This window comes from Sarcophilus harrisii, chromosome 4 (genome assembly GCF_902635505.1).
Source record: "Sarcophilus harrisii chromosome 4, mSarHar1.11, whole genome shotgun sequence".
NCBI lineage: Eukaryota > Metazoa > Chordata > Mammalia > Dasyuromorphia > Dasyuridae > Sarcophilus > Sarcophilus harrisii.
Window position 1 is genome coordinate 82,356,004 of NC_045429.1, and position 144,179 is coordinate 82,500,182.

The 144,179-nt window shown below is 32.4% G+C and overlaps 1 long non-coding RNA gene across 1 annotated transcript; it reads left to right on the forward strand.

The window, feature by feature from the left end:
* Window positions 1–36,394: 36,394 nt before the first annotated feature.
* Window positions 36,395–107,672, forward strand: LOC116419080. The gene is made up of 4 exons (XR_004229312.1): window positions 36,395–36,882; window positions 40,107–40,148; window positions 56,174–56,252; window positions 107,526–107,672. It is a non-coding gene; the product is annotated as an uncharacterized LOC116419080 (long non-coding RNA).
* Window positions 107,673–144,179: the final 36,507 nt, after the last annotated feature.

The window sequence follows — 144,179 nt, forward strand, 5'->3', positions numbered from 1 at the left end:
CTTTTACATTTTAGTCCTCAACTAAAACTTTTTTCCAAAGTTACTGTTTTTATAAAATGATGATATAATGCAGTCATACCAAAATTAAAAGTGTCAGGGGTAACATTAGAAAACTTTGAAATGTAGAATACACTATATAAGTATCAAAGTCTATGATATTATTTTTTAACATGATTCCAAAAAAAGGGAGTGAATAGTTCTATGAAGATCTAAGCTTAATGCCTTATTCAGCAATTTTAATATTAATTTGAAGATAATAGATTGAAAAGTGATAGAATTATCATCTTTCTTTGTTCACTTCCTTTCATTAAGATTTTATTTTGGATTGCAGTATTTTATATTTTTTATTTTTTTTTAACTTCACCATAAGTTAAAACATTTCATTCTTCAAAAATATAGCATATATTTGTAGACATGAATACAAAGAAAATTAACTGGACTGGCTATAAAGTTTTCTTCATTTCTTTCAAACATTTGTTTGCATATTGAAACAAAATATATGTTTCAAAAAACATATGTTTTCAAACAATTCAAACAAGGGTATATTTCAAACAATATACCCTTTGACAATTTTAGTTATTATAATTCCACAACTGCCTGAACATTGTTACATATTGAAGTCTGCATATTATATATAAGAGCACATTGGAATAATGTATGTCTTTCTGTTTTCTATTTAAAATTTTAATTTTTAATCCCTTATTATTGAAATGATACATTATTTTAAAAAGTTCAAATCCTCAAAAATTGATTAAAAGATATATTGCACTGAGGATATCCATAATTAATGAAGGATATTATGTTTCCTTTATGTAATCAAAGAAACTGATTCATGTAGAAATTCGGTGATTAGTTTTTATCTTTTATTTTTCTTTTTTCTCACTTATAGAATAGTTCAGTTTTATGCCTGCAATACTGTAAAATCTTAAAACAGTTGTGTAGAAGAAAAAAAAAAAAGAACAGAAAAAAGGTGTTACAGAGACTATGACCTTATAATAAGACTATGGAATTTTCCATCTTCCTCAGGCTTTGTAATTTGATACTTTTTCATCTTCAAAGAGCTTTTTCCAGGCATCAGATACATAATGTTCCATGATTGCAAGTACGGATTGCCTTCCCTTCTCTTTTTATGTTTCTAGAGACAGTTGTATACTTTTTTATAAGACTGATGCAAATGGTGACATCTTACTCATCATTTACTGCTTAAAATAAAATCAAATCTGATGTAATAGACGTTTAAATCAAAGTTGAGGTCACTTATTCTTGTCTTCAATCAGCTATTCATTTTAGCAATAGCTATTCTTTTGAATTCTTTCAACTTTTTTCTTTAAAAATTTAGGTGTAAGATTTTCCTCCATATTTCTTTGACATAAAAAAGAAAGTCTATATAAATACATACATATATATATATATATATATATATATATATCCCTGTATATGTATGTGTATAGTGTGTGTAGTGTTTTATATATATATATATATATTTTTTTTTCTTTTTGAGATAGAGTATTGCTTTGTAGATAGACATCCTAGAAACCATTAAGACCTACTTGTCCCTTTTACATACTGTCTATGTGAACCACGACAAGATATTTGATCTCTCAATTCTCTAGCTAGACCTATGAGAATATATTAAGTTGCAGAAGCATAGATATACGTTGGTAGAGGCAGGGTTTCTGTGCCAGTGAAATCATAAGCTCATATGTCTTTCTATGCATCTATGTGTCTATCTAGTTATTATTTCTTCTATGTGGAAACTCCTGCTAAGATATATAAATTACTACCTCATCCATAATGAAGAGTCTTAGAAAGTTGTCTGGGACAGGTTACAAAAGTGGTATGTTAAATATAAGACTGCTGGCTTACCATTAATATTTTCAATATTAATATCAGACTATGAAAATTAGATATAATGCAACCTAAATGTTAACCTCTAAGTAAAAACATCAAGAGTCCTATACCCTTTATTTGGAACTAATGGGATGTCCAAGGAGGACCCATCTGGTGTGAGAGCTATTGAGATCTTTTCAGGGCTTCTCATTTACCTTTGGTATATATATATATATATATATATATATGTATATATATATATATATCTTTGCCCAATTTTTATCTGTGGGTTCCAAAAAGTAGCCACAGCTTGATAAAAGCAGCCTGGTAGATATGCTAAATCAGGTTTAGGATAACCAATAAGTCTCAAAACCCTTAGTGATTTAGGGGGATGTTTACCCCAAGCACATGAAGACTTTTCCTAGAATGGGCTGATGAGAACAATTTCTTCCAATGTCTTTGAAGGCAGCCAAAGTAGGGACTATGGACGATTGTTTACTGCATCCTAGGCCATTGCTAATAATAATGACTTTATCTTTCCAATGGATTTCTATAATTCTTCAAGAGAGAGTGAGGGTGATGGTTTTGTGCATTTTTGTTAAACTTAAATTCATTTCATTTCAATTCAATTATTCACTTAAATTCAATATTTTTTTTTACTACAAAACAAGATCTCTGTTAGTCCCCCCTCCACCAACATGCACACACATACCCCCATATACACACTCTCATCCAAGGCCCATAAAGCAAGAAATGATGTTAAATCCATGAAGAGAAAATAAAGAACATATTTTTCTTTTACTTTTGCTCAAGCAGTATTTATATTCAGCATTAGATCAGTATATTTTCAATTAATCAATATTTTCTAAAAATGTACATGAAACTAAAATATATACTGTATTTGGTTGCAGCATTTGCTGTATCCTTAGAAGTCTATGATATTTCAGTATTTGTCCTACTTTAAGGCTTCATATTAGCATAGCTAATCTACCTCATGCAGGCTTTTGAATAAAAGTTGTGACCAAAAAAAAAAAATTCATCTACTTTCTGACTGGCTTCTGTACATGAAGAGGCTTTTTTGCCAATGGACCAGGCCCTAGGCAATACATTTGTTGGTCATGGTACCCCATGAAAGAAAGAAACTTCAGGGAGTTCCAATAATGCTATAAAAATTCGTTCTTGAATTTAAAAAATGTATATCAGCCTCAATTACAACAGTGCCATACTACTTACAATGTGAATTGTGGACTCCTTTCATTTACTGTGCTTCCAATCTGGATCTTGCAAGAGGACTTTAATCAAAAGCAAAAATGTAATCAGGAAATACAATGAAATCAAGGTCACACTTAACATTTAGCATTTTGGCCTGCTTGCTATTCTACATAGTTCATCTTCTTTTTGCCTTAAAATAATGATAACCAAACCTGAGGTATAGCATCTTCACATACACTTGACCAATAACTGCCTGAAAAATTACAATAAATATAACTTTGTCCATAATGATAGAAGAGATATGTTCAACAGCTACTTGGTTGATTACATCTTAAAATTTCTCTTGTTAGAAAAAGAAATCAACACTATTAAAATGTTAGGATACAGCAAATACAACTCACTTCATTAAAGAACATAGTGTGCTATTCGAATCTAATTGGGATGATATAATGAAATCATGTGAAAATTTCCACTAAGCACAGAAGTAAGGAAACAAACAAGATTTCTTTCCAAGTACCTGTTGACTTTTTGCTACTTTGGTTTGTTAGTCTGCCTGTGACCTCATGGCATTTCTTAGGTGAAGTGTTCTTGGAAATATTTATGGTTTGTGCTTTTGTTAGAGATAAAAAGAAAAAGAAGCCCTTGGTGCTTTATTTTGTTGGAGGTGAAATGATTGTAAAAGTGGGTGAATCTGCTTATTAATAATACATGTAAAACAAAAAATATGCATGATAAGCATATTTCTGATTTCTGGAATTTGTCCTTAAAAGGGGAAAGACGAGTACATTTTATTGCATTATAAAAATCATGGCTTTCAATTTTAAAATAGTTTAATGTAGGTTTGCAAATTTTATATAACATTCATATCTTTTAGTCATTCAATATAAGCATCAAAGAAATTTATTGGTAATAGACATTTATCTTAATAAACAAAATTAATACACAGGTTTTCATTATAAGTATATCACAATTAATTTTATTTATAGGATCAGAAATCTTGGAGGTAGAACCAAGATAGTGGAGCAAAGGCAGGAACTCACCCAACCTCTCCACCAAACCATTATAAATTCCTTTATATAATGAGTCTAAACAACTTTTAGAGCATCAGAACACCCCAAAAGATGGAGGAGAACATTTTTAGCCAAAGACAAATTAAAAGGTCAGCAGAAAAGAACTGTGGATCCCAAGGATGGAAGCTGAGTGCACAGTCATAGTGCAGGAAGCTCTGGTACAGATCTAATTCCAACCACTTCCCTGACCCCAGGTTCAGCAAAGCAGGACCTTGAATCATTAGCAATACTGGTGACTTCTAGAACTGTCAGCCCAGAGATACCAAAAAGGACTTGGAAGATCAACAAAAAAGGTCTGTGGTAACAAGGTAGGAATCTAGCACAATCACACAGACGGGGCTAGTGCACTCCAGCCGCAGCCCAGCCCCAACTTGGCCCCAACACCAGCTAAGCAGGATCCTGCTTTAGCAGAGCTATAGGGGGACACTCCTAACAGTTTCAGGGCAGAAAAAGAGCTTATGGTCAGATTTCTAGAAAGATTTCTGAAAACAGTTTCACAAAGCCTCTGAAGCTTGGGACAATGCACCCTTTACCTTAGAAACAGAGCCCTACTTTAACCAAGAGTTAAAAGTCAAGTAATTTTCTTAGTCAGAAAATGAGCAGACAATAGAAAAATTTTCTGACCATAGAAAGTTATGGTGATAAGGAGGATCAAATCACACACTCAGAAGATAACAAAGTCAAAGCTCCTACGTTAAAGAAAAGTATGAATTAGGCTCAGGTATAGGAGAGCTCAAAATGGACTTTGAAAATCAACTAATTTTAAAAATTAGGAAAAGAACCGAGAATGGTGTAAAAGAAAATACAAAAAGTAAATAAGGAGAAGAATATCTTAAAAAGCAAAACTGACCAAATGGGAAAGGAAAAAAAAAATCTCACTGAGAAAAATAATTCATAATTAAAACTAATGGTTTTATGAGAAATCAAGATATTATAAAGCAAAACAAAAAAAAATAGAAAAAATGTGAAATATTTCATTGGAGGTTTGGCAATTGTTAATGCTGTAAAGTTACCCATGTATATATCCTGTAAATAAAAGGCTATTAAAAATTAAAAAAAAAACAAAACAGTCACTATAACAGGATTAACACCTCTGGGATAGAGGCCAGCTATGCAGTTGAGTACCATTGATGGAGAATAGTGACCAAAGGAGAGTTCAAGAAACATTCAATGTGATGCAGATGGAAAAATTAAGAAGAGGAATTACAATATCAAAGAGCCACCCCAAATGACATACAAAGGAAGGCACTTAATAAATATTGTGAGTAATAAAGACCATAAAGGCCTGTAGAAAAGAATTACTGAGATAGGTATAGTTACTTTTTCTGCTCTCAGCTACAAGCCCTGTCCGTTTTTATTAACTTAAAAATAAAACTGTTTATGTTTCAAAAAAAAAAAAAAAAAAAAAAAGAAATATCTCATTGGAAAAACAACTGACATGGAAAATAGATCCAGGAGAGATAATTTAAAAATTATTGGTCTACCTGAAAGTCATGATTAAAAAAAGCCTGGACATCATCTTTCAAGAAATTATCAATTAAAACTGTCCTGATATTCCAGAACCATAAGGTAAAATAGAAATTGAAAAAAATCCATTGAAAAAAATCCATTGATCACCTCTTGAAAGATATCTCAAAATGAAAACTCCAAGGAATTATAGCCAAATTTCAGAACTGGATGCAAGCATCCAGAAAGAAACAATTCAAGTATGATGGAGTTTCAGTCAGGATGATACAAGATTTAACAGCTTCTATATTAAAGGATTGGAGCACTTTGAATATGATATTTCAAGGAGCAATGGAATTAGAATTACAACCAAGAATCATCTACACAGCAAAATTAAGTATAATCCTTCACAGGAAAAGGTCTTTCAACGAAATAGAGGATTTTCAAACATTCATGATAAAAAGACTAGAGCTGACAGCAATCAGGAGAATCATAAGGAGGAAATCAGGAAAATGATATCATAAAGGACTTAAAGGTTTATTTGTTTACATCCTCATTGGGACGATTGTTAGACTTTCTCATGCAGTTAGATTATAGCAGTTAGAAGGAATTTATATAGATAGAAGGCACCAGGTGTGAGTTGAATATAAAGGGATAATATCTTTTCAAAATGGTGAAATTAAGAGATGAGAGAGTAATGTCCTGGAAGAAAGGGAAAAGTAGAATGGAATGGTCTAAATTATAAACTTTTACAGTGGAGAGGAAGTGGGGGAGGAGAGAAATATTGAGTGAATCTTACTCTCATCAGAATTGACTCAAAAAGCAAATGATATACACACTTAATATGGGTATAGAAATCTAACATAGCCTGCAGGAAAATAGAAGGGAATGAGATATGAGAAAGGGGAAGGGTGATAAAAGAGGACATATTGTGGGATTGGAGTGGTCAGTAACAAAACACTTTTGAGAAGTGACAACATAGAAGAGGTAATAAATGGGAAGAAATACAGTTAGCAATATTAATTATAAAAAGAATTTTGAAGTAAACTTCTCTAATAAGGCCTCATTTCTCAAACATAGAGGGAAATGTGTCAAATTTATAAAAAATAAGAACCATGGCCCAATTGATAAATGATCAAAGATATGAGCTACACCCAAAGGATTATCAATTCATGTATATTCTTTGACCTAACAACACAACTAGGCATGAATACCAAAAGAGATGTTTTTTTTTTAAAAGAAAAATGATCTTTATGTACAAAAATATTAATAGCAACTCTCTTCTCAGGGCAAAACATTGAAAATTGAGAAGGGAATGGCTCAATAAATTGTTGTATGTGTTTGTGATGGAATATTATTGTTCTATGGGAAATGATGAGCAGCTTGCTCTCAAAAAAAAACTAGGAACATCTTCCATGAACTCAAGAAAAATGAAATGCCTTTCACATAAAGTAATAGCAATGTTCTGGAATGACCAGCTGTAAATGACTGTGCTATTCCCAGTAGAACAATGATCCAAGAATTTTCTGAAAGACTTATGATGAAAAATCCCTATCTATATCCAGAGAAGGAACTGATTGTGTATGAATACAGATTAAATCTCTCTCTCTCTCTCTCTCTCTCTCTCTCTCTCTCTCTCTGTGTGTGTGTGTGTGTGTGCATGCGCACATATGTGTGTCTGCCTCTTCTGTTTTTCATTTTATTTTTCTTGAGGGTTGGCTTTTTATTAGGATGGGAGCTCTATGTTTTCTTTAACAACATGACTTTTATGGAAATGTTTTGTATAACTTTACATATGGTTTCTTAATTTGGGGTGAGGATAAGGGAGAGAACATGGAGCTGAAAAAAATTTAAAAACAAATGTAAAAAATATATAATTGAGAAAGTGTTATATAAATAAAAATTTTAAAATATTGGATCAATCATAGATATATTCGTAACATTTTGAAGCTAGACGTGATCTTAAACCTCAACTTTGACTACAAAATTTCACAGAATTGGAGCAAATCACACATAAGACAATTCCCACTATACATAGCAAATAGTCATCTGTCCAGTGTTTGAAAACATCTAGGGAAAGGAAACCCATCACTTCTCTAGACGATTCCACTTCTGGAAAGTAATGACTGTTCAAATAGTAAATTTGTCTTGACACTTCCACCCATTGCTACTAGTCTGTCCTCTGGAGGCAAAAGGCTTAATCTCTTTCCCACATAAAATCCCTGTATATCCTTGAAGAGAGCTATTCCATAATTTCTTTAGTCTTTTCTTCTTCAGGCTAAGCATGTCCAATTCTTTCAACTAATTTTCATATCATAAATTAAATGTGTTTCAACATTATGGTCACTCTTCTCTGTATGTGCTTCAGCTTATCAATATTTTTCTTCAACTGTGCTGCCTAAAAAGAAATGAGTGAATGAATAAATAAATAACAGAATACTGCAACAATTTCAGGGTAAAAAGCGTTTGGAATTCTGACTGACATAATATACTACCAACTCATAAAACGAAATTAACTACAACTTCAAAATCTTTCCAGGCATATTTTAGTTAAAGCCATGTCTTGCTGAGCTTAAAGTTTGAAGCTGTTTTTTAAATTGAATATAAAATATTATATTTTATGTGGGAAGATGCCAAGATGCAAAGGTATATGGGAAGACCCTATTTCTCTTCATAACAAGAGAATATAAAGGCTATCCTTTAATAATTCAGTCATGATACATGTTTGATTCACCTTCTTTTCTAATAATCTATCTCTTAGATTGCATGCTTTTCACTTTTTTGTTTACTTAATATTTGCTTGGTAATTTGTTTAAGTTTAATTATGCTCACTGTGATTCTCCAAATCTTCTAGGTGAGCTAGAACTTTAAATCCAATAGAGCATCACTGACACAGTATTTATAAAAAAGGTGAATTTTTATTTCAAGGAAAAGTGTCATGATATTAAAAAATAGCATAGAAAGGCAACACAGTGAAGTAAAGGAAAAACTAGTCCAGCCCTCCCAACATTTACTTGCAATAACCTAAAAATAATGATTCAAATAAAATGCTGGAGTTCAATAGCCAGGTTGAGGTGACTTTTTTTTTCTAATTAAAAAAAAAAAAAGGAGGTAAAAAGGAGAGATCTGTGACATGTTATTGTAAGGATTGACCCAGAGCATATATAAGATATATGCATTGGTAATTTTCCAGCATTGAATAAATGGAACTGATTTTAATAATGAATAGAACTAGCTACACCCAGTGGAAGAACTCTGGGAAATGAGTGTGAACCCACTACATAGCATTTCCAATCCCTCTGTTTTTGTCTGCTTGCATTTTTGATTTCCTTCACAGGTTAATTGTACATTATTCAAAATCTGGTTCTTCTTGTGTAACAAAATAACTGTATGGATATGTATACATATATTGTATTTAATATATACTTTAACATATTCAACATGTATTGGTCTACCTGCCATTTGGAGGAGGGAGTAGGGGGAAGGAGGGGAAAAATTGGAACAAAAGGTTTGGCAATTGTCAATGCTGAAAAATTACCCATGCATATATCTTGTAAATAAAAAGCTATAATAATAATAAAAAAACAGAGTTGGACAAATGGTAAAATAGGTACAAAACAGCACTGGAGGAAAGGACTCCTTAAAAAGCATAATTGGTCAAATAAATAAAAAAAAAAAGGTAGGAAAACTTACTTAAAAATACTTACAAATTATAAATGGGAAAATTGAACCAAATGATTCTTATAAGACATTAGGAAGCAAAAATAACAAAGTCAAAAGGATGGGAAAAATGAGAAGAAAATGTAAAATATCTGATTGTAAAAATCACTCACTTGTAAAATAGAGCAAAAAGAGATAATTTAGAACTATTGGACCATCTGAATATCATGATAATAAGAGCCTAGAGATTATATTTCAAGAAAGCATAAAAGTGCTCCAATATCTTAGAAGCAGAAAGAAAAATATAAATTAAAAAAATCCACCACCACCATTGGAAAGAGATGCCAAAATATAAATTTCCATAGATATTATAGCCAAATTTCAGAGTTCCTATTGACAAGGATAAAATACGCTAAGAAGCCAGAAGAAAACTAACCAAATATTTTTGGACCACAGTCAGAATCCCACAATTTTTAGCAGTTACTATGTTAAATGAGCAGTGAACTTGGTATATGATATTCCAAACAGCAAAGAATCTAGGATTACAACTAAGAATAAGAATAATTTAGCCAGAAAAAAAACTGATTATAATTCTTTAGGAGAAAATGAATGTTTAATGAAGTAGAGCACTTCAAGTATTCATGATGGAAAGAGCAGCAAAATTTTCAAGAGTTAATACAATATGGTTTCTTCAGGTTTAATTCTGATCCTAATTAATTGTGCAGCTGTGGTATCAGCTCAAAATATATGTGCTAATAGACTAAATTTAGTAGTTATCTATCTAACGTTATATACTTGTCTGCATGTTATTAATTTCCTTATATTTTACATATTGTATGAATAGTTATATCATTTGTGTGTATATATATTTGCTAGTGCCTATGATGTTTGAAGGATTAATGCAATCAGTACACTGTCATGTGTCATTATCTATAGGGCAGGGATCTTAATATTTTTTCTTTTTTATCAGATGTAACTTTGATATTCTGGAGAGATTAATGTTTCTAAACTGAAATAATCAAATATGTTGGATTACAAAGGAAACAATGTTGAAATAAAATTATTAAAAGATTTAAAAACAAGATTGCAAATACAAAGTTAAGAAGTTTTGATGTTAATCTCTTTCCATTGAGATTATACTCTGAACATTTTCCATGAGACTGCCAAATATATTTCCTTGTTATATGTCACTATGTTTTATGCCTGATTTGATACAGATGATCAGATGACTATCAAACAAAGTTATATCAGTTGTTATCTATTTAAAGAAATGTCTGATTTCTATTACATGTACTAGGAGGCTAGAGAGTTGTTGGAAGAGAGTCTTTCAAGTGGAGTCTTCAAATGTAATCAAAATGTAACTGCAATAGTGGGATCTCCTATTATCTCTTTCAGAATATTTGGGATTTAAAAAATATCCTATAATGAAATCTATAATTTGTAAAAAAAAATTTCTACTCACATATTCATCAAGGATGCTTGTGATTCATGTGAAGATTATCCAAATGGAATTTATTTATTTTTTGAGTTGATAATGTGATGATCTTGGTTAATATTTGCTAATTTTCTCTTGATTATTTGGGGTTGGGGAGTGTGTGTGAGAGTTTGAGAAAGAAAGAAAAAGAGGGAGAGAGAGGAGAAGAAAGAGAGAATGTCCAAGATATTTCTAAATAATTGAAATCTCCTACTTTTTCAGGAATTGAAAATACATTTCTTAGTCCTCTAAACATTTTGTCATTGCCCCCTCAGATTTCTTTGAATGCTTTTTTTGGTGTAGTTACGTCCTCCCCTCCCTTTCCACATAGATATTTTCTTTTTTTCAATATTACCATTTTCAAAAATGAGCATATTAAAAAAGTGTGATGTACTAAATTTTCATTATAGATGATAGAAAAGAGTTTTGAAATAAAACAATTTATGTTTTTTTTTCCTATTCATTGCTTTTGAAGGAGAAAAACATTACAAGGACACCATAGAACAAAGGGCCTTAATCTTTGTGGTAAAACTGATTATAAATCCTCCCTTCTCCTTTCCTGTCCTTGAAAGGACCAGTATCAAAAGCTTCTTGTAAGATCAGCTCCATCTTACTGTTCTTAAAAAGAGTTTGTTTTCCCATCCTTTATGTGTTTTCTATCAGCTACATAGAAAATGGTACTCCACATACCCTCAATATTCTCCCCTTTTGTTTCTCTTTTCCTTTATTCCTCCTTCTCCCTTGAAAAGTGTTGTCTGTTAGACCAAAATTTCCACAGAGTACTATTTATTATATGTCTAACCTTAGAAAGGGGGAACTATATATTGAACCAAAAATTCTAATTACAGCAACAGTAATCCTTTGCTGACTCTCTTTCCAGTGAGTGCCTTCCTAAGTTAGATTTGAATAAGTTTAGTGTTTCCTTTTTTAGTAATTCTATGAAATATTGACTTGCAATTGTGATATAGTGGAAAGATTCCTTGGGCTTTGGGTTGAAAATTCTACAACAAATTACTTCTAATTGTATTCTGAAGTGATATTACTTACTGGATCTGTCACCAATATGTCTATAAATGATTTCCTTCACTGACTTTGATTGTTTTGTAAGTAATACTAGTCATGATTTTGAATCATGATCCTTTTATCTATATCTTATCCATAATTTTAAACCTTAAATATAATGTTACCTTTGATGGGCATATTTCTCTGTTTTTGATGTGATGAAACATTTGCTGAATGAGGTAGTTTTGAACCTGTTTTGGGGAAAAAAATTTTCTTCATTTTTAGAGAACCTGTCTTCTAGGACATTTTATTCAACTTTTGGGTAGCTTTATTGCTTAGAAAAATGTGTTCTAATGCTATCCATATCCAATCTGAAAACAGATTGAAGCATGTATTTTAAACTTTATCTTTACTGAGGATTTTTTTGGGTGAATTTATATTTTCTTTCACAACATAACTTTTAAGGAAATATTTTGTACAACTTCACATATACCTTCTCAAAGAGAGGTGGTAGTAATAGAGAAAGGGGGAGAATCTGAAAGTTTTAAAAGTAAATCTTAAATTTAAATGTTAAAATTTGTTTTACATGTAAGTAGGGAAAACAAAATATTAGAAAAATGTTCTAATATAATAATAATAATAATGATAATAATAATAATAGAGTAATGTAAAGTCTATATTTGACTCTTCATATATTGCAAAAGTAAATTCAGTCAGTTCTCTTTTCTACATCATGTCCTTTAAAATATTCAAAATTGAATTTCTGGTATGCCATATCTTTTTGTCTCCAGGTTAAATATTACTAGTTCCTTCAAAATATTCTCACATGCAATTAACTAAAACATTAACTAAAGGACTTTTACCATTTTGATTGCCTTTTTCTGGATATTATCCTTTTTGACTTGTTATGATTCTTACAAGGTACTAAGACAGTGGAATTGATAGAGACAATAATTATCTAATTTAGCATGGTGAAGTAGGATTGATCTGATCCTACAAAGAGATATTATGGGCCAGAACTTGAAACAAGGTACTAAGTGGAATTGAGGAAACAATGGTTAAATCTAATTCAACACTGATTTAATCCTACAACAAATAATGGTTTCCTAGTAATGTAATGATTGGCATGTACTCAGGGTACAGCATATAAGCAAGAAGCTCTCAAGGCCAGACACAGAAGCCCACAAGCCTACTCTCGGAGGCAGAGTCAGATTCATTCCATATTCCACCTTTGTGCTGGCTGGAGACATTTGGAGGGAGCTAGAGGCTGAATCTGGCAAAGGCAAAGGACTAGTGGCAGGAACCAAGGAGAGAGATAGGCCTCTAAGAAAGCTAATTGGGTCCAAGGAAGGAGACAAAATTTAAAAGGAAACAATAAAGGATTTGGCCTTTAATCCCTGGCTGCATCTGAGGTGATTATTACTCTGAACAGAAACTAAGGCTGCCTCCAGAAGCCCCTCAAGAAACCTGCTCCCAGAGAAGATTATATTTTTAGAGAAGAACATTACATTGACTTTCAAGGAATCTTATAACATCTAAAGATTACACATAAGGGAAACCTCATTTCACTAGGTCTTTTAAAGTTGTGTTCTACTTTGCTATGTCAACTGTGTTTTTGTTTAAATAAACAAGAGAAAATAAATACATCAGCCAGTAGATAAAATTAGTTCAAATTGTTTTTGTTGTTGTTGTTTTATGAAAGTGGCATAGTAAGAATATTAGTTAGAAAGGAATTTTTCCTATGACTTGTCAAAGTATTATAAATATGTAATCATCAAAAATTTTCTGGTGCTGGCTAAAAAATAAGAGTGGTGGATCAGTAGAGTAGACTTAGTACAGAAGACACAGTAATCAATGACAAAATTAACTTAGTATTTGATAAACCCAAAGACTAATGTTTTGGGGATAAGTACTCACTATTTGCCAAAAAATCTGTGGGAAAAACTAAAAAACAATAAGAAACAAATCAGTTATTGACTGTCATCTCATACCATACCAAGATAAGTTCAAAATGGAAGCATGATTTTGACATAGAGAATGACAACATAAGCAAATTATAAGCACAAGGCATAATCTACTTATCAGACCTATGGGAAGGGGGGAAACTCATGATCAAATAAAATAGAGCATTACTAAATGCAAAGTAGATAATTTTGATTGTATGAAATCAAAAAAGGTTTTTACAAACAAAACCAAAGCGAGGAAAATTAGAAGGAAAAAAGAAAACTGGAAAACAATCTTTACAGCAAATGTCTCTGATAAAGGCTTCATTTCTCAAATATATGGAAAACTGATTCAAATTTATAAGACTACAAGGCATTCCCAATAGATAAATGGTTAAAGGTTATGAACAGGCAGTTTCTGAATGAAGGAATCAAAGTTATCTATAGCATATGAAGAAGTGCTCTAGATTACTTTTGCTTAGAGAAATGCAATTTAAAAAAACTCTTAGATGCTACCTATCCAATTGACCAATATAACAAAAAAGGAAAATGTAAATCTTGGAGAAGATGTGGAAAAAATAGGACATTAATTCACTGTTGTTGATCCAACCATCTAGAAAACCATTTGGAACTATATTCAAAGAGCAACCAAACTGCATTTCCTTTGACCTTGCAATACCATTCTAGAGTGCATCCCAAAGAAATCATAAAAATGAGAAAAGGACCTTTATTTGCAAAATATTAATAGCAGCCTTTTTTAATGGTGGCAAAATGTTGGAAAACTGAGGAATGACTGAACAAATTGTGGTATATAAGTGTAATGGAATACTATTGTGCAATAAGAAATAATTTATAGGTAGATTTCAGAAAAACCTCAAAAAACTTGTAGGAACTGGTACTAAGTAAAAATGAGTGGAACCAGGAGAATATCATACACAGTACTGGCAACATTATTTTATGATCCAGTATGATTGACTCAGGTCTTCTCAGAAACACAGTGACCCAAGACAAGTATAAAACACTGAGGAATGAAAACACTCTCCATAATTAGATAAAGAATTTGTATCCTGAATGCAAATCAAAACATTATATGTATGTATATATATGAATATGATTTAGTTACTTCACTCTTATGCTTTTCTTCTTTTGATTTAATTGTTCTTTCACAACTGTGGTTAATATGGAAGTACATACTTTACATGATAGCACATGTCAAATTATATCAAACTTCCTACCATCATCAGAAGGGGGAAAATGAAGTGAGGTAGGTAGGTAGAAAACTTTGAAAATCAAAATTCTATAAAAATGAATGCTATATATACTTATTATGTATCTAATTTATATTTTAATATATTTAACATCTACTGGTCATCTTGCCATCTGGGGGAGAGGGTAGAGGGAAAGAGGGGAAAAATTGGAACAAGAGATTTGGCAATTGTCAATGCTGTAAAGTTACCCATACATATAACCTGTAAATAAAAGGCTATTAAATTAAAAAAAAATGAATGCTAAAAATCTTTATGTAATTGGGGAAAAAGAAAATATTATTTTAAAAAACATATATACTTCCAGGGGGAAAAAAGTATATATGTATGTAAGACCTTGCATAAGAAAGTTGCATTCATATAATATAATATAATATAATAAATAAATAATATAATAAATATTAAAATGTTATATAAATTCTAGATATAATATATGTGTGAAAAAATGCAAAAATTTAGGTTACATCAGTATTAAAGTATATGTGTAGAGAACATAAGTTTCTATGAAGATGGGATTTATACTTTCTTGTGCCTAAAACATTTCATTTAGTAGCAGCATGGAGATACTACTAAAAACTTCTCCCAAATAAGAATCAATTCTTTTAATATATATCAAAATATTGTTAGGAGCCAACCATAGTATTTGCTTAACAGGGAATTTAATTTAACGTTCAAAAACTCATTCTTTCTTTTTTCCATAATTGTTGATGGTGGCCCACATTCTGAGAGAATGATTGAAATAAAAAAAATATATGACCAAAATTTTGGTTTTGAAAATTGTTAAGTCAAGGGAATAGGTCAATGCAAATGCACTAACATTCTTGGTTTTATCCAGTGACTCTCAAAGCTTTAAATAGCCCATGTTCCTGAATGTAAAAGATTCTATTTCCAGCATCATCAGGGACTTTCAAAGTCATCTTTTGTAATTTATTCCCTGCGTCCAATTTTAGAATTCTTTATAAAGGTTTGAATCAGAACATTCATACATCTTTTTATATTATGACTTCTTTCAAAACACAGGAGGATAGAGAATGAAAAGAATTAAAATTTGAGAAACATGGGGAGAATTATATTTCTGTCTTCACCCTTTTATTTTACTCCAAACCTTCAGGGTAGAACAGATACCACAAATTCACAGTTTGGATAGAAATACATGTTGGATTTCTGAACTTGTAGAAATTCTTCTACAGTATTTCAGTAGGTTGATTTATATCTTAAGAATGAATGCAACTTTCTTATGCAAGTTCTGACATACATACTTTTCCCCCCTAGAAATATTTTAGAATGAACTTTGGTGAAGTTATTATAGTTGTTATTAAAGAATTACTCTAACCTATGCATCTCTTCACTGATTTTAGAAATATTATTTCCCCATTGAGTTAAACACTTTCATAAATGAAAGGGACCTTATAAAACATTTAAATCAGACTTAAAGCTTGAATTCCTATGACATCATTTTAGATCTACTTAGAGATCTCTAGTAAATAAACAACATCTGGAGCTGTTCATTGCATTGATGGGTGGCTAGGGTTTTGGAGAGCCCTTTTTTTAGGCTAAATCGAAATCTGTATTCTCTGTAGATATCACCTATGAACAGAAGACCTGAAGCCAGCAAGTTTGAAGTTGGGATAAATACAGGCACTCAAAACATTGAACAACTTGCAAAAGGAGGTCTAACAGAGAACAAATAAATAAAAAGGATATAGTGGTATTTTGTGTACAAGGACTTGGTTTTTCTTATTTTCCATGTGAAAACACATGTGCTCATCAGAGTGGGATGTAATGATTGTTGTCTTTAGACATTCACCATGTCTGGTGGTTCTCAGATAAGACAGAATCTTCTATGCCCTTTGATGACCATGAAGCTACAACAATACAACCATAAGCTAGCAAGCTGCATTAAGAGACTTTGAGGCATACTCCATCCCCAAGTGGTAACATCCTGACTTTGTCACCTTTTCCTACCTATTTTGGAAGTAGGTGAAAAGATAATCTATTGGTCCTATCACACTTTTGGTAAATAATAACTTATGATTATAGTTCTTTAAGACTATCAAAACACATTATATATACTAATTTCCATTTATATTTCTAAATAATCCCATAAAGTTGCTATTTTATATATCAACTTTTTTTTTTTTTTTTTTTTGACAAAGGAGGAAACTGATAATTAAAAAGTCGAAGGATTTTTCTGAAAAATGTCAGAAATGGGATTTGAAAAGAGCACTGCCTGACTTTATTTCTGGGCATTTAGATTTTCTGTGCTACCACTGATCTATTCCACTCTTCAACCAGACATTCCAGAGACCCCCTATTGCCAACTTTTGCCTCCTCATAACAGCCTAGCAACCAATACCTGAATCGCTACCTAATTATCATTATTCTTTCTAGTCACATAGGCTAAAGAATCTCACTTCTAATACTCTCTTTCACATAAAAAGTAGAATAAAGTAAAATAAAATCATCTACTAATTCAAGTTATGCAATTCTTCCTGGCAATAAAGAAATCTTTTGCAATCTTGAATCAATATTAATTCATAATCAAAATGAGATTTGGAGGAAATTGAGCATCAGTTTTTACTACTTTGATTGTAATCACTGTGCCTATTGACATTTATAAGATGGAGTGCAATACTGCTCAAATCTTTATACCATCCTTTACATAAAAAAGAAAATATGAAAGAAAAATAGAAATAGGGAAATAAATATTTTTCTTGGATTTAAAAAGGCATGGATTATTCTAGCAGAACACCCACTTTATGCCATTCTTTTCCCCTTCGAGCTGCCTCATCAGTTCATTTTAATAATGCCATAGCAGGGAATCAATGTGTTGTCTCCATGTTAATGGATATAAACTTGTCCCACCTCCAGAATGCATGCAAAAGGCTTTATAGGGTAGGATTTATTGTGAAAATTGCAGTAAAAGTATTGATGTTCCCATCAGTTTGGGCCCCAGCCTATAATTAATAGCTTGTTTCCTTCCTTTTAAATGGAAGCAATCAAGTTCTAAGCTAATTATGTATGGGTAAGCCATAAATTACAGTTAAACCTAACAGAAAAATCTGGTTTTGAAATAAATGACATTTAGAAGTTTGGAAAAGAAAATGCATATGAAACTTGATTTGCCATTTCAAGACCCTCATTCTGAACCAAAGAGAGAGAGAGAGAGAGAAAGTATTGTTTACTTTCTAAAATGATTATTATCCACTGGAAACTGATTCATCTCCAGTCAAAGCTGTCATTAACTAACTGTAGTATTCTCCATATAATCACAGCCAGCTTACAGCGAGGTTCTCCCCGCCCCCAACCTCCATAGTATACAACTTCTTAGCTTTATAAGCAATGCATTTGTCACAGCTGTGAAAACTTAATATCTATTCAAGCTCGTACAATCCCCTTTACCTCCACCACTGTGTTCAATATTAATAATATTTAAATCTTAATAGTTGTTTTTAGCAAACCACAAATTTATTTATCATATTATTACATTTATTGATCTAAAATCGACCATGAGTCAGTTAGTAATTTTTGACAAACCACTTCAAAACATATTATTCAGCATGAGTTTCTTGCTTAAACAATATCTATTTCTATTTTGTTTCATTTTGAAATAATGATGGAGATTCATATAGTGCTTTGTACTTTCGGTGAGAATAAGTACAGTTTAGGATTTGCTTCTGATATACACTTGTGATAGGGCCATGAGAAAGTCATTTAATTTCTGAGTGCCACGGGTAACTCTAAACTTTATCTCCAGATACCCATTTATGATAATAGGAGGGATTTTCACATTTGTATTTTGCATAGATATAAAATCATAGATGTGAAGGTTGTCAATTCCTCATCCCCAGTCCAGATGAATATGAGTATGTGAATATATTTGTGTTTTCACAGTTTTCCAATATACTAAAAATGACAAAATTTGTAAGTGGGCAAGAACCTTAGCAGTTTTTTAGCCTTTGTCATATGCTAAATTAATCCCCACCATAATAAACCCCATCTTTTGTTTTAAGACATCTAAGTGGGAGGCAAAAGGGCACAATGGATAGAACACCAATCCTGGAATCAATAGGACTTGCGTTCAATCCAGCCTCAGATATTTACTAGCAAGTCACTTAACCTTGATAAAAAAGAAGGAAAAAAATATCTAAAGAGGAGGAAAACTTCACTGCTAATAACAACCAACTGCACTTCTGAATGTCTTTAATTATTGGAAAACTTTTTGGAACATGAAGTCTAAATTTGCTTCTTTGCAATTTTTACTTATTGCTGCAGATTTTGTCTTCTGAGACCAAACAAAACAAATTTAATTTTTGATTCATATAACAGCCATTCAGAGATGGGAAGATAGTTTTCTTGACTCCCTACCTCAGACTCCACTTATGTCTCCTTTTCTTTAGGCAAAATGTCTGGTTTCTTTTTTAAAATTTTATTATTATAGCTTTTTATATACCAAACATATACATGGGTAATTTTTCAACATTGATCTTTACAAAATCTTCTGTTCCAACTTTTCCCCTCCTTCTCCCCATTCCCTACCCCAGATGGCAGGTAGTCCAATACAAGTTAAATGTTAAAGTATATGTTAAATCCAATATATGTATATGTATGTACATATCTATCTATCTATATCTAGATCTATCTATCTATCTATATACACAGTTATCTTGCTGCACAAGAAAAATCAGATCTAGAAAGAAAGAAAAAAACTTGAGAAGGAAAACAAAAATGCAAGCAAACAATAACAGAAAGAGTGGAAATGCTATGTTATGGTCCACACTCATTTACCATAGTTCTCTCTCTGCGTGTAGATGGTTCTCTTCATTACTAAACAATTGGAACTGGTTTGAATCATCTCATTGATAAAGAGAGCCACATCCATCAGAATTGATCATCATATAATCTTGTTGTTACTATGTATAATGATCTCCTGGTTCTGCTTATTTCACTTAGCATCAATTCATGTAAGTCTCTCCAGACTTCTCTGAAATTATCCTGCTGGTAATTTCTTGGCCATATGTCTGGTTTCTTTAATTGGCCTTCATATATCATGGATTTCATACCTTTCACTATCCCACTTGCCCTTTTCTGGGTATTCTTCAGAATATCAGTATCCTTTCTGTAACTGTAGCACCCCAAAACGGAATACAGTTCTCCAAATAAAGTGTGATGACAGGGAGTATGGGAGGATATTACCGTCCATATGAGGCTTCAGATTGCATTCAATTTTGACTGACATATTACAATACTGATTCATATTAATCTTGAAATCCACTAAAAACCATCAGGACTTTTTTTTTTTTAGAAAAGAACTTTCTATCTATTCATTCTTCCATTATCTTATAACTGTGAAGTTGATTTTTTTTTCTTTGTACTCATGTGTAAGATTTTATATTTCTTTTTTATTGCATTCCATTATATTAGAGTCAACCCAATTCTGTAGGCTTCTAAGGTCCCTTTGTATCCTGACTGTCATCTAGAATATAACAATCCCTTCCAAGATTTTGTCATCTGAAAATTTGATGAACAACATCTATGTCCGTATTCACATCACTGATAAATATATTAAACAATATGAAACCAAGCCCAGACCCCTCACCTCTTGACATCTTCATTTTAACAAAGAAAATGTTAAGGAAAACGGTATAAAAAGAAACTTCTGATACTATATGGAAAATGCCATACTAGTAATACCTCTATTATTCACAACTTTCAAGATGGGGAAATTTAAATTTATTTTCCTTTCCTCCTTTACCATGTAACTACAAGATGATAAAATGTTAATTTTTTAATAAAGTGTTGATTTCTTAGAAATAATGAAACAAGCCCTTGATTGAAATAGATGGGTGACTCTTCATTGTTGTATGGAAGATAAATGTTTGAATAAATAATAGATACTGAGGAGTTAGTCAAGGTGGTTTTGGGAGACTAGCAATTTGAGAAAGAACTTGACCACTGAGAATGCCTCCTGAGGGTGAGGAAAGAATTTTCAACTCCTAAAATCTCAGAATCTTATAAAAATATTGCCAAGCAGATCACTTACCCATTTGTCTTTCTAGAGTTCATCAATCACTTTTCTTCTATTAGAAAGCAGAAACTATACAATCCAGAAATACATCTAGACAAAAAAGATATTCCCTTTAGGTTAAAAAACAATTTCAAATAACATGGTCCCTCACAGCAGAGAAGAGAGTTAACTCAAGAACTCAAGTTAGTAATGGAAACAAACATAAAGAAGGTTGGAAATAATACAGAAGTGAGTTGGGCTGTTTTGTTTTTGTCTTTGTTTTTTTTTTTTTTTTTTTTTTGTTTTGTTTTTTTTTTTTTGGCTTTTGTCTTTCCTGCATATGTAATTCACTGCCATTGTCTAGTCTACTAAGATTGTGTCCATTTTTCTCATGGATGCTATACATATTTATGAAAGAGTATACTTAAAGTATGTGGAAGGAATGTTTCATGGTTATTATTTTCACGTGGAAAAGCTAGATAGTTCAGTGGAGAGAACACTAGGTCTGGAGTGAAGAAAATATGAGTTCAAAACTGTCCTCGGATATTTGTGTGTATGATCCTGAACAAATCACTTAACTTCTGCCTGCCTCAATTTCCTCATCTCTAAAATGAAGCTGATGATAGAGATCATATCTCAGAGTTGTTGTGAGGGTCAAATATGATAATAACTGAAGAGTGCTTATTGTAGTGTCTGACATATAATAGGCACTATATAAATATTAGTATTATTACTAATTGTTCATCTGTATCACTTTAATAATATTGCTTTTAAGTGATTGTATTTCCTAATTGAATATTAAGAGGAAGTACACATGTGTAAAATGATACATGGAGTTTTAGAACCGGGTGCTCATAAGATGCCACTGGAATTTCTGGAAATGGCAGGTACCATCTGAGAATCCAATTTATGAGCATATATTTTGGGAGAATTATTTAGAAAATGAAGGAAGGAAAGCAAGATGGAAGAAAGGAAGGAAGAAAAATATATATTTAAAGGTTCCCAAGAGCATTTTATAAATCTTTTATTTAATCATTAGAACAATTCTGAGAGCTAAGTGCAATAATTATCCCTATTTTATAGATGAGGCAATTGAGGCAGATAGTGGTTAATTTATTGTCCAGTGTTATACAACTAGTAAATATTTGAACTTAAATTTCAACTCAATTCTCTCTGCCCTTTGGCCCAGTGTTCTGTCTACTTAGCCATTAATCTACCTCTATGATACACATGCCATTACTCTATAGGCAGGTAGAAATGTAATGAACATTATTATATTGTTTTATATATAAATATTTGAGTTTATGTATGTGTATATAAAGCAAAGTACTTGTGTAAAATTTGTAAAATATATTTACACCTATACATATTTGAAAGAGTTTTAATATTGGCAAAGTATATCATATATACACATGTTGCTATTACAGTTGTTATTATAATCTTCATTTTCAGCTGAAGAAGATGAGATACAAAGTCATTAACTGAATTGGCCATGTTCAAAAATATGTTTCAAGGACAGTTTTAGGACCAAAGTCTTTGCTGGCTTCCAAGTTCAACATGCTTTTCACTATACTACATCATCACCAAAAGGAGAGAGAACTTAACAATGGAAAAATGTATAATAAATTAAAAAACGAATATCTTTTGAAGGTCTGTTTCATCTGAATAGGCTATGATCTTGTGCTTCTGTAATCTAATTCTTACTGTAAGAATAATTTTTATCATACAGTCACTATGATTTTACAATGTAATTTATAATACATATAGATACATACACAGTCTTGGAAATTCCTTGTGATTATGCCTACTGTGTATTTCAGTTCAACAAATATTTATTAAGCCTCTATTGTGTAAGAATATAATGTTAAGTAACAGTTACAACTTAAATTTATAGAGGATTTTAAGTTATACAAAGAGCTTTGTTTACAGCAATTCTGTAAGTTTGTGACTCATCTCCATGAGGCTCAAGAAAATTCAGTGACATACTTGCAGTTGACTTGGAAGTAAATGTAAAATGGGGATTGAAATTTCATTCCTTCCTTAGTCTGTGCCAGAGCATATTCTACTCTATCCATCAACCCCATAGTTCCAAAGTTGGATACAAAATTTAAAAAAGATCTACCCCTTGCCCTTTTGTAGCATACAAATTTCAAGAAATATTTTAAAGAATGAACGGAATGACTGTATTAAATAAAACATTAATAATGATGATAAAAACCACCATAACAATAATAGCTAACATTTATGGAGCACTTAACTATAGCCAGATAACATGTTAAACACTTTATAATTATTATCTTTTTTTTTTAGTTTTGTGTCATATTTAGAAAAGATGGGAAATAATTTGGGGTAATTCATTAAAGATACCGGGAGCGAAAGGAAAGGAAGGAAGGAGAGAATAATAGAGAGAGAGAGAGAGAGAGAGAGAGAGAGAGAGACAGACAGACAGACAGAGAAAGACAGAGACAGAATGAGAATGAGAATGAAGGAAAAAATGCAACATAGTTTAACAAAATATAATCCAAACTCACCCATACTGGCTTCCCCTATGCTATAATGTTATCAGTTTACTACTCACCATTCTCCTTTAAAAGGTACTAAGCATATTTGGTCCAATATTGATGAAAAGAAAACTGTTAATTAACATGTACTTGATTTTTTATATGTAATAAGTAAATTAGATCACAAATTCTCTGAAAAGTTATTTAATTTTAATTCCCAAAAGGAGTTCAACTTTAATCTGGGTTTTAATTGGGATTTTCAAATTTGTTCTTTTTCAAGCTTTTTTAATTGCATGCCTAATTCATTGATCTTCTCTTAATCTATATTATTCATGTAGATATTTAGATATATAAAATATAAAATTTCTCCTAAGAACTACTTGGGCTGCATCCCATAGTTTTTGGTATGTTGTCTCATTAACTGTCATTTTCCGGGATGAAATAAGAATTGTTTCTGTAGGGGCAGGTAGGTGGTGCAGTGGATATAGAACCAGCCCTGAAGTCAGGAGGACCTGAGCTCAAATCTGACCTCAGATACTTAACACTTCCCAGCTGTGTGACTCTGGGCAAGTCACTTAACCCCAATTGTCTCAGCAAAAAAGAAAAATAAAACAAAAACACAAAAATTGTTTCTGTGATTTGCTGTTTGACTCATTCATTCTTTAGAATTAGATTATTTAATTTCCAATTAACTTTTACTCTATCTTTCCCTGGCACTTTATTGAATATATTTTTTATTGCACTGTGGTGAAAAACTGTTTTTGCCTTTTTGCATTTGATTTTGAAATTTTTATACTCTAATAAATGGTCAATTTTTGTTTAGGTGCCATTACTCCTGAGAAAAAAGGTGTATTCCTTTCTTTCCCCATTCACTTTTCTCCAGAGGTCTATCATTTCTAGGTTTTATAGAATCATATTAACCTTTCTAGTTTCTGTCTTGTTTATTTTGTGGTTAGAGCTGCCTAATTCTGAGAGGAGCAGGTTGAGATTTGCCACTAATATAGTTTTGCTGTCTATTTATTCCTCTGATTGGCTTAAAATCTTCTCTATGTATTTGCATGCTCTACTACTTGATGCATAAACATTTAGTATTATTACTATTTCATTATTTACAGTACCCTTTATTGAGATGTACTTTCTCTTCTTTTTAATAAGATTTAATTTTGCTTTTGCTTTATCTGAGATCAGAATTGCTACCCCTGCTTTTTTTCCCCTTCAGCTGAAGTATAATAAATTCCATTTCAGTCTTTTACTTTTTACTCTGTATGTGTATCTCTATGTCAGATGTGTTTCTTGTAAACAACATATTTAAGATTCTGTTTTTAATCTACTCTGCTATATGCTTTCATTTTATGGGAGAGTTTATCCCATTCACATTAACAATTATGATTACCAGCTCTGTATTTCCCTCCATCCTATTTTCTCCCTTGCATATACTTTTGTTCTCTCTTTCCACCCTATCCTTAGTCCTGTGTTTTTAACCCACTTTACTCACAACCTTATTTTCTATCACCCCCTTTCCCTTCTCTTACCTTTTCCCCTAGTGTTTCTGCCCTCTCTTCTCTCCTGCCCCTTTCTTTTCTTTCCTCTTTCTCTTCCTGCTTCTTCATAGAGTTAGATAAATTTCTATACCCAACAGAAAGATTGTTATTCCCTCTTAGAGGCAAAACTATTGAGATCAAGCTTCAGACTATGCTCATTGCCCTCCCTTCTTTGCCTGGATTGTAATAGGTCTTTTGTGCCTCTTCTTGCGAACTAATTGTCCCATTATATCTTCCCTTTCCACTTTTCCAGTACATACCTTTTCCCACCCTTTAAATGCCTTTTTCTTTGATGTCATCACATCAGGGACCATTCACAATCACACCCTCAGAGTGTGTGTGTGTGTGTGTGTGTGTGTGTGTGTGTGTTATATTATATTACCCGTTTACTTTTCTGTGCTTCTCTTGAGTCCTGTGATTGTAGGTTAAATTTTCTTTTTAGTTCTGATTTTTCAATAGAAATGATTGAATGTCTCTTACTTCTTGAAGCTCCATCTCTTCCCTTGAAAGATGATGCTGAATCTTGTTGTTAGCTGATATCTTTTGTTTGTTTTTAGATAACCTTTAGTCCCTAATGTACTTTCTAAAATTGAACACCTTATTGTAACAAGAAAAAAAACAAAATAGACCTAGAAATCTTTGTCAGGGTAGACAACATTGCACACTCATACATTTTGACCTTTTTCCTGGAAGGTAGGAAGGTAATTTTATTTAGGTCAATGAACTAGTGTACTTTTAAAGAGGCTTGGGTCTCTCAAGAAAAAAAAAATTTTTTTTCAGAAATTGTTGCAACTCATTTTATGAAAAGAAAAATATCATTTCCAAGTAAAGCCATTATCCTGATAATATAGGGTCAGCAGCCACTCTCAGGAGCTGTTTCAGAAACTAATTTCTTCTTCTTCTGGCCTTGTATTTGGTCTGACTAAAAGAGAACCTTCAGTGAGTGATACAGCCATTAGGTTTACCAAATTCCTGAATCTCACTTCTCCTTTCCTCTATTTTTTCTTATCCATTTTATTTCACAGATTCACAGGACCCAGTCTGAACCTTCCCTGTGGAATCAGCTAGAGGCTTAAATTAGTGTTATTCTAATATGCAGCAGAGAGCACAACTTTCTTTATAGCTAAGATATCATTATACAAGAAGCTGCGATATATGATATTCATTCTCAGACACTGCAAAATCTTGTAAAAGCTGGGTTCACATCATCTGTCAGGTTGGTTAGAGTGCTCAGATTAGTAAAACACTAGAAAAGCTTGTCTCTACATAGATGTTTCTAGATTCTGTTCGTTCCTAATTTAAATTCAGTTTCATTTCTATAAGGAATGATTTAAGTTTCAGGACCTGGAAATACAGAAAAGTCAGCTACTGATGTTGTCCTGTCATATATGGTTTGATTAGATGGAATGAAATTCAATTTAGATTCTGAGGTTTAAGAAATAGCAATGGAAAGCAGAATGATTTAATAATCCTCCAATTATAGGAAAGGGATTTTAATTTTCTTTTCAACTTCTTTCACAGGAAAACCAAACTATCTCATACTGAATGTGGTTGTCAGTTCTTCTTCTCCATCATATTTTGTATTTTCTTTCTGTATTTTCCATTTACATATTTATGTCCATATTGTTTCCCCTTTTATAGTATATAAGTACCTTGAGGGCAAAGATGATTCATTTTTGTTTTTATATTTCTAGTGACTAGCATAGTCCTTTCCAAGAGGCAATTTTTTAATCTTGAGTTGAATTTTGTCATTAAAGAAAGGAAAACAGCTTATATTCATTGATCATGTGAAACTTTCCTAAATAAATAAAATAATAAAATAGGAATTATGACTTTAACAATAAATATTCTTTTGATAATCTGTTACCAATCTCCCCTCCAAGGTCATGAAAAATTTTTTAAAAGGGAGCTATTTCAAAGAACCCAGTGTTACTTCTTTCTAAAAAATACAGAAAGTAAAGCTATTTCACCTTTAATTTTGATTTTATCAATGTAAGAATACTCTCAACATAAGAACTACTTCCATCTTAATAGATTGTATTCAGTTTATGACTTAGTGGATAAAATCTAAAGAATGAACTCAGGTAAGAGAAATAAGTCGCAGATATATTCAATGCTAGAGCCAAGATTCACATCCAGGTCTTCCTCACTCCAAAGTCAAGTATTTTTATTTTTATTTTTCTTATATAATGCATTTCTTTATTTGCTTTACCCTTATACTATATTTTGCATTATATTCATTGCTTCCTCTGATGAATTATTAGCAAAACACAGACTGCTATTATGCTTAATTCACATTTCTATATATTGTACTATCCCATATAGTGTTTTGCCCATCTTATGCCCTTGTTATTTGCATGTTAGGTTATTGTTAAATAAATATATCAATATTCATTTATGGCTGTATTGTATAATATTGGTATTTGTATCCTTAATAAAGTCAACAAATATTTACTAAGTGCATACCATATCCTAGGTATTTAATAAATGTTTATTTGATTGAAATATTAATGAGCACTTTCCAAGCATCTAGTTACATATAGAACTATGATCTCAGAACTGTGATCCAACCATCCATCCATCTATCTATCTATCTATCTATCTATCTATTTATCTATATATCTATCATCTATCCACATGTATATATTTGTATATACATATTTCTGTTAAAAGAAATTTAAAAAATCAGTGTAATATATCTAGGATACCTTTCACTGAGATAATTTGTCTTTCAGTATCACCAGGCATTGCGGGTACACTGGCTTTTGTCTTTGTGGTTTTGACTTAGAATTTGGCAGAAGTTGGGGGTAATCTGTGGCTCCCTTATTCTCATAATTGATCCATATCTCCCTGCTATTACCCTGAAAAAAACTTATCATGCAATTTTCATATTAGAAACATTGAATAAGTGGAATAATCAACATAGGATCTGTAACTGTTTTGTGATTGTTAAAAATCCACCCTCATATATATCTTCAAGCAATTGCTGGACTTGAGCACCCAGGTTCAGAAGGGTAATCCCAGTAATCCCAGGACTAGGATTAAATTTAGGCTAAATAATTCTTTCATTCTGATGTTATAGATCATTATTTCTTTCTATCTAATTATCTATATTTCTATCATCTATTACATTATGACAGCTTTAAATATTACTGAATTCTCTAGTAATTTGAAATAATAATTGTAGCAATTACATTGTCCTCATTATCCACCTAGCAAATTATATTAAGGCTACTTGAAGACAGGAAATTTCTATTTTTTGTAGCCCAAGAGGTAGCAGGTTCCTTACACACAGTATGTGCTTAATATGTGTTTATTAAATTGAATTGACTTGTAATATAATGGCAGCAACTTCCTTACTACCCACATTTATGTATTTCATGCAGACTTGAAATTCTGTGTCTTAAATTATTTTAGTCTTGTATTATATGCTAGATTTTGTTTTGCTTTCAGGAAGTTTTTTCCCAGTGGGAAACTCAAAGCTGAAGTCAATAACCCTTAAAAATGCTGTAGTATAATACTCCATGGTGCCTTGTTTTAGAGTTTTCTTTTGTTCTCCAAAGAGCCTTGGCCATCTATAACCCTATGCCAATTGTCAGAGTTGCTAGATGGTACCATGAGGCAGCTACCTATTTCTTTACAGCCTTATCTAAAGGTTATCATGACCCCTACTTCAAGTCTAAAGTTGAACCTCCCTGGGTAATATGAATGTCATTGAATTCAGTAAAATGCTATTGCAGTTAGAAGCAAACATTTTTCTTAATCCTTTGAAAGTTGTCATAACTAATGCAAGGCCAAACAGAATTTTTTTTCTCAGACTGTATCATATTCAGACAGTCTCCTGTTTTTCTCTTTGACAGCTAAGAAAGAAATGGCTTTTCCTTCACTTCAGATTACAGTTTGGTTTGGAAAAGAAAGGGAAAAATATATAATGAGATATATTGTACATAATATATAACCTATTGGTATGCATGTAATTAATACCCACATATATGTAGGTGGGCATCTCTATGTAGGTTCATATAATTTATATATATATATATATTTCATATACATGTATATTCAGACATACATATACTTCTATCAGACAAACATATGCTTCTATTCAAAGGACAAAACAGAACTGCATTGTGGTCTTAAATAACTCAAAATATGTTACAAAAAAAATTATTCAGAAGAAGTCATCAAGGTGACCAGAAAAATAAAAGTGGCTCTATCACATGAGAATGGCTCACATCATCTTCATCATCATTATCATTGTGGTCATTGTCATCATCAATAATAAGAAGCAACAACAATAATAACATTAATAACAACTAATGTTTATACTAAAACCATCTATAAATGTCAGTCACTTTACTAAGTTGAGTCACCATCTCAATTAATTCATGATCACGTACTCTAATATTTTGAATATAATGTTAAGAGAAAAGAGAAAGCTCCTGGTTATCTCACACTCTTTGGGGAGAATAATGGTTGAGCTACAATCATTATCATTGGAAGGAGTCCCAATGTTGCTGAACTCATAAACCTATTACTGTATTATACTATATTCCTACATTGTGAGATATAAATGTTAAAGTTGGAGACAACCAATTTCCTTGATCTTTAAAGTATTATAGGTGAATTTTATCCTTATTGCTTATATGAAGTTATATAATTTAATATTATGGTGTATAAAATAATGATGAAAAGATGATGATTACCAAAGCGATACATACATGTGTGTATATAGATATTATGTATAATATATTGCATCTATTTATTGATATATATATAATATATATATATATATTTTAGTGGTAATTTTACATCTGTATTACATATACATACATGTATATATACATGTATGTATCGATATGTGTATGAAACACAACATTTATGTACAAATTTGTTCATTTGGATGCATTTATAGATGCATGATAGTGTCTTGACATTGGAGAAGTCTTAGTTAAGTTTTAAATTAAGCTTAGATTAACACTGCACTAAGACTTTTTGGGCATCCTGCAATTCTATACAGAGCTTTAAAATATGTCAGGGGCTTCCCAACCATGATTTCATCTTAGCCCCAAACAAACACATATACATACAGACACTTTGTTTCTTTGAGAAAATCAATCTCCATGTCCTGATTTATACATGAATGTGTGTACCCATAGACGTATATACTCACATGTATGCATACATACAAGAATATGAGTGTACGTAGATTGTGTGTAGGGGTGTGTTTGTGTGGATAATGGGTGTGAACGTGAGTGTGTGTTTGTGCAAGGTAGTACATTTAATGCCTAGGAATTCACAGTAATACAAAAGGGTGGATTAAACACATAGCATAGTGGAGGAGATGAACTGGATCATTAATATCGTATAGGACTTTAAAAGGTAGAGAGGAAAGGATGAAGGAACATGGAATAGATAATCAGAACACCAGTCTGAATCCTGGCTGTGCCATTTATCCGTGTGCCATCCACTGTCTGCTTGTCTTCAAAAGGCATCAGTTTTTCTACATTTGTAAATGAGAGGTTTGTATTAGATTATCTTTAAAGAACTGTCATATGCTGAAATCCATAATTCTTTGGAAATTTGAAGTCAAAACCATGGAGACAGCAGAAGCATGGAGCCAGTAATAGACATTTGTATTATGTTTAAAAGAAAGAAAGTATAATTTTAAATAGTGAATCAATGTGCTGTAGTGGGAAATACATTAGGTTTAGAATCAATAGATCTCTGCTTTCAATCATACTCCTGATATGTGTTTTTGATTGTTTTTCTAAATGTCTCAAAATTTTGTCCAGTGGGAATAAATCTGAGTGTCTATTTCATGGTTTATCATGAAGTTTAATGGAAAAAATTTGTGGTATATACTTTGCAAATTAAAAAATACTATAAATATATCAGTTATTCTTTTGATTACTAAATAGAAGATAGGAAGATACAATTAAATATACCATTCACGAACCTTTAACTATTTTCAAGCTCTCTGTAATCAACCCTGCTTTTAGCTGAGATCTAAGTGGATCTGACACCCATAATTTGCTTAGTCAGAGACAGAAATTCCTCAGGACTTGTTCACAACTCCAGTTAACTTTAGGGAAGGTTTGCATCAGAAGCCCTGGCAGGCAGCTTCCACCTTGCCTTTTATCTTCCTCTGCCAAGAAAGGCCTTCATCTTTCTGCTTACAGCTTCCTAAGGAAAACCTCTGCCCTTACCAGTACCTTCTGTTCCTTGTTTCCTGTTTCTTCTTATGGACTAGCTAAAAAGCAAAAAGAAAAATTTCACAGTAATGGGATAATACTTTTTAAAAAAGAGAAAACTAGTGTTTTCTTTCTATTTTTCATTTTTAAACAGATGCATTTATTTTATGAGTCTTCCAGATTTTTCACTTTTCCATTTAAATTAATAGCTTAATCTGCATACAAATTATCCCATTTATAATACCAACTGGCCCTATAATTTGTAAATCTACCTTCTGATACAGACTAGTTTCTATTTAAAAGGAATGGAATTATGAAATCCCAAAGTAAACCAGAATTTAGATTCTAAAATAACATGTAAGCTAAGAATACTTGAGAGTATTTATACTAATTCAATATATCTATAACATCACTGGTGGATAATCAATAATATAATTAGGAAAACAAACTTTCTTGTGCCATTTGATTTTTATTTTGTCCATGGCACCTGATGGGAATATGCCTAGCCATCTAGCCATGTGGGGGGAAATGGCTTATATCAGATAGTTGTTCAGTTATATCCTAGAAATCTATTTGTGTTATTTATTTAGTACCCAAACATTTTCTGTAGAAATTTGTTTCTACAGTATTTGTGGGAGATGTAATTTTGCCTAACTTTGTCATTCTTCCATCTCTAGTGAAGTCTCCTAATACTTTCCATAAGGCAACTTCTTGATGAAGTTAACTAATTGGTAATTATAATTATATGCAAAATATATAATGACAAAATATTTTCACCTGTTCTTGTTTGTTTCTGGGTGGATGGGGCTGGGAAAGGATATCACTGAACTCAATATAGGTATGTTTGTGTGTATAACATATATCCATATCCATACATATATGTGTGATTTATATGTGTATATATATATATATATATATATATATATATATATATATATGTATAATTTCCTGAGTAAGAAAAGTCCTTACATCATTACCTTAAGGTGCTCTTTTATGTGGTCTTACAGATAATGGTTAAGTGCATCAGTAATATTCTCCTTTCATTATTCTAAGTGTCCTTAACAAGATAATACCTGTTTTGTTTGAGTTTTTACAAAACAAGCTCCTATCTACTAATAAAATGCTTTGATATATTTATAACATAACCCTTTAGATTCTCTAGGGAGCTTCAATATCATAAAAATTTGAAATTACTTCTATTTAAACAGGACTTTCCCATTCAATCTTTAAGTTTTTTTGGCTTTCAACTGTTCAAACTATTATTTATATCCTATTTCAAATACAAAAGTAAAATTGTTTTCTGGAAGAAATTTGGTTTTTTTTCCTTGTTTTAATTTTATGCTCCAACACAGTGCTGTATATTTTATTAGAAGAAAAAGGCACATAGGACTTGACATCAAGGAGATCTGATTTCAAATGTCTCAGATTACTAGTTGTGTGACCCTTGGCAATTCTATGAATATTTTTGGGTTTCAATTTTTCACCTCTAAAATGATATAATTTATAGACTTGATGATTTCTAAGCTCTAAATCTATGTTTCTGTCATCACAATATTATTTTTTTCCCTTAGGCTTACCCTGTAGCTTAATGTGGAGGTTTTGCTCCAATTCTATATTCTTATACATTACTTCTTGTCAAGGGCTTTCATCCCTGTAACCATATGTTATTGCTCTGTGCTTAGCTGGCTATTTTAGCAGCATCATTTGTGGATTTTCAAAACTCTATAGTACCACTATAGTTACTTATCAGTTTTATTATAAAAAAATGATCTGTTGAGAACTTCAAAATACTTGAATGCTCTTTCTTAATTTCTATTAGCAATGATTCTTTTGAAATAGATAACATCTTAAGAAGCAGTTTTCTAACCATTATTAAATCCAGTTGCTATTGGAGAATGGAGAGTATAAATATAGTTTCGGCCTCATGTTTTGGCTGATTTGCTGCTTGGTTAATTATAGTTTGTCTTCTTAAAATTAACCCATTTACTCTAGCTCTCAAGAGCCTGATTAAAATTTTTGTCAACTTTTTTGCATAAACATATTGTACAGACAAGCTACAGTAATACTAATACTTTTTAATATTATGGCTTATTAAGAAATAAATGTGGATGTATGGTAGATAAAATCATTTCATAAAATGATCTTGTAAACAATAAATGAAGAATTACCCTTGCTTATTAAAATAAGTTTTATGAAAGTATGATATGAAATCCATAATAAAATTGTAAAATATTGTATTAGAAAATACTGGTTTGAATTCATAGGATTTCTAAATCTAAAGTGAAATGTCACAGTAAATATCAGCTGATTTGGGGGATTTATAAATTCCTGAAGTAGTTTGTCCTATATTGCTAAAATGGATTAAACAGTGTTTCCAACAGTTGTCCCCCCCCAAAAAAAAACCCCTCACCTATTAAACTGTCACAACATGGAGGGCTATGAATTTTGCTTTCTTTCTTCTAAGCCCCACATTTGGAATACAGATATCATTTATCTTCCAACCACTGACTTTTCCTTCCATTTCAGTATGACTTATCTCTAAGCTTTACCCTATCCAACCCTATCTCTGAGTATGAAATAAAAGAGAGGAAACATACAATAGCTTCATGTGGCAGACTCATTAATACTAGACCCTTATTATTATTTTGAACTCTCATTTGGCCTAAAGGAAAATAGAAATTACATTTATGCTTATGCCACTTTGGGAAGTTATACTTTATAAAATCTAAACCTTAAGATTCTTTCTGGTTTAATTCTAGCATCTCTAATTCTAACATCTTCAAACAGAATGACTCCTAACAGTGGTCTGTGTTCTCAGGCTTTCTCTCAATCTTCCTTGCCATGTACTGTCTCTTTCTCTCTGGACACTCCCTATTCACAAATTATGAAGCATGAAAATCAGAATCAATAATCTAGTCAAAATAATCTAATTTAAATAACTTTTTAGAGATTATTGAAGAAAAATACAAATAAGCTTTTAAAAAAAGGAAAAAAAAACATTGAATATCTTTATGTACCTGGTTTGAGATGGAAAGGAGAAACACATTTCACCATCAGTGGTTAGTTTTCTGGGACATAAAAGTTCCACAAAATCCTATATTCCCAGACATAATCTCAAATTATTCTATTGGAATCTGGAGAAATAGTGGTGACTGACAAGAATCCCTATCACTGCTCAAAGACCAGCAGGTGTATTTATATATAAAAGGAGTCTTCCATCTCACTCATATTTGTTTTCTGTATCTTTTAGGAATTTACTATAGTTTCATCTCTCCAAATCCCTTCTTCATTTCCTCCTTTTTCTTTTTGCACTCCTCACCTCTTTGAGAATAGTCTTTCAGAGCAAAGGCAAGGTAATACTATATCATTAAACACATTTAGTTCCTGACATATCTCAAAGATTCATGGATTGCTTTTGCTCTGCCAGTAGAAACTGGTTAGCAATATCCTCCTATGCTATAATGAATCAGAAATCTGGCTTCTCATTCAATTGTGTCAAATTGCTTCTGGTTAGTCGGCCTTCTTTACCAATTACTATATCTCTTGGAATCCTAAAATATTTGAAAGTATCTTATACATCATTATTTCCAATCCCTCCCTTTTATAGGCAATAAAACTGAGGTCCAGAGGTTCTGGTTATATCATGTATAAAATAATTTTGTTGGATGGATGAATGCTTGTAAAATGTGTGATAAATATTTAGAGAGTAAAACTTACTATTGTTTTAATAATATATTACAAAACCAAAAGTATATGTCTCATTCCTAAAGTTGTTAGTGCTCTGAATATCTGAAAATTATCTTGTATATTCCTTGAGTTTGCTTTTCTGTGAGTATGTTATATATCTCCATTAAAATAGAATGTTAGCTCCTTGAAGGCAGGACTATTTTTTGGTTTTGCATTCCCAGTGTTTATCATATAATACATTTTGCACAAGGATACATAATATACTCAATAAATGTTGGTAAGGTTGAATCAAGTTGACATGTAAATTTCCCAAGTCACTTAATAAATCGAGATGTGAATACAATTTTGTCTCTGACCACTTCCACTATTACTTTGATGAATGATTGGTCACTAGAAAATGCAAAAATCAAATGGTTACAATTTTATTTTATTTTGAAATATCCAAGCAAAAAGATTATAGGAAATTCCTCTGCTAGGACCATTACATCAGTAATGAGGTTTCTGACTCAATTATAGAATAAGGTAAGAACGACCCTCTCTACAATTGAAAAGATGAAAAAAAATAACAATTCACATTCTGCTCTCTAAATTAGGATTTTAGGGCAGCTCATGTTCCTGCTAATTTAGACTATGTTCCTGCTAATTTAATCTTTTCAGCCCTGCAAATTGAGTAGGAATGTTATAATGATTTAAATAGCTCTTTAAAGAAAAACAAAAAAGACTTCTCTCTCTTTCCTACTGAAAGACCTACACACTTTAAACAGTGATCAGTCAAGGGATGACTAATAGTAGGGAGTAAGAATAAAATGTTATCACCTGCAAATACCAATTTTCTTTACTGATTCAAATTCTTGCTTCATTGTATATATTTTTATTACTTTTTCAAAATGTTGAAAATTGTGACTCTAATAGTATCATAATAAGAACTGCAATTGACATTTTTACAGTAATTTAATGTCTGTAAAGTTCTTTTTATATTCATTATTTCATTTGATGCTCACAACCCTATGAAATAAGTTTTATAGTTATTCTTACAATATTTTTAGAGAAACTGAATGAAAAAAGGAAAACAAAGCATTTGTGCAATCAAGCAGTTAGTAAGTATATGAGATAAAATTAGAAACCTGATTTTCCTCACTCCATTTGTATTGATACATTAAATCTAAATTAACTAACTAACTAATTAATTAATTAGTGCATATTTATTCCCTGTCAACTATGTACCAAGCACTATATATGACATCAGGGATACAAAGACCAAAATAATTTTATAATCTATAAGGAAGGTATTTTTATATATATATATATATATATATATATATATATATATATATATATATACATATATATACATATAAATATAAATATAAAATACATTTTTTAATATGGTAGTTAAGGAGGATGCTAGAAGCTAAGGTAATAAGCAGAGATTTCAAGTTGAAGATTGCACAAGCTTCCTGTAAGAATGGATTCTATGAATTGTGAGTAAGGGGTTAGAGTGAATTCTATTAGGAGAGAAAACATTCTAAGAATGTAGAATAGCAATTTCAAAGTCAAGGAGATAGAAGGTGGTGTGCTATATTTGAAAAAACAAAACAAAACAAAACAGTTAGTTTGAACTTGACTGTAGGATTTTGGAAGAGTGATACACAGAGAGGTATCTTTGAACCAGCTTGTGAAGGAATTTAAAAATCAAAATGATTAATTTATATTTTTCCTATAATACTGGGGAGCCATTGGATTTATTGAGTAGAAGAGTTATATAGAAAGACTTATGTTTATTGAAAATTATGTTGGTAACCTAGAGGATGGATTGGGGAAAGAATTAAAGGTGTCCATTGAAATAGTGTAAATAGGAACTGGCCCACTCCTGAACTAAGCTGGTAGCTCTGAATAGAGAAAATAATTTCGATTTAAAGGTTGTAGAAATAAATGGCAAAACTGGGCAACTAACTAGCTATGTGGGGCAAGGGAGTGTGAAGAATCAAGGATAATATCAAGGTCACAAACCTGGGAGAAATGAAGAATGTTGCATGCTTTATAGAAAAAGGTAAGTTTGGTAGAGAAATGGGCTTTGGGAGGAAACATAATGAATTTTGCCTTGGACTTGGGGAATTCAAAATAACTTTGGGACATCTGGTTAAATTCCCAATAGGCAAATTGATTTGGAAATGAAGAATAGAAGAACAATTTACATTGTATGTACAGATATGGAAATAATCTGCACAGAGATATCAAAATCAATGAAAATTAATGAGACTTTTGAAAGCAAGAGATAAAATAGTGAGAAGAGAGGATTTAGTATAAAGCTCTGGGTGCTTCCATAGTTGAGGGGTGGGGTTTAATATGGCTATTGAATCATCAGTGGAATCTGAGGAGTGAGACAAGGTAAAAGAAGTAGGAAATATGAATATGAAAATTTAAAAATGAGTGAATAATGCTTTTAGCTTTCTGAGCCATTCCTCAACAATATTTTTATCTGAAAGAAGAATCAAATTGATATTATCAAGGGATGAAAATATCAGGAATATTCTAGTTATGTGTTTATAAAAAATTTATAAAAAATTACATCTTTTATTACTATAAGAAAAACAAAAAGAACACATTAAATAATACATTATATTTACTATACAGATAATTTCCTTAAAACCTGAAGTTACACATTCATTGAAAACTGCATCCAAGTCTCAAATTAACCTTTTCTTCATTATGAGAAGCAATGTGTCATTACCAAGCCTCTTGGTCTTTTCTCATCACTCACATCTTTGTATTTCTCTCCCAGCTCTCTTTTTCTCTTTTACTTTTTCCCTTTCCCTTTCCATTTCTTATTAAGATACACATAGCTATGTAATGTTTCATCTTTTTTATCTCCTGGTGAAATAAATTGTCATTAAATATGATTCAAAAGAATTATAGTGACAAATAATCTGAAGAATAATGTGCAAATGTGTGGTGCTTCTAAGTAGGCTGTCACATGCTTCAGTGACTTTTAATAGATATCTATTTGCTAAAACATCCTCAAAGCCTATGTAGACATTTTTTTTTGACAATGGATTGCATAAGTATGTACCAATTGTCCTTGAAATGAATCCATACAATTAAAAAACAGGAGGTAGAAAACATGGAAATGATGGAGGAGAGGACTAGAGTTCACAGGTATAATACATCTTTACCTACAACGTATTTATATTTATCCAAGAAGAACATGGTGCTGTATTCTGCCTCAGCACAAATTCCATTGGTCTTTACATTAATAATAAGAATATCAGTCTTATCACTTTTGAAGTAAGGCAGAGTATCATAAACTTTTTAATATGATGTTCCTTCTATCAGTCTTATAACATCACACAATATGATCCTGTTTATCTAGTTTTTGTTTATCTGGCTCTTTAGTGGATATGGCCAGTAATATATAGAAGTGCATAGATCTTGCTTGGACAGCAAGATATCTCATGACTCTTATCCATAAAGAAAGTTTTACAGTAGCAGCCTATGAAATATGTCTTTACTATCTTTCACTGACAGGAAAAAATAATATAATTGGAAAAAGATCAACTAAAAAGTATTCAAATGAAATATTATAATTTTTCTTATGCTGACCAGCTTGAAACCAAAGAATAAATATGAGAAAGCATCTCCCTTTCTTTTCTGCAGAAGTGACAAAGTATAGATCTTATTCCCTGCAAATTAATTTTTGAATTGTTGCTTAATTTTGCTAAATTTCTCATTCTCATTTTATGGGAAGTTTGTATAGAAAGTCTGCATTTGGAAATCAGGTGATGCAAAAATGAAATGTATCAATACCATTCATTTAATTTTTAAAAAATGAAAAATGAAAATAAAAAATAAGACAGTTAAAATCAGAAGAAAAGATAAATAGGAAAATATTTGCATTTAATGTATCTGGGAAAGATCTAATTTATTTGATATATAGGTTATTGATTCAAATTAATAAGAATAAGAACAATTCTCTGAGTGACAAATACTTAAAGGATATGAATAGTCAGTTTTAAAGAAGTCTAAACTGTTAATAGTCATATGAGAAAAATGTGCTGTATACATACATACAAACAATTAGAGAAATACAATTTAGAAATATAAAATAGAGAAAACAATTCTGATATTCTACTTCACATCCATGAAATAGAAAAAGCTGAAAAAAAAAGAAAAAGACAAATGCTAGAAGGGATATGAAAATACAGTTGTATACATACACTTTTGGTGGAGCATTCACTGATAGCCTTAATAGTCTAGACATTCTGGAAAACAGTTTGGAAAGATAACCCCAAAGCTATTATTCTATGTATAACCATTTATCCAGTGATGCTAGTGCTGAATCCTTATCTCAAAGATTATCAAAGATAGAGGAAAAGTACTTTTGAGTACAGAAATACTTATTGTAACTCTATGATATCAGAGAATTAAAAAACTGTGGGACAAAGATAAACTTTTAACTGAAGATCTACATTCCCCGTTGCCCCTGGATCTTTTCAGAATGTCAGAAGGCCTGCTCTCAGTAAAACTCTCAGACTTTGGTAAAACTACAAAAGCAAAGGAAGTGTGATATTAAAATTTAGCCTTTGGAGAAGAGAGCTCCCAATGCTGTCAAACTTCCAAAAGTGATATTTGGAGAGCATTGGTGGAATAGCTAAACAAGTTATACTATAGGAGTGAGGCTTTATTGTAATGTATGAAATTATGAAGGGGATAGTTTAGAGAAATGTGGGATGATTTCTTTGAACTAATACAGGGCAAAATGAGCAGAACCAGGAGAACAACATATACTATCAACAATATTGTAAAGACAAATAACTTTGAAATAAAAGAACTTTAGCACAATAATAAAAGAACTATTAGCACAATAATCAACAAGAATTCTAGAAAATTCATTATGAAACATTCTTATGAAGACCACTTTCTGAGAGAAGTGATTGACTCAGGAGATGGATTCAGAAATATAATACATTTGTATATGACCAATGAGATAAGTTGTTTTGCATAGATTATACATTTTTATAACAGAGGTTTTGTTTTTATTGTTTTCTCAATGAGACTGAGGGAATGTAAAAGGAAGAGAATATCTATCTTCATGAGAATAACAAAAATAAAATTTAAACAAAGATGAAAAAGAATGGAATTTGTTATAATTTGACATCTTGCTTCATCCCAAATAATCTAACTATAGCCATTGTACATTACTTTGATACATGTTGAAGTATATTGTGTGAAAATTGTATAACTAAAAGATTTTTTTAAATATTTCAAACATTTTAGGTGAAAGAATAACAATTATACAGGCATGCGGTCTCTGACCATGTAAGTACTCTTTAAAATGCACAGATAAAAAAATTTGAAGAATTCTAAAATGTCAGAAATATATCAATGATTTCCTTCATTTGACTCATTTAAAAAATAATTTCAGACTTTAAAGAAGCAAGAGATTGGTGGGGTTTTTTTGCATTAGTAAGGAATAGGCACTTTTACATAAATATGTTTTCAAGGTGACTGGTGCTCAGAAAGAAAGGTGATTTCTACAGTAACCATGAAAAAGACATGCTGATTGTCATATGTACTGCATTCATTTTGTCAGTGACACCTGGAGCAAAGGGCATTTCCTAAGGATTAATGACCAGCTGTGAGAGTTATACCCTGAGGTGATGCCAAGGATCATTAACTCTTACTGGTCATTAATTCTGCTAAAAAAAAAAGTATGCTGCATAGAGGTCAACAAAGTTAAAAAAAGTTTTAACTTCTTTTCTTTAGTTCTTTCAAGTGCACAAAGTGGTTGGGTAGCTAAAAAACACTTGGAAAGGACTCTTGTAGTAGAATTCAAGAATTTGCATGGTAACAATGGAGAAAAGTATTAATATAGTGAATGTTTTTCTTCTTTTGTGTGCACCTTATATTTTTCCCTTCTGGGGACATTCCTAAATAATGGAAATGACCATAACTACAGGCTTTAGATCTCAGGGATTAATAAAGATGTATAAAAAGATCCTCTATACAATACAGAACAAACCATTAGGCCTTGATACATAAATGTTCTGTGATTTCATTATTGACTTACTTGGAGTCCCAGAGGCAGTTGGTGTGAGAAAGAATTTGAATCTCTAGCTTCCTCACTAACAGTTCAGCATTTAATCAACCATTCTGTGATTACCTCTAATTAGATATATATATATATATATATATATATACATATATATATATGTATATATATATTAAAAATATGAAAAGCTGCTGAACATGTGGCATTGAATAAAAAGCAAATCATCTAAAGGACGTAATAAAAGTTACCATTTGAAAATTATCTTTAAAACACATTATATGATTGTATTTAGAGATATGGTGTTGATGTCTTTTAATCAAAATTTTAAAAAAAATACTTTTATATAACCATGCAGTGCAGACACAGTGCTGATCACAACTCATCAGCACTCAACAAATGGTTTTTTGATTATTCAGAACCATGCCAAGATTTGATTGATTCAGAATCTTATGCCAAGGTGCCATTTTTTTTTTTTTTTGGTTTGCCTGAAGTTCTAGCATTGCCAGAAAGTCTTTATGACATTTTAAAAATAAAAAGCTTACAAAAGATCTACATATCTAACCTTTTCCCAACTAACTTGTTGGCATTCTTGGAAGATAGATACTTTGGTTTTTAATAATTCCTCATTTTAAGATAAGTTGGAAAACATCTCCTATTTTCTATTTTTTTTCTTTATAGGTCTTTATAAGCATTTTCTTGTGTTACAAGAAAATTTTGGGGGCAAATCTTAAATGAATCCAAGATACATTGTGCTGTTGTTATATCTATCTATCTATATCTATCTATCTATCTATCTGTATGTATGTATGTATAACATCTCTGCTAGGCCCAAGGAAATGAGTCATGTAAGTGTTAGGTAAAAGAATGTGTCCTGATATAGTGAATGTCCTGATATAGTTAACATAGCTACATATATTATTTTCCCCAGTACAATTGGGTTAAAATAAGATTTTTCAAGATATCAAGTCCTGAAAATCTAAAGAAAATCTTCAAACTCTTCTTTGATATCACATCAAAGTCAATTCATATGCACAACCTCTGTGCATATAAGACCTCTAACTGTCCCAATAAAATATAAAGTTCTCAAGACTTACAAGAATCATTTCCCCATCTTTAGGTGTAAATAGGTGTAAACCTTATATAATATGAGTTTTTCCTTTTCTGTTTACCTTTATATGCTTCTCTTGAGTCCTGTTTTTGAAGATCAAAATTAATGTTGGTTCTGTTTTTTTTTCCTCTCTTTTTCTTTTTTTTTTTTAAATTTTTAGTTGTGTTTTTTTTTAAATAGAAATAACTGAAAGTTTCTTTCTTCATTGAGGATCTATCTTCTCCCCTGAAAGATGATTTTCAGTTTCAGTGAGTAGTTCATTCTTGGTTGTTAATGACAAGTCCTTTGTCTTTAAGAATATGGTATTCCAGGCCTTCTAATCATTTTTTTTTTGGTAGAAGCTGACAGATCTCGAGTAATCCTGACTGTTGCTCCATGATACTTGAATTGCTTTATTCTAGCAGCTTGCAGTAATTTTTTCTTGAGATTCTAGTTCCTGGAGTTTTGCAATAATGTTTCTTGGGGTTTTCTATATGAGGTCTCTTTCTAGAGGTGATCAATAGATTCTTTCATTGACTATTTCACCCTCTGGTTCTTGCATATCAGGATTTTTTTTTGTTGATGATCCTTTGAAGAATGTTATCCAGACTATTTTTTTGGCCATAGCCTTACGGTAGACCAATAATTTTATTTTATTTTATTTTATTTTAAATAACTTTTTATTGACAGAACCCATGCCAGGGTAATTTTTTACAACATTATCCCTTGTGCTCACTTCTATTCCGATTTTTCCCCTCCCTCCCTCCACCCTCTCCCCCAGATGGCAAGCAGTCCTATACATGTTAAATAGATTACAGTTGATCTTGGATACAATATATGTGTGCAGAACCGAACAGTTTTCTTGTTGCTCAGGGAGAATTGGATTTAGAAGGTATAAATAACCTGGGAAGAAGAACAAAAATGCAAGCAGTTTACATTCATTTCCTAGTGTTCTTTCTTTGGGTATAGCTGCTTCTGTCCGTCATTGATCAATTGAAATTAAATTAGATCTTGTCTTTGTTGAAGAAATTCACTTCCATTAGAATACATCCTCATACAGTATCGTTGTTGAGGTATATAATGATTTCCTGGTTCTGCTCATTTCGCTCAGCATTAGTTCATGTAAGTCTCACTAATCCTCTCTGTATTCTAGACCAATAATTTTAAAACTGTGTCTCCTGCATCTATTTTCCACTTCAGCTATTCTTCCAATGGATGGTCTTTTGTTTTCTTCCTTTTTTTTTTCATTCTTTTTAGTTTGTTTGACTAATTCTTGAAGTTTCATAGTCATTAGCTTCAGTTTTCCCTGTTCTAATTTTTAATTTTTGATTTTCTTCAGTTAGCTTTTGTATCCCCTTTTCTATTTAATTAATTTTACTTTTCAAGGTGATGTTTTCTTCATTGGATTTTTTTTTTTTTTTTGCATTTGGCCAATTGTGTTTTTTAAGAAATTTTTTTGCTTTTCCAAGTTGACGACTCTCTTGTATATGTCTCATTTCTTTTCCTAATTTTTCTTCTACCTCTCTTATTTGCCTTTTCAGATTTCTTATGAGTCCTTCCAAGAAGCCTCTTTGGGCATCCGATCAATTCATATTAGGTGTTGAGATTTCCCATGCAGGCATTTTGCATTTTGTATTTTGTCCTCATCTGTGTTAACTGACAATTTCCTCTTCTCTGTCACCATAGAAGTTTTCTATGATTAAGGTTCTTTTTGTTTTTTTCTTCCTTCCTTCCTTTCCTTCCTTCCTTCCTTCCTTCCTTCCTTCCTTCCTTCCTTCCTTCCTTCCTTCCTTCCTTCCTTCCTTTCCTTCCTTCCTTCCTTCCTTCCCTTCCTTCCTTCCTTCCTTCCTTCCTTCCTTCCTTCCTTCCTTCCTTCCTTCCTTCCTTCCTTCCTGTCTTATGACTTTTGTGGTTGTACTTTGCTCTTGAGGTGCACTGATCACTGTCCCAAGCTTCCTGTGCAGCTCTCAGCTTTTACTTTGAGCATAGGGGCCCCTTGTTTTTGGTTTCTTACTTACATAAGAGGGTAGCCCTACCTACTCTCTCCAGGCAACAGCCTGGTTTCCCAGACTGGCAATTTGCCTTCTCGGCTGGGATTGAAGGCTGCCCCACTGATTTGCTTTACTACTGCACCAGGATAGAGGGTATCATTTGATGATCTGCTATGATTAATGACATCCCTTTGGATTTCTGGGACATTGTCTGAGTTGGCCTGAACATCCTTTCATAAAGTCCTTCTAATTTATCTTGAGCTGGAGAGTAGTTTCATTATGTCAGACTTTGTTCAGAGGCCTGTTTTCATGTTTTTTTTTTTTTTTTTTTTTTTTTTTTTTTTTTTTGAGGGAAAATGGAAAAGCTCAAGAAGCTTCCTTCTTTCATCATTTTAGTATCTTGGTTCCCCCCCAAGAATTAAAGTTTGAAAGTCTTCAAACTTTGATTAATTTTTAAATAATTCATGTGAGAAAGTATTTCCCAGTTCTCTCTGTTTAAATTGCTTTGTATTTTATATATGTCCCATATAAGGTCTTCAAAAGTGGAGACCATTCAGCTTTGTCTAAATCACTAGTATCTGGCTCACTCACTGACTTAGTTGAAATAAGTAAAGAATTCCTTGTTTTTTACTTTTTTTGGGTCTGATTTCTTATGACACTTGGCAATGTTTATAAAACAGTTATTTAATTATAACATTAAGAAATTCGTGCTCTTCTTTTTGAATAATAATGAAACATCATATCTTGTCTATGGACCATGCACAATCATTGCATTTGTGTTTACAATACCTGAGAAGAAATAAAGTGAGGGAAACTGTTACTGCCATTTTATGGGAAGAAAGTCTAGCTCATAGGAGCACATAGAAACTTCTTAATGTCAATGGATTCCTTAAAGTCAGACAGAAACATATTGCTACTTCTAATTCTTTTCAGACTAGATGATACTGACTCCTAAAAGAAATGCCTCTCTTCCTGAGTTCTAAGTATTTTCCCTTCTGTTAGATGAGAAAATCAATCTCTCTCTATTCAAAGGAATCCAGACTTCTGTCGGTGTGAAGCCATCAGGAGTTATAGCCATAAATCTTGCTTCCCTGTCATTTTAGAAGAGCTACCATGCTAACACTATAATGCCTGTCATTCCACAGACATGCTGTTTTGTATTTCTCAACAATTCCTCAATATCTACCTTCCTAAAGCCATCAACATTTCCAATGCTGCTTCATAATGCATTTTAAAAGTATTTTTTAACCTCCACTTTTGTGGATTGGTCCTGCCTAGGTATTTGAAATATTCATCAGGCTTATGGAACTGTTGTGTATTTCTCAGAAGGATAATGTTACTTGAGTCATGTTAGTTCTTTTCACTTTAGTTTTTATAAGTTCTGAAAGTATCAGGAATCATTTACTTTTAAGCAAAATGATGAGCTTTGGCATTGTCTCCTTGGGAAAAAAAAAGTGCAGATCTTCTCCTACTTGGATTTTCAGAAGAGATTGGCATTAATGGTCAAAATGTAAATGAATAAGACTTGGGGAATTAATCTAGAAAATGGATCTTTATAAGCCACCCTGAAAGGTAATGTATAATCCATACTTGTATGGATCTATTTTAACATAATCTTGAAAATCCTTTCTAATAATTCTAGCTTAAGTCATCAAAGGTGCTTTTAATGTTCTACTTGAAGGAGATGAAATGAAAAGGCTCGTATCAAAACTTTGGTTGGAAATTTATTAAATATGCTGGATGTTTGTTTCTAACAAAGCACAGGTACACAGGCTCAGGAAGACTTTAAAAGGGAATAACAAATGAGGTAAAATGTAAATATTTAACAAGTAACTTGTGACTTGAGAAATATTAATCATCCCTTTTTGATCTCTCAAAGATAATGCATGCCAGGATTTTTCAAACTTACTTGTAGCAATAATGACTCTCATTTATTTAATGCTTTATTGTTTAGGCCACACTCATCCTGTATATCGCTTGTTAGTGCATATTTATTTACATGTTGGCTCCAATAATAGACAACGAGCTCAGTGAGCTTATTGTCTTTTATTGTGTATCCCCAATACTTAGCATACTTCCTGAATCATTATGTTTGGTCATTTTTTTTTGTTGTTGTTGTTATTCTTGCCTCTTTGTATCCCCATTTGGGATTTTCTTGGCAGAGATACTGGAGTGGTTTGCCATTTTCTTCTCCAGATCATTTTTAACAGATAAAGAAACTGGACCAAAATTAAGTGACTTGCTCAGGGTCTGGATTTGAATTCAAAAGGAGGAATTTGCCTGACTGCAGATCTAGCACTCCATCCACTGTACTACCACATAGCTGCCCCTGATACATAATAGGCACTTTATAAATATTAACTGCTTTCCTTTGAGAAGCCCTGAGGAGTGTGTCACACTTTTACAAGTGAAGAAACAGATTTAGAGAAGACAAATGACTCATTTGAGGTACTGTAGTTACCAGTTCAAATCCACTCTCAGACTTATAATAGCAATGAGAGTTAGGGCAAGTCATTTAAGCTTTGTTTGCCTATGGAAGTTAGGTACAGCTGTAGATAGGAAACCCAGTTAAGAGTCAGGAAGATCTGAGTTCAAATCTGCCCTCAGATACTCACTAATCACTTAACCTCTGTTTGCCTTAATCCACTGGAGAAGAAAATGACAAACCACGTTAGTATCTTTGCCAAAAATACCCCATTTATGGTATTGTCCATAAAGTCATAAAGAGTTATACATAGCTGAATAACAACAAGCTACTTAATGGAATAGATTGAAGTCAATTCAAAATGTTTAGACTCCAAGTCCTATACTTAGGTCTACACACACCTCAGAATTAGATAAAGCAAATAAACTGGAAACAAAGTAGATACATAGTTTTAGAGGAATGACTGGAAAATGATTTGAGAATGAAAAAGAATGTCCTTGCATAATAAGTTGAGGAATGTGAAAATTTTGGGAAAAAATAATTTAAAAAAATATAAATTGAGAAAGATTAAAATAAAAATAAACTGACCTAAATAACTATAATAATATAATTGAAAGTAACTGCAATAATTATTCTTATTTCTGGAGAACAGATAACAAAATGTGCTTCCATTTACTATTCAAAGAGGTGGATAGAGCATTGTTAATATTGCAGAAGTTCCCAAGTCTTAATTGAATGTGTATTTGCATGTGTGTGTATATGTACACAGATGTGAAAAAGTGGTGCAGAAACATGTAGAACTTTCACAGTATGTCATGATACCTAATATTTAAAAAAAGTTTTTTAGGGTAGAAAAAAGAATGATTGGTTTTGTTGTTAATCCTATTGTGGTTTTACACTTCTAGCTGTTTCCTAAGCATTCTGCTCAATTTACTTCATTTATACTAAATCTGTAATTTGCATAACAATGAATTGGATGACTTCAGACAATATCATTTTCTAAATTCTACATTCCCAAAGAATTCTACATTCAATTCAAAAGATCACTTAATAATTGAAGAAAAGAAAAAAAAAGTTTATTGACATAATGCAAGATGAATTTTCTTAAGTCACCACAAAGTAAAATGCGTTAAGAGAAGAAAAAACAAAGAGAATGAATTAAAGAAGGGAAAATGAATTTCTAGCATGTTATTAAAAATTTCTTTTCTTCCCACTGTAAACTACAGATATAAGCTCTAAAATCTTTTAAACTATTATTTTTATTACCAAAACAACATACATTTTATAGGTAATAAAATAAAATACATGAGGATATGAAGTATTCATACAGTTATACTTTTGCTACATCATTTTTTATCCTGTCACATGATATTGTCATATTTCAAGATGTCTAGTCCTATAATTACATCCTTGAAGGAAATTACCCAGTGAAGAAACTTTCTCTACTAATGCAAATTGGTAATTTGTGCAAATTATAATCATAGAGAGTTGGGAGGTGGGGGTGAAGAGGAAGGAGAGTACTAGTAAATAAGTAACATCTATCATCACATAATAAATATCATTGATGTGACTTGTATTCAGATCACCTTGACTTTGAAGCTTTAAGCTTATATTGGCTTATTTTCAAAAGAATGCAATCGTAATATAAATGGCATTGGTGCTAAAGGAACATGATATGGGATTGAACTCCAAAGGGCAGCTAGATGGCACAGTGGTTAGAGCACCAACCCTGAAGTCAGGAGGACCTGAGTTCAAATCTGATTTCACACACTTAACTTTCCTAGCTGTGTGACCCTAGGCAAGTCATTTAACCCCAATTTCCTCAGCCAAAAAAAGTATTACAGAAACTTTTCATTCCTTAGATCTATTTCCTTATCTGTAAAATTCAGACCCTGGACTAGAGGTTCACCTTAGGCCATTTTAAATTTCCAAATCTATGGCTCTCTGATCTCTTTTTATGAAATCATAAAGTTGCAATATAGTAATAGGTTCACAGATTTAGGGTTAAAAAGAGCATTAGAGGACATCAGATTCAATCCTTTCTTTTTATAGAATAGAAAATCAAGGCACCAAATATTTAACTGATTGACTAGAGTCACACAACTTACTATAGTAGATTTTCAAGCCAGGTCTTTCAACTCCAAATTCAGTGTTTTATTTAATGTATTATCTGCTAAAATGACCAACTTAAACATATCCTAAGTAGATTTCATTTCAATTTAAACCCATCCATTTTCTGAATTTGTCACACTTTATCTGGATTATTGTAATAGTTTTTAAATTCTTCTCCCTCTCTATAGTATCTCCCCACTTTCCACTCAGTTACCAAAGTGATTTTTCTTGTGTAATTCTGACCATGTCAGCAAACTCTAGTCATTCTCTATTTACTGAAAAGAAAATATAAATTCCTTTGTCATTTAAGGCTCTTCACAATTTAACTCTTGCTACCCTTTCTATTCTTCTTGTGTGCTATTCAATTTCTTGTATTTCAAGACCCAACAGTTCTGAAATTCTTGTTTCCTAGACACAATATTCTATCACCTTTCTCTGTTTTTTTCCTGGCTGATCCCAAATGTAGAATGATTTCATTCCTTACCTCTACCTCTTAAAATAGACTTAAATCAATAGCTATCTAATACAATAGATCCCTGATTCTGTATCACTTGACTCTCTTCAATATTGAGTCAATTCAATATTTATTCTCTACACATATCATATCTATTTTTTACACATTGTTTTCATCAATAGAATGCAAGTTTTTGGGGAGCCAGGCCCTATCTTTGATTTTCTTTTTCCTCTAGCACTTAAGACAGTGTCTGACATATAGTAAGTACCTAATAAATGATTGTTGATTGTGTAATTGATTCTCTTAAAGTGGCATTACCAACTCAAATATCCAATGCAGGAGTCTTCTTTAACTCTTCATTCTATCTTAACTCCAAAATCTAATTAGTTGCCAAGGCTTATCAACTCCACTCTATAAGATTTCTTGCCAACATCTCATTATCTAGACTCACAAAATTTTCTCTTGGTTAAGGGTCAGATTATTTTTTTTCTATACTTTTTCTGTAGTTCAATTATTTCCCCTACATCTTATCTCACTACTTTTAATTCTATACTCTGCATCATTTTGGAGTTCTTCAGTCATTTCATTGCCTGTGATTACTGAAGCTGACACATACATTTCCAGAGCTAGTTCCCTGTTTGGGAGACTCTAAAGAAAAGTGACAGAGAAGACTTATTAAACTGCCTGCCAAATTAAAGGCTTACAGAATCACTTTGTTAAATTCTTTGTTGTATGCTTATGAAACCTAGAAAGAATATCAGTTCCATACCAGGAAACTGCATAGAATCATATAAGCTATTAAGTGTCAGAGGCCAGATTTGAACTCAGGAATATGGATCTTCCTTGACTTCAAGGTAATGCTCTATACACAATATCAACTAACTGCACAGCCCAAATAGTTATTCAGTGACTCAAAGATTCAGATCTAGAAGTGACATCTAAGTACATTAACTCTTCATTTTATAGATGAGGAAACTGAGGATGAGAAAGTTAAAAAGATTTATCTAAGTTCACAAGTTATATTTGGTAGAGCTACAATTTCTATACATATCATCCAGTTCCAAATCCACTTGGTGAGGGTTTTTGTGTTTTTTTCCTCACTGTTCCATGATACTTTTTAAAATATAAAATGTACACTGGCCTTTAGTGATCTTTATTATCTGGTTTCCATGTACTTTTCAAGTTTAAATTTCATATTTCTCCAATTTAAACACTCAGTTGCAGTCAAATTAGCTTGCTAACTATATTATCTCTGCACAGTACTCCATCTTCCTCTTCCTGACCTTTAATTAAGTGGTTCTGAGATTCACTGCTTCTGTGTGTAGTATGGGCTTCTTCCTCATTTCTGCATTCTAGGACTTCTAACTTCTTTCAAAAGTCAGATCAGTTGTGACTTACACTCAAAATATCTGCTCATTAACCCAAGTATCATCACTAATTCTATAAATTATTTTGCCTGACTTCATATGTACTTTGTATTTACTTATTTCAGAAGTTAGCAAACTATAGCCAGATGGCCTTTTGCAGTCCTGTTTGTATATGGCCTATGAGTGAGGAATAGAGCTTACATTTTAAATAAAGTTTTATTGAATTGAACAATAAAATTAAAGAAATAAATCTCATGTGCTTCTCCACTATTGCTTCCACCTTAACTTTTGCCCTCCAAAAGAACAAAATCAGGATTTGTTTGCATAATTTCTTTTGCATAGTAACTATTTATTAATTTTTAATTGACTTGAACTCAAATGAAAAACTAAATGGCTTTTTTTTCTTGTAATATTGCCCCTCCTCGAAAATATTTCTTAAAGTGAATGTGTACATACATACACATACATGAAAAGTTGATTCACCAAAATATCTTCAGAACATATGTTTGGCTACTTTACTTAGAAACCAATATATACTTATACTTGAGTAAAGCTATAGAATCATAAAATGTAAAAGCAAGCAACACATTTAGAAAAAGAAAAAGTCATGATATTGACATCTCATTTTCAAAGGTCATTTTCCAAAGAAGAAGCAAATACTCCCTATGAGGGAAAAACAAACAAAGTCATATCAAGAGCATTTAAATCTCAGGCAATAGCTCTACTAAAAGTACCAAGAGATGAATAAATCACCATACATCTTTTTAACTGACTTGGACAGAGTAGATTGAATATTAAACTATTAAGTAAAGTTTCCTTCTTTTCTTGTCCTCATTTACAATCTCATTAAACTTTATATTTGGGAGAAAAGCTATTCATTTTGGAAACACAACTCCTCAGTAATTTTTCCACATAATCTTTCCACAAATATTTCTCGTTTCATTTTTCCCTTTGTTGTCCAAAACGAGTGGATAAAATTCATCTTTCTGGTTCATGAAAAGAGATGAGGAAGTCTATGTAATATATACAATATATTGTGAATTCACCAAATCACTCTTACATGGGAAAGGTCCTCAGAACTAATCTCATTTACCTCATGAACAAGTATGAACTATATTTTAATCCTTTCAATTTTATTCTCCCCAAATGGTGATCCATTGTTTGCTTAAAGCTTTCTGTAGGGGGAAATAACGGGAAAAGAACATGCATTTAAATCATTTTTGCTATATTCGAACCACTCTGACAAAAGACTTTTTGCAAATATTCTCCCACTAGATCCTGGGAGGTAGTTGTTGTTAGTATCCCTATTTTACAGTTTAGGAAATTGAGACAAGTAGAATTTAAAAGGATCACAGCACTAATATGTGTCTATGGTATGATTTGAATTGATATTATCCTGACTCCAGTTTCAGCATGCTCTTCCCTCTGTCACCAGCATCCATTGTTCCATTTTGGAAAGAAGTTTGTTTTGTGTTGTTAGTGTTGCTTTTCTTTACATACAGAGTGAATTGTTCTCTCTGCATCTTCTATCTCTGTCTTCTATGTCCAAGCAAGTTAAGTATCCTCAGTGTCTCAAATGTCTGTTTTTTACATATCTACAGACAGCTACTATATCATGTTTCTCTTAAGTCTTCCTTTCTGACTAAACACTCCATCTTATTTAAAACAAAATCCTTTTCTGCAAGAATTCAATTGCTTTCACTATTCTGGTTACCATTCCAAAGATGCTCTTAGCTTATTAGTGCCTTCTTACTTGTGTAGTAGTCATCTTCGAATCCTTCCAAACACCCATATTAGTTACCAGGTAATTTGTTCAAGTTTGTATACCTAGTAACATCTGACACTCTTCATTTTCAATTGGCCACATATAAAATCTTTTGCAAAATCTTATTTTTTTTCAATGCTATATCTACTATAGTCTAAATATACCCACTTATATAGTTGTCATCCTGGTTCAGGTTTTCATTACCTCTAATCTGAATATTTTTATAACCTTTTAACTTTTCTCTCTATATCTCTCCCCCATACTATTTTGATTCCTTCTTTACTCAGCTATTGAAATGTCACTTTCCTACTCTATAAATTTTAGTGGTTTCTTCTTATCTGTAGGATGAAATGTAAAATCCTCAATCCAGTGCCAAGATGGCAGAGTGAGGAAGGAACTGCCTGAAGCCCTCCCAAATTCTTCTCGAAAAAACTATAAAAGTATCTCAGAATTGATCTAGGAGCAGAGAAGCAGCTTAGCAGTTCAACAAGAAATGTCTGTCTCACTGAAGTGGGAGTGGGTGATGTGATGCAAGAGCAGCAGCTGCAGCTGCAGCTTACCCCACAGCACAGGGTCCACAACAAGGTTCCATACAAGGTCAATCCACCAGGAAGACCCCATCTTCTTAGATTCTTAGACCCGTAAGTAGTCTGTGCAATGCAGCAATGCCTCAGCCCAGAAGCTCTACACGTTACATGCCAGGCCTTGACTCCATTGCTCACCAGCAGTAAAGTTCTACTCTGGGAATGGTCAACAGCAAGACACAACTGATGTAATCTATAATTAGAGAGAGAGATCCTGTTTCTATGGCAACCTAGCACAAGAGCTCTATCTTTGGGATCAATTAGCAACAAGATCCCTCCCCAGGGCCAGCTATCAGAAGGACTCTGTTACCATAGCAACTTAGTAACAACATATCATCAGCTAAACCCAACACCTGGGGAGGCCAACAGGAAGTTCCCACCCTCCAGTACAAACCAGAAGGGAAGCTCCAGAAAAAAAGCAAGCAGCTGAACCCTAAAGCCCAGTGAAAACCAGCAGTAAGATCCAGAGCCTCAACTCAGAAAGCTTAGGACAGTTCAGCAAAATGCACCTCCCCCCAAAAGATAGAAAAATGTGAACTAAAACCATAAAAGATCTTGGCCATAGAAAGTTACTTTGGTGAAAGTAAGGAGGAAGGCATAAACTTATAAGATAACAGTGCTAAAATAGCTACATGTGAAGCCTCAAAGTAAAAGGTAAGTTGGTCTCAGGCTCAAAAAATGACATCCAGAGGAATTTTAAAAAGCTTTTAAAAAGCAAATTACAGAGGAGAAGAAACATTGGGAAAGAAAATGAGAATAATGCAAGAGAATCGTGAAAAAAATATTAACAGTGTGAGAAAAGTTACATAAAAATTTACTGGGGAAAATAACACCTTGAAAAATAGAATTGGCCAAAGGGAAATGAAAGTACAAAATCTCAGTGAAGAAAATAATTCCTTAAAAAATAGAATTGAAGAAGAGAAAACTAAAAATTGTGGGAGATATCAAGATATGGTAAAACAAAATCAAAACAGTTAAAATGTAGACTAAAATGTGGAATTTTTCACTGGAAAAACAACTGATTTAGAAAATAGAATCAGGAGAAATAAGGGTCGTTGACCCTTATGAGAGACATGATTAAGAAAGAAAATCTGGACAACATATTTCAAGAAATGTCAAAAAGTATTTCCCTGGTATGTTAGAACTAAAAGGCAAAATAAAAATTGAAAGAATACACTGATCACCACTAGAAAGAGATCCCATGAGGAAAAGTCACAGAAATGTCACAGCCAAATTCCTAGAGCTCATAGAATAAGAAGAAAGTATTACCTGGAACTATTGTCAGGATTACCCAGAATTTGGTATCTTCCACATTAAACAACCAGGAAGCTTGGAATATGACATACAGAAAACAAAGGAGTATATGTGGACAGATGGTGTGGTTATAAGATGACTTTGATGGGGTAATATTCCCAGAAACAAAAGAAAATTGTAAGAGGAGGGAAGGAAGGAGAATGAAAGGGGCAAATTATCTCACATGATGAAAATGGAATAAAGAAAGGCAAGATGGGGAGAGGGAATGTTGTATTGAGCAAAGCTTAAACCTTTCATCAAAACCGGTCAAAGAGAAAATAACATACATAGTTGAATATAGAAATATATCTTACTTTATAAGGAAATAAAAAGAACATTTTTAATAGAAATAGGAAGGGGAATTGATGAAAAGAAAGGAATATTCAGAAAGGTGATGATCAGAAGTAAAAACATTTGTGAGGAGGGAAAGGGTTGCAGATAAAGAGAGAGACAGAGACAGAGAATTCCCAATTCATATAACAGTTCATATAAGAGTCCCAATTCATATAACCAATTCATATAACTTTCTCCTAGACTGATTAATAGAAAATCATTCAGCTGAATTATTATTGTTACTCTTAGTTTCAATGCCACTGTTTTATATATGTGAGCTGAATTACATAACCAAAAAGGAACTAGTAAGATAGTGTAACTCAGAGGTGTTTAATTTGCAGAAAAGGTATTTAGATTTCTTTGAACATAAGAAGTAATCAGTTATACTAGGCACTCCTTTTGGACAACAATTGTGAGGAGGGAAAGGGTTGCAGATAAGAGAGAGACAGAGAGAGAGAGAGAGAGAGAGAGAGAGAGAGAGAGAGAGCAGAATAAGCCAAAGGGAAGGGAAGGGAAGTATGAAGGGAAATACACAGTTATAATAAGTATAAATATGAATGGGATGAACTCACCCATGAAATGGAAGCCATTAACATAATGGATTAAAAATTAGAAAGAAACACATTTGAAGCAGAAATTCATACAGGGTAAAATTAAGGGTCTAGAACACAATATATTATGCTTCAGGTAAAGCAAAAAAAGTAGGAGTAGCAATCAAATAGATCTAATTAAAAGAAATAAAGAAGAAAACAGTATCTTGCTAAAAAGGACTCTAGATAATGAAGTCATTATCAATGTTAACCATACATGTACCGAATAGTATTATAGGGGTCCTCAAACTTTTTAAATAGGGGGCCAGTTCACTGTGCCTCAGACTGTTGGAGGGTTGGACTACAGTAAAAACAAAACCTTTGTTTAATGGGCCTTTAAATAAACTTCATAGCCCTGGGAGAGGGGGATAAACATCCTCATCTGCTGTATCTGGCCCACGGACCGTAGTCCCTGGATACTATAGCATGTACAATTCTGAAAAGAAAAATATAATGAATTACAGAAAGAAATAGATAATAAAATTATACTAATGGGGAGACAGCAACTTTACTCTCTAAGAACTAGATAAATCGAACCAAAAAATAAAGAAGTTAAGGAGGTGAATAAAATTCTGTAAAAGTTAGATAGGATAGATCTCTGGAGAAAACTGAATGGGAATATAAAAGAATTTATATTTTTTCTTCAGTAATATATGGCACCAACACAAAAATTGACTGTATTTTAGAATATAAAGTATCACAATGCATAAAAGTAGAAATAATAAATACATTCTCTTCAGATCATGGTACAATCAAAATTACATTTGATAATAGAAAATGAAAAGATAAAAATTAATTGGAAATTAAATACTCATCTTAAAAAACAAACGGGAAAAAATAAATCATAGAACAAATGATAATTTCATTAATGAAAATAACAATGAAATAACATACTAAAATTTAGGGAATGCAGCCAAATTGATTCTTAGGCAAAAATTTATATCTCTAATTGTTTTAGCAATAAAATACATTAAATGTACTTCAATGAATCAGGAATACAACCAAAAAAAAAAAAAAACCCTGGGAAAAAAACAAACTAAAAATCCTAATTAAACACCAATTTAGAACTTCTTCCATGAAGAAATCAATAAATTTGAAAATAAGAAACTTGTTCAACTAATAAAATTATAAACTTGTTTTAAGAGGAAAAAATGATATAATTATATTTCTTGTTGTTTGTCCTTCCTTCTCAAAGAGGACCATGACATCAGGGAGATGATGTCATGACATGTGAGTTGGATTTAAGAAAGGAAGGGCTGTGCAAAATCACCAACCTCATTCTCTCCTCTAGTGTCAACTGGATCCAGTAGCAAGACAAAGACTGGAGTAACTGGAAATGTCCTTGGATGCAAGAGGAGACCCTGGCCTTTGTAAGTTAAGGTCTTTAACAGATCTCAGTTTAGCTGAGGCAATGCCCTACCAGTGATTAAAGCTAGATAGATAAATGAAACAGATAATGACTTCTTTTATCTAGTCACAAAAGGCAAAAAATCCAATCAGGGAAAAGAAGCTCCTCAGGGTTTCTAGCCCTAGATAGCCTATCCATGCAATGACAAAACTTTTAGAGCCAAGTCCTAATATTTTATGTTCATTTGTAACATATCAATTGTGCAATAAAGATAATAAGAGTAATTCAATAATGTAAATAATATAATGTAATTAAATAATATAAAAGTAATATAGTATCATGTAGTTTCTTGCAGTCAGGAAGATCTAAATTCAAATGTGGTCAAAGACAATTAGTAGCTATGTGATCCTGTGCAAATCTCTCAAACTCTCTGCCTTAAGTTTCTAATCTGTAAAGCAATAGCAAAAATAATTAATTATTGTGAATGTAAAATAAGATCATAAGTGTTTTGGATACCTTAAAACTACATGTATATGCTAACTAGTTATTATGACTGTGTAAAGGACAAATTTCATTCTGATGCTACCTCTTACCATTTCATTTCTTTTAAAGCTTCACAGACATTTTTGTTTCAGCACAGAGAATTCATCAAGATTTGATTATCCTCTGGGGAGCACATGGACAATTTTTATATGGCCCCAACTATAATAAGGAATATCATAAGACAGTAGACATAATGGGTAATAGAGAATATTCCACCCACCAAACAGAAGTGAAATGAACTTTCTTTGTCCCCTGATGTATTCTTAATGAATGCATCTGCAAGTCTGATATCATTACTATTTCTCTCATAGCCTTTTTCCATATACTAGATTAATTTTAACAAATGTTCTGAAGCAGTAAAGCATTTCATAAATTCATTATTCTTTCTAGTAATAAGATCTGTAATATTTGATTTGCAAGATAAGTATTTGCTTTCACAGAATCTGAGTCAGGGATAAAAAAAAAACACTTAGTTGATAATGGGACTTCTGTCAAAACTCATCAAATATTCTTTGATTCCATGAATTCCCAATTCATATAACTTTCTCCTAGACTGATTAATAGAAAATCATTCAGCTGAATTATTATTGTTACTCTTAGTTTCAATGCCACTGTTTTATATATGTGAGCTGAATTACATAACCAAAAAGGAACTAGTAAGATAGTGTAACTCAGAGGTGTGTTATTTGCAGAAAAGGTATTTAGATTTCTTTGAACATAAGAAGTAATCAGTTACAAATCTTGGAAAATTCTCACAACCATCTGAAATGAACTTTTGCTAGTATTCTACTTTTAAATATTCCAACCCCGTGGTCTTTATTTATTGTGCTACCTTCTTATACATAGAAAACTGAGAACATTAACAGATCAATACAACTATTTACAGATCTGTCAGCATATATGAAGGTGAGAGAATTAACTGAAATCATTCAACAACACATTTAGGAGCTTACCTTCAGTAGTGAATGTTTAACCTCTGCTGATAGGAAGTTTTCCAAATATATGGGTTCATTATATTTAGCTCCATCTTTTCTTCAGTGCTAGCCACAGCAGGGTGCTGGATAGAAAGAGAAGCAAAAATGTGTCATGTGGAATTTATTTCAGCTAATTTAAAATTATTCCTTTAAACATACATTGATATCCATATACCATGCTGCTGCAAGGGAAACATATGTTTCTATTTTTGTGAAATAATGAAAACATTAGAAAAAAGAAAATAACATCTGGATAAAATATGTGGTACTGCCTCTGGAAAGAATATGTCAGTGGACAGGTGTATTGTTCACTTACATACTTTTTGACTTCTCATACTAATACAACTTCCCCAACTACATCTGTCTTATATTTGTTATTTGCCCCATTACAAGATAGACTCTTGGCAGATAAGGGATGCTTTAACTTTACATTTATGGTCCCAATAATAAGCACTGCTTGACTTATGGTGAAGACATAATAACTATTTTTCTTTTATGCATTTATAATTAGGCAGGTGACAATGATGAAAGTGCTATTGCTATACTAAGTGTGACTATAATGAAGTATGATAGAACAATAGAAAGTGGGCAAGAAGAAGGGACATGGGGAGATCCTCTAAAATGAAAATGCTATCTGGAAAGAACTTTAGTGATCATATAAGTCTAATTCTTCATTTTTCAGAGAAGGAAATAATCAGTTAAGTTTTTTTTTTTTTTATTTAATAGCCTTTTATTTACAGGATATATACATAGGTAACTTTACAGTATTAACAATTGCCAAACCTCTTGTTCCAATTTTTCACCTCTTACCCCCCCACCCTCTCCCCTAAATGTCAGGATGACCAGTAGATGTTAAAATATATTAAAATATAACTTAGATACACAATAAGTATACATGACCAAAACATTATTTTGCTGTACAAAAAGAATCAGACTCTGAATTATTGTACAATTAGCTTGTGAAGGAAATCAAAAATGCAGGTGTGCATAAATATAGGGATTGGGAATTCAATGTAATGGTTTTTAGTCATCTCCCAGAGTTCTTTTTCTGGGCATAGCTAGTTCAGTTCATTACTGCTCCATTAGAAATGATTGTTGATCTCGTTGCTGAGGATGGCCTGATCCATCAGAACTGGTCATCATCTAGTATTGTTGTTGAAGTATATAATGATCTCCTGGTCCTGCTCATTTCACTCAGCATCAGTTCGTGTAAGTCTCTCCAGGCCTTTCTGAAATCATCCTGTTGGTCATTTCTTACAGAACAGTAATATTCCATAATTTTCATATACCACAATTTATTCAGCCATTCTCCAACTGATGGACATCCATTCAGTTTCCAGTTTCTAGCCACTACAAAAAGGGCTGCCACAAACATTCGTGCACATACAGGTCCCTTTCCCTTCTTTATAATCTCTTTGGGATATAATCCCAGTAGTAACACTGCTGGATCAAAGGGTATGCACAGTTTGATAACTTTTTGAGCATAGTTCCAAACTACTCTCCAAAATGGTTGGATTCGTTCACAACTCCACCAACAATGCATCAATGTCCCAGTTTTCCCGCATCCCCTCCAACAATCATCATTATTTTTTCCTGTCATCTTAGCCAATCTGACAGGTGTGTAGTGGTATCTTAGAGTTGTCTTAATTTGCATTTCTCTGATTAATAATGACTTGGAGCATCTTTTCATATGACTAGAAATAGTTTCAATTTCTTCATCTGAGAATTGTCTGTTCATATCCTTTGACCATTTTTCAATTGGAGAATGGCTTGATTTTTTATAAATTAGAGTTAATTCTCTATATATTTTGGAAATGAGGCCTTTATCAGAACCTTTGACTGTAAAAATATTTTCCCAGTTTATTGCTTCCCTTCTAATCTTGTCTGCATTAGTTTTGTTTGTACAAAAACTTTTCAGTTTGGTATAATCGAAATTTTCTATTTTGTGATCAGTAATGATCTCTAGTTCTGCTTTGGTCATAAAGACCTTCCCCTTCCACAGGTCTGAGAGGTAAACTATCCTATGTTCCTCTAATTTATTAATAATTTCATTCTTTATGCCTAGGTCATGAACCCATTTTGACCTTATCTTGGTGTACGGCGTTAAGTATGGATCAATGCCTAGTTTCTGCCATATTAGTTTCCAATTTTCCCAGCAATTTTTATCAAACAGTAAGTTCTTATCCCAAAAGCTGGGATCTTTGGGTTTGTCAAAGACTAGGTTGCTATATTTGTTGACTGTTTTATCCCTTGAACCTAATCTATTCCACTGATCAACTAATCTATTCCTTAGCCAATACCAAATAGTTTTGGTAACTGCTGCTCTATAATATAATTTTAGATCTGGTACAGCTAAGCCACCTTCATTTGATTTTTTTTTCATTAATTCCCTTGAAATTCTTGACCTTTTGTTTTTCCATATGAACTTTGTTGTTATTTTTTCTAGGTCATTAAAATAGTTTTTTGGGAGTCTGATTGGTATAGCGCTAAATAAATAGATTAGTTTAGGTAATATTGTCATCTTTATTATATTTGCTCGCCCTATCCAAGAGCATTTAATATTTTTCCAATTGGTTAGATCAGACTTAATTTGTGTGAAAAGTGGTCTGTAATTTTGCTCATAAAGTTTCTGATTTTCCCTTGGCAGATAGATTCCTAAATATTTTATATTATCAGTAGTTACTTTAAATGGAATTTCTCTTTGTAACTCTGACTGTTGGATTTTGTTAGTGATATATAAGAATGCTGATGACTTATGTGGGTTTATTTTATAACCAGCAACTTTGCTAAAGTTGTGGATTATTTCTAATAACTTTTTAGCAGAATCTCTGGGGTTCTCTAAGTATACCATCATGTCATCGGCAAAGAGTGATAATTTGGCTTCCTCATTGCCTATTCTTATTCCTTTAATCTCTTTCTCAGCTCTTATTGCTATAGCTAGCGTTTCTAATACAATATTAAATAGTAACGGTGATAGTGGGCAACCTTGTTTCACTCCAGATCTTATTGGGAATGGTTGCAGTTTGTCTCCATTACATATGATGCTTACTGATGGTTTTAAATAGATGCTGCTGATTATTTTAAGGAAAAGTCCATTTATTCCTATACTCTCAAGTGTTTTTAATAGGAATGGATGTTGGATTTTATCAAATGCTTTTTCTGCATCTATTGAGATGATCATATGGTTTTTGTTAATTTGGTTATTAACATGGCCAATTATATTGATAGTTTTCCTAATATTGAACCAGCCCTGCATTCCTGGTATAAATCCTACTTGATCATAGTGTATTATCTTGGAGATGATTTTCTGTAGTCTTTTTGCTAATATCTTATTTAAGATTTTAGCATCAATATTCATTAGGGAGATTGGTCTATAATTTTCTTTCTCTGTTTTCAGCCTACCTGGTTTAGGTATCAGTACCATGTCTGTGTCATAGAAGGAATTTGGTAGGACTCCTTCATTCCCTATTTTATCAAATAATTTATATAGCATTGGGGCCAATTGTTCTTTAAATGTTTGGTAAAATTCACATGTAAATCCATCTGGTCCTGGGGATTTTTTCTTAGGGAGTTGTTTAATTGCCTGTTCTATTTCTTTTTCTGAAATGGGACTATTCAAGCAATTTACTTCCTCCTCTGTTAGTCTGGTAAGTCTATATTTTTGGAGGTAGTCATCCATTTCACTTAGGTTATCAAATTTATTGGCATAAAGTTGAGCAAAATAACTCCTTATTATTTCTCTAATTTCCTCTTCATTGGTGGAAAGTTCTCCCTTTTCATTTTTAAGACTACTAATTTCATTTTCCTCCCTCCTTTTTCTAATCAGATTTACCAAAGGCTTATCTATTTTATTGGCTTTTTCATAGAACCAACTCTTAGTTTTATTAATTAGTTCAATAGTTTTTTTACTTTCAATATTTTTAATTTCTCCTTTTAATTTTAGAATTTCCAATTTAGTATTTGATTGGGGGTTTTTAATTTGGTCTTTTTTTAGTTTTTTTAGTTGCAAGCCCAATTCATTAATCTTTTCTTTCTCTGTTTTATTCAAGTAAGCCTCTAAGGATATAAAATTCCCTCTTATTACCGCTTTGGCTGCATCCCACAAATTTTGGTATGATGTCTCATCATTGTCATTATCTTGAGTGAAATTATTAATTGTATCTATAATTTGCTGCTTCACCCAATCATTCTTTAAGATGAGATTGTTTAGTTTCCAATTACTTTTTGGTCTATTTCCCCCTAACTTTTTGTTGAATGTAGTTTTTATTGCATCATGATCTGAAAAGAAAGCATTTACTATTTCTGCTTTCTTGCATTTAATTTTGAGGTCTTTATGTCCTAATATATGGTCAATTTTTGAATAGGTTCCATGAACTGCTGAGAAGAAAGTATATTCCCTTCTATCTCCATTCAATTTTCTCCAAAGATCCAACATACCTAATTTTTCTAATATTCTATTTACTTCTTTAATTTCTTTCTTATTTGTTTTGTGGTTTGATTTGTCTAATTCTGAGAGTGCAAGGTTGAGATCTCCTACTATTACAGTTTTGTTGTCTATTTCTTCTTGCAACTCTCTTAACTTCTCCTTTAGGAAGTTGAGTGCCATACCACTTGGTGCATATATGTTTAATATTGATATTGCTTCGTTGTTTATGCTACCCTTTAGCAGGATGTAGTTTCCTTCCTTATCTCTTTTAATTAGATCAATTTTTACTTTTGCTTGATCTGAGATAAGGATGGCTACCCCTGCTTTTTTGACTTCACCTGAAGCATAATAGATTTTGCTCCAGCCTTTTACCTTTACTCTATATGTATCCCCCTGCTTTAAATGTGTTTCTTGTAAACAACATATTGTAGGGTTCTGACTTTTGATCCAGTCTGCTATCTGCCTCCTCTTTATGGGGGAGTTCATCCCATTCACATTTACGGTTAGAATTACTAAATCTGTATTTCCTGCCATCCTAATAACCCCAGATTGTGCTTTACTTATTCTTGCCTCCCCCAACCCTCTTTCCCCCTTTTAAACTTATGTACCCCTCTTGTATCACGATACTTATCCTCTTTATAATCCCTCCCTCCCCCCCTTTGAGTCTTTCCCCCTTCCTTCCCTTATTACTCTTTTTCTTTTCCCTTTTCCTCTCCCCCGTTTTTAATGAGGCGAGAGAGAATTTTCTCTAAAACAAATGTCAATTATTTTTTCTTTGAGCCAACTCTGATGAGAGTAAGATTCACACAATGTTCCTCCCCCTCTCTAAATTCCCTCAGATATGATAAGTTTCCTTAGCCTCTTTGTGGGATGTGGTTTCCCTCTTTTTATCCCTCCTTCCCACCTTATTCTGCCATCATCCCTTTTCCATATCTACTTCCCTTTTTTATGTTATATCAGTACAATCAAATTATACATGTATTCTTTTTGTATATCCACAACAGAAATACAATTCTCAAGAGTTATTTTTACCTTTTCTGCATCTCTTGAGTTCTATTCTTGGAGATCAAATTTTTTGTTTAGTTCTGGTTTTTTCTTCAGAAACAAATGGAATTCATTTGTTTCATTAAATGTCCATCTTCTTCCCTGGAAGAAAATGCTCAGCTTAGCTGGGTAGTTTATTCTTGGCTGCATCCCAAGTTCTTGTGCCTTTCGGAATATCATATTCCAGGCCCTTCTTTCCTTTAATGTAGAGGCAGCCAGATCTTGGGTGATCCTTATTGTGGCACCTCGGTATTTAAATGGTTTTTTTTTGGCTGCTTGTAAAATTTTTTCCTTAATCTGATAGTTCTGAAATTTTGCCACAATATTCCTTGGGGTTTTTATTTTAGGGTTTCTTTCAGAAGGTGTTCGATGAATTCTTTCAATGCCTATTTTACCTTCTGATTCTATTACATCTGGGCAGTTCTCTTTGATGATTTCTTGTAAAATAGTATCTAGGCTCTTTTTTTCATCATAGTTTTCAGAAAGTCCAATAATCCTCAGATTATCTCTCCTAGATCTATTTTCCAAGTCTGTCGTTTTTGCAAGTAGATAATTCATGGTTTTTTCCAGTTTGTCATTTTTTTGTTTTTGCTTGACTGATTCTTGCTGTCTCAATGAATCATTAGTTTCTATTTGTTCAGTTCTAATTTTTAAAGAATTGTTTTCTTCATTAGCTTTTTTTACTTCTTTCTGTATATGTCCAATTGAGTTTTTGAATGTATTGTTTTGGTCTGTGGAATTTTTTTCCATTTCACTAATTTTTTTTTTTAGTGAATTATTTTCTTTTTCCAATTCACAGATCCTACTTTCTTGCGTGTTCTTTGTCTTTTCCAATTCACGGATCCTACTTTCTTGCGAGTTCTTTGTCTTTTCCAATTCACAAATCCTACTTTCTAGTGAATTCTTTATTTTTTCCAATTCACAATTCTTACTTTCCTGAGATTTTTTTACTTTTTCCAATTCGTATTTCAGGAAGTTGTTGCTCTCTTGTAAGGCTTCTCTTTCCTTTCCCCATTTATCTTCTAACTCTCTTTTGAGACTTTTAATGGTCTCTTCTATGAGAGCATCATGTAAAGGAGGACAGTCTGATGCATTTTTGCTGTTTGAGGTCTCTTCAGGTTTGCTGACCTGCTCTTTTTCTGCATAGAAGCTGTCGATCGTTCTTTTCATCTTTTTATTCATGTTTTAAAGCCTTTAGGGTAGGTCTCCTAGGCAAGGGGGTTACCAGCTTCCTCTGCAGAGCAGGGAAAGATGTAAACCGATTTCCGGCTCCGAGGTATGGGAGTGCTCTGGGTGAGAGTTTTCCCTTCCCCCAACAGGAAGTGGATTCAGCACTGGCCGAGCTATTAAACTGCTTAGTAGGGCTGAGTGGATTATCGATTGCTCTCGCTAGAGACTAAGTGGTGAAAGTGTCACTGCCCCAGGCCGGAGCCTCTTGTGGGACTGTGAATATTAGCAGCTGACCGCAGACCGCAGACCGCACACCGCACACCGCAGACCGCACACCGCAGACCGCACACCGCAGACGTCCCGGAACTCTGCCCCAGTGTCTGCCCAATGCAAATTGGCCCTGGAAAAGCTCTATGGCCCCAAGCCGAGCTCCCCACTGTGCAGATTGGAGGCTAAGCCGGGCTGCGTCCTCCTGCCGTGCAGGATCACAACTGCCCCAAGGAAAAGCCCCTTACTGCGGGTTGGGGCAGCGTGCTTGTGCTGAGATCTGTGCCTTCACCCTCGGTTTGAGACTCTCCTCAGAACCTAATTTCTCTCCCCGTCTGCGCCGATCTCCCCCCTGGCCCCGGAACCAACCTTTTTTGGTGAGACTGCAGATTTTCTTCGGCCGGTGAGTTGTTCTACTTCTTATCTTTACGAATTGTAGCAGTCAAGACTATTTTTGAGGCTCGATATAATATTGATAAAGAGGGTAAGAGAAGAGCTTAGAAAGTCGCGTGTGACTTCTCCGCCATCTCATAAGCAGTTAAGTTAAATAACTTTCCCAAAGTTGGGCAGACTCTAAATGTAAGGCTCCTCTCCTACCTCCATCAGCAATCTATAAAAATAGCTTGGAAATTAATAATTTGTAATAATAGGGAAACCCTGAGGTAATAAAAATTATGAGGGAATTTTTAGGAAAGGGCATTGTAAAATGGAACTATTAGGAATTTGTATAGATTTAGAGGAACTTTATTCTCTAGCAGGATCTTCCTTCATGTTATTCTTCATTATTTGAATGTACTGTCTCATCCTCTGTCCACTTGAGAGCTACTCATTCCTTTAAATCCTACTCTGAGTGCAATATATCCAAGAAAATCTAAGCTGTTTCTTTATTCATTAATGAAGTTCCCATTTCTGCTTCAATCCCATAAATCACACATAATTTTTCTTACACTTGCCCTTTTTAAACTTAGCATATCTTCCAATTATATTATAAAGTATAAAGACAGGGACTGATTGTAATTGACTCTTGTTATCTCTCCCAGAATCTTGCAATCTCTCCCAGAACCTTGCACAATGCTCTCTTTACACAATAGGTATCTAGTAAACTATTAAAGGAAAAATACAGTAGTCAAGGTATAGAATCCAAGGAATAAAGTGACACCAGCTTGAAAATTTCCGTTGTCCATTGAAAGCATACATTTGAATGAAATTCTTATGTTTATATCTAGAGTGGCCTGATTTCCAAAGGAATTTGGGCTAATACAGGTAGGTAATGACCTTGAGTATTACAAAATCTCAAAATAAGAAGTTGGATAATAATTCCAAGGATAGATTTTGTAAAGCATCAAACTACTTCCCAACACTATCTCTTAATATATTTTTAGCTTTTTATTTTTCAAAATATAAGCATAGATAATTTTCAACATTCACCCTTGTAAAATATTGTGTTCCAAATTTTTTCTCCCTCTATTCCCTCCTTTAGACAGCAAGTCATCTAATATATGTTAAACGTGCAGTTCTTCTATACAAATTTATCAGATCAAAAAGGGAAAAAAAATAAGAAAGAAAACAAAAATTAAGTAAACAACAAAAAAAGGTGAATATACTATGTTGTGATCCATATTCAGTCCTCATTGTTTTCTTTGTGAATGCAGGTGACTTCACAAGTTTATTGGAATTGGCCTGAATCATATCATTGTTGAAAAAGTCAGGTCCATCAGAATTAATCATCACATAATCTTATTGTTGCTATGTACAATGTTCTCTTGGTCTACTCACTTCACTTAGCATCAGTTCATGTAAATTTCTACAGATCTTTCTGAAATCATCCTGCTGATAGTTTCTTGTAGAACAATAATATTCCATAACATCCATATACTATAACTTATTCAACAGTTCTTGAACTGATGGGCATCCACTCAGTTTCCAGTTCCTTGATACTACGAAAATCTCTGCTATAAACATTTTTGCACACATATGTCCTTTTCCTTTTTTTATGATCTCTTTGAGATACATGCCCAGTAGAGAAGCTGCTGGATCAAAGAGTATGCCCAGTTTGATAGCCCTTTGGGCATTGTTCTAGATGGATCTCCTGAATTATTGGATCAATTTACAATTACATCAACAATATATTAGTGTCCCAATTTTCACACATTCCCTCCAAATTTTATTATTATCTTTTCTGTCATCTTAGCCAATGTGAAGTGGTACCTCAGAGTTGTTTAAATTTGCATTTCTCTAATCAATAATATTTTAGATAATTTTTATATGACTAGAAATGGTTTTGATTTCTTGCTCTGAAAATTGTGTGTTCATTATCAATTGGAGAATGGCTTGTATTCTTATCATTTTGAATCAGTCCTCTATATATTTTAGAAAAGAGATTTTTATTAGACTACTTGGATGCAAAATTTTCTGCCAATTTTCTGTATCCCTTCTGATCTTGTCTGCATTGGTTTTGTTTGTACAAAACCTTTTTAACTTAAATGAATTATCCATTTTGCATTCTATAATGTACTCTAGTTCTTCTTTGGCCACAAATTACTTCTTTTTCCATGGTTCTAAGAGACAGAATATCCCTTGTTCTCCTAATTTGCTTATACTATCACTCTTAATGTCTGTCCTGAACCCATTTTGACCTTATAGGGTGTCATGTGTTGGTCATTGTCTAATTTTGGCCATACTGTTCAATTTTTCCAGCAGTTTTTTGTAACACACTGCGCTCTTATTTCAGAAGCTGAGGTCTTTGGGTTTAGTAAACACTAGATTATTATAGGCATAAGCTATTGTGTCTTGTGAATCCAACTTGTATCACTGACTGATCTCTCAATTTCTTAGCCAGTACCAAATATTTTGGATGATTGCTTTTTTATAATAAAATTTTAGGTCTGACACAGCTGGGCCACCTTCATTGACATTTTTTTTTATCAATTCCCTTCAAATTCATGACCTTGTTTTCTTCCAGGTGAACTTTGTCATTATTTTTTTCTAGTTCTGTAAAGTAATTTCTTGGTAGCTTGATTGGTATGGCATTGAATAAGTAGATTAATTTAGGTAGAATTGTCATTTTTATTATTTTAGCTTGGCCTACCCATTAGCACTTAATATTCTTCTAAATTTTTAGATCTGATCTTGTTTGTATGGGAAGTGTTTTGTAACTGTATTCATATAGTTCCTGTCTATGTCTTCACAGGTAGTGTCCCAAGTATTTTATATTATTTACTGTTATTTTAAATGGAATTTCTCATTGTGTCTCTTGCTGCTGGACTTTGTTGGTAGCATATAGAAATCTTAATGATTTCTGTGGATTAATTTTGTATCCTGTAACTTTGCTAAAGTTGTGAATTGTGTCTAGTAGTTGCTTAATTGGATTTTCTAAGGATACCATCATATCATCTGCAAAGACTGATAATTTGGTTTCTTCATTATGTACTCTAATTCTTTTAAATTTCTTTTCTTCTCTCATTGCTAAAGCTAACATTTCTAATACAATAGTGAATAGTAATGGTGATGGGAGTAGCCGTGTTTTACCTCTGATTTTATTGCAAATGGTTCTAGTTTATCTCCATTATGTATGATGCTTGCTGATGGCTTTAAATAGATGCTACTCATCATTTTAAGGAAAACTTGATTTCTTTCTATGCTGTCTAGTATTTCTAATAAGAATGGATATTTGATTTTGTCAGATGCTTTTTCTGCAACTATTGAGATAACCATATGATTTTTGTTAGTTTGGTTATTGATATATTCAATTATGATAAAAGATTTCCTAAATATTAACCCAGCTCTGCATTCCTAGTATAAATCCTACTTGGTCATGGTATATTATCCCAGGGATAACTTGCTTTAATCTCTTTGTTAATATTTTCTTTAAGATTTTTGCATCAATATTCATTAGGGAAATTGGTCTATACTTTTCTTTCTCTTTTGACCTTATCTTGTTTAGGTATCAACACCATATCTTGAGTCATAAAATAAATTTACTAAAACTACTGATTTCCTTATTTTTCCAAAAAATTGCATAACATTAAAATTAGTTGTTCTTTAAATGTGTGGTAGAATTCACTGGTAAATCTATCTGGACCTTTAGATTTTTTTCTTAGGGAGTTAATAGCTTGTTCAATTTTTTAAAAATGTAGACTAGTAATTTATTTCCTTCTCTGTTAATCTGGAAATCTATAGTTTTGTATGTATTCATCCATTTCACTTAAATTATTAGATTTATTGCCATAGAGTTTGGAAAACTTACAACTAATTATTGCTCTACTTTTCTCTTCATTGGTGAAAAGTTCCCACTTTTCATTTTTAATACTAGCAATTAGATTTTCTTCTTAACTTTTTCTAATCAAATTAAACAAAGGTTTATCTATTTTATTGTGTTTTTTTTTTCATAAAACCAACTCTTAGTTTTGTTTATTAATTTAATAGCATTCTTACTTTCAATTTTATTAACCTCTCCTTTTATTTTCAGAATTTCATATTTGATATTTAATTGGAGATTTTAATTTGTTATTTTTCTAGCTTTTTAAATTCCCTGTCCAAATCATTGATCTTCTGTTTCTTTATTTTATGCAAGTAAGCATTTGGAGATACAAAATTTCTCCTAAGAACTATTGTGGATGCATCCCATAAATTTTGGCATGTTGTTTCATTATTGTCATTCTCTTAGATAAAATTATTGATTGTGTCTATGATTTGTTGTTTCCCCCCATTCGTTCTTTGGTTTAGATTATTTAATTTCCAATTAATTTTTGGTCTATTTTTTTCTGGCCCTTTGTTACATGCAATTTTTATTGCATCATGATCTGAAAAAGATGCATTTACTATTTGTACCTTTAAGTACAAATTTGATTTTGATGGCTTATGCCTTAATACATGGTCAATTTTTGTGTAGGTTCCAAGTACCATTGAAAGAACATATATTCCTTTCTTTCCACACTCAATTTTTTCCAAAGGTCCATCTTAACTACTTTTTTATAAAATTCTATTTACCTCCTTAATTACTTATTTATTTTGTGGTTCAATTTATCTAATACTGATAAAACAAGGTTGAAATCTCCTAGTAGCATTGGTTTACTATCTGTTTTTTCTTACAGCTCTCTTAACTTTTCTAGGAATGTGGATGCTATACCACTTAGTACATATATGTTTAGTATTGAAAGTACTTCATTATTTATGGTATACTTTACCAAATTGTAGTTTCCTTCTTTATCTTTTTAAAATTATTATAGCTTTTTATTTACAAGATATATGCATGGGTAATTTTTCAGCATTGACAATTGCAAAACCTTTTGTTCTAACTTTCCCCCCCCTTCCCTCTACCCCTTCAGATGGCAGATTGACCAATACATGTTAAATATGTTAGAGTATAAGTTAAATACAATATATGTATACATGTCCATACAGTTATTTTGCTGTACAAAAAGAATCAGACTTTGAAATAGTGTACAATTAGCCTGTAAAGGAAATCAAAAATGCAGGCAGACAAAAATAGAGGGATTGGGAATTCTATGTAGTGGTTCATAGTCATCTCCCAGAGTTCTTTCACTGGGTGTAGCTGGTTCAATTCATTACTGGTCTATTGGAACTGATTTGGGTCATCTCATTGTTGAAGAGGGTCATATCCATCAGAATTGATCATCATATAGTATTGTTGTTGAAGTATATAATGATCTCCTGGTCCTGCTCATTTCACTCAGCATCAGCAGAACAATAATATTCCATAACATTCACATACCAAAACTTACTCAGCCATTCTCCAATTGATGGGTATCCATCAGTTTCCAGTTTCTGGTCCCTACAAAGAAGGCTGCCACAAACATTCTTGCACACGTGGATCCCTTTCCCTTCTTTAAGATTGCTTTGGGATATAAGCCCAGTAGTAACACTGCTGGATCAAAGGGTATGCACAGTTTGATAATTTTTTGAGCATAGTTCCAAGCCATTCTCCAGAATGGCGGGACGTATTCACAATTCCACCAACAATGTATCAGTGTCCCAGTTTTCCCACATCCCCTCCAACATTCTGCATTATCTTTCCCTGTCATTCTAGCCAATCTGACAGGTGTGTAGTGGTATCTCAGAGTTGTCTTAATTAGCATTTCTCTGATTAATAATGACTTGGAGCATATTTTCATATGGCTAGAAATAGTTTCAATTTCTTCATCTGAGAATTGTCTGAGATCAGGATTGCTACCCCTGATTTTTTTTTTCTTTTACTTCCACTGAAGCATAATAGATTCTGCTTTAGCTTTTTACCATTGCCTTATATCTATCATCCTGATTTAAATGTGTTTCTTATAGATAACACATTATAGGATTCTGGCTTTTAATCCATTCTGATATCCAGTTCTCTTTTATGGGAGAGTTCATCACATTATTATTCATAGTTAAAATTACTATGTGTTTTCTGTTATCTTATTTTCCCCAAGTTATACTTTTATTTTTCCTTTCCACCTTTCTCTCCTTGGCAGTCTTTTGATAATCAACACCTCCCCCAAACAGCCCTACCCTTTTTTATGCCTTTCCCCTTCTACTTCTGCTTTTTATTCTGTTATCCTCTCCCTTTCCTTTCCCCTCTTTTCTCCTATTTCCTTATAGGGTGAGACCAACTTCTCTATGAAACTAAATATGTCTACAATCTTCATACCCCCTTCTTTCCCCTAACAAGATACAGTTCTCAAGAGTTAAACTTATCATCTTCTTATATAAGGATGTAATTCTTTTAACCTTTAATTTTGTTTTCCTTCTCTTTATACCTTTCTAAGGCTTCTCTTGAGTTCTGTTTTTTTTTTTTTTTTTTTTTTTTTTTAGATCAAACTTTCTGTTCAGCTCTGGTCTTTTCATGAAAAATAAATGAAATTCCCTTATTTCATTGAATTTCCATCTTTTTCCCAAAAAGATAATGCTTAAATTTTGCTGGATAATTGAGTTTAGGCTACAGTCTATCCTTCTTTGTTCTCTGGAATATCATATTCCAGGCCCTTTAATCCTTTAAAATGGAAGGTGCTAGGTCCTGGGTAATCCTGAATTTACCTTTTTTTATTTGGATAGTTGTGTTCTATCTGCTTGCACTATTTTTCCCCTTGATTTCATAATTCTGAAATTTAGCTACAATATTCTTTGGAGTTTTCATTTTGGGGTCTCTTTCAGGAAGTGATTGCTGCATTATTTCAATGGCTGATTTTAGGAAATCAGAGCAATTTTCCTTTATAACGTCTTAAAAGATATTTTGTAGGCTCTTTTTTGTGCTTTTCAAGTAGGCTAATAATTCTTAGATTGTCTCTCTTGAATCTATTTTCTAGGGTTTACTTGTTTTTCTTGTGTGTATTTTGCATTCTCTTTTATTTTCTATTTTTTGGGTTTGTCTGATTCTAGATTTCTCATTGTCATTCACTTTCATTTGTTTAATTCTAATTATTAGTGAATTATTTTATTTAATTAGATTTTTTTTTAAATCTCCTTTTGCATTTGGCCAATTGCATTTTTAAATGAGTTATTTTGTTCATTGGATTCTTTTTTCATTTTATCAATTATAAGTTTTAGGCAATTGTCCACTTTTTCTATTTCACCAAATATATATTTTAAGAAGTATATTAGTTAACTATTTTGACAAATCTATTTTCAAGGAGTTGTCTTCAGATAATTTCTGTTTTTTCTTTTCTTAACTCTCCTGCAAAGCTTTCATTTCATTTGCCAATTTTTCTTCTAACTCTCTTAAAATCTTTTTTGAATTCTTCTAAGAGAGCCTTTGGAGTTGGAGAACAATCCATATCACTCTTTGAAGCTTCATATGGATATTTTTTGACCTTTATTCTCTTTAATAGTTACCTAAAATCAGAGCTCTTTTTGCTTTTTTTGTTCCCATTTTTATAGTTTGAATTTTGCTTTTAGCGCAAAGCAGAGATTGTCCCAAGCATCCTCTATAGATGACAGTGGCTTCTCCTTACACTGAGGCTGGTGCTCCTAGCTTCCTTCCCATGTTGTGTGAGTGTGGCTAAGGTCCAGTTGTTATGCTGGGATTCAGGGGTTCACTAATTGCCTTTGGTAATTTCTATGGAGATCTCACAACTAGTCTGCTGATACATTGACTTCTGAATCAAAACAGAAAAGACAATGCTACTGCATTTTGGCTAAGAGCTTTCCAGTAGATTTCCCTGGTCTCCGGGAAATTTGTTACACTCCAAATATTTCTGAGTTATGTCACTCCAAATCCCATTCAGAGGCTTGATTTGGTGTTGATCTGAGAGAAGCCAGTAAGAGCTCAGATAAAAACCTCTCTGCTCTCTGCCCTCTTGGCTCCCTAATGATGGTAAGAACTTAATGCCTATAAACTAGGAATATACTAAGTATTTAATAGGTATATACTATTACATAGATATAGATATAGAAATATAGTATATATACTATATATGCATATATTAGGTATATATATTAGGACTTAAATTCTTCTTGACAGTTCAATGAATTAAAAAGAACTATAATTCAGAGTGGCAAAGGAAAGCTTGTTACATCATGATATGACAAACCTATTCATCTGAAACATCATACTGATAAATAGAGCTCTCTACTGAATTGATTTGTATATCATAATTAGGGTCAGTCATAAAAGGATGAAATTAATGCATTGTTTGTGCCAATAGTCTGATTTGCCTGCCTAATTAGACATAGATTTAGACTAACTTTTCTGGACTGAGGCCAGAAAACTAATTGAAATGGATAAACAAAGAGGGAAAAATGACATTATAGGCAATGATATTATATATGACATTATAAATTTATGTAATATTTTTCTTTAGGACAAAATGAATAAATGAAACTTTTCTCCTGGATTGAAAAGAAATGACTTTTTTTTTTTAATTTCATGAACTCTCAAAATTTTCTTAAAAAATGCCCCATACTATTTTTGGATGTTATTATCCTAATTTGTATTTACATATTGTTTGGTTTTTAGATATCATTTAAAAAGATTTACAATTCCCGTAAAACGTGAATGATTTTAGAAAGGTCTGGAAAGATTTATATAAACTGATGCTGAGGGAAACAAGCAGAAGCAGGAATACATAGTACACAATAACAGCAAATATGTGCAATGATCAACTATGAAAGCCTTGGTTCTTCTCAGTGCTTCAGTGAGCACTTTGGACTTTGGACAGAAAATGCTATCTGCATTCAAAAACAGAACTATGGAGACTGAATGTAAATGAATATGTTATGCTCATTTCTTTTTTCTGTTTTTTTTTTTTTTAATTTCTTCCATGGTTCTTTCCTTTTGCTCTGATTTTTCTCTCCCAACATGATTCATAAAGCAATGTGTATTAAAATAAATAAACTTTTAAAAAGGAGGGAATGTGAGGAGATCTAAATTCTTTTCTCTGCTCTACCATTTAATCATACATGGCCTTGGAGATAACCCTTAGCTTCTCTGACAATCAATTTTTCTGTCATTTTAGTAAAACAGACATCATAAAGATAGCACATACATGAACTTCATATCTCTGGAGGACCAAAAGATATAATGTATTGTTGGAATCCTTACAAAGTGTTAACTCATTAGAGTTGATAGAGACAATAATTATGTAATTTAGCATGGTTCAGTATGATTGATCTGATCTTACAAGGAGATGTTATGGGCCAGAACTTGAAACAAGGTACTAAGTGGAACTGATAGAAACAATGCTTGTGTTCACACCTTTAGAGAGCTCATATAAGCAAGAAGCTCTCAGGGCCAAGAGGCTCTCTGGGATAGACACAGAGGACTCTGGGAGGAAGCCCACAAGCCCACTTTCAGAAGTGGAGTCAGATTCATTCCATCTTCGACCTTGGTGCTGGCTGGAGATATTCGGAATTGAGCTAGAGGGAAAAGACTAGCAACGAGAGCTCTCGGAACCAAAGAAAGCTGAGGCCTCTAAGAAAGCTACCCAGGCCCAAGGAAAGAGATAAGAAATAAACGTTTGGATTTTATCAGCTGGCTGTATTTGGGGTGATTATTACTCAGAACTGAAACTAAGGCTGCCTCCAGAAAACCTCCCCAAGAAATCTGCTCCCAAAGAACCATTATATTTTAAAGAGAACAACACAATGTATAATAAAGTGTTTAGTATATATTATAGTGTTATTTAAAAGGAAGAAATTAATACCATTGCCATATATATAAATTATATAAATAAATGATAATATTATAAGTAGTAGCATAGTAAATAATGATATGTAAAGGAGGGATATAATTTTAAGAGTTAAATAAGACATTATACTTTTTTTTCCATTTGCTTAAATCCTAGACTAAAAAATCAGCAAACAACTTTCATATATAGATAGAAAATTAAAAGTTCAGTGATCTTAGCTATAAGTAAACATGCATGCAAATTTATAATATATTTTGATATGTTTCCATACATACATACATATATACATATATATATTTGTGTATATATGTATAAATAGATGATATATATGAATTTCCCTGTTGGAGAGGAAGAAAAATTGAAGATGGAAATGTGATAGGTATTATCATTGTCCACTGACTAGAATTTAGTAACTGATAATTTTTTTTCTGACTTGTTATGGTGTGGCAGCCATGATCTCTCTCCAGATACCTTTCCCTTTCCTTCCAAATAGTGAAAAAGGGCATTCTTTGGTTGTTGCTATATATGCCTGCTTATTATTTCCACATATAAACAGCTCAGCATATAAAATATTGAATAAGCATGAATTATATATTAATCTCATACTGTACTGTTACTATATTTAAGTAGGTTTCTTTAAAATGTAGAGACTGACTCAAGACTTAAATTGTGTTTTGGACCAAGAGCAGACTGAATGACAAAAAAAAATGTCAATATATAGTTACAACTGCTGCAGATTAATTTATTGAAAAATAAAATAACATAAAATTATATTATTGACTCTAGATGAAGACATTCGTAAATATGTACAAAAAATCTAAATTGGAGTTTTTGTTATTGTAATTAAAAAGGAAATTTTGGGAAATATTAGCAAAGGTTGAGTGCATTTCGAATTGAATATGCAGATTCCACAGCTTTTGGCATCAGCATGTCTTAAAATGTTTTTTGACATTTCTCCAAAATCCCAACCTTTCCACACAAATTCTTCTGGTTGTCTGGCCCTATGATACTGCATTTGCAATATACCTATCAGACTTTGGACAAATCAGATAGAACAAGAAACAGAAGGGAAAATATAAAATTAGAAAAATTGCCAGAAGAACTAAAGCTAAATGTCATATCTACTAAATGGCACTGCTAAAGAATATACATATTTTTCAGCCAGCACCAAGTGGAAATTTTACAAAAATTCACTATATATTTGGGCAAAAAAATATTGCGAATAAATGTTTAAAAAGTGGATATAGTGACTGAATTCAGATAGTTTCAGGTGCCACAAAGAAAAGATATGGGGGCAGCTAGGTGGCTGTGTATAGAGCACCAGCCCTGAAGTCAGGAGGAACTGAGTTCAAATTTGACCTGACACTTAACACTGCCTAGCTGTGTGACCCTGGGCAAATCACTTAACCTCAATTGCCTCAGGGAAAAAAAAGCCATGGATTGAAAAGGAAATTTAAAAATTAAATCTTAAATAATGAGATCAACAAATAACACAAATATTAATGTGTGTGAAGGAAAATTATACTGATGAAACAAAATACCAAATTGTTCTATCTCTTCTGTAGAACCTTACGTGGCTTTTAATAATGAAAAGAATTATCTCCTTTTTTTTTTAATTTAATAGCCTTTTATTTACAGGATATATGCATGGGTAACTTTACAGCATTAACAATTGCCAAACCTCTTGTTCCAATTTTTCACCTCTTATCCCCCCCACCCCCCCCTAGATGGCAGGATGACCAGTAGATGTTAAATATATTAAAATATAAATTAGATACACAATAAGTATACATGACCAAAACGTTATTTTGCTGTACAAAAAGAATCAGACTCTGAAATATTGTACAATTAGCTTGTGAAGGAAATCAAAAATGCAGGTGTGCATAAATATAGGGATTGGGAATTCAATGTAATGGTTTTTAGTCATCTCCCAGAGTTCTTTTTCTGGGTATAGCTAGTTCAGTTCATTACTGCTCCATTAGAAATGATTTGGTTGATCTCGTTGCTGAGGATGGCCTGGTCCATCAGAACTGGTCATCATATAGTATTGTTGTTGAAGTATATAATGATCTCCTGGTCCTGCTCATTTCACTCAGCATCAGTTCGTGTAAGTCTCTCCAGGCCTTTCTGAAATCATCCTGTTGGTCATTTCTTACAGAACAGTAATATTCCATAATAAAGAATTGTCTCCTTAATAAAATTTGCTCAGAATAATTTATGTAGATATTCCTTTTGCCACACCAGACTTTCACTTATTACTGTATGCATACATCATTTTCCCTCTAGCAGAAAATACAAAACAGAGGAAAACCTTTTAATCTCTAAATCTTTAGAGCTTTTGAAAGTAAATAAATAAACAAAACAAAACTTGTTATATATATTTTTTTCACATCAAACTTTAAAATGCATTTTCATGATTAAAGAGCTTAACATTTTTATTTAGGTTGAATATACAGATTTTATTAACATGACACCAGTTCAATTTTTTAGTGAATAATTTCTTTTGTTCTAGCAAAGATTTCTTTGATTATTTTTTAGACAAAATATCCAGTCATATATAACACACATTGCTTAATTAAAAGTCGATCATTCTTTATGATATGATAACTTTGTGAACTGACTCACATATAATGAAAATTCATAAAAAAGAAAAAAAAAATAAACTTCTTATCCTATAGGAAAACTTAATTGCTAAAATTTTGATTAATTCCCCAACTGGTTGTTGTGGTGGTGATGGTTGAAGTTATTGCATGGGAACAAGTATAGTATTTGTTCTCAGAGGAATCAGCTTTAATCCTTATTGTTCTGTTGACTATATGATCTTTAGTAAATGGCGATATTTCTTTGAACCCCTATTTCTTTATTTGTAAAATAAAGGAAATGGATTTAATGTTTTCAAATTTCCTTTTTAATTCTAAATCCTGTGATACATAACTGAACTATGAATGTCTGACATTTTACAGCAAGCATTTTTAATTTAGATCAATTTCTCAGCTGTTTCTTTTATGAAGAAATTTTCACTAATTGGTTGAAAACCTGACCTGCTGTTTTCCACTTTGCTCAGAAACAGAAGGCAATAGCAATGTGTTAGAAGTACCTCTTGTTACCAATTCTTTAACTCTATTTTGTAAACCCAAGAGATCCATTCTTTTCTGAGTGTTCAATTAAGTGAAAGCTTTATGATGGCAGAAAACAGCTGTAGAGAATATTCTGAAGTGGAGTTTGGTTATAATTTGAGCAAGATATTGTGTATAGTGATGAATGTGTATCCTGGCAACAGTGTTTTCCTATTTATGAGACAATATTATTGTTCTCCTCTGCCTTTATTTCTTTATATTTTTACCTTCTTTCATACTAATCTGTCATTCCAATACAGTTATATGAATGGAAGCAATGACTTTTCTCAAGGTCGAACTAATTGTTTATGCTATGATATCATTTTGAGTCAGGAGCCTTCCAATTCACATAGATATAGAACAAATCTACTACCACCAGTTGAATCACTTATTTATAGAACAATATGAAAATAATATCTCTTATTTCCACATATCTCAAACTGTCCTGGAATTTCAAAAGTTTTAGTTTTCCATTTTATCATTTCAAAATCTAGTACACTTTCCCAGAGTTTGTGTAGTGGAGCAGAACATTACACTGGGACCTCATGTACTAATAAAGAGTTTTGGAATTGAGAGATTGGTTCTATCTTCAAGAGTAGTAGTAGTAGGTGCTTTATTATGTAATAATTTAAATAAAGTGAAAGCACACAAAATACCCTTAAAAGGGTATTTTAAAAAGCATTTATTTTGAGGTGTTAGCAACAAATAAATTGCCCTTTTTTTTTTTTTTTTTTTTTTTGCCTCACCTTGTTAATTTTCTGAGGAGAGACATAGGTATAACCCTTCCTAACTCCTCTAAGGCAAAACAAACAAAGGTGCTATTTTTAAGAGATTTCTTCCATAGTTTTACCCTGGGTTGGAGACAATGGATCAAAGAATATAAGAAAAGGGAGCAAAAATTCTACAAAGATGGTGCAATAAGTCAGAAAATATCATTCTCCAGATTTTCCTCCAAAAGACAAAATTGTGCCTCAAGGCAAATAAAGAAGACTTAAAAACAAATAAGAGTTGGGGTAGAACAGTAGTCCTCCTGAGAAAATCAGAGAAGATCTGAAGACACCGGGATTGAGGTTTGGTCCCTGTGAATTATAAATTCTTCCTGGCTTGTCAGCAAGTGTAAAGGGGAAGGGAAGACACAGGAATCTTCACTTCTGAGACAGTGTGAGGATTCAGGTATTTTAAGTCAGGGAAGATTTAAGGAATATGTGCTGATAGGAGATGCCAGGACCAGTTGTGCTGCTGAGATACAGCCCTGGAGGAGAAGGACCCATCACAGGTCTATAATTGCAGAAGCAGGGAGCAAGAGTTGCAACTGATTGAGCATTTATAAGTTTTGCTCAAAGTTTTTGAGTTTCCAGCTAGAGAGGAAAACTGAAGGTGGACCTGAGGCTAGAGGTACTTTACCCCACACCACTAACAATTTGTAAGAAATTAAAAAAAAAAAAAAAAGCAGGCAAAGGATAAAACCCAGCCATAGAAAGTTACTATGGGAATAGGGAAGACTGGGGGTTATATTCATATTCAGAAGAGGATATAGAAGAAAGGGAAAGAAAAAGAAAGAAAGGAAAAAAAGAAGGAAGGAAGGAGGGAAGGTAGAAAGGAAGGATGGAAGAAAGAAAAAAGGAAGGAAGGAAGGGAATGAGGAAGGAGGAAAGGAAGGAAAGAAAGAAAGAAAAGAAAAGAAGCTTTTCGTATCCAAAGAGTAATCTTAAATGATTATTTGCTCAAAAATAAATCATCAAAGTACTCAAAAAAGACTTTAAAAAGCAAATGAAAGAGGTTGAGGAAAAACTAAAAAAATATGTTTAAAAACAAAAACAAAGAATAATACAAGGAAAACAAGATGATGATGAAAAGGAACTCAGCCAACTAAAAATCTAAATCCAGAATACTATGAGAAAAAATGATTACTTGAAAAATAGAATTGGGCAAGAGGAAGCCAGCATATTTATGAGACCAACAATTAAAAAAACAAAAAACCAGAATATACAGAATGAAAAGTAAATAGAAAAGAATGTGAGATAGGTATCTCTTAAGAAAACAACTGATTTGGAGATCAGATCAAGAAAAGAAAATTTACTAATTCAACTAACTGAAAGCTATGATCAATAAAAGAATCTTGATACAATAATTCAAGAAATGATTAAAGAAAATTGTCCTGAAGTATTGAAGTAAGAAGGAAAAGTAGTGGTAGAAAAAATTATTGACTAGCGCCTCAAATAGATCCTATGAGAAAAACCTACAAGAACTTCATAGATAAATTCTAAAATCTGCATCTCAAGGAAAAAATATTATAAGCAACAAGAAAAAAGTAATTCAAATATGGCAGTTCCACAATTAGAATTACCCAAGAACTAGCAATATATACATTAAAAGATCACTGGTCTTGAAATATTGTATATCACAGAGCAAAAGAAATAGAGTTGTTGATGAAAATAGCATACCCAGCAAAGTTAACCATAATCCTAAATGAAAAAAAGACATTCAATAAATTGAAAAACTTTCAAAGATTTTGATGTAAAAATATACAAACAATAGAAAATTTGATATATAAGATCAAAGAGAAATATAAAGTAAACCTTATAATTTCAAGGGACTCAATAAAGACAAATTGTTTTTTGTTTTATATGTGGAAATGCAAATCATATGCTTAAGACTGTCATTAGTAAATGGATAGTTAAAAAAAAGATTTGGATAGATCTTCGTATGATGTAATTCTTAAAAGCAAAACTGTAGGAAAAGGGGAAAAGAATATATTATACAAATGAGTTAAAAGAGCAACAACTAAAACAGAGGAATTGGATGTTTAAGGAGGGCTGGTAGTTCTGGAATTCTACTCACATCAAGGATGGTTTAAAAAGGGAACAATACATATATATATCTAGACAGGTATAAATCTTCTAAATTTATAAAGAAATAATAGGGGGAGGGCATAGAATAAGGGGGATATAGAAGGATGTTAAGATAAACAGTAATGGGATAAAGAAGGAGGGAAATGATAGAAGCAACATGAGTGAGGGATACTTGGAGAGGTATAAAGTAATTGACAATAAGACAGGATAGCAAATACAGGTAAAGCAAAAGAGTCAGTAGAGGTAGGAAGAGTTACATACAAAAACAATAAGGAAAAGCAATAGAATTTATTAGAAAAAAAGCAGGAATGATAATTAGATGTTAAAGATAAAACTAAAATAGATATACCAAAAAAGAAAATAGGGAAACCACACTTTATATCAGCCATATTAATTTTGTTTTTGACTATTTAAAATAAGTAGATAGCTTAAGGTTGGAATTTTGTTGTGTTGTAGGCAGTGATGAGTTGATGCATTTAGAAAATATGGAAGGACTTGGATTTACAGAGGAGAATATTATCTACCTTTAGAGAATCAGAAGACAAACAAATGTAATATAGCCTTATAGAAAAGTATATGTATGTATATATGTATATGACTATAGATTTCTTTATATAAGAAGGAAATACATATGGATTTATTTGTGTGTGTGTAAATATATCCATTTTTAAACTGTAACCTTCTTGGGGTAGGCAGTGTGAAAGAAAGGATTAAAAAAGTAAAAAGCACACAGCAGAAAACAAAACAAAACCTACAAAGAAGCAAAAAAAAGATGGATAGCTCTGAACACAATGTATGATATTTATTATATAGGCTTCCTTGAAATGGAAATTTGTTGTCTCATATTTTGAATCCTTGTATATTCTGTTGTACACAGGGCAATGTTTTTCTTTTTCTATTTAAGTTTTAAATAAATAACTAAATTAAAAAAAAATTCCAGCAGTCTTACTTTATAATATCTTTATATCCTCTCAAGTCATTATCCTATATCTCTCCTCCTTTTCTCAGTTAAACTCTTGGGAGGAGTGGAGGTGGAGAGGGACTATACTCCATTTCCTGACTATTTGGATGAGTAAACACAAAAATGTTAAGATAGAAATGAAATGTGCAGAATAAAATACAATAATTGTATAATTGTGAATTATAAATAATGGTGAATGACCTCTACAACCAAGCAATGTCATCATCTTTGCATGGGAAATATTACATAAGAAAACTTGAATAAACCTAAATAAAACAGATCCTTTGTCCTAACTACATGGTGTAAATGTGGTTTGAAGTGCAACAAAAGGAAATGAAATCAGCCCCAAGGGAAAAACTCTCAAATTAGATTTGAGGCAGTTGGTTGCCTAATCTATACTTGCTACAGACTTAACTCCCCAGGGCAAGGGTTTACTCCCAGATCCTAAAGGATAGGTTTTTGAGGATTGTCTCAGGAATTTTTTTTCATCCCTCTCCACAGATACTACTGAGGCTTGAGGTGAGGACGGGGAATCTGAAGAGAAAAATCCTCTTACAGAACATTGACAAGAACATATAGCTATATACTGAGGATGGATAAAGTGATAAAAACAAGGGCCATAGCATAATTTTTCCAACCTTTCCCAGAATCCACCAGGCAGCCTCTCCAGAGACTCAAAGGCAATATAGCATTTCAAGGGATCAAAAAAGTCATCTGTGTAACAGAGAAAATTGACGCCAAAAATACTGGGAGATCCTCTTTCCAATAGCAGGAGATGGATAAGTATAGGAATACCCCAATGGTATCATGTTCTTGCTATGAGTGCTTTTCCCCTCTAGGTAAAGACCTGAGACAAAATAATAATGATAAAAACAGCTTTCATTCACAAAGAACTTTAAGGATCGCAAAACACTTTATATAGTTTATCTCACTTAGTCTTGAAAACAGGCAAGGAAAATACTATTATTATCATTTTTCTAGTGAGGAAGCTGAAGATGAGAAAAGTTAAATAATTTATGTAGGATCACACAGACAGTACCTGGAGCAAGATTCAAACTGGCATCTTCCTCACTTCAAGTCCAGTGCCCCTTCCCCTGTGCTGCCTTACTTACATAGACATCACAATCACTGTATTTGGAATCTCAGAAATACTAAATTTGGATTTGAAAACAATTTTCCATTGTCTATTATTTTGAGGAGAAAATAAAAGTAATAGATATAATATGCAAGAGGGCAAGATTAAGTCAATACAACTAAATATTGTCAACAATTGACTTAGAGCAGAATGCCCTCTGATATCTATGTGACTAGACAAAACCTTAAACTCTTAGTGCCCTCAGTCATAGTTGTCCAAAGTCTTTTGACAGTACAATCCTATAACTCTTTTTGTTTGTTTATTAATTATATGCAGGGACTACTGTTACAATATGTCGTATTATAAAACATACAAAAGAACATTCAAATGAAAAAAGTAAAAATTTTAAAATTTTATTTATCATGAATATAAAATCTCTTTTGCTCTCACTAAGAATGTCAGTTGTGAGAACCTTGGGATTAAATAGGCTTTACTATTTTTAAAAAGTATATTTGTCCTGGAAGTTAAGGCAAAGGTAATTAATTTTCCTTTTTTTTATTGCACTTAGCCAAACATGTGTATTAAAAGGTACACAAGAAAAAAAAACACAATAAAAGGTTGTAAGTCCATAAAATTTTTTCTGTTAATCTAAGTAATGACTTTTTTAGATGTTGACTGAACCCCTTAGTTAATGGACATTAGAAGCACCAAGAGGAGGAAATTCCCTGTACTGCCATCCCTAAACTATTTATGCAATTTTTGAGTTAGAGAATTACCTAGCTGTCTTAGAGGTTTCATCTTGCTCATTTAAATAGTATATAAGCATAAGAGGTAGGTAGGACATCCTGACTTTGAGGTCAGCTTATTTTTTATGATATTTACTATATGCCACTGTCTCTCATAAGGAGGGAATAAAGAGGTAGGGAAGGGAGGGAAAAAGAGGGAGAGAGAGAAAGAAGGAAGAAGAAAGGAAAGAGGGAAGGAACGAAAGAAGGAAGAAGGAGAAAAGGAAAGGAAGGAAGAAAGAAAGGAAGGAAGGAAAGAGAAGGAAGGAAGGAAGGAGAGAAGGAAGGAAGAAAAAAAGAAAAAAGGAAGGAAGGAAGAAAATAAATTTGTTCTTTACACTATACAATCCAACTACACGAATTTAATTGCTGTTCTTCTCACTTGAAATTCCTTCTTTGTCTCTTGACTTTGCTAAACCTGCCCCTATATTCAGAATACTCTCTATTTTTCAGTTTCCCTGGTTTTCTTCAAGAGGCAACTCAGCGATTTGGAACTATGCTCAAAAAAGTTATCAAACAGTGCATACCCTTTAATCCAGCAGTGTTACTACTGGGCTTATATCCCAAAGAGATCTTTTGGAAGGAAAAGGGACCTGTATGTGCCAAAATGTTTGTGGCAGCCCTCTTTGTGGTGGCTAGAAACTGGAAAATGAGTAGATGCCCATCAATTGCAGAATGGTTGGGTAAATTGTGGTATATAAATATTATGGAATATTATTGTTTGGTAAGAAATGACCAACAGGATTATTTCAGAAAGGCCTGGAGAGACTTACACGGACTGATGCTGAGTGAAAAGAGCAGGACTAGGAGATCATTATATGCTTCAACAACAATACTATATGATGAACAATTATGGTGGCTGTGGTTCTCTTCAACAATGAGATGAACCAAATCAGTTTCGTTTGTTCAATAATAAATAGAACCAACTACACCCAGTGAAATAACTCTGGGAATTGAGTGTGAACCATTACATAGCATTTCCAATCCCTCTATTTTTGCTGTCTTCATTTTTGATTTCTTTCATAGGTTAATTGTACATTATTCAAAGTTCAATTCTTCATGTGTAACAAAATAACTGTATGGATATGTATACATATATTGTATTTAACATATACTTTAACATATTTAGCATGTATTGGTCTACCTGTTATCTGGGGGAGCCGGTGGGGGAAAGTTGGGAAAAATTTGAACAAAAGATTTTGCAATTGTCAATGTATTACCCATGCATATATCTTGTAAATAAAAAACTATAATAAAAAAGAGGCAACTCAAATGATCCCCTCTCTTTTCTCAATATATATATATATTTTTTTTTGCATGTCCCTTCATTTATGTTATCTCTCCATTAGAATGTGAGCTCCTTTGCAATTATGCCTTTATCTTTATTACTTAGTGTCTATCATTAAGTTAATACTTGATAAATTCATGTTGACTGACACAGATAAGTAACTAATGCACTGTGGGGCAGCTTAGAATTGTTCTAACCATTCTGCAGAACAATTCAGTATCTTGCCATGAAACTAACTTGTCCCTACCTACTGAACTACTGTTAGTCATATATCTCATTTGATCAATCAATCAATTATTCAAAGAGCCTGGCATTGGAGATGCAAATGCTATTCAATTACCCTGTATGTAACCTCAGAAGTCATCATATTTGCAGATATATAGAAGATACTAACAAAAATAATTTTGGTTTTAGCTATTAAGTTCAGGAACGTCTTCTTGTAGAAGATGATGCTAGAGCTTTGATGAAAATACTATTCCAAGGGGTAAGAGATAAAAAAAAAAGTTCCCACAAAATATGCAATAAATTATTTGCAGCACCACTTGTTTCAACAAAAAGAAATTGGAAATAAATGTCCATTTAGTGAGAAATGGCTTAACAAATTGTGTTACTTATATGTAAGGGGATGTTATTGTATCATACAAAAAAATGTATAAGAAGAATGTACAGGAGCATGAAGAAACATAAATTGTATGCACAGTGAAAAGAGCAAACCCAAAAAACATTTATTCACAAAACTACAGGAATTTAGAGCATGGATATGGATAATGGGGAAAAAAATTATGCAATTAAAATAGATAGCTATTTTATATTTTATAGCTTGATCCCTAAAATAGCTATAAGAAAGTTCAGCTTACTCCCTTCTGCAGAAGAAATAATGGTGTTGATTTGAGACTGGTGTTGCATATAATAGCTGGTTTATTTAATGTGTTGATTAATATTACTGAACTACTATCTTAAAAATTATTTTTATAGTAAAGTATGACATACTGTTTTCTGCAATTTGCTTTTAAAAGATGATTCTAAAGAAGATAGGAAAGAAATCTCCATTCCAAGTAATTATCAGGCCTTCTAAGCCACCCCAAAACAAACAGAAAAGTAAATCTATGTGTTCTCCAGGCAACATTTTTTCACAATTATATTTTTTGAAATCCTTCATCAGATGGGTTAAGCATTATCTGTCTTTTTTCTTGATTATTAAAAATTTCAAATTAGTAGCATCTGAATTAATAATGTATTACTATTTATATTATTATATTTCATATGACCAAAATAATTCTATTTTCCATATTTTAAAATTTTGCCCTTGAAGGTATTTTGAATCCTGTTTTTAGTCTCTGCCTTTGCAGTTGCTATTGTTGAGACAATTTTAACATTAACATATTGCTAATTAAACCAGACTCAGTGTTTTAGCTAATATCTGCAGTTGATTTAGTGACTTTTGGAAATTGAGTACTCTTAAAACAGAATGGGACTTTATAATGTACCAAAGGCTAAAATCCATACACAAAAGATTAAAGCTTTTCCCATAGATTTTAGTAAAATTTCAAGGTGAGGTTTTTAATTAAAGCATTTGAAGATAATTTCAGACTGAATAATTTCATACTTTGTCTCTTTTATTAACTAAGCAGCAAGGTGACACACTGATTAAAGTATTTGGCCTAGATTCAGTAACATGTGAGTTCAAATCCAATTCAGATATTTACTAGCTATGTCGCCCTAGGCAACTCACTTAAGTATTATTTGCCTCAGTTTATCTGCAAAATGAGGATAATTATAGCTCCTGCCTCACAGGATTGTCCTGAGGATAAAATGAGATAATAGTTATAAAGTGCTTAGTACTTTATTATTATTGTTATTATTATTAACAGGATATAGTAAGTGCTATGTAAATATTAGCGTTTGTTATTTTTGTACTTTAGGGATGCTCTTCTATCATGTGAGTTGGGGTAGAATAAAAGAGGAAATGATAGTGTGACATTGCAGAGAAAGAGATGGGATTTTAATCAGAATACTTTGGTTTTGAATTCTGAATAATCCTTCACTCACTTGATATAGCATATTTTCATATTCATATATTCACATGAATGTATGTGGGTATGTATGTGTTAAAATTGAACTTATTCTGGTCTCCTTGACTTGCTCTCATATATAATCAGTCTAATAAGTTTATTAGTAATTAGCTAAAGTAACAATAGTAGGAAATAAAATTTTAAAAGGGAAATAGGAAGTCTTGTATAAATCATCCCAAAGATCAAAAAATTATAATTTATAAATTGTATCACATATTAATCAAAAATCACATCCTGATAATGTATAAAATCAGGGGAAACTATCCAGTCTTTATTGCTAAGGTCTTTTAGTTCTATGATATATAAACTTCAGAAAAGTTCCAGACATACACAATAAAGATCCTTTCTCCTTGTAGGCTATGTCAGTAACATTCAAACTCTGGCAATATTGAAATGTCTTCGATTATGGGCCTTTGTGAGTATGTTTGTGATAAGAAGAACAGAGTCACTAAAATCCAAAAGGTTTATCACTGTATCAGTCACAAGATGTTGAATGTTTTGCCTACATCAAGTCATGGTGTTTTACAAAGTTCTGAAGGGCTGTAAATCTATGTCAGTGGAGAAAGAACTTGCACATAGGAAATCAGAGCTCTTTGACTGAATTAAATGTAGGTTGCTTTATGACTTTAGTTAAGTCATATCTGAAGAGGGGAAGAAAGCATGTTTTATATTTCAGCACATAAATTTTCATCCATAATTATGAAATTCTTAATAAAATTTTAACTGCCAGAAAACTATATCCCAGAACACAAAATTTAAGTTAATATCTTATGTCATGTGTGTCTATTGATTTCACTGGCTGGGAGGAAGAGTAGCATATTTAAAATATTGTTTTGACAATGAGAAGACCTCTCATAATCCTAAATCTGCCATCAACTACCTGTATGACTCGGTTCAATTCTCGATCCTAATTTCTCCAGGTAAAAAATTAGGAAATTGAAATAGAAAATTATTAAGGTTTCTTCCAAGTTTGGCATCATTCTGTATAATCTGTATGCCAGTAAAATAACCAGGTAAATATAACAAACAGGGAATTTTTAATCGAGTTTATTAACATGATCTTCAAGAAGCAATATCCTAAGGCAATTGTTTTCTATATTAATGATAATTTATGTAATTAGAAGTTTCCTTACACTAGGTTATTAAATTAATTTTCATGTTAATTATTGCCCATAGCAATGATTATATTAATAAACTATTTCACTAATTGCATTTTGCTATTAGTTATATTGACATTTCTAATTTACAAAGATTGGTTTATGTCTTCACACATATTTTACAACTGATTTAAAATGATAGAGATTAACATAGATTGAAGGGCAATGTGGCATAAAGGGGAGATTTCTAGACTTGACATCAAGAAGACTTGGCTTTAAAAACTGACTCTGATAATTAACTATGTGATTGAGTGTTGATAGAAATAGTCTTGTGACAGGTAACTATTCTTCTATTATTCTTTTGAGGTGAATATTCTACAAATTATTGTATAGCTGGATAAAATTACTGCTTTAAAAATAAATCGAATGTTGCAATGTAATCTTATCCTCTATATACTTCATTGAAAGAATTTTTATAATAACTCCATTGAAAACTCCATTAGATTTTACTGGAATATCTTAGACCAGGAGTATCAAATTCAGATAGAAAGGGATCACTGAGGGTCATTTATTTATTTAGAAAACTAAAAATTAACACTTTATTAAATTATATTTTAATTAAGATTATGAAATACTTGTGAAACTAGTTAGCTTAGTAAATAAAATTACATAGCCTGGTGTCAGGAAGACTTGATGTTGAATAGGATTTCAGACACTTACTAGAAGTGTGACTCTGAGCAAAGCATTCAATTTGTTTGTTTCAATTTCCTCATGTATTAAAAAAAAAAGCTGAAAAAGCAAATAGCAAGCTACTCCACTATCTTTTTTAAGAAACCCCCAAAGGATTCATGAAGATTCAGACACAACTGAAAAATAACACTAATCATATGAAATAATTCCAAATTACATTTGAGTTTGGTTCATACATTTAAGAGTTTTGTTTACTGATGCTTAATACCTCTGTTTTAAATGAAGGAATAACATCCAAGATGATATTTTCCTCATCCGGTTATCACATGGTTTTATTTTTTCTGCTAGGACATCATATATTTTAAACTTTTTATTTCAAATTGTCTGGAGATAATTTATATTTAATATAGTATTACCTATTTAATATGTTAATTTTCATAATTACTAAGTTGTGGCTTGCAAGGTATATGGCAAATATTTTAAGTTTTGTGGCCTATATTAATGTAATATACACATTCTATCATTTTTGTGTACTTATCTTGATCAATAAATCTGATATAACTAAGGATAATTTCTCCAGAGCTTTTGGTGGCAAAATTTTGTTTCAAAGTTTTGCCAAAAATGCCTCTACTTCTATAAACAAATCACCAAGACTAAGCTATTTTTAAATTTCTTCTTTGACAAATTATTCTTGGTTAAATTGATCTATACCTTGTCAGGAGAAGTCATTTTGATGCTACTCTTTCTTGCACCCTATTCATTTTACTGACATTGTACAGATGTAGTCAGTTAGTTGTTATGTCAGGCAAATCTAATGTAAAGATCTATTTCTCTTAATTTTAAAAGATCTATTTCTCTTTAATATTTGTCATTCTTTTTCTTAAATCACTGCAACTTTTTCACATCTTTATTTATTTTTTTAATATGGTGGCCAAGATTACATATAAGTCAGTAGAGAAATTCAGAATCAGAGAAGATTTGAAGGAAATAATAATTAGTTCAGTTTCATACCTGTTAAAATGATAGAAAATATATACTGCATCACTACATCATTGAAAAATTTTAAACACAGCATATCTTGCATAATTTATTAACATATTAAAATGAACATTTAAATAGCTTAAAATTAAGGCAAATTTGTTAGACTATGGAACATATATACTAGAGAGGACAGTGGAAAAGTTGGGTAAATCTTCAATGGAACATTGGGAAGTCAATAAGGATAGGAGTGAAGTAACAAACAATAAGGCATATAGGTTTTTGTTTTGTTTTGTTTTTTTACACTTACAGACCTATTCAAAATTATTAGGATAGAGAGAATATGATAAAATGGGACTATCTTAATCATTGAGGAATGAGTTCAAACTTATCAGTGAAGGAGAAAACGGTAAATTAGATTATTCACAATACTCTCTCAATATTGAAATTTTTGGTAGGTGCTAACATTGACTGAGTTATGGAAATCATGTAATAGCATTCTTGGACTAAAATTAATTTATTTTCTCTATTTTTTATTAAAGCATATTTAAAACATATGCATGGATAATTTTTCTACATTAACCCTTGCAAAACCTTGTGTTCCAATTTCCCCAGCACTCCTAGATGGCAAGTAATCCAATATATGTTAAACATAGTAAAAAACATATATGTTCAATGCAATATATGCATACATATTTATACAATTATCTTGTTGCATGAGAAAAATCAAATCAAGGGAAAAAACCAAGAAAGAAAATGAAATTTTATGTTGTAGTCCTCAGTTCCCTTTTCTTCTCTCTGGGTGTAGATGGCTTTCTTCATCATTGAACAACTAGAACTGGTTTGCATCATCTCATTATTAAAGAGAGCCATGTCCATCAGAATTGATCATCTTATAATCTTCTTATTGCCATGTATAGTGATGTTCTGGTTCTGCTCATTTCACTTATCACCAGTTCATCTAAGTCTTTTCAGGCCTCTCTGAAATCATCCTGCTGGTCATTTCTTACAGAACAATAATATTGCATTACATTCATATATCATAACTTATTTAGCCATTCTCCAATTGATGGGCATCCATTCATTTTCTAGTTTCTGGCCACTACACACAGGACTGCCACAAACATTCTTGCACATCCATGTCCCTTTCCCTTCTTAAGTATCTCTTTGGGGTATAAGCCCAGTAGAAACACTGCTGGATCAAAGGGTATGCACAGTTTGATAACTTTTTTGAGCATAGTTTCAAACCACTCTCCAGAATGGCTGGATGTGTTCACAATTCCACCTACAATGTATTAGTATCCCTGTTTTCCCACATTCCCTCCAACATTCATCATTATCTTTTCCTGTCATCTTGGCCAAGCTGGCAGGTGTGTAGTGGTGTCTCAGATCTGTCTTAATTTGCATTTCTCTGATCAGTGGTAATTTAGAGCACCTTTTCATATGACTAGAGATGGTTTCAATTTCTTCATCTGAAAATTGTCTGTTCACAATCTTTGACCATTTATTAATTGGAGAATGGCATGAATTCTTATAAATTTGAGTCAGTTCTCTATATATTTTAGAAATAAGGCTTGGCCTAAAATTTAAATGAATTCATAGTATATTAATCTCATCTGATAATCATTTAATTGTTATTTACTAAATAACAAATATTTTCTTTTTTTAAATTTTATTTAATAGCCTTTTATTTACAGGTTATATGTATGGGTAACTTTACAGCATTAACAATTGCCAAACCTCTTGTTCCAATTTTTCACCTCTTACCCCCCTCCCTCTCCCCCAGATGGCAGGATGACCAGTAGATGTTAAATATATTAAAATATAAATTAGATACACAATAAGTATACATGACCAAGCCGTTATTTTGCTATACAAAAAGAATCAGACTCTGAAATATTGTACAATTAGCTTGTGAAGGAAATCAAAAATGCAGGTGGGCATAAATATAGGGACTGGGAATTCAATGTTATGGTTTTTAGTCATCACCCAGAGTTCTTTCTCTGGGCGTAGCTGGTTCAGTTCATTACTGCTCCATTGGAAATGATTTGGTTGATCTCATTGCTGAGGATGGCCAGGTCCATCAGAACTGGTCATCATATAGTATTGTTGAATAACAAATATTTTCAAAAAAAGACTATATACATTATCTTGTTTAATTATTATCATAACATAGTGAACAATGTGATATTGTCCTTATTTTCATTTTACAGAAAAAGAAATTGAGATTCAGAAGGATCAATTAGGTTGGTGAGACAGATGTGTTAAGTTTCTGAGTCATAATTTGAACCCAAGTTTTCCTGGCTCAGTTCCTGCCTTTTCTTCCTTATGCTTCATTTCCTAGGCATAGACAGTATTATTGTCTTTATACTCTACTGATCTGATGCTAATTTTATAAGATGGAATATATAGGTGTTATGTAACTTCAGCAATGTCAACATTAACAAAGATGCAAGATCAAGGATGATAAAATAAAAGAGAGTAAAATTAAGTCAATTTAAATTTAAGTCAGTGGTTAAATAATGAAAACATCAGCTTGGAAGTAAATTTAATTGGTCTATGTAAATGCTTTTTTACAAAATGCTTTTGTTTGATTTACAACTGACTTATTTTTGTAAATAATGGTGGTGGGATTAGTGAATGAAGAAATGGTTCTTAGAACATATACAATATGTATTCTTGATGTCAATTTTACCTGGTTCCCAGTATATTTGTTGTATCTCATTATCTCTGGAAGTATAGGACAGTATATACGGTCGGTAAATTTCTTGGTACTTGCCATCTTACCTATAATTTGGCTACTTTGGGGAATGGGGGATGTGTAATATCCTGCTTGGTCTATTGACTTCATTTTCTAGGCTCACTTCTTAACTCTAAACTAAGCAACACCTTCAAATGGAATTCTAACAGAAACTTAAATAATTTTAATGTGGGTAGTAGAGGCTTCTTTCTACTTACAGTAACCTATTGCCTTTTATTAGTTTTCTTACATAATAACCCTAGGACTTTTTTATAGCTTGCCAAATTACAACTTTTCCTTTCAAGGTTAAGCCCTAAAAATTATTTTCTTAATCATTTGGCATTTGCTTTTTCTTCTATTTTTAAAAAGAAAAAAATCTTTTCAAGATGCTAACTTCTAGGTTTTTTTTTTTCCCATTCTAATCCCCTCTCCCCATGCTGTGGCATTTAATAACCCATTAGGATTAGATTGCCAAAGCATTCAAAACATATGTATTAATTGAATACTTTAATTATTTTCTAGTTTTGTTTATTAACTACTTTGATATATCTTTTGTAATATTTAATTATGTAAAAATTATGATCTTATCCAGCAGATTTATTTTGCTTCCTCTTTTAGAAAAATCTTTTTTTTTCTATATTATTGTTCTTTTCATCCCAGTAAAACCTTTAAATCCTAGTTGAACAATGTTCTTTAAAATAGAATGGTGTATGTTACAGATTCCTTACTTAACCACTAAAAATCTATTTGGATTTTTAGACCACATAAAATTTTTCTTTTTAATGATTTTGACATTCTGAGTAGGCTCAAAAGGATAATATGACTGGAGGATCACTAATGGAAATTACATATTTTGTGGAGAGTGAGACCAAAGACCATTTATTTGTCTCTATTTTGTACTTCTGGGAAAAAATAATCTAAGATAGTTAGTTGAAATTTTATTTTTAATTGTTTTTTCTCCATATCTGTGATTATTTTTTTCTGTATATGAAGTTCTTGATGAGAAAATGTTTGCTATTAATGATGATCACCAGTTTCCCTGAAACTTAAAATTAGAAATATTCCTCTGATACTGAAAAGTAAGTAACTTGATCATTGTGACCTTGAAAGTTTTTTAGAGATTGGAACTGAATCTTGAAATTCATGATTCTGATATAAGTTCTTTATATTATGCCCCATTGCTTCTCAAAATTTGATTTTCAAGTTAATTCTTGGGAATAAAGACCTTCATGAAGAGATTTTAACACTGACATATTGTCTTCTTTAATATCATACTAAATCACTCTCTGAGAGTTCAAGAAAAATTATGGCAGCAATGTCAAAATACTCCCAAGAAAATGAAAGACAAATACCCCCTTTCTATCATACAATTAAGATATTTGTCACAAAAATAGTTTTAAAAAATCAACATCATTCCAAGCAGTATAAAATAATGATCATTTGTACTACAAATGAGTTTTCTCATTCCCTTATCTTAAGGTATGAGCCATCCAGTGAATTTTGTCATTATATTGTTCTTTAATAAATAGACATAAATGTAAAACTTTAATGCTTTATTATTCTTTCCATATGCCTTTTATATCATTTGAGAATCAAAGGTGATTTCTTACATATAGAAATATATGAATTTGCATTTCTTTTTAAGATCTCCACACATTTACTTTTTAAAAACCTCTAAATTAACAAAATTACCTAGAATTTAAAATCTTATATTATTCTTTCCAGATTTAATATATAATTAGGCATATCAGTATTTTGAAAACTATTGTATATTATGGATGCATAGTGTTATTGCATTTCTGAAAGAGCAGTCATAAATATGGGTTCTAATTTTATACTTGTAATACATTATCTTATAGAGAAAATGTATCATTCAAATCATTGATTTTTATTTGTTCCAAATTAAGTTATTGACTAATATATATCTAAAGATAGAGCGGACATCATTTCTATTACTAACCATATAGATCAGTTCAAATCTGTATTTTACCTCTTTTCTCACTTAGTAAGTCAATGCTATGCATGGCTCAATGGATTTCCTTTTTCATAACAGTTCAGCCTCTGCATTAAATAGAATATATTGAACCACAGTACTTTTAATTAATTGACTTTAGCAGTGATCCCTTCTGGAAAATTATTATGAAGTTTGCTTATGGTTTGGGGAAACTTTTTTATGTCCAATAACATTTTAGCATTTCAAAACAATGCTGCTTTAAGTTTCAAGAGTCCATTCAGAGAGGAGTGGGAGAAAATAACAAGAACAAGAACATGTTAGCAGATTCCATATTTTGAATATATATATATATATTATATATATATAATATATATATAACATAGATTTCTATAACAAGCTATTCCAATTTTCAAAACATTCTCAGCATTCACTTAGTACTTAGAATAGCCAGCATTTATTATAATAATTGGCATTTATATAACACTTTAAAGTTTTCAAAGAGCTTTATAAATATTATCTAGTTTTATCCTCATTCTAGCCCTGGAAATAAGGTGATATTAGATATTAATCTTCATTTTTACAAGTGAGAAAACTTACATGCTCTAAGGACAGAGTTGAAGTACTTTTCTTGACCGCATATGCAGTACTTATTCACTATGACACCTAATTGTCATAGGAGATCAGGAAAACACACACACACACACATACACACCCATGCAAGCACACATACTGTCATGCCTGTACATATGCACATCAGGGTTATACACACACACTCCTTGGTTCACTTGGGATGCAGCATCACTTTAGAAAAATTCCATATTTTTAATATCTTCAAAAGTAGCAAAAAACTCAATTTCTTACATAGAAAAATATGAAATCTTGCCATTTCAGAATACTTATTTGTACATTTTCCCCTAGAAATCTCTGGGAAATTAATTCTAAAAAATATGGAGAAAAGGCTTACAAAGTTTAGACATCAATTTATAATAGTCTTCCTTCATCTTGGGCAAATAACTTTATCTCTGTCTAAGTTTCCTCATCCACAAACTAATAATAGCACCCACCTCCTTGGGTCATTAGGAAACTCAAAAAAGATATAGTTTTTAAAACACTCTGCAAACTTTAAAGTTCTACTGTAAATGAAAGTTATCAGTGATTGCTGCTAGTAACCCTATAGTGATAGAGTGATAGAAATCCCTAGCAAGCATTAATTAGTTTAGCTTAACATATTGAAAACAGAAGAGTGTTACATGAATTTAATTATGTAGTTATACCATCATTTAAGACAGAGATGAAATCAATCTGTTAATCAATAAGCATTTATTAAGCATCTTCTGCTAAATACTGGAGATAGAAAAAGAAGTAAAAAACCCTAGTCCCTGCCTTCAAGGATCCCAAAATATAATGGACTAAGTAATGTTTCTTGGTGATTGCCATTGCACTGCTTGATTTTTTTTTTTCAATTTCAGGAGACATAAATATAATAAATACTAAAAGGAAAAAAAAAACTTTATACAAGGATCCATTCTTAGCAAACATGAAATTATATTATGTGTTCTTTAAATTTAGATGTAATTCTGATGAATAAATGGAATGTTTTGATAGTCAATTAATACTCTAAAATATTATTATAATGGAACAATCACCAATAATAATAATAATATTTATAAATATTGCTAAATGCTTTATAAATATCTAATTTAATCTTCAAAATAATAGTAGAGGAAATTATTATTATTCCTATTTTTACAGATTAGAAAATTGAGGTGAACAGAGAGAAAGGAGAAAGGAAAGGAAGGCATTAGGAAAGAAAATGTTCTCTTTTATGACTATAGACCAGTGAGCATGGCTGGATCATTAAAAAAGATTATGATGGTTATAAAGAGCCATAATTAAGAACAGGATATGAAATTGAATAAATATTAAATTTCAAAATGTTGGAGAAGTGAAGCGTATTGAAGTCATGCCTAGATAACAGTTCATATAAAAAGATGTAGAGATTTTTAAATCAACAATCTCTATATAAGACAAGAGTAATATTAAACAAAAAGATCTCTGACTGCTTTGGCTGTTCTCCTGTAAGCACAGTATATAGTATGAAGGAGGTGATTGTCCCATTGTATGCAGAATAGGTCATCTTGCTTCCCTCTATCCCCACCAGCCTTTCCTATTTTCTTATATCTTTATATCTTCCCTTATTCTGAGATGCAGGAACATTGGCCCTCCTTACCGTTCTTCAAACAAAATACTCCATTCTATAATTCTGAGTGTTTTTTCACTGACTTTCTTTAAGGCTTCAAATCCTCTCCTTAATCTATGACTATTGACTTCTTTAGCTTCCATTGAGTCCCAGCTAAAATCCCACCTTCCAAAGGAAACCTTCACCAATCTCATAATTCTAATGTGTTTCTTCTTTATTGTGACTCATTATCCTATAAATAGCTTGTTTATATAGTTGTTTGGATATCTTCTCTCCAGTTATCTCCCTGTGAGCTTTTTTTAGATCAGAAACTAGATATTGCCTTTTTTCATATCTGCAGCTCTTAGCACAGTGCCTGAAACATAGTAAATAATAAATGTTTAGTAACTGACTGATTGACAGGGTTACCAAACTGCTGGATCAGGGTAAGATGATATTGGTAGAGGAAAAAAAAAACTGCTTACCTAGATTTATTTTGTCCATTAAAAAATTTTTTTTGAAGTTAACGAACACTGAAATGAGCAGGGATAGAAGAAAAAGAAGGGAGGATGAAATGGAGACCAAAATTAGATAGATAGAAAGAAATAAAGAAAAACATGAATAAATGAATGGATGAAGAAAAGAAAGAAACAAGGAAGGAAGGAAGAAAAAGAAAGAGGCAAAGAAAAAGAGAAGACAAGGAAAGAAAGAAAGAAAAGAAAGAAGGAAAGAAATGAGTAAAGGTGTAATGCTGGAGAAACTGAGCAAAATAGAGATTAGAGAGTATTTAATAGTTTATTAAATGGAGAGATTTACTGGGACCAAATGGATCCATAGTTTGGTCCCACGGCTGAATGAGACTGTCATCTCCAAAAATCCAGCAAACAATGTGAGTTCTCAATGACATATATACACATGGCTCAGACTCAGGGGGTAGACTGAGGCAGGGGCGAAGTAAGGGTGCTGAGAGAAGGAACAGGACTCTGACAGGGTGGGGTGAGCCTCAGAGATGAGATGATATAATCAGGGGGAGGCACCCAGGACATGGGGAAAGGCAACTTAATGAGTCTGTATCTGATATTCTGATAGCTTAGGATGGGGAGAGGCATTCTGATATTCTAAAACATAAGATCTTTTATCCTTAGGAGAGGTTTTGCAGGACTGAGCTTTTAGAAGTAGGGAAACTGAGTCAGGACTGGGTCAGGATAATTATGGAAACTGAGAAGTGTGACATAACAAAGGAAGAAAGGAAGAAAGAAAGAGAGGGAGAAAGAAAGAGAGAGAAAGAAGGAAAGAAAAAAGAAGGGAGGAAGGAAGGAATAAGATAAAGCAAAGCCACAAAAAAAAATAATTCATTTTTGGGGCTACATTAAGCTCACTGTAACTACTAAGAATATATATTTTTTTCTCTATACTTTACCCTGAACTAACTACATCTGAAGTACTGATTTTAGCTGGAGACATGACAACTTAAATAAAGTAAAAATTATATATCAATAACTTGGAAAGGGTCTATAGAAAAATAATTAGGATAGGAAAGTAACTTATTTATGATATCATGTGAGAATACTGAACATTTTTTCTGGCTATCTCCCATGTCTAAAGTACTTTCCCTCCTCAAGACGGAGAGTTTCTTTACTGGTTTCTTTATGTCTTTTACATTATTTTATAATCATTTAGATATATGTCTATATCTCAAGTAAAACAACATCTTAGGACATTTTCCCCAACCACTCCTAATTATATTGCCTTCTTATTTATTATTTCATAAAAGTGTGTGTGTGCGTGTGTGTGTGTGTGTGTGTGTGTGTGTGTGTGTATGTGTATGTGTATAAAATCTTGTTTTGTATATATTTCCTTCCGTCTTGGTTTCCTCCATTAGATTGTAATTCCCTTCAGGGCAATGATTATCTTTTGCTTCTCTTTGTTTTGCCAATTACTAGCACAGTACCTGATCCATAATAGGTGCTTAATATATTTATTGATTAATTGATGTGAGAATTATTTGAAAGAATAAGGAATGTTTAGCGTATTAGAAGTAAAGATTAATGAGGAACATAATAGCTGGCTACAAATATTTAATGGAAAGTTCAATGTAATGACAAATTGTACTTATTCCATATAATTCTAAAAGGGAGGACCAGAAGTGATGGGTAGAAGTTGTAAAATAACAAATTTAGACTGGATATTGGGAAAAACTAATTAAAGTTATTAAAAAGTTAAATGGCAGCAGAAACAAAGAATTGAAAGTAGACAGATTTTGTCTGAGATCTTCCTGGTTTTTCTCAGATCAACACCAGATAAAGCCTCTGAATGTGTTTTGGATTGAAAAAGGCCACAAATATTTCTAGTGTAACAAATTTCCAGCAGAAAATATTTTGGAGGAACTTTAGGAAACGTCTGTTTTAATTGGTCACAGCAACTGGGGTAAGGGGAGAAGACAACCGAGCACAAGTATAGCACAGGGACCCAAGATGGAGTGACTTGCACAAGCTAAAGAAATCTACTGGAGACTCTTAGAAAAATACAACTGAATAGGCTACTTAGCCCTGGCTCAGAAGCCAGTGGATCAGCAGACTAATTGTGAGACCTTCATTGCAAAAACAGATGGCAAATAGGGAGCCTTGAACCTCAGAAAAACACAGAATTTGGCCACGCTCACTAGCACAGGAAGGAAGCCAGCAGCACAGATCCAGTGCAATGGAAAGCTGTTGTAGCCCATAGAGGAAACTTGGGGCAGTCTCCCCTTTCCCCTAAGAGCCAACTTCAGCCTTTAAATATGAGCAAAAAGCAAATAGAGCTCTGAGCATAGACTGATTTTTATGGAGACCTCAAAGGAAGAACAGACCTCAAATCCAGAGAACACTAAATGCAAAACATCTCCAGATGAAGCCCCAAAGGGTGATATGAATTAGTCTCCATCTCACATGGCTCTCTTATAAGAATTCATAAAAGATCTTAAAAGAGAGCTTGAAGAAAAATAACTAAAGGAAATGAGAATTTTGTAGGAAAGATTGGAAAAAGAAACAAATTTTCTGAAGAATACTCCTTAAAAAAGAGATTTAGTGAAATGGAAAAAGAACATATCTCCTTAAAAATAGATTTGACAACATGGATAAAGAAAACAATTCCTTGAAAAACAGAATTTATAAAATGAAAAAAAAATCCAATGAAAAAAACAACTCATTTAAATATTGCAAGTAGCCATAAAGAAACAATTCAAATGTCCGAGGCACAATCATGATCACCCAGGACTTTGCAATCTTCACTTTAAAGATCTGAAGGGCCTGTAATATAATATAATATACAGAAGGACAGAAGAGCTTGATTTGCAGCTAAGAATCAACTATCTATAAAATTATGTATTATCTTCCAGGGAAGAAGATAGAGATTCAGTGAAATAAGTGGATTTCATTTGTTTTTGATGAAAAGTCTGAAGCTGGACAGAAAATTTGATCTTCAAATACAGAACTCAAGAGAGCATAAAAAGATAAAAAGAAAAGAAACAAACATCTTTTCTTCTAAAGTTAAACTGTTTACATCCCTATATGGAAAGATGATATATTTAGCTCTTGAGAACTGTATCTTATTAGAAGTATACATAGAGAGTAAAAGTTGGCTTTATTATATAGTGACATAAAAAAGAAACCCAGGGTGAAAAAAGGATTGTACTGGAAGAAGAGAAAAGGGAAGTAAAAGGCGGTAAATTTCATCTCATAAAGAGGCAAAAAGACCTATTCCAACTGAGGGAAAGAATAGAGTGGGGTGAGCATTATGTGAACCTTATTCTCATCAGATCTATCTCAAAGAGAGAATATCAGACATATTTAATTTCATAGAAAAACTTGTCTCAACCTATAGGAAAGTAGGAGGGGGAAGGGAAAGGGAGAGGGGGAAGCTAATAGAAGGGAGAACAGAATTAGAAAAGGAAAGGGATAAGAAAGGGGGAGGGAGGGATTGTAAAAAGAGGAGAGCTGTTTGAGGGAGATAGTGAACAGAAACAAAATACTGGGAAAGAGGGAAATGGGGAAAGGAAAGAGATAAGTATATTTGGGGAAAATAAGATGGTGATAAATACAGAAATACATAAATACAGAAATTTTAACTATGTATGTGAATGGGATGTATTCTTTCATAAAATAGAAGCAGATAGCAGACTGGATTAAAAGCCAGAATCCTACAATATCTTGTTTACAAGAAACAAGCAGAGTGATACATAGAGAGTAAAGGTAAAAGGATGGAAAAGAATCTATTATGCATTATCTAAAGTAAAAAAACAAAACAAAACAAGGGTAGGAATGTTGTTTGCAGATCAAACAAAACCATAAATAGATCTAATTAAAAGAGATAATAAAAGAAACTACATTTTGTTAGAGTACCATAGATAATGAAGTAATATCAATAGTAAACATATACTTACCAAGTATCAGAATTTCTAGAGTAGTAGTTGAGAATTATAAGAAGAAACAGCAAAACTATACTAGTGAGGGATCTCAACCTTGCTCTCTCAGAACTAGATAAATCATATCACTAAATAAATAAGAATGAAGTTAAGGAGGTAAATAGAATTTCAGAAAGTTAGGCATAATAGATCTTTGGAGAAAATTGAATGGAGATAGAAAGGAATATATTTTTTTCTCTGTGATACATGGGATATTCATAAAAATTGACAATATATTAGGGCATAAAAACAGAAAATCAAATGCAGAAAGGAAGAAATAGTAAATGTATATTTTTCAGATCATGATGTTATAAAAAGTACATATAATAAAAGGCCAAAGGAAAATAGAACAAAAATTAATTGTTTAATCTAAAGAATGAATATGTTAAGCAATAAATCATATAAACCATTAATAATTTCATCCACGAGAATGACAATAATGAGACAACATTATAGGATGTTTATGAAATGCAGCCAAAGCAGATTTTAGGGGAAATTTTATATCTTTAGATGCTTACTGAATAAAATAGAGAAAGAGAAGATCAGTGAGTGGGTCATACAACTAAAAAAGCTAAAAAAAAGAAAAAATGAAAAACCTCAAATTAAATACCAAATTTGAAATTCTGAAAATAAAAGGGAAGATTAATAAAATTGAATGTGAGAAAACTATTGAAATAATAAACAAAACTAAAAGTTAGTTTTATTAAAAAAAACAAAATAGATAAAACAGTTAATTTGGTTAGAAAAAAGAAAGAATAAAATCAAATTGTTAAGTATCAAAAATGAAAAGGGTGAACTTTCCATTAATAAAGAGGAAAGTAGAGCAATAATAGGGAGCTATAATCTGATAATCTAAGTGAAATGAATGAATATTTTAAAAATATATTGATTGCCAGATTAACACAGGAGAAAATAAATTACTTAAATAGTCCCACTTTAGAAAAAAATAAATTGCATAAGCTATTAGTCAACTCCCTAAGAAAAATCTCCAGGGCCAGAGGGATTTACAAGAGAATTGTACTAAACATTTAAAGGACAATTAATTTCAATACTATGCAAACTATTTGGAAAAATGGGGAAAGAAGGAGTCCTACTTATGACACAGATGTGGTGCCGATAGCTAAACCAGGTAGGGTCAAAACAGAGAACGAAAATTCTAGACCCATTTCTCTAATGAATATTGATGGAAAATCTTAAATAAAATATTAGCAAAGAGATCACAGCTAATTATCCCCAGGATAATATATCATGACCAAATAGGATTTATACCAAGAATGCAGGGCTGGTTCAATTTTGGGAAAACTATTAGCATAATTGACTATATCAATAACCAAACTAACAGAAATTATATGATTATCTCAATAGATACAGAAAAACATTTGACAAAATCCAACACCCATTGCTATTAAAAACACTAAAGAATTTCTGATACAAGTTTCATTTCTAAAATATATAAAGAACTGTGTCAAGTTTATAAGAATACAAAATCATTTCCAAATTGATAAATGATTAAAGGATATGAACAATTTCAAATGAGAAATTAAAGCTCTTTGTAGTTATGTAAAAACAAAAAAACAAAAAAAACTATTCAGTAAAGAAATGTAAATTAAAACTACTCCAAGGTACTTTATCACAAATCTTAAATTGGCTAAGATGACAAGAAAAGAAATTTATATGTATTGGAGGGAATGTGGGAAAAGTGGAACACTAAAGCATTGTTGGTGAAGTTGTGAAGTAATCCAATCATTCTGGAGAGCAATTTGGAAGTATGCACGAATAGCTATAAAACTGTACATTTAGTTTGACCCAGCAGGGCTATTACTGGGTCCATTTACCAAGAAAATCATAAAAGAAAGAAAAGGACACACGTGCAAAAAAAAAAAAAAAAAGTTTATAGCTGCTCTTTTTGTACTAGCAAAGAACTGGAAAATGAGTAGATGCCCATTGATTGGAGAATGGCTGAATATGCTGGGGTATATGAAGATGATGGAATATTATTGTTCTATAAAAATTTGAACAAACTGATTTTAGAAAAGTCTGGAAAGATTTACATGAATTGATGCTGAACAAAATAAGCAGAAACAGGGATACATTATGCACAATAACAGCAAGAATGTGTAATCATCAACTATGAGTCTTGATTCTCAGTGGTTCAGTAATCCAAAAAAATCCCAATAAACTGTGGATAGAAATGTCATTTGCATCCAGAAAAGGACTATTGGGACTGAATGTAAATCACCATATGCTATGTTGACATTTTTTCTCTTTTTTAAATCTTTCCCATCATTTTTCCCTTTTATTTTGCTTTTGCTCTCCCAACATGATTTATAAAGCAATTTGTAATAAAAATAAATATATTTAATAAAAAAGTGACATCAAAAACAAACACTAGAGAATATAGGAATAAATGGAATTTTCCTTAAAATGATCTGTAGCATATATTTAAAACCATCAGCAAGAACCATATGTAATGATGATACACTAGAGCCATTTCCAGTAAGATTAGGGGTGAAACAAATTTGTCCCCTATCAACATTTCTATTTATTATTGTATTAGAAATATTAGTGTTAGCAATAAGAAAAGAAAAAAGAAATTAAAGGATTTAGAGTAGGTAATTAGGGAACCAAATTACCATTCTTTGCAGAAGATATGATGGTATACTTAGAAAATCCTAGACAATCAACTAAAAAACTACCAGAGGCAATTAACAATTTAGTAAAATTGCAGAATACAAAATAAATCCACATAATAAATCATCAGCATGTCTCCATGTTACCAACAAAGTCTAGCAGCAAGATATACAAAGAGAAATTCCATTTCAAATAACTGTAGGTAGTACAAAATATTTGGGAGTCTACCTGCCAAGACCTAGTTGGGAATTACGTGAACACAATTACAAAACACTTCACACAAATAAAGTTAGATCTAATCAATTGGAAAAATATCAAGTGCTCATGGGTTGTCTGAGCTCATATAATAAAAATGACAATTCTACTTAAATAATCTATTGATTACTGCCTTACCTATTAAACTCCCAAGAAATTATTTTACAAGCTAAAAACATAACAAAGTTCATTTAGAAGAAGAAAGAGAATGAAAAAATGCAAATGAAAGTGGTCTAGCTGTACCAGACCTAACACAAAGATAAAATAGTCAATAACTAAAATAACATAATATTTCATAAACCCAATGATCCCAGATTCTGGGATAAGAACTCACTATTTAACAAAAATTGCTTGGAAAATTGAAAGTCAGAATGGCAGAAAATAGCCATTGATCCACACATAATACCCTATACCAAGATAAGATCAAAATGGGTTCATGATTTTATAAACAAATTAGAAGAAAGGACAGGCTTCCTTTTTAGATCTGTGGAAAAAGCAGGAATTTGTGGTCAAAAAAGAACTATAGTGCATATTATGGAATGCAAAATAGATAATTCAAATTATATTAAGTTAAGTTTTTGTACAAACAAAACCAAGGCAGACAAGTTTAGAAGGGAAGCAGTAAACTGGGGAAAAAGACAAAAACAAAAACAAAAAAACTTTTACATCCAAGGGTTCTGATAAAGGACTGATATCTAAAATATATAGAGAATTAACTCAAATTGGTAAGAATACAAGCCATTGTCCAACTGATAAGTGGTCAAAGGATATGAACAGATAGTTTTTAGATGAAGAAATTGAAACCATTTCTAGTCAAATGAAAAAATGCTTTAAATCACTATCGATTAGGGAACTTCAAATTAAGACAACTCTGAGGTACCACTACACATCTTTCAGATTGTCTAAGATGACAGGAAAAGTTAATGATGAAGTTGGAAGGGATGTGGAAAAACTGGAACACTAATATTTTGGTGTGGGAGTTGTGAACTGATCCAACTATTCTGGAGATCAATATGGAATTGTGATCAAAAGACTGTCAAAGTTTGCATACTCTTTGATCCAGCAGTGTCTTTACTGGGCCTGTATCCCAAAGAGATCATAAAAAAGGGGAAAGGACCCACATTTGCCTCCTGGATCTGGAAACTGAGTGGATGCCCATCAGTTGCAGGATGAGTAAATAAGTTAAGGTATTGAATGTTATGGAATATTATGTTATGTTATGTTCTATAAGAAATTATCAGCAGGATGAATTCAGAGAGACCTGGGGAAACTTACATGGACTGATGCTAGGTGAAATGAAGAGAACCAGGAGATCATTATACACACCAACAAGATTATCTGATGATCAATTCTAATGGACGTGGCTCTTTTCTACAATAAGATAAATCAAGCCAGTTCCAATGCTCTTGTGTTGAAGAGAGCCTTCTATATACCCAGAGAAAGAGGATATGGAAATTGAGCATAGTATTTTCACTTTTTTGTTGTTATTTTCTTGCATTTTGTGTTCTCTCATTTTTTTTTCCTTTTTGATCTGATTTCTCTTGACAAAGTGGAAATATGGATAGAATATTTGGACGTTTAACATATATCGGATTACTTGCCATGTAGGGGAAATTTTCAGAGGGAAGGGAGGAAGGAAAAAATTGGAATATAAGATTTTGCAAGGGTGAATGTTGAAAATTATCTATGTACATGTTTTGAAAATAAACAGCTTTTTAAATAAATGTACATGTTTAACAAAATATGGACTGCCTAGGAAGGTGGTACCTTCTCCCTTATCTGAACTCTTTAAGCACAAACAAATTATGAGTTGTCAATTTTGATATTGCAGTGATTCTACCATTATGGCACTTAGTTGGCACAGTGACCTTAATGTATGGAAAATATGAATTAAAATATATTATTAGACCATTATAAGCTTAGCCTTTTGTATCAGACAGATTGTTTAATATTTGTTTCAATTTTCTCATCTGTAAAATAAGAATATAGCACTTACCTCTCATGATTGTTGTGAAGATTAAATTAATAAATTTAAAGTATTTAGTATTTTGCCTTGATGTAGAGGACCTCAGATAGTGGGGGAATTCTGAGTAAGGTATAAGATCCTTCAGTCCGGAGGGAACCTGCTTATGCTGACAATGGCTGGTTTGGCTCCCCATCCCCCTTAAGGGCTCTCACCTTTCCTGAGAAGTCAAGGAGGGTGTGATACCTATGTTCTACTTGAAGCAAAGGATGCTTACAGTAAAGAGGAATTTACATATCTATAGCAGGAGGTTTATAGTTAACACATGCCCAGTGTGTTGTGGTAATGTAATGGTTCTCTTGTTGGCACATTGTCAGTGTCCTGTAGTGATGTAATCATACTAAGGTATTTTGGGGCTGAGAGGACTTGAAATAAAGGATTTCCATCTTTGACCATCCTCATGGGTCTCCTGCCTTCTTCACTCTTCCACTAAGATCAAGGACTTGAGCTTGTCCTGAGATCCTCCAGAGAGCTAGTACAGACATTATATTTTGGCACCCCAGCATGGGGGCTCCAGAAAACATAGTACATTTTGGCACCCAACTTGTCGCTCTAGAAAGCACACTTCACTTTCCATGCAGTAGGCACAATATAAAGAAATGTTATCATCATCATGATCATCATCATTATCATCATCCCTTAAATATAGGATATAATAGATGAATCCTAAAGTCCCTTCCTCATCTCAAAGTCTGTGATAGTGTGTGTGTGTGTGTGTGTGTGTGTGTGTATGTGTGTATTTTTCAGTAGTTCTTATATGTAAATTAGACATCTCTAACATGGTCTTGCTGAAACCCACTACAAGAGTAGTAAAAGTTTTAAATCCATGTATGTGTATTAATGGATTATTATTTCATAGTAACAAACAACTATGGTTCTGATCAGATTAATGTTTTTAATGCCATGTTAAACTAATTCCAGACCTTTCCAATTAAATAAAATGTCAAGATTTACTAACACAAATTTTATTACTACAATATCAAGGGATGTTGTGGGATTAATCTGTTATTTTCTTATTTATTTCCATGGAATGCCAAGTCATTATAAAAGTGAACAATTTACTTATATTCTGTTTGGATTCTTTTATTATTATTTTCACAGTTGCTAGTTACAATGACCATTGAGAGTTTTCCAAAACAGGTAAATAAGAAAATCTCAGTATAAAGGTTATTATGTTTGTATTGAAGGGATTGGGGAGACGAATAAACTGGTGTTTTATAAACAAAGAGAAGAGGTAAATAACATAAAGAACTATATGGCATGGCATTGATATTACTTTAGTGGTTTGAAGAAAACTTTTGAAACCAGAATTCTGAACTGTCATAAAGTATAGTTTCATTGTGCTTTCTGACTTCTTCCTTCCTTCCTTTGCATGGATTTGTCTCTTGAGTTTCTGGGTTGATTATTTTTATCATTTGGAGTGTCAATTTCTCTTTTGAGAAAGATTTAGGAGCATCAAGAGAAAGATCTTTTGAGCCCAAAATAGATTGACTCCTTTTAAATTTAATTTTATTTATAATTTATAAAGTGAATGCCATAAAAGTTAAAGCTTTCAGTTATTGCATTTACTTTTCTGCATTCAAACTGTGCTATAATTTGTTTCACAATTACAGGTCATACAGAGAGTATCAGCAGTTGGTGTTCTTTAAGAAGGTATGTGAAAGATACTATTTTGATTGGCATTGGCATAAGGACTTTTCATTCTGGGATTTATTAAAACTGATAGAATCACAATTCTTGAACGCCCTTGTTTGTTTCAATCCAAGCCAAATAAAAAAAAAATGTAAAAAAACGTTCCTAGATCATATTTTTCTCAATCAAATTTAATTTATTATTATTTTTTATTTATTATTATTATATATAAAATATATAAATAATTTATTATTTAAAGCTTTTTTATTTTCAAAACACATGCATACATAATTTTCAACGATTCACCCTCGCTAAACGTGTTCCTAATTTTTCTCTCTCCCTTTCCTCCACTCCTCCCCTAGATGGCAAGTAATTCAATATATATTAAACATGTACAGTTCTTCTATACATATTTCCACATTTATCATGCTGCACACACAAAAAAAATCAGATCAAACAGGAAAAAATGAGGAAAAAAAAACAAGCAAACCACGACAAACAATGAATATACTATGTTGTAATCCACACTCAATTCTCACAGCCCTTTCTCTGGCTCTCTCCATCACAAGACCATTGGAATCGGCATGAATCATCTTATTGTTGAAAAGAGTCACATCTATCAGAATTGTAAATCACATTTTATAAAACTCAGAAACAGTGGTTTGAATGTGGATCCTGGAAAAATTGAATATATAACATCTTTTAAGGAGCAGTGTGGAAGCCACTACATGCCTTAGGGATAATTGAATTAACAACAGCTGCTCTTGTAGCTCTTAGCCCATTGAGAATAAGCTGACAAGATAAATAGTCAAAAGATTTTTTACAGGCACTGAGTGCAGGACTCCATTGAGTTACCCAAGTGGGGATTTAGCTCATATACCTGGGTAGTCCAGCAGCAAGAGCTAGATAAATAAATTCCATTTAACATTATAATAAAGTAAAATACTTGGGGACATCGTAGAAACTCTACGAAAACAATTATAAGATTTTTTCACACAATTAAACCCAGGTCCAAATAATTGGAAAAATGCTAATTCCTCTTTAGTATAAAAATTTCAATTCTATCCAAATTAATTTATTCATTTCATTCAATACCAAATTAACAAAAATTACTTTATAGAGCTCGAAAAGATAATAAAATCTTTACCCGGAAAAACAAAAGGTAAAAAAATACGAAGTAAATTAAAGGAAAAAATGTAATGGAAAATTGGCTAACTATATCAGATTTTGAATTATATATTTTTTCTTTTTTATTATTATAGCCTTTTATTTACAAGATATATGCATGGGTAATTTTACAGGATTGACAATTGCAAAACCTTTTGTTCCAACTTTTCCACTCCTTCCCCTCACCCCAGATGGCAGGTTGACCAATACATGTTAAATATGTTAAAGTATAAATTAAATACAATATATGTATACATGTCCAAACAGTTATTTTGTTGTACAAAGAGAATCAGACTTTGAAATAGTGTACAATTAGCCTGTGAAGGAAATAAAAAATGCAGGTGGACAAAAATAGAGGGATTGGGAATTGAATTATATGTTAAATGGTATTTATTCACAACAGTCTTGTATTGTCTAAGAAACAGAGTAAATGATCAATGGAACAGATGAAGTACACAACAGAAAGTAGTAAATGAACATAGTAATCTATGGTTTGAGAAATTTAAAAATTCAAGCTTTTTAGACAAGAACTCAATATGTGGTGAGGAAAAAAAACTGTTGGGAAAACTGAAAAACAGTTTGATCAAAACTAGCTATTGACTAGCATCTAATAGTGTTTACTGAGATAAGGTCAAAATGGGTGGATGACTTAAACTTAAGGAGTGGTATCATAGGCAAATTAGGGGAACATGGAATAGTTTACCTGTCAGATCTGTTGAATTGAAGAATTTATGATCAAACAAAATAAAAAGAGCATTATTAAATGTAAAATTAATCAATTTGATTAAATTATTAAGTTTTTGCATAATGAAAGCAATGCAACTAAGATTAGAAGGGAAATAGAAAACCGGGATTTTTTTTTTTTTAAACAGCAAGCATCTCTAATAAAGACATTTCTCAAGTATACACTGAATAAAACTTGTAAGAATATAAATCATTCCTCAGTTGATAACTAGTCAAAAGATATGGACAGTTTTGAGAAAAAATGAAAGTTGTTTATAGAAATTTTAAAAATTATCTGATATTAAATTATGCTTACCTTTTTTATCCAGGAGATGCCACTATTAAGTTGTATTCATAAGAAAGGAAAAAAAAATGAAAAAAAAGTAAAAAGAAAAATATTTATTTATACATTAAATATTTATAAGTTATTTTATAGTGGTAAAATTAGAAATTTACGGGATGCCCAGCAATTAATGAATGGCTGAGCAAGTTGGGATATATAATTTTGATAGAACACTATTGTTCTATATGATATAAGGAGCAAGATGTTTTCAGAAAAACCTGGAAAGACTTCAATGAACTGATGCAAAATGAAGTGAGAACATTGTATACAGTAATAGCAATATAGTATGATGATCAATTCTTAATGACTTAGCTATTTTCAGTAATATACTGATTCAAGACAATTCCAAAACATTCATAATGAAATCCTATCCACCTCTAGTGAAGGGATAGAAATAATTCTACTTTCTCCCATATTTTTGTAGGTTTTTGGTTATATGTTTTATTTCACTACATGACTAATATATAACTATGTTTTACATGATTATCCATATATAACCTATATCAAATTGCTTACCATCTCAGAGAGGTAGGAGGGGAGGGAAGGAAGAAAAGAATTTGGAACTTGAAATTAAAAAGGAAACATTAGAATATTTTACTTGCAATTGGGTAAAAAATAACATTTTATTTAATAAAAAGATGTTATGTCAAAGGAAAAATAAAAGGAGGCGAAGGATAAAGAGGAAAAAGGGGATGAAGAGGAGAAAGAGGAGGAAGAAGAGAATACTTAGTAGCTAGATAGCCAACATTTGAGCCAGAAACACCTGAGTTTAAGATTTTTCTCTGATGTATCTTGTTTGTGGGACTGTGCACAATTCACATAACTTTTTCAGTTGTTAATTAAAGTCAACAAAATGATTAATTTCCATGTGGTGAGTGTATCACAATAATGAAATCCCAAGTCCAGTTACCAGCTATCTCTTGCCCAACTCCAAGTTAAAATCAAAACAAAACAGTTATTTACACCTATTAATAAATCTTTGTCAATATATGCTCTTTTATAATTTATTTTAATGGATGTTTTTACATGACAGATGTTCCATACCAAACTAACCTCCTAGCAGTACCTTGAATACTTTATTTTCATTTTATGAATTTGCAAATTCCTAGTCTGGGAATGTACTTGTCTTTCTTCTACCTCAGAAAATATCTCACTTCCTTGAGTATAAGTGAAAGATATCTCCTACATGCAGTCTTGCTTGATCCTTTTTGTTACTTGAAACTATATTTTGAAGTGACTTTTTATTATGTTGTACATATTTAATATTTACTTAATTGTGTACATTCTATTTCCTACCCTCTAAATGTAAATTCTTTAAGGACAACTTTTGATTCAAATTTTACTTCATTTTTAAAGACTTCCATACTATCAATTCCATTGTAAGTGCTTAAAAAACATTTGTTGTATTAAATTGAATTACATTTTTAAAAAGATTGTCATGATGACAACATGACATTCTTATGTACCTACATTAAGAAAAGAATTATGCTGAAACTGAATAAAACTATAGGCTATAGACTTTAAATTGTAAATTTATATTGGACTTTTCCCAATCACATGTATAAATCTAACATTTGCTATTTAAAAAAACTTTGAATTCCAAATTCTTTCTCTCCTTCCAGCTCCTCCCATACAGAAACTACACACAATCAGTCATGGAAAATATTTTCTTCTATTGGTCATTCTTTAAAAGAAACACAGACAAAAGAAAAAGAAAAAATGTTTTAAAAATTGATACATTTCAATCTTTATTCAGACTACATCACTTCTTGCCCTGGATGTGGATAGCATTTTTCATCATGTCTTTTTGAATTGTTTTAGATTATTTCTGAAAACAGCTAAATCATTCACAATTTGTTTATATTGCTGTTATTATTTACAGTGATTTCCTGGATCTTCTCATTTCATTTTGCATCAGATCATAAAAATCTTTCCAAATTTCTTTCTGAAAGCATTCTGATTATCATTATCATTATTGTGTGTGTTTTTGTGTGTGTATGTGATGTGTATACATCTTGTTTAGCCATTCTTCAATTGATGGCTATTCCTTCAATGTCCAATTCGTTCTCACCACAGAAACAGCAGCTATAAATATTTTTGTGCATAAATTTCTTTTCCTTGTTTTGGGGTTATAGATATAGTAACTACAGTTTTATTCCTCTCTAAATATAGTTCCAAGTTGCTTGACAAAATGGTTGTATCAGTTCACAACTCTATCAATAATACTTCAGGGTCCTAATTTTCCCAAATTTTTTTCCAAAATTCATCGATCAATGCTGATTGATTCATCAATTCCTTTCTGATTCCTTTTCTGGACTGCTCATTTGACTTTTGTGTCCTCCTGATTCATTTAATTCTCATTTGTGGATCCAAGAAGCTATAGCATGTACGTTAACCACACTATGGTCAATCGTCTTGATAGACTGCTAAAATCAACTTGAGAATATCTGACAAGCCTCAGACCTCTTGATGCATTAAATGGATGGCTCCTCCAAGCATGTGAAGACTTTTCCTGGCAGAATGCAGAGGCAAGAACAGTTTGTTCTGCTGAACCAGGCATTGTGGAGCGCTTAGAGCTTGGCCAATAATTGAAGATGCCAGTCACGTGCTGCATCCTGAGCCTTCCCAAGTCATCTCGATTTTTGTCCTGACATTGAACTCCAGTGACTGAGGTAAACAAAGTATTGACTTTGCCCAACTATCCCTAACAAATCAAATTCACATGCAAGTTAAAACATCTTCCATAATATTTTTGTTATTCTTGAAAATTAAGAAAAAAACAAAATTTTCTAATTTCTCCAATAATGATAAAGTTCTTAAGATTTACATGCATCATTTTCCCATCTATGAATGAAAAGTTTCACCTTATTGAATTCCTTATGATTTTTCTTTCATGTTAACTTTTTAATACCTCTCTTGAATCTTATATTTTAAAAGTAAAATTTTCTATTCAGCTGTATTCCTTTCATGAGAAACAAACTTTAATGCATGCTATTTCATTAAATTTCCATTTTCCCCCTGAAGAATTATACTCTTTCACTGGGTGGGTGATTCTTATTTGTAATCCTAGATCCTTTGCCTTAAAGAATATCATATTCTAAGCACCTTGATCATTTAATATAGATGCTGCTAACACTAGTGACATTCTTACTTTGACTCAATAATATTTGAATTATTTATTTCTTGCTGTTTGCAATGTTTTCTTCTTGAACTGGGGCTCTGGGATTTGGTTATGATATTCCAGGGAGTTTTCATTTTAGGAAGTGATTGCTAGATTCTTTCAATTTCTATTTTATCCTCTGGTTCTAGAATATAAGGGCATTTTTTGGATAAATTCTTGATGTCTAGGCTGTTTTTTATTATGGCTTTCAGGTAGAACAATTTCCACATCAGTTATATTTTTCTAATAAAATATTTCACATTTTCTTCTATTATTTCGCTGTTTTGATTTTGTTTGTTGTTTCCTGATTTCTTATGGAGTGATTCGCTCCTACTTCACAAATTCTAATTATTAAGAAATGATTTTCTTTAATGAGCTTTTGTAACTCCTTTTACATTTGGTCAATTTTAATTTTAAGAAGTTCACAGTGGTGTATTTTTGTTCCTCTCTTACCATTTGCCCTATTCTATTTTTTTAAATAGCATTATTTTATTCATCATTTTTTACCTCCTTTCAAGCCATTGACTCTTTTTTTCTAATTTTCTTGCATTGCTCCCATTTTCCCCCACTTTTTCTTCTATTTGTCTTATTTGATTTTTAAAATTCTTCAGGAATTATTTTTGGGGCTGAGATATATTTTTTTGAGGCTTTAGCTGTAGCTATTTTGTGTTCTGAGTTTGTGTTTTGATCTTTTCTATCATCAAAGTACTTTTGTAAGGTCAGATTCATTTTGTTGTTGTTGTTTGCTTATTTTCTCAGCCTATTTCTTTACTTTTAACTTTATCTTAAAATTGGTTTCTGATCCTAGGTTGGAGGGGTACTTTCTGAAGCTTTACTTCTTTCATACTGATGTTTTCAGAACTGGTTCTTGGGGATTATAAGTTTCCAGTTATTCCAAAAGTAGTATGATCTAAAGAGAGATGCAGTACCTGTTCTTCTGGCCTGTATTCAGGTTTGTAATTTTTTTCTGGCCTGGAATTGTGACCAAGATCCCTGCTCCCCTGTGGTGACATATTCTGGTTTTCTAATCCTCCTTTTCCTAGGACTGTGATCCAGACCTGTGGGTGGTCAATGCAACAGAGTAGAGCAACCAGTACCATTAAAGGATAGTCTGTAATCTACTTCTGACAGTTACATATCCTTCTTATCACCTGTGATCTGAGATTGCTGCTGATCCAGTTGATCCCAAGATCTATTGCTGTCTTGTTGGGGCACAGAATGCTTTCATTGCACTCTCACCTCGATGGCTCAGTTCTTTCCTGCCTATCAAGTTGTCTAGGACTAGAAAATTTTCATTCTGTCCTACAATTGATTCTGCCACTCCAGAATTCATTCTGAGGCATTCTTTTAAAGTTGTTTGAATGGGAATTTGAGAGAGCTCAGATGAGTTCCTGACTTTATTATCTTGGCTCCACTTCTCTTGCATTGCTAATTGATACATATTGTTTCTTACTTGAAAACAGTTCATTTCCCAAAAGGATTGCCAACAGCATTTCTAAAGCACAGACTTCTAATTTATAATACTTAGCGTATGTGTCAGTGCAGATTCAGAATTCAGGCAAGAAAATTCAGTCTGTTTACCTAACTCAGAAAAAAATCTAGTTCTATGGGTAAAAATTAACAGATATTAAGGATCATTAGACGTTTCACATGTACAGAAATGACTTTGATTTAATGATAACTTTTCCAAAAGAGGTTAAAATTAGTTATACATCTCTTTTTAAAATAATCAAAGACTAGAATTATGCTCTTATAAAAATTAAATTCAGACCACTTAAATTTATTTTCTTTAAGCTAAGGTTAAATATTCTACTAATTGTGAAACAAAATTAGCTTAAAAGTTGTAGTATTATTTATATAATAAATTTTGACTTTGTCATAGAAGAATATTTAGGGAATGATAATGACGAGTTTCTTGAAGGATGGACTATATAGAATAGTATTAGGAGCATGTAAATAAGAGATTCCTTGAAAACAATGAGACTTGCATGAAAGAGATTCATGACAAGATTTAGGATGACAAATGTTTATGAATAACATTCTAAATAGCTGAAGTCAACTGTGCTATAAACCATCTGGCAGATTTAATTCCTAGCTGAAATGCATATGAATTATTGCTATTTAATGGACTATTTAATGGACCTGTGGGGGGAAAAATCTTTGGCAAAACAACAGGTTTTCAGTAAAAAGAATCAATCTTTGTGAAGATGTAACATAGGAAAGATTTTCCTTTCCAAATGCAAATAATGTACAGGACACAATGACATATTCTTTTGAATTTCTGAAAATAAAAGCCATATTCATAACGCATAAATAAAAGATGCACACCCTTGTGTCAGGGATAACATTTTGGAGTGCTACTAGTAGCATTCAGAGCTGATGTCATTAGTCACTGAGATGAGTTAAACCTCCTAACAGCAGATTAAAGATATCTGCGTAAGTTTTGGAAAAGAAAAATCAAAAGCATCATGAAAAAGAAATTCCAAGTTAAAAAAATTAACTGTAAAACCCTATTAATGTCCAATTTTCATTGTATAATAAAGTAAGGTATTTGAATTACTATTCTAATCAAAGATTGAATAATCCATTTTGTAATATATTAAAGTTTTGCATAGAACAGAACCAAATTCAAAACTCAATTTGTTTTCTAGGCTTTCAACAATTTTGTAACCTGCATTATTTTAATGAAGTAAAATCGAAGATAGTTAATTATGTTGTTGAAGTTTTAAGGTTTTTGTTTGTTTTGTTTAATAGATGGAAGTTATTTCATCAGTAATTTGTTACTGCCCTGAAGACTTCTTAAATATGATTTTAAATGTGTAGAAATGATGGTAGGGAAGATTAAAAACTGAAACAAAAATAACACATATTAACTCTTTATATGAAAGAGATTAGTTTGGATATGCTGAAAATAATACAATTAAAGCATTAGTTCTGGAATGGAACATGGATAACTTGTCTGTAAAATTTCTATAGAGGATTATTGTAACCTGATGTAAAATGGAAATGTTTGAAGCTTTCACTAGATGAAAAGAGAGAAATGATTGTCAGAGGATTGGTGCACTGCTAAAGAAATAATTATTTTCTCCTATGTGTTAGGCCCTGGGCATTTGAGTGAGTCTAAAATAACCAATGAAAAATCTGTTATATCACCATGTTTAGGAAGTCAAGGTTATATGTTCCAGTCTCTATATAAGATGCAACTTTTGTTTACCCAGTTGACAGTTCATCTGAATAATCCTCCTATAATACCCAATATATTGTTCAGCATTTATGCCAAATTAAAAAAAAAAAAACAAAAAACATTGCCTCTTAAGGGTATTTTATTTGTGGGCAAAAACTTAAGCTAGGAGGTGACCCATGAGAACCTATTGTATGTTTGAGAAAAAACTGATATAAAAAATGAGTATAGTTTAGGAACTGCTTGTTTTTGTAGAATTTATGACTTATTCTTGAGTCCCAAAAGAATGTGTGCTTTTTGAAGTCAATGACTGGTTCACTATTTTTTTCAATATCTTGGATAAGATTTAATACATAGGCGGTCCTTAATAAAAGTTTAGTGGTTAATTGATAGGAAATAGGTAAAATAATAAGTATTTATATTATATCTAATATGTTACAGGCATTGTGCTAAGCATTCTATACATACTGTTTCTTTTGATCCTCACAAGCTAGATATTATTATCCCTATTTTGTAGATGAGCAAACTGAGGCAAATAAGTGAAATGATTTTCACAAGATAACACAGCATTAAGTGTATGAGGCAGAATTTGAATTCAGGTCTTCCTCCAAGAGAAGTGCTCATACCAAGTACCACCTAGCAGATTAATAAAAATACAAATGTATTTAAAAGACAACTGAATCTAAAATAACTTTTTGGCCTTTTTTCTCAATTATCAGACATTAATAATTCAACTATCATCATGTAGACATTTATGAAGTTTATTTATATATTAAAATATAAGTTTAGGAATCAATTCAATGTGACATTTATTTTTCAAAGTACCACCTAAAATACCTTGAAGAGATTCAATATCTCTACCATTTTTGAATAAAATAATGTAATGCAGACAAGTACTGGTAGAAATGGATTTTTTTTAAACAATAGAGATAACATTTTCCTTAACTTGCCTACCTACTATATTCATAACTCTCAAAAAGATACAAGTAACTATTCACCATGTTTTCCTCTTTGACTGTAAAGATAATAAGAATCAGATAATAGCATTTTCAGCACTGTACAGAGAGCCAGAATTTTATTACAATTAGGTAAAGGTTATTATTAAAATTCTTTAATATTTATGAAATAAGATGGTGATCTGAAGTCAGAACCAAGACAGGCCAAAGGTCCAAGTGTAGCTAGAAAATGGAAAGGTGATGGTGGGGAGCGGTGACGGAGGGGGACGAAAATGGCATGAATTTAGATCCAGGGAGTTAACACATGTTGTTTATAAAATTCTGAAGAGGAATATTTTGCCTGCTTATGCCATGTTTTTATATTTATTTCTGTGCCAGTTGTATATTTGACAAACCGTGTTTTTTTTCCCCCTTGTATTTAGCATTTAGTAGCAAATGGTGCTACTAAAATTCTAAGCATTTTCTTTTTAATTGAGGGAAAGGAAAAATAAGCAAAGACTGTGCTTTTTTGTGATGATAAAGTGGCACATAAAATATATCTTATAATCCATAGAAGGCAGGATTGCTTAATGAATAGAGCTCAAGACTTGTAGCAAGGAGAGGTCTGGATTCAGATTCTTCCTCAGACACTTGCTATGTGACCATGAACAAATTGCTTAACCTCTCTCTCTAATTTAATTAGACTCTATGTCCTCTAATATCCCATTTAGTTCTGCATTTATGAGCTTGTGAACTTCATTTCCAAGGAATATCTCCCTAATCTGACTCCTTTTTATGGTTTATTTTATAAATATTCCATAGATACCAAAATCATACATAATGCAATGGTTTCCAAATATTCTTGGCTATACTGAATCAGGGCCACTCTAAAATATCCCGTTTGAGCCAAAAATAACCTTGGAAAAGTCATTATACAATTGTTTACCTCAGGTTCCTCAATTGTAAAATTAGTATAATGACAGTACTTATCTACAAGGATTGATAGAAAAATCAGATGACACATTTTTACAGAATTGTACACCATTACCTGGCACATAGTTGGTGGTATGCGATGCTAGCTTTTTTTTTAATTACATTTTTATTTTCCCCAGGTACATATGGAAACATTTTTCTTTTGTTATACATTTTGGTACATTCATTTTGTAAACATATTTTCTTATTAATCATCTTGGTGAAGAAAAATCAGAACAAAAGGGAAAAACCATGAGAGGAAAAAAAATTAAAAAAGAATAAAAAGTGAACATAGCATGTGTTGATTTATATTCAGTCTCTATAGTTCTCTCTCTGTATTTGGATGGCATTTTCCATCCAAAGTTTATTGAGATTGCCTTGGATCACTGAACTGCTGAGGAACAAGTCTGTCATAGTTTATCATCATACACTCTTACTATTGCTATGTACAATGTTTTCCTGGTTCTTAATTCACTCAGCACTAATTCATGTAAATCCTTCCAGGCCTTTTGAAAATCAACCAGTTTTTCATATTTTGTAGAATAATAATATTCCATCACTTTCATATACCATAATTTACTCAGCCATTCCACAACTGATGGATACTACTCACTTTCCAATTCCAATTTCACAAAACAGGCTTCTACAAACATTTTGCAAATATGGGTCTTTTTTACCTCTTTTTTGATTTCTTTGGGATACAGACCCATTAGTGGCGCTGCTGGATTAGAGGGTAAATACACTTTTATTGCTCTTTGGCTATAGCTCCCAATTGCTCTCATGAATGGTTGGATCATTTCACAATTCCACCACTAATGCTTTAGTGTCCCACTTTTCCAACGTAACCTCCACCATTTACCATTATCTTTTCCTGTCATCTTAGTCAATGGTAGCTTTTTTTATTTTTAAACAAAGCTTCCAGTTTATACAGGTTGCTTTTCCTAAAAATACTTAGACAATTCTGCCAAATTGAGATCTTGTCAGAGTTGCAGAATGATTAGAGTTTACAAGCATAGATCAGGTTCCACAAATATTAGCATGAAGTCACTAATATTTTTTTGATTTGTAATCTGTTTTTGCTCTATATGTGAATCTCTGTCCTAAGACATAACTGGGGTAGGTAAAGATTTTTCATGAAACTCTCTAGATAACTAGCAGGTCAAAATGGGGATTTCATTTTCTCATTAGAAAAAGTTGAATCACCTTCCTCTGTTTATAGATATGAAATTTCAGAGGCCTAGGAAATTGGTAATGACAAAAATTGCTCAGAGTTTATTATGGGAATAACAAAACAATTACCTAAGCACACAGCTTGACTTTCTGATTCAGAAAGCTAGGTATATTATATATAAGGATTTTTTTTCCCATTCACTAGCCTCAAAATACTATTTTTATTACTTTAAGACTTTTTTCCCTTTATCTGTCACTGTGGATTAATCAAACAATGCCATGTACAGTTGAATCCACTGCTTATTTGACATGTATCTTCCTTTTGAATGTTTGTCTTTGAAAGGGTTCTTTATCAGATGAACTTTATATTGTACTTCATTTTTTAAATCATTTTGTGTAGAGCTAGGATTCTACAATGAACATCCATTCTATCCAGTTCTTATCAAGGGCTTACGAAGCAGTGGGTCAAAGTCACAGCTTCTAAAAATCTATGTCTCTTAAAAGAATAATAGTTAGAGCCTGCTAAAATCCTTTATATAGGACCTCACTGATGACTTATTTGGTGATCACCACAGAGTTCCTTTAGTGGATAAGAAACCATCAGAAATAAAATTGCTCTATCAAAAATGGCTTATTACCTATTTTCTCTTTCCTTCCATTTTCTTCCCTTCTTCATTACTTTTGAATAAATCTACTGAGTTAATACCTGGATTTATTCAAACAAGCTTTATATTACACTTCGGGGGTGTTTTTATCTCAGCTTATACACTGAGGTATTAGGGTGTCACTCAGTATCATCTAGGGTATTCTGGAAGTAATTAAATACAAAGGGAAAATACAATTATTCTTAAGTGAGATTATTTAGCTGTCAGATTATATTTATGGTACCAGATACAGATATGGGGTCAAAGTATATGCCCAAGAGATTAGAGGCTTCACAAGTAGAGTGCATTCTGGAAATTGCACAGGGAAGAAAAAGAATGGGGCCCAGAACTGATCTTTGCTCCCTATTAACAAGCTTCAAGGTAAGTCACAACACAAAGCATACATTTTAAAAAGATGGGTCATAGCACTGCTTAACATGCCCACTGTGGTTTTTTCCTTTGGATTCTTCTTAACTTAATTTAGCAGTTAATGGTCCTGATTGTGCTCCTTTCATTAAAAAGGCCAAAGATAATCAAAAGGAAAGAAAATGTCTTCCTTGCTATTTTACATACCAATTAATAATGTATGAAAAGCTTCTGTTGACCCCTTCCCTGACAAGATAGCTATGCATTCCAAAATATTAAGTTAATAGTGTTATATTCCATATTCTGTCTCATATCTTCTTGGTGATTATGCTGTTAGCAATTAATCTTTCTAATAAGAAATGGGTTTTGTTTATTCTAACCACTGGCCCAGACTGAAGCTGTGTCTATACATGTAAATCACCTTGAAAATACAATTATAAAGAAAAGTTGCAGTTGTTTAAATCCCCCACAGTTCAATTCAAGTGAGAATTGAGTGGATGTTCCCAGACAAATCAACATAGGCTCTCCTTCCCTCTGGGAAACTTGCTAAAGCTAAGATATTTCCCAGGAATAGCAATAGAACCATTTAATGCTTTTTTCTGTAACTTTTGGCTAGACTGATAATTAATAGTTTTCTATGGCAGTGTGTGAACTGTTATATTGCTTTATCTTCAAGCTTTGTAGTGACAGGCAGTACACACCCAGAAATAAACAAAGAGCTATAGTTATTTAATACAGTAGAGTATCACTGGAAAACATTTTAGTCACATTCTCACAAACTTGTATAAAGCAGAGTAGTGTTCCAAGCTGTTCCACTAGCTGGGCAATTTTTCTGCACAGAAAGGAATGATTTTCTTTAAGATTTTCTCTCTTCTCACTGCCCTCCTTCCCAGTTGAATTTACAAAGCATATCAATTTAGTAAATGGTCACACATCTCAGAAATGAATTTTTTGTTTTACAAAAGGATTCAAGTCACTGTATTTTTTTTTTTTTTTTTTGAGGAATGAGAAAGTGGAGACTGTGGTGGGAGATGGGTTAAAGAAGTAAAACTTGTGATGGCTATTAGGAGGATCAGCTAGGTGGGACAATGGACAGAGTACTAGGGGTAGAGTCAGACAGACTCATTTTTTTAAATTCAAATTTGCCCCCACACATTTACTAGCTGTGTGACTTTAGGGAAGTCAGTTAACCCTGTTTGCCTCTGTTCCTTATCTGTAAAATGAGTTAAGAGAGGGAAATGGAAATTAGTTTATTTGCTAAAGGAAACTCCACATGGGGAATTGGACATCACTCAAATGGTTCAACAATAAATGTCAGGAAACCTTTATGCTTAACAGCAATTTCTATTTAAGTTAATCTTGGACAATTGAGGGATCATTGAGGAGCTTGTCCATTATGACATACATGTCAGAAACAAAAATGGAATCCAAGTTTTCTGAACTCTGAGACCACTTGCACTATTTATTACCTATTGTGCTCCACTGCCTTTCTTTCCACAGTCAAAATTATTTGATGGAAAAATAATCTATTCATAAACTTTTGAGAGCACATGAAAAGCATTTAAATTACCTTGGAAGAAACCTGTTGTTTTCAACTTCTATTTCTCACATAAGAGACACTTTACATGGTTAGATACTATTATTGGGGAAGAAACTTCACAAAAATATTTTTATAATCATCAATCTGCCTCAGTATTTGGCTACTAGTGTGCTATAAAGGATTCAAAAACAGAGGGGAAAAAAGTCCCTAATTGTGGATGCACCTATTATATTGTCTATATTGAGTTCTGAAATAAATTAAACTCAAAATAAATTTTAAAATAAAAGAAAGTCTTTAACTGAGACAGAGGATTAAAAGCATGCTAAGTACATGAATGTTCATCTAGAAAACTTACAGGAAGATTTCTTTACATTTAGAAAGAAAAAAAAGAGAAGGAGGTCATATGAAGAGGGAGGTATGGTTGTAAAGTTCCAATCACCTTTGACAACCTCAGCAAGACAATCCAATTCATTCATGATTCAACTTGTGCCAAACCTTAATGAGAAAGTATAAGGACAGGTTAATTGCTTTTAGTAGCTATGATTAGCTTAAGTTAGTTTTTTGATAGAATAAACAAAGCTTAAACTCCCAAACTTGATCCTATTCAACCTAGATGAGAATAAAATATTTTAAAAATAGGAATTCAATGACATTTCAAGGATTCTATAGAGGGAGAAGTTTCTCGTACTATTAGGATTACCTTTTGACAAAGAAGAGAATATTACATTTGATATTAACAATATTAAAATTAAGTTTTCTGTCACTTATTAAAATAGAAAAAAGTCTAAATCTCATTTGTTCAATAGCAACATTGTACAATTATGTGAATGATTTAAATTATTCTCAGCATTACAACAATACAATTCCAAAGAACTTATGAAAAAAGCTATCCACCTCCAGAGGAAAAAATTATTGAGTCTGAATGAAGATCAAAACTTAACAAAACACAAAAAACTTTTGTTTTAGTCTGTGTTCTCTTTTGCAACATGGATAGTATGGTAATATTGACTATAAATATATAATATGTTTGAAAGCCCTGTACCTAAAGTTGGGAAGAGGGAAGGGAAGGAATTTGGAACAATCAATAATTTAATTCCTTTCTCACCAATGAAATATTCTGAAGAGGAGACCTCAATTAAAGTTCCCCTATTTTAATTATTTAAGTACCTATCTTAGGCTTTACCTCAGTTACAAGAATGACTTACTCCCACCAAAACTTATTTCTTTTCCTGATTCTTATAAAGAACATGAAGATGAAGTGCCATGTTGAAGGTCATGCTCATATTTAGTTGCTGACTAGAACTTAAATCTAGTTCTCCTAATTCCTAATGTAGAGTTCTTTTCATAACTCACTGGAACCTCACCATGTCGTTGTAGGGTATGGTATACCATAATTAGATTTGAACTTATGAATCCAAATTGGGTCCCAGTCCACTGTATACCAGTGTGACTTTGGGCATATTATTGCATTTTTCTGGGCCTTAAATTCCCGTTCTATGATATCAAGAGTTTGGGATAAATCACTTCTAATGGTCCTAGAGTTCTGATTTCAACATGTAGGAAATTTCTGCTGTAGAATCGGAAAATTTTAGTAGAGAAGTTTTAGAGAATATATATTTTTTTCTGATTTTACAAATTCTTAAATTCATAAAATACTTAGTGATTAAGTATCTTGTCAATGGCCACAAAGCTTATTAATTATCAGAGGTAGAATTTGACTCCAGATTTTTTTTTTTGGCAAGGCAATTGGGGTTATGTGACTTGCCCAATGTCATACAGCTAGTAAATGTTAAGTGTCTCAGGCTGTATTTGAACTCAGGTCTTCCCAACTTCAGGGCTGGTTCTCTATCTTCTCTGTTATCTGGGTGCCTCTATATCTATTTAAAAGTTTTAAGACCAGCACAACCAGCACTCTACACAATTTCATATTGTCTTTTACATCTCTAAACTAATAGGGTTCATGAAATACCCTCTTTATAATCTGGTATATGTGGATAATCTTTATATCCTTTTTACTTAACATATATCAGAATTAATTTAGAGATTAACAAAAGAGAAACACTTGACCAAAAGAAATAATAAGGGAGGAACCAAGATGTTTAGTCCATCAGCTTAAAAGAAAAATCTTATCATGTATAAAACAAATTCAGTTTTTATATGTTGATTTTGTTGGTAATCTAAAATTTACTATTCATACCATTTGAGACAACTAGCTATGCTTTCCAAATAAGACTTTCCCTCCTGCTTTCAAGCTCTTTTATCTTTCAATAGGAAGTAGGTTTGAATTTGAGAGTTTATATATTTCCCAGTATCCTCTAAAACATGGGTTATAAATGAACCCCACTCTCCATTGCAAACTGTTTGCAATCCATGTAAATCTCATCAAAGTACTCCAGTTGTTTCATTATCAAGCCTCTGAGAGATGTAAAACACAGTTGTGTCCTTGGGAGTATTTACAGTGCAGTTCAGAAATATCCTTTCCTTGGCAGCTAAGTACTCTACTAAATATAGCTTAATTATCCAAAGCTTTCTAGAGGGAGACTTTAAAATAAAATGATTAATATTTTCCTTTTCCTAATCCAGTTCTATTCACTAATCATTTATTAAGCACCTACTATATACAAGACACTGTGTTCAGAGCTGCCAATATTAAGAAATAAATATAATATGACATTCAATCATTTATCCAATCATTGATTTATTGAGAAGTACTTTTTATTTGTTTATTTTTCTTGCACAGGTTTTATTCTACCCACATGAATTTCTTTTTTTAAATAATAGCTTTTTATTTTCAAAATACATGAAAAAATGGTTTTCAGCATTTACCCTTGACAAATCTTATGTTCCAGATTTTTCTCCTTCACTTCCCCCACCTCTTTCTCTAGACAGCAAGTAATACAGTATATGTTAAATATGTGCTATTTTGAGAGGCACTTTGACTTAGTGCATGGTGAAGGATGTTGATTCAAGAAGACCCTATGTTTGAATTCTGCTTCTGGAATTTACCAGTTCTGTGACTCTGAGGAAGACACATTCCCTCCATGTTGCTCTGATCTCCTTATATTTAAAAAGTTGATAATTATATTAAATTAATATAGTAGTGATAATACTAAAATAATGACAGTAAAAGAATTAAACCCTAATTATGATCAATAAATGCAATGGTTGTAAAGTGCTTTGTTAACTTTAAAATAAGAGAAAATTTTACATGATACATGTTGTATTTAGGTGTCACTAGTTGTATATTAGGAAGACTATGTCAATGCTGGCCAGATGAGCAGAGTCACAGAAGTTTTGCAACTGCTGTTAACTGTTAAAGACCAACCAAACAAAACATAGTTTTAATACATACAAAAATAAAAACAAAACAAAACAAAACAAAACAAAAAAAACAGAGAGCACTGTGGGAAGCTAAAATGGCTGATAGAAGCAAAAAAGTTGCCCAATCTCTCCCCTGATTCCTCCAGGAATAATGTTAAATCAGGCCTCTAAATGGATTTTGGAGTGGCAAAACCCACAAAAAGAGGGAGTGAAGTGAACCAATTTTTCACTTTAAAATAATTTAGAAGGAATTCAGACAATGTCTTTCTCAAAGGGGTAAAGCCATTCATTATCCAGCATAGCCACGTCACAGATCACCAACAAAAGCCCCTTGATCCTGACTGAGCAGTCCAGGGGCCTTCAGTCCCAAGCAGAAGACATATTTCAAGCCCCAGAATACAGGGGCAATAGTCACAACTGACAGGGTTCCCCAATACAGGGGGCAAGGCACAAGCACCTGAAGCTCTGGTATGGAAAGCCAATAATTGTGCCTCTGCGCTTCAGCCTCAAGAACAGAGCTCAACTTCAAAAGTCATGATACAGGCTAAAGAATGAGGAAGAAACAGGAGTCCTGACCATAGACAGCTACTATGATGAAAGAGAAGATCAAAACACAAACTCAGGAGGACAACACTGTCAAAATGTCTCATTATAAAGCCTCAAAGGGAAATATGAATTGATTTGAAGACCAAAAAGCCCTTTTGGAAACGCTAAAAAAAATAGGGAAAATAAGTGAAATCTATAGAAAAGAATTAATTATGAAAATAATGAGTCATTAGCCTGGAAAAGGAAGCACAAAAATTGATTGAAGAAAATAACTCCTGGAGGAGAGCCAAGATGGCAGGGTAAAGGCAGGAATTTGCCTAACCTCTCCCCCAAACTTTCCAGTCCTTTCAATGACTTTAAACAAAATTTTGTGCATTAGAACATCCAAAAATGCAGGGTACAGCATTTTCTAGCAGAAGAGAAGCAAGAAGCTCAGCAGAAGAGAAGCTAGAAGCTCAGCAGAAGAGAAGCTAGAAGCTCAGCAGAAAAGGTCTGGGACATCAGGGTGGGAGTCAAGCATGCACTCTCTGCTAAATCAGTGGCAGTACTGGTACATTCCAGACCTCTGAGCCCAGAGACCAAACAGAAGATGTAAGGTCAGCAGAAAAGTTCTGTGGGAGCCCATTGTGCAATCCCAGCATACACTGGTCTGAGCCCATCAGCAGCCTGGCGGGACCTCTGAATCAGCAGTGTGCTGGGGACTTCTGCACCTCTTAGTCTTGGGGACACAAGGAAGGAGTCAGAAGATCAATGGGGAGGATCTGTGGCAATGTGGTGGGAATCCGGTGTGCAGTGCCAGCCCAGTCTGGGACAGCAGAGCCCCAAGGCCTGCCAACACACACAGATTTTATAGCTTCAGTGGGGCAGGGACTCACCTAACAGCTACAGGGGCAGAAAAGAGGACTTATGGTCAGATTCCTAGAAGCATTTCTGAAAACAGCCATACAAAACCCCTGAAGCTTGGGACAATGTACTCTCCATCCTGAAAACAGAGCCCTATTTTAACACAGATTTAAACACAGAGTAATAGCCTAGGAAAATGAGCAGAAAACAAAAAAAAAATTTCTTACCATTAAAAGTTGTTATGTTGACAAGAAGATCAAAATACACATTCAGAAAATGTAACAAAGTTCTACATCCAAAGTCTCCAAGAAAAATAAGAATTGAGCTTAGGCCATAGAAGAGCCCAAAAGCGACCTTGAAAAACAAGATAGAGAAAAAAAATTAAGGAAAGACTTGAGAGAGTTGCAAAAGGAAATACCAAAAAAAAAAAAAAAAAAAAAAAAAAAAAAAAAAAAAAAAAAAAAAAAAAAAAAAAACAAATGAAGAGAAAAATGCCTTAAAAAAGTAAAACTGGCCAATTGGGAAAGGAAGTACAAAAGTTCACGTGGAAAAATTATTCCTTAAAAATAGATTTGAGAAAATGCAAGCTAATGACTTTATGAAAAGTCAAGATAAATTAAAGCAAAATTAAAAAACTGAAAACATAGGAAAAAATGTGAAATATCTCATTGGAAAAGCAACTGACCTGGAAAATAGATCCAGGAGAAATAAATTAAAAATTATTGGTCTACATGAAAGTCATGACCAAACAAACAAACAAACAAAAAAGAGCCTGGATTTCATCTTCCAAAAATTATCAAGAAAAACTGCCATGATATTCTAGAATCAGAGGGTAAAATAGAAATTGAAAAATACCACTAATCACCTCCTAAGACAGCAAAGTGAAAACTCCCAGAAATATTGTAGCCAAATTCTGGAATTCCTAGGGAAAAAAGAAAATAAATCAAGCATACTAAAAAAAATAATTCAAGTACAGTGGAGCCAGAGTCAAGAATTTAGCAGCTTCTAAAATAAAGGACCAGAGGCCTTAGAATATATTTGGGAGAGTAATGGAGCTAAGATTGCAATCAAGAATCACTTACCCAACAAAACTGAATATAATCTTTAAGATGAAAAGGTTCAATGAAACATTCAGTGAAACAGGATTTTCAAGCATTCATGATGAAAAGACCAGAGTTGAATGGAAAATTTGATTTTCAAATACAGGACTCTGGAGAAGCAGAAGGAGACAATCAGGAAAGTTATATCATTAGAGACTTAATAAGATTTATCTGTTTACATTCCTAAATGAACCGATGTTACTTATAGCTCATTAGAATATTCTCATTATTATGGCAGATGAGGTTATAGGTGTGAGGTTAATTTGAAGGGATAATAGGTTTTTTTAAAGAAAAGTGATGAAATAAAGGGATGAGAGAAATATACTGGGAGAAAGGGAAAGAGAGAAGCAAAATGGTCCAAATTATCTGCCAGAAAAAAAGAGGGGAAAAAAGTGTTTATAATAAGGTAAGAGGAGGGGGAAAGAAAGGGATTGAGTCAACCTTACTCTCATCATAATTGGTTCAAAAGGGAAATAATATACATTCCCCAAAGGGGTATGAAAATCTATCTTACCCTGCAGGAAAATAGGAGAGGAATATGATATGGGAAGAGGAGGATGGAAATAAAAGAGAAGGCATATTGGGATCAGTAGCAAGACACTTTTGAGGAAGGACAGGGTTAAAGGAGCAAGAGAATAAATGGGGGAAAATACAATGAACAATAGTAATTGTAAAAAAAAATTCAATGAAGTTTCTCTGATAAGACCTCATTTCTCAAATATAGAGGGAATGAAGTAAAACTTACAAAAAATTAAGAGCCATGCTTCAGGTGATAAATGATCAAAATATATGATCTGTACCCAAAGGACTGCAAATTCATGCATATCCTTTGACATAACAGAGATTCAGAAAAAAACAGAAAAAGGAAATAAAAAAGGAAAATTATATGTTTAAAAATATTTATTGCAGCTCTCTTATGGCAAAAAAATTAGAAATTAGAAATCCTATTGATATTTAGAGAAGGAACTGATTGTGTCTGAATACAGATTGAAGCATTTTCTATTTCTATATTTCTTTTTAACTTAATTTTTCTTGATTTTTTTTATTTTTTTCTAGGATGGGAGATCTATGTTTTCTTTCACAACTTGACTTTTATATAAATGTTTTGCTTAACATTACATGTGGTTTCATAATTATGGGTGGGGATAAGAGAGAGAACCTTGAACTTAAAAATCTTAAAAACAAATAAAAATTGGAAAATAAAAAGCTTTTATCCATTAAAATAATTATAGAAAATAGCTTTTTATAAAGCAGAACTGGCAGGATTTAAAAAAAAAAACACCTAAAGAAAACAATTCCTTTAAAAGTAAAATTTGCTAAACAGAAAAAAAGTTGCAAAAGCTAACTGAAGAAAATAATTCCTTAAAAATTAGAATTGGGCAAGTGAAAGCTAATGACTCTATAAAATACCAAGAATCAGTCAAACAAAATCAAAAGAAGGAAAAAAAGAAAAATGTAAAAAAAAACTTATATGGAAAATAGGTCCATGATTGATAATTTAAGAATTACTGGACCATGATAAAAAAAAAAGAGCCTGGTAGCATCTTTTGAGAAATTATCAAGAAAAACTTAACATCCTAGAACAAGAGGGTAAAATTTTAAATCACTGAAAGAATCTACTGATCAATACCTGAAAAAGATCCCAAAATAAAATTTTTAAGAAATATTGTAGCCAAATTCCAGAATTATCAGGTCAAAGCAATAGTACTACAAGCATCCAGAAAGAAAACAAATATTGTGAATTCAGATTCAGGATTTTACAGGATTTAGCAACTTCAACCTTACAGAATCAGAAAGCTTAGAATATGATATTACTGAAAGCAAAGGGACTTAGATTACAAGCCAAAATCAGGTACCCAAAAAGTTTAGCATAAACTTTAAGGGAAAAGATGAACATTCAGTGAATCTTTCAATCTATGCTGATTAAAAGACCAGAGCTGAACAGAAAATCCTATCTTCAAATATAAGATTCAAGAGAAGACTAAAAAAATAAAATGTAGAAACCATCAAAAAACATTATTTAATAAGATTAAACTACTTATATCCTTACATGAAAAGATCATACTTCTAACTATTAAAAACTATTAGTGTCATAGAAGGACTATATATAGACAGAGGATGTTTATATAACATAATTTTGATGTGTTGATAGAAAAAAATTAAGGGGTAAACAAAGGTCTTGTAAGTTCCTGGCTAGCTCCCTGGAGACCTCAGGAGTGTCTATCTATTTGAGACAGGTATTTGAGCAATTTGAGTCAATTGAGCACATTGACTCAAATTTATAAGAATTCATGCCATTCTCCAATTGATAAATGGTCTAAAGACATGAGCAGATAATTTTCAGATGAAGAAATTGAAACCATCTCTATTCATATAAAAAGATACTCTAAATTAATATTGATCAGAGAAATGTAAATTAAGACAGCTCTGAAATACCACTATATGCCTCTCAGATTGGCTAAGATGACAGGAAAAGATAATGATGAATGTTTGGAGGGGATGTGGGAAAACTGGGACACTGATACATTGTTGGTGAACTGTGAATAGATCCAGCCATTCTGGAGTTTGAAACAGTGCTCCAAAAATTATCAAATCATGCATACCCTTTGATCCAGCAATGTTACTACTGGGCTGATATCCCAAAGAGATCTTAAAAGAGGGAAAGGGACCCGCATGTACAATGAATATCTAATAAGGCCTGAATTTTATTGCTACTTAAGGGCCCCCATCCCATTTCCCTGCATCAGTCTACATTCTGATGCCCGGTGAGGCCTCTGTTGCATTTTGGATATAGAGTTTGGTGTCTTGTTCTCCCATCTTGTTTTCTCACTCTGTCTCTATGCCCAACATTGAGCTTTCAGAGGCCCTTCTTTACCACATTGAAAGCATTGACTAGTCTCTCTGGAAGTCCCTTGCCTAAAGGGACCCTGTCTTTCCATGTTGGGATTTTGGGAAGTCTGCATCATAGCCTGGCTATAAAAGGTGCTTGTGCCCAATGTGGCACAGTATCTTATGATCTCCTCTAAAGGAGTATCCTTGCATAGTCCTAGTATAATTATTCTTCTACAAACCTCATTAACATTTTCTTTACCAAGTTGCCTTAACATAATTTCTATTGTTGCATTTTCACCATTAGTTCATACGACAGCTGTCTGCAAATGTCCCACAAAATTGGCAAAGGGTTCATTTGGCCCTTGTGCTATTTTTGTGAAGGCCTCTCCTTTGTCCTGTTTACCTGAGATAAAACCCCATGCTTTGATAGCAGCAGAAGCAGTTTACTCATATGCTTCTATGGGGTAATTAATCTGTATTGAAATGTCTGCATAAGAACCTACACCTGTTAGTTGGTCATAGGTGATTGAAATATTAACCCCACTTTGACTATTTGACTCTATCCTACAGAGCTCAGTATATTTGGAAAGCCACAACAAGTTTTGTCCAGGTTCTAAGCATGTCCTTGCTATAGATTTCCAGTCACTAGGGGTTAAGACTTCATAAGCCAAATTCTGTAATAACATCTTAACATAAGATGATGTAGCCCCATAAAGAATGCAAGCTTTTTTCAGGTTTTTGAGGTTTTTTAGATCAAAAGGAGTATATCTTCTACTTTCTTGACCTGAAGACTTAAACTGTTGAATCACAGGATACATTTCTTTTCTCAAATCAGCTGTATTCTGCCCTTCTTCTGTGGCTTTAAGTAGTGCCTTCTGCAATCAAGTCATGGGAGGGGGTGATTGCTGGGGGGGAGGTACTGGTGATATCATTGCCCCTCTCACTCCTCCTCTTCCCTCCATCCTGGAAGGTGAAGTTGATGGGGAGGGGGAGGGGCTGTCAAGGACCAGCTCTGCTACAGGCCGAGCTGAAGCTGGACTGTGAGAGTGAGAATCACCACACCCTTCAAGTTCACTTAAGTCCTCTGTCCACCTATGATATTCCATTAATCTGTCCTTTGTCTTCCTCTTTTTCCTGACACTTCCTCATCTGGCTATTCTTAAAACTTTTCTTTTTTCTATAACTTGTGGGATTCTTTAAGGCCAATTGTATTATGTCATATTTTCCTTAGAATATTTCCTTAGAAACTGAATCAGGACCTTTATCATTGTAGTATTCACATATCTGATCTCCTACTAGTTTCCAATTATCTATTTCTTCTTCCTTGAAGAACCAAGGGGAGATGCATTCTAATGTATCCAAGAGTCCACCAATTTGCTCCCAAGTTACAAGCAAACTTTGTCTCTTGATCAGCCTAAGTATGCTTTCTATAGAGTTCTCTTGGGGTGGCAGTGGGGGCGTGCCTCATTTCACCTAGAAAAGGTTACTAGTTCCCTGTTTGTCTTTTAAAATACTCACCCTATTTCCTGGTCACCTGGGACTTCTTCAGTGAAATTAGGGTCCTTGGTTCACATGTTGTGCACCAAAATGTAAGTTCTGGGCTAGCTCCCTGGAGACCTCAGGAACATCCAGATAAGCAAAAGTCCATGGTCTTTAGGGGGAAAAGTGAAGGAGATGGAAAAAACTTTTACAAGCTCTTCACCAACCTCTCTTCTCCTTGTCCTGCTACAAAGTGAGTCTGGCTTGTCTCACTCTGCCCTCTTATGACCCTCCTATGATTATTTGTATATACTAAAAGATCGAGCCAGCACAGAATAGTGAGGAGGGCCATTTTTCCAAACATATGCTAATAGAGTTATTGTCCAATAGGTATTTAGCCTTGGGTGCTTGGTTGTCTGATTCAAGCACACTTTTTAAGAGTTTCAGCCCTTTACAAGATTTCTACTGGGAAAAAAGTAAAGAGAAGGCAAAATAAAGTAAAATATGAAGAATCACCAAAGATGTATTAGAAAAGAGGGAGAAAAGGAAGGGGGTGAGCATTTAAAACCTTACTTTCATCAACCAAGGTTCAAAGAGGGAACAACATGTACATATTGTTGAATATGTACTGTATAGGGAAATAGGAAGGGGAAAAGAAAAAAAAGGGTGGGGGGCTGATAAGAGGAATGGCAAAAGGAGAAAAGCTAAAGGAGGAAAAAAAGGTTCTAATAGGAAAATATATGGAGGCCAAAAGTAAAATACTCATGAGTAGGGACAGAGAGTAAAAGGAGAAAGAAAAATATAAAGAGGAGGGATAGAATGGAGGGAAGTAAACATAATCTTGAGCATAAATGGGATAAACTCTCCCATAAATTGAAAGCAAATAGCACAGTGGATTAAACTCTGGAATCTTACACAATATTGTTTACAAAAAACACATTTGAAGCACAGAAATACATATAAAGGGTAAAAGAAAAGGCTGGAGCAGAATATATTATGCTTCACATAAAGTAAAAAAAAAAGGAGGGGTACAATTCAATGTCAAATTACAAATTCTGAAAATCAAAGAAGAGATTAATAAAACTGAAAGAAAACTATTGAACTAATAAATAAAACTAAGAACTTACTTTATGGGGAAAATATCATAGATGAATCTTTGATTTATTTGATTAGGAAAAAAAAGAGAGAAAAAATTACCAGTATCAAAAATGAAAAGGGTGAATTTACCATTGTTGAAGGGGAAATTAAAGCAGTAAGCCCAAGTGTATTTCAATAAACCTGATAATTTAAGTGAAATGGATGAATGTTCAAAAAATATAATTTGCCTACATAAATTGTCAGATTAATAGAAAAAGGAATTAAATATTTAAATAATTACATTTTAGGAGAAATTGAAAAAGTGATCAATAAATTTTCTAAGAATAAAATCTTAAGAGCCAGATGAATTTACAATTCTTCCATGTCAAAAAAAACACACAAAAAAAAAAAACAAAAAAAACTTCTAACACTAAATAAACTATTTTGAAAAGTGGGTGAAGAAGTCTTACCAACCTCCATTTATGACACAAATATGCTGGTCATACCTAAAATCAGGGATTAGAGAACCAAAACAGAAAAATTATATGCTAAATTTCCTAACAAATATTGGTGCAAAAATTTAAATGAAATATTTGCAAAGATATTAAAGCAATTTATCAGGAATATAATTTGCTATGAACAGGTAGATTTACATGATCATTTTGGAGGTAGTTCAATATTAGGAAAGTTATCAGCTTAATAAAACATATCAATTAAAAATAAATTAATCAAAACCACATGGTTATCACAATAGAAAAAGCTTTTGTCAAATTATAGCATGTATTCCTTTGACAAATACTAGATAGTATAGAAGTAAATGGAACTTTCATTGAAATGATAAGTAATATCTATTTAGACCCATTTGCAAGCATTACCTGTACTGAGAATAGGTTACACAGAGCAGGAGTGAAATATTCCCAGTAAGAGCAGGAGTTAAATAAGGATGTCCATCATCACCACTATTATTCCATATTGTGCTAGTAATGTTACATTTGCTATAATAGGAATAAAAGAAATTACAAGAATTAGAAAAAGCAATGAGGAAGCAAAGTTATCACTCTTTGTAGAGGATAGGATGGTTTAGATATAAAAAATTTCCTAGAGAGTCATCTAAAAAGCCACTTAAAACAATTAACTATTTTAGGAAAAATGCAGAATATAAAAGAAACCCACATAAATTATTAGCATTTATTTATATGAACACAAAGCTCAGCATCTAGAGATAGCAAGAGAAATTCCATTTAAAGTAACTGTAAACAATACAAAGCATTTGGGAATCTACCTGCCAAACCAACCTCAGTTACTATATGAACAGAATAATAGAATGTTTTTCATATGAAAAATAAACAATCCACCTAAATTAATTTTATCATTTAGTGTCATACCAATCAAACTACTAAAAACATTTTACACAACTAGAAAAAATTAAAAAAAATTCATCCAGGAGAACAAAAAGTTAAGAATACCATTAATTAAAAACATGTGGAGGAACATAGGCTACCTCTACCAGATCTAAAACTGTTATAAAATACTAATCATCAAAACTATTTAGGGCTAGCTAAGAAATAATGGTATATCATTGAAATAGATTAGGTACATAAGATATAATAGTCAATGATTTTAGTAACATACTGTTTTGTTTTGTTTTGTTTTTGCTGAGACAGTTAGGGTCAAGGGATTTGCCCAGGATCACACAGCTAGGAAGTATTAAGTGTCTGAAACTAGATTTGAACTCAGGTCTCCCTGACTTCAGGGCTGGTGTTCTATCCACTATGTCACCTAGTTGCTCCAGTAACATACTATTTAATAAACCCAAACTCCAAAACTCCATCTTTTAGGAGAAAAACTCACTATTTGATAAAAACTGCAGGGAAAACGGGAAAATGGTATAGTAGAAACTTTGTGTAGATCAACATCTCATATCCTATATCAAGATAAGATTTAAATGGGTAGATAATTTAGAGATAAAGCAAATTAGAAGAATAAGTAATAGTTTACCTGTCAGATCTATGAAGAAGAAAAGAATATATAGCTAGTGAATGGATAGAGAATTTAATGAAATATAAAATAGATAATTTTGATTACATTGAATTAAAGTTTTTGTACAAATGAATGCTATTAAGATTAGAAAGAATGCAAAAAGCTGGGAAACAAATTTTGCATCCAGAGTTTCTGATAAAGCCCTCATTTCTAAAATACACAGAAAATTGAATCAAATTTACAAGGATTCAAGTCATTTTCCAATTAATAAATGGTCAAAGGCTATGTACAGCTACTTTTCAAATGAAGAAACTAAAATCATCTTGTCCTAAAAAGGCTCTAAATCATATGATTAAAGAAATACAAAATAAAACAACTCTGAGCTGCTACCTATCAGAGTTGCTAATATTATAGAAAAGGAAAATATTAAATCTTGGAGAACATATGGGAAACTTGGAACCTAATGCATTGTTCCTGAGTTTTTGAATTGATTTAAATATTTGGAGACTAATTTGGAACTATGCCAAAGAGATATGAAACTGTACATACCCCTTGATCCAATAAAACCACTATCATATTTATATCGCAAAGAGATCATTACATGTACAAAAACCATTTATAATAACTCTATTTGTGATAGCAAAGAAATAATAATCAAGGGGGTGCTTATCAATTGGATAATAGTTGTACAAATATGGTAAATTAATATAATGGAATACTACTTCTATATGGAATTCTGTATGAATTTCAGAAAAACCTGAAAATACATGACCTGATTCTGAGCAACTATGATGCACTTATCTCCTATTAGCAATATAATGCTCTAAGATAATATCAAAAGACTGGAGATGAAAACGCTATTCATATCCAGAGAAAAAAAAACTGTGGATTCTGAACACAGATCAAAGAGTATTATTTTCACTTTTTTCTAGGTTTTATTTTTATATTTTTCCTTCTTGAGGTTTTTTTCTTTTTTTCTGTTTCTTCTTTTACAACACCACCAATATGAACTCTTGTTTCCTAAAACACAAGTCTGATGATATCACCTTTTTACTCAGTAAACTCCAATAGCTACTTTTGACCTCTGGGCTAGAAAAAACAAAACAAAACAAAACAAAACAAATCAATCCCATTATGTTTGATATTTACAATTGTTCACAACCTGGTATTTATTATTTTTTGCAATATTCACCATAATTTTCTTTATGTCCACTTACACAGATCTCTCTACCTTTTCTTATACACAGTGCTTTGTTTAATGAAACTGATGACCTTGTGCAATCCTAGAACTATGAAATGTGTAAGGGCAATCAAATCCAGTTACAAAGGGACTATTGAAACCAGTTTAAAAAGAATGTAGGAGGCAGAAATCCGAAGAGGTTATCTCACTTTGATTCTACTTCTGACAGGAGATATATGTCAACCTGAAATAAAGAAGACTACCAAAGTATCAAAAACAAAATCTTGAATGGAGACAAGCAAGTATCTCCTCACCTTTTTTTTTTTTTTGCTCTATCTTGATGAATTTAACTAATGGAGGCAAGTATTCCATCGATTAAAGATCCCAGTTTTTGCTACTTTGGTAGTCTTTGTTTCAGTTTGACATATTTAGTGTCAGAAGTGGCCTCAAAGGTAAGCATTCCCTCCCTTAAAGATCCTAATTTTTTTTCTATTTTGACAGTCTTCTTTATTTCAGGTTAACTCAAATGTTCATTCCCATTACCTTTGCCAATATTAGCTGGAATACATGACTAAAAAGTTTCTCTTTTTCATCTTTGTGTCTTAGAATCTCTAGTTTTCCTCAAGAGTTCAAAATCCACGTTCTACTCCTTTCTTGCTCCACCACTTTGATTACTAATGTCTCTTGCCCCAAATTTTCTTATATAAACTTTTTATATATTATATATATTTCTATATATTCTATAAATCATATATGTTTTTACACACACACACACACACATACTGCCTACTCTGGCTGGAGTATAATATTTTCAAAGTCAAATAATGTTTTACTTTTTTTCTTTGTAGCTTAATTTACCACATTTTCTAACAAATAGTAGAGTTAGTGACCAGTTAAGACTACTACAGTAATCCAGATGATAGTTGATGAAGCACAGAATGAGGTAATGACAATGTAAGAATAGAATAAGAGAATGATATAGGAGGTAGAATAAATAATAATTCTCCTTAAAGTAAAAAACAAACAAACAAACAAAAAATGCCCTAGATTTTATTTCAATAAATATTTTTTAAGCCTCTACTTTGTTTAAAGTATTAGGTAAGTTAATTAAGTCCTTTAATGTGCTAATGTACTAAGGTTTAATTTCTTTTTTATTTTTGAGTCATATATATGTATATATATATATGTGTATATATATACATATACACACACACACACACACACACATATATATATATATATATATATATATATATATATATTTGTACACTGCTACATGCTGTCTCTCACAATATATTACCTCTTATTGGGAACTTGAAAAAAATCTGTGACATCAAGAAGTTAATATTCTAGTACATTATTCTACCAAGGTTCATCATGTGGACATTGGGAAAATATTCTAATTTTACTTGCTCATTAGTAGGATTAGTATGGCCTGGAGAAGGGAGAAACTAGGTAGGTTTGCCATTTAGAAAGCTACTACAGTTAGGCAACCAAAAGATAATGAGTTGTAATTATTCATTCTGGCTAATTTCATTGAAAATTCCTTGGTTATATATGCCACAAAGTGTTACTTACCGTAGAAAAAAATCTTTTTTTTCTCAAATTAGAGAAAACACTAGAGTTTTAGTTATAGCAAAATAGAAGGAATGACTGAATAGAAACCAAATGCCACCTTTTCTAGAATATGGAAAACTGTTTAATTAAATGTTTATATTATTCCATGCACTATTGCTGACATTATTGGAAGCTTCTTAAATTCAGAATGAATCATAGATATCTTAATTTAGAACTATAGGTCTTATTCAAAGTGGAATCTCACTCAGTGATTTCATTTTAAAGTTAAATTGCAAGCTTTAAGTAAACATCTCAGCAGAATCTGTCAAATTATTTTCCAAGGTTTTAGCTGGCAATTACAGAGGGAAGAAAAGAAAAAGAAAAGTTTTCTTTTTTGTTTGTTTTATTTTTTAAGCTAGCTAATTCTGCTTTTTATATGCAACTACCATGAAATGTCATAGAGAGAAAAGGGGAAAAATCTCAGTGAGAAATGATTATAGGTCTTAGGGTTTTCACAAGAGCTTTGTTCTTTATTCTAGGCTCCTTTTTAAAATGTATCCATTAAAATTGAAATGAGCTCTTTTAATTCAGAGTTTACAATACTTGATTAATCCATGAATTGGTTAAAGAATATTTTTTAAAAGTAGATCATGAATTAAGGATAAAGAAGAAATAAATATTAGGGGCAGGTTTCTCATTCCATTGATGAGTCTGGCCTTTGGCTTTTAAGCTCTCCGAGGCTGGACTGTGCATAATAAGAAAAGTCACAGTAAATAATGCCGATTTCCCAAAGAAAAATGTCTTTTATAAGCAGCAAGGCCAAGAAAGACATCATTAATTTTTACCTTATCTAATAAAAATGTCCTAGGATTAAGGAGCTTATCTTATTGTTAAGAGAGATTTATCACGATTGCAAGCAAAAATAGGACATGTGACTGTCCAATATTTGGTAAATGGTAGTGCTACCAATTTAGCTTCTCATAGGCCAGATAAAAGAAGGTTTCTGGTGGTTCAAGTTATTATTAATTATGTGTTTTCCTTTACTCCTGAACCTCTGCATTAGCTGCTCTGCAGTCCAGGCCAGAAACATGATCTGGAAGATTTAATCCTTTCTGCACCTGTAACTCTTGACTTGGGACGTGCTGTGATAATTTATAATTTTCTTTCTCACCCACTATGGCTAAGGCTCTTCCAATCAGGTCTTAATTCACTCCCTATACCCTCCTTCCAATTTGCCTTTCTACACTGCACAGAAACTGCCTATTTCTCTTCCCTACCCCTATTTCCAGGTTCTGGGATTATACTCAACCATACTCTGACATTGAATCTGGAAAGAGTATGTCAGTCTCCACTGACATGGTGGAGCACCACTCAAAATCCCAGTAACTTTCCAAATATATGTCTTTTTTGACCTTTACTATTCTTGATGTATTTTCTCTATATTATAGTATAAAGTCCTTGAGGGCACAGACTATCTGAGTTTCTATTTGTGTCACTAGCATTTCAGATTCTACTTAGCACACTGAGAATTAATGATTTTTTTTCCATCCCTTCATTAATATGTTTAGGGACCTCAAAGGAGTCAAACTACTTTACCTGTCTTTTCTTCAAGTTTTATTCAGTGCTTATGTAAGGCTATGTAGTTGGTGGAAAGTAAGGCAAAAATCACCCAATTTTAATTAAAGCAAACTAGAGTTTAAGTTTCCTCCTTTACCACTTCCTTTTATAGAGTCAAAATATATACTTAGAAGCTATTAAGTCAAAACCAAAACTTTCTTAGGATAATAGCAAAGTTATTAATTATCTAAGTATGATTTGAACTCGCCCCTTCCTGATTCCATACCCAATGTTCTGCCTGTAAGAATACATATGAATCATCAAATACCTACAGACCCTTTCTTTCAATATCCTTTTCTGAATATGTATTCTCCCTTGACTGTATATTCTTTTCTCTAAAAGCATTAGTTTTTTTTTTCCCCATATTTCAATGTCAGTTCTGGTCTTAGACAGGAAATGCAAATTCTTGCCTCAAAAAACAATTTTTTTAGATCAATTTCATTTTTCCTTGGTTCTGTTCCTTGGATCTGTTACCCTCATTGTCTCCCAAGTTACTGGTCCAAACTGTATACACCAGATTATTTAATGTGAGCTAGGGATTACAATGGAAAATATTAAATTTGGAACAACAAAGATGAATTCAAATCCTGACTTGTGATCTTAAGCAAGTTAACTATTCCTTCTCAATCTCTTTTACTTCATCTTTGGAATGAGGGATTTAAATCTATACTCCTATAACCTTTTGATAACTGCCTATATTGATGACTTGTCATATTGGGACAATTTTATTCAATTTTATGTTTTAGTTTTTTCATTGTTTAAATGGGTATGGTAGGTTGGTAGTTTTCCTTCATACTTGAAGAGGACCAAAATGACATCATTGTATTTTATATTAAGAACTTCCCAGATATGTTGTGAGCCAAGTATTTGTAAGCCTTGATGTGACATATTAATATGATTTATGTAATTATATAGTACTCTGAATCCTGATATTTGTGCTAAATAACATGCCTGTATGTCTCCACTATTACTATATTCTTATATCAGCACTTACTCTGTCTGTCCACTCTATTTGTCCTCATATTTGTCTTTCCTTTAATCCTTTATACCCTCTAGTGTTACTTTTACATTATTCTCTTCCTTCTTTGCTTGCTTGCCCATTTCAGTGAACCATCTCTAGAAATCTTGGTTCCTTGCTGCATCACTCATAGCTTTCCCTTCTTGTTCATGGTGAGGGATAACAAGAAGGATAATTTGGTCATAATCTGAAGATGGTACTTGCCATATACGAGCCAAAGTTTGATATCTGAGGGCCTCAATACTCTAAATTAAACTCATTTGAAAATGTTAGAAAATAGTATTTCTTCATCATCAAGAATGTTTTCTTTTCACCTAAGTCCTTTGCAACAGGTAGTATTAGTAAAAGTGAAATACAATATCTATATGTTGATTATCAATATGACAATAAGATTATCATGAATTTTGTTCCTTCCCAAGGAATATTACCTTCTTAAAAGTCCTTGAAAATGGGGGGGCGGAGCCAAGATGGCGGAGAAGACACACGCGACTTTCTAAGCTCTTCTCTTACCCTCTTTATCAATATTATATCGAGCCTCAAAAATAGTCTTGACTGCTACAATTCGTAAAGATAAGAAGTAGAACAACTCACCGGCTAAAGAAAATCTTCAGTCTCGCCAAAAAAGGTTGGTTCTGGGGCCAGAGGGGACATCGGCGCAGACAGGGAGAGAAATTAGGTTCTGAGGAGAGTCTCAAACCGAGGGTGAAGGCACAGATCTCAGCACAAGCTCACAGCCCCAACCCGCAGTACGGGGCTTTTCCTTGGGGCAGTTGTGATCCTGCACGGCAGGAGGACGCAGCCCGCGTTAGCCTCCAATCTGCGCAGTGGGGAGCTCGGCTTGGGGCCATAGAGCTTTTCCAGGGGCGATTTGCATCAGGTAGAGACACTGGGGCAGAGTTTGCGGCGGTCTGCAGTCAGCTGCTAATACTCACAGTCCCACAAGAGGCTCCGGCCTGGGGCAGTGAGACTTTCACCCCTTAGTCTCTAGCGGAGGGCAATCGCTAACCCACTCAGCCCTACTAAGCAGTTTGATAGCTCGGCCAGTGCTGAATCCACCTCCTGTTGGGGGAAGGGAAAACTCTCACTCAGAGCACTCCCATACCTCGGAGCCGGAAATCGGTTTACATCTTTCCCTGCTCTGCAGAGGAAGCTGGTAACCCCCTTGCCTAGGAGACCTACCCTAAAGGCTTTAAAACATGAATAAAAAGATGAAAAGAACGATCGACAGCTTCTATGCAGAAAAAGAGCAGGTCAGCAAACCTGAAGAGACCTCAAACAGCAAAAATGCATCAGACTGTCCTCCTTTACATGATGCTCTCATAGAAGAGACCATTAAAAGTCTCAAAAGAGAGTTAGAAGATAAATGGGGAAAGGAAAGAGAAGCCTTACAAGAGAGCAACAACTTCCTGAAATACGAATTGGAAAAAGTAAAAAAATCTCAGGAAAGTAAGAATTGTGAATTGGAAAAAATAAAGAATTCACTAGAAAGTAGGATTTGTGAATTGGAAAAGACAAAGAACTCGCAAGAAAGTAGGATCCGTGAATTGGAAAAGACAAAGAACACGCAAGAAAGTAGGATCTGTGAATTGGAAAAAGAAAATAATTCACTAAAAAAAAAAATTAGTGAAATGGAAAAAAATTCCACAGACCAAAACAATACATTCAAAAACTCAATTGGACATATACAGAAAGAAGTAAAAAAAGCTAATGAAGAAAATAATTCTTTAAAAATTAGAACTGAACAAATAGAAACTAATGATTCATTGAGACAGCAAGAATCAGTCAAGCAAAAACAAAAAAATGACAAACTGGAAAAAACCATGAATTATCTACTTGCAAAAACGACAGACTTGGAAAATAGATCTAGGAGAGATAATCTGAGGATTATTGGACTTTCTGAAAACTATGATGAAAAAAAGAGCCTAGATACTATTTTACAAGAAATCATCAAAGAGAACTGCCCAGATGTAATAGAATCAGAAGGTAAAATAGGCATTGAAAGAATTCATCGAACACCTTCTGAAAGAAACCCTAAAATAAAAACCCCAAGGAATATTGTGGCAAAATTTCAGAACTATCAGATTAAGGAAAAAATTTTACAAGCAGCCAAAAAAAAACCATTTAAATACCGAGGTGCCACAATAAGGATCACCCAAGATCTGGCTGCCTCTACATTAAAGGAAAGAAGGGCCTGGAATATGATATTCCGAAAGGCACAAGAACTTGGGATGCAGCCAAGAATAAACTACCCAGCTAAGCTGAGCATTTTCTTCCAGGGAAGAAGATGGACATTTAATGAAACAAATGAATTCCATTTGTTTCTGAAGAAAAAACCAGAACTAAACAAAAAATTTGATCTCCAAGAATAGAACTCAAGAGATGCAGAAAAGGTAAAAATAACTCTTGAGAATTGTATTTCTGTTGTGGATATACAAAAAGAATACATGTATAATTTGATTGTACTGATATAACATAAAAAAGGGAAGTAGATATGGAAAAGGGATGATGGCAGAATAAGGTGGGAAGGAGGGATAAAAAGAGGGAAACCACATCCCACAAAGAGGCTAAGGAAACTTATCATATCTGAGGGAATTTAGAGAGGGGGAGGAACATTGTGTGAATCTTACTCTCATCAGAGTTGGCTCAAAGAAAAAATAATTGACATTTGTTTTAGAGAAAATTCTCTCTCGCCTCATTAAAAACGGGGGAGAGGAAAAGGGAAAAGAAAAAGAGTAATAAGGGAAGGAAGGGGGAAAGACTCAAAGGGGGGGAGGGAGGGATTATAAAGAGGATAAGTATCGTGATACAAGAGGGGTACATAAGTTTAAAAGGGGGAAAGAGGGTTGGGGGAGGCAAGAATAAGTAAAGCACAATCTGGGGTTATTAGGATGGCAGGAAATACAGATTTAGTAATTCTAACCGTAAATGTGAATGGGATGAACTCCCCCATAAAGAGGAGGCAGATAGCAGACTGGATCAAAAGTCAGAACCCTACAATATGTTGTTTACAAGAAACACATTTAAAGCAGGGGGATACATATAGAGTAAAGGTAAAAGGCTGGAGCAAAATCTATTATGCTTCAGGTGAAGTCAAAAAAGCAGGGGTAGCCATCCTTATCTCAGATCAAGCAAAAGTAAAAATTGATCTAATTAAAAGAGATAAGGAAGGAAACTACATCCTGCTAAAGGGTAGCATAAACAACGAAGCAATATCAATATTAAACATATATGCACCAAGTGGTATGGCACTCAACTTCCTAAAGGAGAAGTTAAGAGAGTTGCAAGAAGAAATAGACAACAAAACTGTAATAGTAGGAGATCTCAACCTTGCACTCTCAGAATTAGACAAATCAAACCACAAAACAAATAAGAAAGAAATTAAAGAAGTAAATAGAATATTAGAAAAATTAGGTATGTTGGATCTTTGGAGAAAATTGAATGGAGATAGAAGGGAATATACTTTCTTCTCAGCAGTTCATGGAACCTATTCAAAAATTGACCATATATTAGGACATAAAGACCTCAAAATTAAATGCAAGAAAGCAGAAATAGTAAATGCTTTCTTTTCAGATCATGATGCAATAAAAACTACATTCAACAAAAAGTTAGGGGGAAATAGACCAAAAAGTAATTGGAAACTAAACAATCTCATCTTAAAGAATGATTGGGTGAAGCAGCAAATTATAGATACAATTAATAATTTCACTCAAGATAATGACAATGATGAGACATCATACCAAAATTTGTGGGATGCAGCCAAAGCGGTAATAAGAGGGAATTTTATATCCTTAGAGTTACTGAATAAAACAGAGAAAGAAAAGATTAATGAATTGGCTTGCAACTAAAAAACTAAAAAAAGACCAAATTGAAAACCCCAATCAAAT